Source organism: Cyanistes caeruleus, unplaced genomic scaffold (assembly GCF_971803275.1).
Source record: "Cyanistes caeruleus unplaced genomic scaffold, bCyaCae1.hap1.1 HAP1_SCAFFOLD_169, whole genome shotgun sequence".
Classification (NCBI taxonomy): domain Eukaryota; kingdom Metazoa; phylum Chordata; class Aves; order Passeriformes; family Paridae; genus Cyanistes; species Cyanistes caeruleus.
In genome coordinates, this window is record NW_028255957.1 from 75,201 (window position 1) to 214,212 (window position 139,012).

Genomic DNA, 139,012 nt, shown 5'->3' on the forward strand with positions numbered 1-139,012 from the left:
CCGTAATGTCACACAGCCATGTTTGATTTCACAGTTCACTCGATGATCTCACAGTTGGCACTTTCATGTCATACAACCTGTCCTGAGATGTCACATTGCTTTTCTATGATGTCACTGCCCACTCTAGGATTTCATATCACAACCATGTGGCTTCACAGCCTGGTCTGTGATGTCATGCAATCAATCAGTGATGGCACAGCCTGCTCTGTGGTGTCATATATCTAATGTCTAATGTCACAGTCCTCTCTGTGATGTCACAGCTGTTGCTGCTAAAGATCAATAGATCACACGGACACAGGTTGAGGTGTGGTGCAAGAAAGAGCAGAGTTTATTTTTCCTCCCAGGATTTATAGGCTTCTGACCATGGCCAGGGATTGGATGGTCAGGATAACACTTTCCCCCTGCACTGGCCATGAGAGATGCTCATCACAAGACGTGTAACAGAAAGAATGTACACATATCTATGTTTACAGTTACTGTCCTGGGAAAGTCTTTAGAAAACTATGTTAGCAAGCTCAGAATCTGAGTTTTCAGGGTGACACACAGCCTTCTCTGTGATGTCACACAGTCCCCTCTAGACGCTGTAGCTGCTCAGTGACCTCACACAACAAACTCTGGGATGTCACAGCCCCATCTGTGACCTCACACAACCCACTCAGAGCTGTCACACAGCCCCTTTCTGACATCACAGCTGCTCCGGGGCTCCAGGACACAGCCACAGAGGTGCTGCTGGGACACAGCCCCCTCTGGCACATCCCACAGCCCCTGCCAGTGCTGAGCCCCTGGCAGCTCTGTCTGGGCCTGCTCTCTGTGTCCCTGAGCTGCCCTGGCAGGGCCCCAGCCCTGCTGGGCTGTGCTCAGGAGCTGCTCCTGGCCAGAGCTGTCTCTCTGCAGCGCTGCCCTTGCCAGGAGCTGCCTCTGGGCCAGGAGCCCGGCCCAGCTCAGCAGCACAGACACAGCACCAGCACTTTCATCACCCTCTCGGGCCTTTGGGGCTCTTGGCATCACACTCAGTCCCTCACAGTGTGCTCCAGAAACTCCTCAAGAGCTCCAAGTCAGATGGAAACACTGAAGTTTCTTGTAGTTGAAATGAGAGACACGAGTGAGAAAGCGTCCCCAGGTTCCAGGCAGAGCAGAAGACTGGAGGCCCTGATGGCAGCTGGGGACAAGCAAGGGAAAGGTGTCTGTGGTGCTGAGCAAAGCTGGATGTGTTTCAGGAATGGCAAGGGCCAAGGGCTGAGCCCCAGCCCCTGGCAAGGCAGATGCTGTCCCTCCCTCATTGCTCAGGGCTCTTCCCGGGCCACTGGCATGTGGGGATGTGCAATGCCAAGGGCAGCACCATGGGGCGGCCCCTGCCAGGCTGCTGAGCAGGGACAAGGAGGCAATGAGGCCCCAGGGCTGCCAGGGTCACTTGTCCCCTGCTGGCCTCAGGCCCAGGGCCAGCAGCCATGGCCAAAGGGCTGCACAAGTTGCCTCTGGCAGGGCCTTGCAGCTGCTGCCCATCCCTGTGCCCTCTCCAGCCCAGGCTGCCCTGTGGGGTCCATGCCCTGTGCCTCTGTCCCTGCAGGCTGTCGTCATTCCCTGGCTGCCCCACATCGCTGGCCCTTTCCTTTGCTGACAACTCTGTGTATGTCAGAAGGATTCACCATCTCTGAAACCACTATTTAAATACTCTCATGGCTCTCCTCCACTGTCCTCAGTCTCCACCCCATGGAGCACAGAACTCCTTTGTCCCTATAGAATGGTCATGTGCCTGAGGCCTCCAGTCCCCTCTTTGGCAGATCTCTGAGATTTCTGCAAGGTGTTTCCGAATTAAAACCATCTTCTCATAGTGTAAGAACATCACCAGAGGACAGGGCCAACCCGACCTCTCTGTCTCAGCAGCTTCTTTCTGGGAGCAATCCTTGGATATATGAAATTTGGGCAGCCAAATTAAAAATGGTCCTTGGACAAGAAGGCTGGTGCTTTTCCCAGGAAGGAAGGAACAGAGCCCCACTGTTTCAGGGGAAGATGTGTCGGGACCACCAGAGGCCAAGGCCAGCCAGAGTTTGCAGTTTTTTTCTGGGAGATAGCCTCGGATACAGGAAATGTTTTAGGGAGAGTACCAGTTTTGGCAATGGACATCAGAAAAGATGGATGATATTCCCTTGTTAATCCTGTGGGACAAATTGCATTATGTTTCAATTCCACCTGTCCAATCTTTACCTATAACACTTTGACAAAGTCTGGGGGCTGGGATTGGATCCTGCCACTCCCAATCTCCTCTCTTAGAAGGAATTTAAAAGCCTAGGCATTCCTGGAAGGGGGGTGAGGATCCCTGGTGGCTGTTGAGTGTCATTTCTCCACCTCATGACACAGCAGGAGTTTCTCCAATAAAGAAATAAAGCTTTTGCCTGAAGCTCCCACTCTGCCCATGACAGGAAGCCCAGGGAGTGTCTGTGACATCCCGGCTCTTTGGCAGCCTGGGGACTCCTGGGATGTCGCCGTGGAGCCCCCGGGAATGCCTGTGACAGAGCGGTGCCTTTGCAGCCCAGGGACCCCTGGGATGTCACCACGGAATTGCTGTGACTGCGTCTGACAACACAGCTCTTCAGCATCCCCAGAAACCCCTGGGAGGTCTCTGTGGAGCCCCTGTCTCTGCCTGACTCAGACCTGGAGCCAGAGCCCATTGCCATGGCAACCATTTGCAGTCCCATCCCCAGGCTCATGGGATCACAGAGCCACAGAATTGGCTGAGTTGGGAGGGAGCCACGGGGATCCTCCAGTCCAACTGCTGGCCCTGCACAGGACACCCCAACAATCCCAGCCTGGGCCTGGCAGCGCTGGCCAAACGCTGCTGGAGCTCAGCCAGCCCTGGAGCTGGGAGCCTTCCCTGGGGAGCCTGTTCAGTGCCCCAGCAGCCTCGCGGGAAAAATCTTTTCCTCACATCCAGCCTAAACCTGCCCGCCTCAGCTCCAGCCGCTCCCTCCAATCCTGTCCCTGGGCACCAGAGGGAAGAGGTTCCCGCAGCCCCCAGCCAGGGACCCGCTCCCAAGGCTGCTGCCATGGCAACCAGGCCTGGCACCAGCTGGGATGCTCGGTTTCCACGGGCTGGGCTTCAGGAATGGCATTCCCCAATTTCCTGCTCCTGCTGAAACCGCGCTGCTGCTCGCTTCCCTCCCGCCTGCCATGGAAAGCACAAAAGGCAAAGATCCCAGGCTGGGATAAGAACAATTTATTGAGAACAGCAACAGGATAAGGAACAAACAGACACAGAAACAATTTTGGTAACAGAAAGGATAAGACAAACCATTCACAGGGAAAACTAAAATACCACCAACTGACTCTTCCTGGCCACGTATTTCCTCCTGCCAAGAAAGGACACCCTTCTCTGGTGAGAGAGAGGGAGTCCTTTTCCTGCCTCTGGCAATGACCTGAGATGGGATTGAATATAATGGACCATGATCACAGTCTCACATTCTTTGATCCCACATCATGACATTGCCACGGGCAGGAAAAGGTACAGGTGTCTTCCCAGCATGGATCCCAGGGAACATGGATCACCAGGTCTCTTCCCAAAGTTGGTCCTCCAAGGGGGGATGAAGCTGGAGCAGTGAACAAAGCTCTTCCTGAACTTGGGGCACTCGCAGAGCTTCCCTTACTGGTGCCTCCGTTGGTGTCTGGTCAAGTGAGAGCTCTGGGTGAAGCTCTTCCCACACTGGGGACACTCATAGGGCCTCTCCCCAGTGTGGATACGCCGGTGGATGATGAGGGTGGAGTTTCGATTGAAGCCCTCCCCACAGTCAGGGCAGCGGAAGGGCCTCTCATCCGTGTGAATCCGCTGGTGCAGGACGAGATTGGAGCTCCTCTGAAACCTCTTCCCACACTCAGGACACTCGTAGGGCCTCTCCCCAGTGTGGATCATCTGGTGGATGGTCAGCTGAGACCTCCATCTGAAGGTCATCCTACACTCCCCACACTCATAGGGCTGTTCCCCAGTGTGGATCCTCTGGTGGATGGTCAGGTGGGACTTCTGGCTGAAGCTCTTGCCACATTCTCCACACTCATAGGGCCTCTCCCCAGTGTGGATGCGCTGGTGCCTGATGAGGTTGGAGTTTTGCTTGAAGCCCTCCTCACAGTCAGGGCAGCGGAAAGGCCTCTCATCCGTGTGAATCTGCTGGTGCACGAGGAGAGTGAAGCTGGTCTGAAACCTCTTCCCACACTCAGGACACTCGTAGGGCCTCTCCCCAGTGTGGATGCGCTGGTGGATGATGAGTTGGGATCTCCAGCTGAAGCCCTTCCCACAGTCCCCACACTTGTAGAGCCATTCCCCAGTGTGGATCCTCTGGTGGCTGACGAGGGTTTTCCTCTGGCTGAAGCTCTTCCCACACTCCAAGCACTTGTAGGGCTTCTCCCCATCCTGAAGCTGCTCATGGACCACCAGCTCAGAGCCCTGGCTGGATCTCCGGCCGCCTTCCCGGCACAGGGTGGGTCTTTCCTCCTCAGAGCACCCTGGGATGGGTTTGGAGCCCCTCCTCCTGCGGGATCTCTGGGGATTTTCCTCCCTGTTGGATTCGTGAGCCATGGAGCCGCTCAAAACGGCCTCTTCCATGAGGTTCTGCCATGGGGATTTGTCCTCCCTGGTCTCCATCCTCAGCTCCTTGTCTGGGGGAGGAAGGACAAGGAGAGGATGGGATTTGCCTCCGTGCCAGAGGGAAGGGGAAGGAGATCCCCCCAGTGCGTCCCCGGCAGGACGGCGTCGGCAGCGGGGTTGTCCTGCAGCCGGGGGCCAGGCTGGGCTGGGAGATGGAGCAGGAGAGAGGGGGAAAGGGGCACTGACTTCCTCCTCACCTGCCTGGGTGTCCTGGGGCATCTTCCTCTTCCTCACAGCCTCCTTCTCCATCTGGCCAAGGTTTGGGAATAGGAAATCCTGGTTTGGGGAAAAATACAATTCATGAGCACATTGGAATAGGGGGTTCCTCCTGCTCAAGGAGACCCTCTCTAGAAGTCACAGGGCACCTTGTGCCCATATAAACCTCCCAAACACCAAGATTCAGCCCTGAAAATGCCTCCCAGGTGTTCCCCATTTCTGGTCTCTCCCCTTTGCTGTTCATGGGTTCCCCCCTGTTCCAGCTGCTGGGGGTCACGCTTGTACTGTGGGTCCCCTATCTACTCAGTCCCTGCCCTCCCCTTGCTTCTTAGAGTGCCAGGAATCCAAAAAATTCCTCTCATTTCTATCTCAACATTTAGGGATGTTGGAGGTTTTTGGGGTGCCAGGGTCCCTTCTCCCCTTATTCTCTTCTTGGGGGTGCAGGTGGTCCATGGAGACCCCCCTGACCCCTCTCCAGGCTGTTGAGGGTCTTGTGAATTGTGGCGCTCTCCTTCTCTGGGGGTCCTGGGGGACACAGGGCTCTGCTCCTCCAGGCTCCTCTGCCAGCAGCTGCCACCAGGACCCCCCAAGGGGCATTTTCTGCTCAGCTTTGGAGTTCTTCATTCGCTGAACATTCTCCCCAAAAACCCAACCCAGGGACCCCCCAGGATATCTGGGCCAAACTCCCCCTCCCTGGTCATTGCTGGGATAGGGGGGGGTGATGATCCCACGGGTGGGGGACTGTGAATTTGGGGAATGCTGGACTGGGATATACTGGGTGTGACTGAGATAATACTGGGATAACAAGCACCTGACTGGGGTTACTGGGAGTGTCTGGGAATGGCTATGGACATGCTGAGAACAACTGGGATATACTGGGAACACACTGGGAACAACGGGAACCATGCTGGGGACAACTGAAAGCAACTGGGCATGACTGGGACCATGCTGGGAGGGGATGGGACTATACTTGGGGCTACTGGGTGCAACTGGGATCACACTGGGAGAAACAGGGAGCAACTGGAACCACGCTGAGGGCAACTGGGATCTAACTGGGATCACAGTGGAAGCAGCTGGGCCATGCTGGGCAAGACTGGGACCATACTGGCAGCAACTGGGACTGCACTCAGAGTGACTGGGAGTGGCTGGGAGCAACTGGGAACAGCTCGAACAACACTGGGGGCAACTGGGAGTGAGTGGGACCATGCTGAGATGGACTGGGACTATTCCAGGGACAACTGGGATCATACCAGGAGGAACTGGGAAGAATTACAACTATTCTGGGATCATACTCAACTGGGATCATACTGGGATCACAGTGGGAGCAGCTGGGTCCATGCTGGCTGAGACTGGGATCCCACTGAGGGTGACTGGAATCATACTGGGATTGACTGGGAGTGGCTGTGAGCAACTGGAATCATGCTGAGAGCAACTGGGAGTGACTGGGATCAGACTGGGAGTTACTGGGATGATACTGGGAGTGTGAAGGAAACTGGAAAATTGGGGAAAAAATGGGAAAAAAAGCAGGATAAATAAAAGGAAAATAGAAGGGAAAAATCAGGGGAAAAAAATAGAAAAAACCAGGATGAAATAAAAAAAAAAAAAGGGAAAATCAGGAAAAATTTGGGAAAAAAAGAGAAAAGTCAAGGAATAAATGGGAAAAAATGGGGAAAAAATCAGGAAAAGAAAGTGGAAAAAATCTTGAAAAAAATCAGGAAAAATGGGGAAAAAAAACAGGACAAAATAGGAAAAGAAGGAAAAATCAGGAAGAATTGGAAAAAAACCTGAGAAAATCAGGAGAAAAACTGGGAAAGAACTTGGAAAAACCAGGAAAATAAAGAGGCATAAAATCTAAAAATAGTAGAAAAATAATGGGAAAAAAATTCGGAAAAAATCAGGGAAAACTCAGGGAAATTTGAGAAGAAATTGGAAAAAAGCTAGAAAAAAAATGGGAAAGGAAGATAGAAAAATCAGGAAAAAATAGGAAAGGCATGGAAAAAAAAAAAAAGTGAAAAAATGGGAAAAATCAGGGAAATATCAGGAAAAGAAAGCCAAAAAGACCCTGGGAAAAATCGGGCGAAATCAAGAAAAAATTCGGAAAAAAAATTGAAAAATCAAGGAAAAAACAAAAATGTTTGAGAAAGCTTGCAAAAAAATCAGAAAAAAAATGTGAAAAAAAAGAAAGATCAGGGGAAAATCAGGGAAAAAAAACAGGAAAAGGGTTAAAAAAGCTGTAAAAAATCAGAAAAAAATAATGAAAAATTTCAGGAAGAAAATGGGGAAAGCCAGAAAAAATTGGGAAAGGAAAAGGGATAAATCGGGAAAAAAATTGGAAAAGAACTGGGAAAAAATGGGTAAAATCAAGAAAAGAGAGAAAAAAGAAACCTGGGAAAAAACCAGGAAAAATCAGTAAAAAAATTAGGAAATACAGGGAAAAATCAGGGAAAAATGGGGGGAAATCAGGAAAAGAAACAGTGGAAAAAATTGGGAAAAATCAGAGAAAAAAAAAATCAAGGGAAAAATGAGGAAAAAAACCTGGGGGACAAAACCTGGGAAAATGTTTAAAAAATTGGGAAAAAGCCAGGAAATATTTAGGAAATGAACAAGCATAATTTAGGAAAAATATGGAAAAAATGGGGAAATATTGGGACAGATCAGAGGGAAAAATCAGGGAAAAAAAATGTGAAAAATGAGAGAAAAATCAGGAAAAGAAAAAGGGAATAAAACCTGAAAAAAATCAGAAAAAAATTGAAAAAATTGGGAGAAAATCAGGGAAAAAATTAGGAAAAATCAGGGAAAAAATGGGAAAAAACAGAAAAATCAGGGAAAAATTTGAGAAAAAGTTGGGGAAAAGATAAAAAAATTTGGGAAAAGAAGAGAGAAATATCAGGGGAAAATCAGGAAAATTTGATAAAAAACTGGAAAAAAATGGGAAAATTTGGGAGAAAAAGGAGGGAAAAAATCAGAAAAAAAGCAAGGGAAAATTAGGAAAAAACTAGGAAAAAATAGAAAAAAATGGGGGAAAAAAAGAGTGAAAAAATTGGAAAAAATATTGGGAAAAAACCTGGAAAAATCTGGGACAAAACGAGGAAAAGAAAGAGGAAAATAATCTGGAAGAATCAGGATAAAATGGGGATAAAAAATGGGAAAAAAATGGGAAAAATCAGGAAAAAACCAGGATTAAATCCCCCTATCCCATTTTTCCATGGAATTTTAGGAATTGCCTACCTGGGAGATCGTAGAAGAATTTCCAGACCTGAGAATCCAGGGACTGGGGAAAGGTGGAATTGCAGATGAGCTGCTCAAGGTTTTTTGGGAGACTGATGGCTTGGTCCTCTTCCAGCTTCCAGAACATTGGGATGAATCCCACACCTCCTTCTGGCTGGAAATCATGGAAAAATCATGGGAAAGCTATGATTTAAATTCATGAAATTTTGCCACCAAAGCACCCTTTTTTCCCACCAAAATTTCTATTTTTTTTACCCCAAATTTCAATTTTTGGGATAATTAAATGGGGAAGATAGGGGGAAATGGGGAAAAATAAAATAAAAATGGAGGAAGAATGGGGAAAAGTTAGGGAAAACTACAAAAATATAGGGGAAAAGTGAGAAAAATGTCAGGAAAAATGGAGGAAAATGGGGAGAAATGGAGCCAAAATGGGGAGAAAAAATGGGATAAAAATAGGGAAAATTTTGGGATAATGGGATGGAAATGGAGGAAAAATTGGGAAAAATGGGAGAAAGGAATGGAAGAAAATTGGGATAAAATTGTGGAAAAGTAAGATAAAACCAGGATAAAAATGGGAAAATGGGGGGAAATGGGGAAACTGGGACAAAAATACAAAAAAAAAGGTAAAGATGAGGCAAAAATGGGGGAAAATTGGAAGAAATCGGGGAAAATAGGAGTAAAAATGGGGAAAAAACTGGGAGAAAATGGAGCAAAAATAGCATAAAGTGGGGAAATAATAGATTAAAAATGGAAAAAATGGGAAAAATAGGAAAACATGGGGGACGATTTGAGTAAAAATGGAGGAAAAATAGGGAAAAAAAATGGGAAAAAATGAGGACAAATGAGATAAAAAAGGGGAAAATTGAGAGGAAAAGAAAAAACATGGGGAAAAATTGGGGAAAATAAGAAATAGGATTAAAATAGGGGAAAATTATATGAAAATGGGATAAAAATTAGAAAAAATAGAGCAAAAATGGGAAAGAAATGGGATAAAAATGGGGGAAAATTGGATAAAAATGTGGAAAAATGGGATAAAATGGAGACAAATTGTACTCTAATAGGGCATGACTGGGAGTGATTTGGCTTATCGTGGGGGGCACAGGAAACTGGAGCCACACCGGGGGAGCAACTGGGCAATGCTGGGAGCAGCCACTGCCGGCACCGGGAGCCCCGAACCCCTTTCCCGGCCATGCCGGACCCGCATCCCCCCGGCCCCTTTGCCGGGGCTCTGCCGCCACCGCCACCGGGACCCCCCAAAAACACCTCCCGGGGACCCCCGGGGTGCCCCCGAGGGGCATCTGCGGCTCGGCTCTGGAGCCCTGCCATCCCCAAACATCCCCCCCAAAAACCCCAAAGCCAGGGAGGCCCGGGGGATTTGGGGCGAGCTCCCCCTCCCCGGGCACCTGCGGGATGGGGGGCGATGGTCCCGAAGGAGCTGCAGATGCAGAGAGCGGGGAGCGCAGGTGGAGCCTCCTCTGCCTGCTCCAGCTCTTCCTCCTCCTGCTCCTCCTCTTCCTCCTCCTCTGTCCCTCCTCTTCCTCCCCCTCTGTCCCTCCTCTGTCCCTGGGCGTGGTTCGGAGCCCTCGGGTGAGCGGGGCCGGGCCGGGACACGATGGGAAAGGGCTGGGTCCCCCCCAAACCGAGCTGGGGGCAGCGGAGCTTTGGGGGAACAATGGGAACGGGGTGGGACAGGGGAACAGGGGGAGGTGGGAGCACTGAGGGTCCCCCAGTTCACCCCAGGAGCCCCAAGCCCCGTCCCAGCCCCCCCAGTTCCCCCCGCAGCCCCGGCTGAGGGGGGCTCAGCCCAGGAGCCGCCGTCGTTCGGGGCTCCCCCGAGAGCAGGAACGGGAGAGTTCCCGGCTCGGGGAGGCCCCAGCACAGGAGGGGATCTTGTCCCTCTTCCAGGGCCTTTCAGGGTCTTCAGGCCCCTCTCAAGAGGAGTTTTTCTCTTTTTCAGGTTTTTTCGGGGGTCCCACCACTACAGGGGTGTTTTTTCCTCCCCATTTTAGGGTGTTTGTGCGGCCGCAGCCCCACAAACCCCTTTGGAGGGGGGATCATGACGGCTTTAAGTGACATTTTTAGGGGTGTCCCCATCCCAAGCCCCTGTAGGGGATGTTTTGTCCCCCAGGGTGGATTTTGGGGGTTCTCTCTACCATGGCCGCTTTAAGGGCCCCCGGTGTTGTCGGGTCCCACTGTAACTCCTCTTAAAAGGGCAACACCGCTCCCGTTGGTTCCGGCAGTGGAGCCCGGGAGGGGTTGGGGGTCCCGGGAGGGGTTTGGGGGTACCTGGGTGATGCCGATGAAGGCGATGGGGTCCCCATGCTGGGTGCAAACCTTTGTGAGGGGTTCCTGGGGATTTTCAGAAGTTCTGGGTGTTTTTGGGGCCATGGTGGTTTCTTGGGAGATCCCAAGAGAGTTTACAAGGGTCCTGATGGGGGAATTTGGGCGATCCCGGGAGTGGAATTTGGGATCTCAAGGTTGTTTTGGGGAACCTGCTGGTGATGGACATGGGGACCCCATGCCAGGTATGAACCTTCTCAATGTCTGTATGGGGTTTTGCGGTTTTGGGGAGTTTTTGGAACATCCAGGGCTGTGTTTGGGATCAGGGGAGGTTGGGGTGTCCCGGGGGCTTTGGGGGTTCTCGGCAGGTTTGGGGGTACCTGGGCAATGCAGGTGGCAGTGCTGGGGACCCCGTGCCAGGTTTGAACCTTCTCACAGCACACGGGCAGCGTCAGCGTGTTCAGGGAGATCCTGGGGGGCCCGGGGGGTCACCCCAAATCCCAGGGACCCCAAATGCTGAGGGACCCCCCGAACTGCCCTCACCGCTGGATCTGCTGCAGGCAGGGGGGCACCAGCACTCGGCCCCCACCCTCCACCATCACAGGGGGGCTGTGGAAGAAATCTGGGGGTGCACGGACAGGTCGGGTGGGACCCCCAAAGTCCTGGGGGAGGGGACACAGGGGGACTTCCAGGGATTCCCATTATGGGGGAAAGAAGAGGGACCAGGAAGAGTTTGGGGGGCCTGGGTGGGTAATGGGAGGGACCCCCAGGAGTCTTGTGGGTGGTCGGGAGGGCAAGGAACAGGGCGACCCCCAGGATGGGTTTGGGGGGGAACCGGATTGGAGCTCCCATGGCAGCGGGATGGGGAGATCTGCCCATGGAATTCCATGGGAATGACATGGCAGTGAGATCCATCTACAGAATTCCCATGGGAATTGGACAGCAGTGGGATCCATCCGTGGAGGTCTCACGGGAATGGGATGTCTGAGATCCATCCATGGAATTTCCATGCGAATTCCCACGGTCACAAATTTTGCCCTCACAAATCCCACATTCCAATTCCCATATTCCCATGGGAATTCTGCCCTCCCCACCTTTACACTGCAGCACCTCCCGCCCATATCTGACATATTTCCGGAGACATTCCCTGCAGCTGTGAGCCAGGGAATTTGTTAATCCCTCAGCCTGGATCTCAGGGATCCCCATGGCGGTGCCACAGTTGCCATCGCAGCCCCACAGATCCCCCAGCCCCGGCTCCCCCTGCTCAGCCCCGCTCTGGCTGTGCCGCTGCTGCAGCATCTGCAGCTCCCCGCTGGCCCCGTGCCGGTGCCGCTCCTTGTGCCGGCTCTGGCTATCCCAATATCCCAGCTCTGGCTATCCCAAGATCCCAGCCCTGGCTATCCCAAGATCCCGGCCCTGGCTATCCCAATATCCCAGCCCTGGCTATCCCAATATCCCAGCCCTGGCTATCCCAATATCCCAGCTCTGGCTATCCCAAGATCCCAGCTCTGGCTATCCCAATATCCCAGCCCTGGCTATCCCAAGATCCCAGCCCTGGCTATCCCAAGATCCCAGCCCTGGCTATCCCAAGATCCCGGCTCGGCTCCGCCCGGCCCCGCTCGCTGCGGCGGCGCTGGAAGGGGATCCCAGCCAGGGACCCCATGGACATGGACTGCGGGAAGCCCGGGCCGGGCTCCGACAGCGCCGCGTGCAGGGAACGCAGGGAGAGGAGAACTGGGGGGACATTTGGAGATTTGGGATTGGGGGGGTCACGGCTGAAGGAAAGGGGGAACGGGGAGAGCCGGGAAGGGCATTTGGGGATGCCAGGAGTGACAAGAGGGGAGGCTAGGGCTGGCTAGATGTGGCATGGCTGGAGTTCAGGGCGTTCCTGTACCCAGGAAAGGGAGCTCCAAGGGTCCCCGCTGTCCCCATTGCCAGGACAGGGCAGGGAAAGCCGGGATGGCTGGGAATAGGGGTCCCGGCTGTCCTGAGTGCTGAGGAAAGGAGGGGCTGGCTGCTGGGAGAGGCAGGAATAGGGGTCTGGGGGGTAAATGGGTCAAGGAGAAGGGGGCTCTGGGGGCTGCGGGAGGCGGGATGGCCGGGAAAGGGGTGCAGGCGTTCCTGGTGCCGGATAAGGGGGTGCAGGGTGGGACCCACGGCCGGGAATGGGGGTTCGGTGGGATGGCGGTGCCCAGGAGTGGGGGTTTAGGGGCCCCTCGGCGCTCCGGAATGGGCGATCAAAGAGTCCCGGTGCCGGGGGTCCCCCTCACCTCTCGCCGCCCCCCGGGAGCGCCCCCGGCCCCAGCGCTGGAGCCATCGCGCTGCTCCGCTGCGGCCCCGCCCACAGCCCCGGCCCCGCCCCCAGAGCCGCCTCCGGCCCCGCCATTGGCTCCGCTCTTTGCTGCCCGCCAGTGGCAGCCCGAGGCTGCAGTGACGTCACCGGTCGCCGGGCAGATCCCGGCGGCGCAGGGCGGCCAAGGCGGAAGCGAAAGTGCCCGAGGGAGCGCGGGGGGAGGGGACGGGGCAATTCCAGGGAATTCCCCTGGATCCCCTCCCGGGATCCCCCGGGACCCTCCTCGGCCGCGCACTGCGGGACCCCCGGGACAAACTGGGCTGAACTCCCGGGCCCTGCGCCCAAACTCTGCCTGGAACCCGCCGGCTTCGGCCCAAAGCGGGGGAAGCCCCGGCATCCGCGGATCCCATTTTTCCTGCGGCTGCGGCTCCCCAGCCCCGGCGGAGCAGGAGCGGCCGCTGGGAGCCCGAGCCCCGATTCCCAATCTCCTTCCCTCTCTCTCCGCTGCTCTCTTCCTCTCCTTTGGGTGATCAGAAATGCCAGAGCGGCTGGAGAGCCCCGTGCCCAGCTCGGCTTTCCCTGGAAAGGGAGGCCTGGGGGTGCGGTGCCCCGGGATGGCCGGGAATGGGGCTCCGGGGGTCCCCGGGCTGACGGAACCGGGGGATCCAGGGGCTGCCAGGGGAGGATCCCCGGGAAAGGGGGTGCAGGGCACTGTTGGTGCAGGAGAAGGGGCTGCAGGGGGTCCCGGAGCTGGGCAAGGAGATGCGGGGGGGTCCCAGGGCCCAGGAATGGGGATCCAAGCGGGTCTGGAAAAGGCTGAGCAGGAAATCCAGGAGTGCAGACCTAATTCACATCAGAGACACAGAAATCCGGATGCAACAGGAAACCAAACACTAAGAACTCCACACCTTGGAAACAATGAACACTAAACCAATGAATTTCTATGGGTTCAGACTGAATAAAGTTTAGGAAACATCTAGTAAAACTCACATGCCATGGAATGATTTTCTCTGCACATGCAGACTGTGTGTGATTGAAATGATTCTGTTCAGAATCAAGTCATGCCTTATTTCTCTGGAGACATTGTTGGAGAGTTTTTGCTTTTCAGTTTCAGTGAAAGGATTACACCATTAGAAGAATTTTTTGCAATAATTCTACTTTTCTGTTGTCAGTTCTGCTTGGGCCAGGGGTGTGAGAATCAGTTTTTAGTCAGAGAAGAAAAAGAAAATACTTGATTTCTTTCTAATTTTTGTTTTTATGTTTGTGCGTGGCTCTTAGGGATGGCAAAATTATGGTATGGGTTTTTCCATGTTCACCTTTAAGCTGCATTTTGAAAAGTAGAAGAGTTTGAAAGGTGGCCCTTTAAAATGTAAACAGTTAATAGAAAATTGTTTAAAAAAAACAACAAAGAAACAGCAGATGGGGGAGGGAGCCCTCCATGTGAGTCATCCCATGGCTGCCCTGGAAGAGAAGCTTCATTCCAGGCAGCCAGCTGAGGAGCTTTAGAAATGCAAATTAACACCCCTGGGGCAAAGCCTGGACAATGTACCAGGGTCTTCCTGCCTGGGGGAGGAATTGGCCTGAATTCCTCTGCCCCTCACCCCAAGCTCTGCCTGGGGGCACAGATGGAATTTGCACAGCTAAAGGCAGAGCCCATGGTGAGGATATCTGACTGACACAGAAATTGGTTAAGCTGCAAAGGAAAACTGCAAATGGACAATGTTGTGAAAATTTCACTATAAAAAATGGGGGGGGAATCATCCCACTCCCCACCCCAACTTGTGCCCTCACTTTCTATGTTATATAGGGTGAATTAGAGCACTGGGGTTTTTTTGCTACCCCAAGGGAATTCAGTTGGGAATCCAAGTATGTGCTGATTTAATTAGAGAAAAGCAAAAAACTGATGCAGCCCTGGCTGGAGAGAGCACCCAAAAATGGGGAAAAGATGAATGGCCACCAGAACAAATCCTGCAACACCATGGACCAGGCCATGGGAACCCTAATGAATTCATATCAGGAGCCAGAGAACTAATTTATCATTTCCATGGCATAATTAGATTACAGGATGTCTTCAAAATAATACCCAACCAGACAGCTCCAGTTCCTGACTTTCTTCCCAACCAATCCACCCAGATGAGGAACACATTTCACCATGGGATGGGGTCAGATTATCTTTTAGCAGGAAAAGGAGGCAGAGTTTGTGGAAAGTTAAATGACTCAAACTGCTGTTGGCAAATAGATCACAAAGGAAAAGTGGAGAAACAGATAACAAAGGGTATAAGAAAAATGTCATGTACTAGTCCAGACATGGAAAGGATGGGCATGGGCAACTTTTTTGTGGTTCCCTGGCAGACCATGGGTTAAACGAATGCAGTTTCTCCTCTCATTTCTACAGCAACTCTCATCTTTTCACCATGCACACACCTTGTTGAGTGCAGCTCATTCAGCAGCTGAGCAAGGGGATGCAGGGGGCAGCCAGGCCTCCTGAGCCACAAACGGCTACAAAAGGACAGCGAATGAGGGCACTGAGAGCAATCCCAAAATCAAAGAACACCCAGGAAGAAAAAACAGGGTCAGTGAGTGAATCTGCTTGCAGATAGGGCCAGGGACTTGCACATAAGGAAGCAGTGGGAAAAAGCCTCAGTTTCAGAAAATGTTACCAATTGACAAGGACCGCTGCTCTGACAAAGTCCCGCTAAATTCCTGAACTTCCAGAAGAACAAAGACTTAACAGAGCCATCAATATCGGATGTTCTACAAAAGTGGTGGGTACATATTAACCGGGACATGCAGGAGGCAGATGGGGAAGTCTGAACCTTCCCAGCACCTCCGCCAGTGGGGAAAGGGACAGGGACACGCGGCCGGGAAAATCAGGACAAAAACGAGGCCGCGTCCTCCAGCAGCTGGAGAGAGCGCACGGCAAATGCCCCACGGCCTCTCCCTTTGGGCAGCAATAAAGTCACTCTCACACCGCTCCTCGGGCTCCTTTGGCCACACAAACCTCTGGCGCCGGGAATTTTCCCGCCCAGCCCCGGGCACAGCGCAGCCACCTCCGGGCTACCGACACGAAGCGGGACGAGCCAGCGCTGCTCCGGCACCGGCTCCTGCCGAGGCCCCAGCGGGAAGGAGACCGCGGGCAGCCGCTCCCTCAGCGCCCTCACGCCAGGGCCAACACGGGCCGCCCACGGCACAAGCCACCCGCCACAGCCCCCCGCCGCCCCCTCCCGGGCCCGCAGCGAGCCCCGAGCCCCCGCAGAACCGAGCGCGGCTCCCACCTGCGATGGCTGGGGCCGCCTCCGAGCTCCGCCGCCGCCTCACCGGGCTCCGGCCGCTGCCGCCGCTGCCGGGCCCGCACAGACGCTCCGGCAATGGCGGCTCTCCTGCCCCACGGCCGCCCTGGGGGCGCCAGCGGGGCCGGGCTTGTCCCCGCTCTGTCCAATCAGCGCGCGCCAGAGCCACGAGTGACGGCAGCAGCAGCCAATCGCAGACAGTGGCGGGCTCTGCACACGGCACAGCCCCGCCCCGCGCTCTCAGGGCCCCCCGGGCTGTGTGAGGGGAAGGGCGGAGATGAGGAACAGGCCTGGAACGGGCCCGGCCCGAGCCGCCATTGAGCTCCCAACACAAGCAAAGTTCTCCGCAGCTCCCGGCCCGCTTTTCCCTGCCCTGGGTGTTCGGTGGCTCCGGCTCAGCGGGAAGCCCTGGAGCCTCACTTCTCCCACCTCTAATTAGGTGCCTCAGTGCATCGCTCGGATTCCTCCCAAAAAGGGAAAACTGCCCCAAATCCCTGTGGATGAGTGGGGGAGGAGAGAGATTTCTGGCAGAAAATTCCAAAAACTAGAGAAGGATTGTGAGAAGTAAATTAATAGCCCTAAAACCAGCTTCCCCCCACCCCTCCCTTCTCCCAGCTGTGCCTCCTCCACCGGCACTGCAGGTGCGGTGAATTAAAGGGCCAGGAGACCTTCTGCTCCCATTAACAAGCCTTTATTAGAGACAACTGGGCCTAGAGGTGGGGGCTTGGGGTGCGCGCTGCCACCGCTGCTCCCCATGGTTGACATCGAGGAGGAGGATCACGCAGGCCTGTCATCATCCACTGTCAGCAGGACTGGAGCCTCTATCCTCGCCAGGATCACCCAGAGACTCTGTCTCAGGCTTGAAAGTCCAGGGGTCTCTTCCCTCTCAAGTCCTGCCCAGGTCATGGCAACCAGCTTGCCAGACTGGGATTGGCGCACCCAGTCTCCCCAGGTCCCTGCTTCCTCCACAGTGGGGTCCTCCAGATGTTCCCTGAGCGTGGCTCGTTGTCCAGGGCTGTCTTTGCTCCCAGGTGGTAATATGATTTTAATATGCACCCGTGTGCAAGTCTTTATGGGAAATGGGGAAGTTCATCCTGGGCAGCAGCGGCTAAATTGCCCAACGGGTTGGAAGAGAATAAGGGGTGGGGGTACAAATGCAAGGATAAAACAAGTACAAACTTCTTGACAGTGGGCCCTTTTAGGGCTTGCAACACCAAAAAGAAATAAAACAAATATGAACTCCTTAACAGTGAACCCTTTTGGGACTTACAACACCAAAACCCCTTATTCAGGGACCTAAAATGGGATTGAAACAGGAACATATAATTTGAACATTGGGATTTTTATTTATAACAATATCCCCCCTCTTTTAATTTGACCAGGCATCAGCCTGCATCAACTTGTTGTTTCAGGCTCCTGGTAGTGAAACTTCTTTAGTCTTTGGTATTGGTCATATACCCTTTTTGCTTCTTTCAGCTCTGAACTTCCTAACATTAGGATCTTAGTTTTTCCCTTCTCTTGGGTTATTTCTAATGAGTTGTAGATCGTGCTGCTAGACTGTATTGCTGAGGTAATCATTCTGATCATAGATGGGATGACTCAGGGAAGAAACAACAGTCCTGCTAGTCCCGCTATACCAATGAATGCCACCTTTTTCCACCAGCCCTTAAAGGACCAGAAACTATCCCATCAATCAGTATTCAGGATCGGCATCCATTCTTGGTTCCCTACGTAGGAGATTTTTCTGATCTCTTTAGAAATGTTCCACTTTTATCATCTATTTCTAGGCAGCATTCAGAGGTGTTGAACTTCCCACAGATTTCCCCCTCATCAGTGAGAAGGTAATCTACTGCCAGTCGGAGTTGGTACACCAGGTACATCAGGTCTGGGAGAGGTGGTCACTTATATGATCAAGGGCCAGGGCTGTTTTGTTCCATGTTATTTCAATTACAGCTTGGAGCCTGATTATTCTGTTTAACATGTATATTGGGGTCCTATATCCCCAGGACCCATCCTGGGCCCAGGTCGCTGGCCCATAAGTTCTTATTATTTCCTCCAGGGTCCAGACTGTTCCTTTCCAATTCTGGGTCCCTCCTGTGCTTATTACACTCCTCTTCTTCCTTTTTAGGGGCCTCTTTAGGTTGTCATATAGTGGTACTCCAAGCTCTGAGCCAATCTCTTTTGGGAGCAGGAAGAAAGCTGGCTTTATCACCCCAATCGTGCAGCTACCTGACCAGTCTCCTGGTAGATGTGTATAAGCTGCATCCTCGCAGATCCAAAAGAAATCATCTGGGGCTTCCCAAAAACCCTCCCTGTCTTCATAGGGGTACTCCCAATGCTTTGATAGGCTTCTAATTCCCCAGAAGGGATTGATCCCTTTTTCTGCACATTCATAAAGGTTATATCCTTTGTGATGAATGCACCCTTTTTCCCTCTTCTCTAAGGATCAATATTTTAGGTTGGGCTCCTGGGGGAACCCATTTAGTTCCTAGATTCTTCGTTATATCTTTTGCATGCCATCCGCCCCACCAGGGTTCTATATCTTTTTCCAATTTGTAGAATACAGTCTTCCCCAATTACCTTAGCCTTTAATTCCCATTTTTCCCTTCTCCTTTTCCCTGGTGTTCTTTGGCCTTCCCCAGTTCATTTTATGCTTAGAATTTCTCGAGGTTTCAAGCTAATTCCCTCCCAGGGCCAAATATCAGACATTTTAGTACTCCCACATACCCAACAATCAGTTATATTTAATTCCTTGCTGATGTTTTCAACTAAATCAATGAACAAGTTCTTCCCACTCAAATTTTCCCATTCTTCATTTCCCACACTCATGTCCACTCTTTTCTCCTTTACCACATCAGGTTCACCTTTTACTGGTTCATTCTTTTCAAAGCACAGCCAAGTATCCCTCATGGGACAGTCTCCCAGAAGACGTTCTCTAAAAGTGGCCGTATTTCTGGTAATCCAATATGTTTTTCTGTTTTCTTGGCATTCTTCTAATTGTGATTTGTTGTAACAAGAAGGACTCAAGTTTGTGTGGACCCTTACCAGGGACCCTAGATTTTCCCCATCATACAAGGGATAATAACATTTCATGCAAGAGTCTGTCCCCATGGCATTGGTGAGGTGCATTGCTATCACCAGACCTACCATGAGCCTTGTGATGATCCTTTTAGGCTCCCTGCAGTCCGTGAGTCCCAAGAGTCCAGCAGGAAACATGTTTGATCTCCCCTGGTCTTGCCTCTTGGGGTTTTCCTCACACTTTTTTGGGTGTCTGAGTCCAAGGCTTACAGCTTTATTATTTTTTTTGTCCTTCTCCTTTTTACTGTTGTCGGTTTTGGTCTTGGGAAAGCTGCCCTGTGAGGGATATAGTCTTGGCTAGGGATTCGAGCCCTATTTGGGGTTCTTCCACCTTTTCAAGCAATAATAACAATAGTTACAAGTTAATGACAACTGGAAAACACTTTAGCATTATTTCACAAACTTTAAAGAAACACTTAACCACAAATGTTGCAGCCAAGAGATCACTTAACAACAACTGTTGTAATTCCAGTTCCTGATTGGGGACTTTAGTCTCTGGGTTTCCTTCTTTAGGTTATTTTCAAGTCCTTGGTGTTGGAGACAACAGTCCAGTTAGAGGGATCTTTTTTGGAGTTTACTTCCCCATCTGGTGGTGCCACTGGTCCTTTAACTCGAGTCACGTGTGTCCACCCTTTTTCCCGGGTTCTCACAGCCGTATGTGTGGTGAGTTGAAATTGGTAGGGTCCTTCAAACTTTGGAGTGAGAGGAGAGTTAGCCCAAGATTTTACCAATACCCAATCCCCAGGGTTGATATGGTGTGTGTCTACCTCTAAGGGAGGAGTTTGAGGGAGATACCCTTTTTTCCTGAGGTTTTCTAAAGTTTTAACAACAGTTTCCAAATACCTCCTTGAGGTTTCCTCCCCTTCAGTATACTGGGCAGTGCTGTAAGGAGTAATTAGGAAGGGGAGTCCAAATAACATTTCATAGGGGGATAGCCCTAAATCTGCTCGAGGTTGGGTTCTTATTTGCAACAAAGCCAAAGGGAAACATTTTATCCAGTCTAATTCTGTCTCCAGAGTCAGCTTGGTTAAGGTCGTTTTTATGGTCTTATTCATCCGTTCTACCCGACCGGAGCTCTGGGGATGCCATGGGGTGTGTAACCTCCACTTTATCCCCAGGGCTTCAGTGGTTTCCTGGAGGACACGGGCAGTGAAATGGGGGCCTTGGTCTGAGTCTATGTTATTGATTAACCCATACCTGGGGACAATATATTCCAAAAGTATTTTGACTACTACTCTCGCTCTTTCATTCCAAGTAGGAAAAGCCTCTGGCCAATGGGTCAGGTGATCTATGATCACTAGCAGGTGTTTGTATCCCTGTGCTAGAGGCATTTCTGTGAAATCAATTTGCACATTTTGGAAGGGTCTCACCGCTAGTTCCCTCTCCCTATGTACGGGTTTTGTCATCACTCGTTGGTTTACCCTTTGACACATTACACGGCCCTGAGTGATGGCCTTTGCTATATCATAAACCCCTATGCAGATGTTCTCCCTCAAGGAGTGGTCACATAGATCCTGCATCCCCCAATGTGTCAATTTGTGTATTTCATCCAATACCCTGCTGTTGCAGTCCACAACTCCAGGATCTCATCCAGGGAAGCAGCAGGATTCTGGGGACCAGCATCAAACACCAACCGAGACGGGCTCCCGTTCATGAAACCATTTATTCAGCATGGGAACAAAGTCAGGTCCAGAACAGAGAGCCCTGAACAGAGGCACAGCAGGGGTTTTTGAGGGACAGAACCCCCGAGGGTTTCCACCTTTGAGGGTGGAGTTCAGGGTCAGGGAGCAGTAGAAGCACAGCAAGGGAGAACCCCTCAGGGACTCAAACCCAATCAGAACTCCTGGGCCGCCCTTCTCAAGGGGTTTGGGGTGGGACAATGTAACTCTTTGTCTCCTGAGGCTGCTGCCACACCACTATAATATTTTTTCCCCTGATCTATCATGCTGAGCACCATGCAAGGCTGTAGAGAGGTCAAGAGAACCTCTGTTTTTAAAACTCTGCCCTGCAGCTATTCCTTACGGTGCTGTCAGCAGGGAAGACATTTTGTCTTCTAAAACCTTACCTCTGATAGTTTTTCCATCTGAAAACTATCTGGGCCAGGGGCAGCACCCAGGGACCTGCCCTGCCTGGGGGAACTTATACCTGGATCTTATAACTAAGTATCAGAAACAAGGGCACACACTCTGTATTCCAGACTCCAACATTTTATTCTTATTCTTAATTTTCCATGGTTTAAGTACTACTACGTCTTCATCTACTTCAGCTTCTACCTCTTCTTCCTAATATTCCTATTCTTATTCTTGATCATTTTTTGGTTTCTGGAGGGTCTTATGCAGGTTTTAGTGGGAGGGATTGGTGTTTTTTTCTTTTCTACTACTACTTCCTAAACACAACTTTCTTTTCTTTTGTTAGAATTGTGTGTGTTGCAGTCCAGCAGGCCGCCGTCGTGTCCTGGGAGCAACACCTCCTGTCTGTGTCCATTCCTCATGGCCAAAGTGCCCCAGGATCAGCATGGAGTCCTTTCCGGAGGAGAGGAAATGGCCTTGGAGTCCAGCAGGGAGGAGCTGGAGCCAGTGTCCCTGCAAAGGGCCAAGAGCCGTGTGGCTGTGGCCCTCGGGGACCCGGTGCAGGGGTGCCGCTGGCGGTGCCAGGCTGCCGCTGGGAGCCGATGACTTTCCAGGTGCCTTCCCGGCCGGACGATGGGCCGGGATGCGGCGCTGAGCCCCAGCAGCGAGGGTCCCCCTTCGGGTGCCGCTTTGGGCTGCCGTGTGCCCTCGGGGAGCCGCCCCAGGGGTGCTGCAGAGCGGCCGGGGCCGGCTCGGCCCGCAGGGCCAGCGCAGGCCGGGGCAGCCCGTGCGGCTCCCTCGGGGCGCCGGGCAGGCCGCGGGGCAGCCGCCATCTGCAGCCCAGCGCTGCTGGCAGCGGGCGCTGATCCTGTGGCTGTGCCGCCAGGCAGGGGCAGTGGAACAGCCCCCACAGCCCCTGCAGCCCCCGCAGCACCCGCCTCAAGAGCGAGCGGCCTTTCCTGTGGCGAAGCGGCTGCCCAGGAGAAGAGACATCTTCCACCATGGCTTGGGCTGCCAGAGGGCCAGGCCCGGCACAGAGTTGCTCTTGCGGGCACAGCTCGGGCTCCTGGCACTCCACCCAAGCTTCTCAAGGGACAGGCAGCAGGATTCCCTCTCGGGCTAAATCTGCCAGTCTCTGCTGCCTGGCCTCTTCTCCTTCCTCGTGCAGCTCCAGGACGCTCACCTCATCCCAGTCATCGTCCTCCCGCTGCCAGGCCTTGAGCTGGCTGCACAGGATGTCGCAGTATTCCCTGCTGTCCTGAGCCAGCTCTCCATCACTGTCATCATCCCAGCTGGACCTGGAGGATTTTCTCTTTGCTTTGCCTCCAGGCACCTCCTGGCCATCCTGGCACAGCTCTTGCTTGCGGCAAGCTTCCCAGTCCAAGAGTGCCCGGCGGCTCGTGCCTTCTCCTGGGGACAGCCGCTGCTCAGGAGATTCTTCCCAATCTGAGAATTCCTGACAGTGATCGCTGTCCGCCTGCCACGGCTCCTGCTCCCTGCACTTGCCCCACTCGGAGACAGCTGGGGAGGGCTCTTGCTCCCTGCCCTCATCCCAGTCCCAGAAATGCCAGTAGCTCCCCCATACTTGGACCAGCTCTTGCTCAAGGCCTTCATCCCACTCAGAGAGCTCCTGGCAGCTCTGGGCTTCTCCTGGGCACAGCTGTGGCTCAGTGCAGGCTTCCCCTGGAGTCCCTTGCTGGAACTTGTTCATTTCTCCTCAGCAGAGCTCTGGCTCTTCCTCAGCGCAGGACTCCACAGCTCCTCTCCTCCCTCTGCTTGCCCTCTCAGCCTCCTCCTGCTGCTCCCTCAAGGCCTGGGCTCTCTGTGAGCCGGGCCAGGGCCTGGGGGGCTGGGACTTGGGCTTCGCCTTCTCCTCCTCCGTGCCTGCAGTCCTCTGGTGCACACAAGTACCTGGACACAGCCACTGTCCTGGGACTGACCCAGGCCCCACAAGCCCTTTATATACCCCCCAGCCGGGGCGGGGCTCTGCCATGTCACAATGGACTTTGGGCACCGCAAGGTCCCGCGTCACCACGGGCCCTGACGCACCGTGCCTGTGTCACAAAGGCCACCCCGGCACCCCATGCCTGTGTCACAAAGGCCACCCCGGCACCCCGTGCCTGTGTCACAAAGGCCACCCCGGCACGCCTTGGACAGCCCAAGGCACCAGGAGCGGCCTGGAGCAGCCCAGGCCTTGGGGGATTGCAGCCCCTTCTTCTGAGCCGCTCCTTCAAATGATCAGGAGTGGCTGGGGCCAAGTGAAGGTGCAAAAGGAGACCGTGTGTGTCTTCGTTTGAAAGACAGGGGCCTGCTAAGGGAGGCAGGAGGCTCCTTTGCAATGGAAAATGTAAACCCCCTCGCTCCCAATTATTATCCCTTTGAAAGGCACTCTCTGGCAAAGATAGGAGGACAGGAAGAACAGTTTGTGCTGCTTTTGCATGAATTGCTATTTGGTGAGCAGGGAAGAAGCCCCTCATGGAAATGATTTTACTGAGAGGAGCTGCTAAGCGAGAGCTGCCCCTGTGCCAAGCAAAATCCAAGAGCTGGCTAGCTGTGGAACTGACTACCTATTAAAGCATTTAAAAAGCTGGATCCACCTCGGTGAGGTTGACATTTTGCAGACAGGCAAGCCCGGGAAATCTCTCTCTTGCTTCCACCTTTGAGGAGGTACCCGGCTGCCGGTCGGGCCGGGCCCCGCTGCACTGCAGCCCTTGCAGTCGTGCTGACAGTGGCCACAACAATCCTTAAAGCTTCAGGGTCCCCTGACACCCGGGCAACCGAGGAGGAAATTAAAGGAGCGGGTTCGCTGGAGTCCCCAAAACCAACTGGAATAGGAAAATCAAGTAGGGATGAGGCCCATAAAGCCTGCGCAACACAGGAGCAAAGTGCAAAGACCAGGCCTAGGGGCAGACACAACAATATCTAGGGGAGGTGTGAGGGCACAGTCTGAGGGCGTGGGTCCAGACACAGACTGGGGTTAGAAAGATGCAAAATACTGTGACAAATTGCAAACAATCAGGGGAGAGATACGGGAAGATTCTAGAAACATAACTTTCAGTGGGGTGACTTGATGAACGTATGAATTGCCATCAAGCCTTTGGCAAGTGCTTCCCAAGGCTTGAACTCAAAGCCTGCTGCTTCAGGGCTGAAGTCTTTCTGGCCCTGTGTCCCAGAAGGGCTGAATCGCACAGGCTCGGCCTGGCGGGGCCGGGCTGGCCCCAGCAGTGACCGGGTGGGGACGGGAGGCTGCGGGACCCCGGCTGAGGCTGGGCCGGACCACGGCTGCTCACACCTTGCCGAGCCTAAGCCGTGCCCCGCTGCCGGCCCCGCTGAGCTGGAGTCCGCTGGGCTCCGGGAGGAGCTCCGGGTGGGTCCAGGCCCCCTCGGCCACGGCCCGTGCAGCACATGGTAATTGAAAGAAATTTGCCAGGAGACAAAACTCCTGTTTGATGCCATTATTAGGATTCAGCTCTTGGGGTGGCGGGGGCCCGAGGGGTTGTTTGCACCACAGCCATTCCCACACTGTCAGCTCCAAGGAGGAGACACAATTCAGCTTTGCAGCACACACTGCAGAGCTGGGGCTTCCGTCCTCATGAGAGTAGCCAGGGACCTGTCATCCTGGTTTGCTGTCTAGGGCTGTCAGTCCTTTCCAGTCCTCTTTAGCTCATGGTGATGCAGGAAGATGGTTTCTAAGAAGGTTTAGGTGATGCAGGGAGATGATCTTGCATCATAGCTTGCTCAAATACGTTTCCTTGTCCTTTTATTCCTCTGTTAGCTCGTTGTTTTGGTGTCCTGCATGCCTTAGTCTGCATATTACTCGGTTACACAGCTTCCTGGGAGTTTCTTTGTTCTAGTGTGGCACAGAGACCATGGGAGTTGCCTCGTCCTGTGGCACACCTTTCTAATGGGTTGCTTTTGTTAGTTGGATTTAGCCCCCATGGGAGCAGCTCTGTTACAAGGTAGCAGGGAAGTAAGGGGAAAGGGTACAGGAATGTCTCATAAGAACCTTTAAAACACTTCAGAAACTGGTAAGTAATTAACATTACTAATAACCATCGGAGTAAACAAGGGGTACAAGGTTTACAAATGGGATAAGAACATTAACTGTACATAACTAAACACAGTATTTTATCCGGGGTGGATTTCTTGAGAGATTTTATTCATGACATGTGCCTGCAAGGATGCAGCACCTCTCTGAGCTGGGGGAGAGGCCAGGGCTGCACAGGGGGATGTTGTTGGCAGCTCCATGAGGATGCTCTGGGACGCTGCCCTGGGGTGTCCAGCGCAGTGGGGATGGATCAGCCCCTGCTCTGCTGCTCCTTCCCATCTCCCCCAGGGACCTTGCAGAGCCCCAGCCATGCTGTTTGCCCCCAGCCTGCCCACGGCCAGCCTGGGGCTGCTCACGGGGGTTTTCTGTGCTGAGCTTTAGCCTGGCCGTGTTCTTGAGAGAGCCTGGGCAAGGAGCCTGGAGCCCCCAGGCCCTGCCCTGAGGCGTCAGCGCTGCCCCAGCAGTGCCCATGGCCTGTCCCTGCTGCAGCCCCGGCACTGCCACCCCCAGGGCTGTGCCCGGCCCCGAGAGCACTCAGGCCCTGCAGCAACACCAGGGCCAGGAGGGCAGCGGGGCAGTGGCACGGGAGCAGCACTGGCAACACCAAGTGCTGCTGCTCCTGGGCACAGCTGCTGTGCCAGCACTGATCTGCCCCCAGCTCTGCACACAGACACTGCTGCTGCAGCTCCAGAGAAGGGAACAAAAGGGGCATCTCTGGAGAAAACTTTGCTGGGAGATCCTCTCGTTCATTGAAAGCCACCAAGAGCACAGGCCCTCATTGACACAGTCTTTGGCCACAGGGATGGTGGAGAGAAACAAAATGAGAAATGGCACAAACAATGACATTTCATTGTGGACAGGATTAAAAAAGGAAAACACAGAAAACCTCCAAAATGAAACCAACAGGAAGTATCAAAGTTGATTTTTATTATAAGTGATTTGCAGAAATGTTCCAGGAGTTTAATGTTTCTGAAACCATCCAGTCATCAGTGTCCACACTGCAGCCCTGAGCTCCTGGTTCCTCAGGCTGTAGATGAGGGGGTTCAGGGCTGAAGGCACCACTGAGTACAGAACTGACACTGCCAGATCCAGGGATGGGGAGGACATGGAGGGGGGCTTCAGGTGAGCAAATGTACCAGTGCTGATGAACAGAGAGACCACAGCCAGGTGAGGGAGGCAGGTGGAAAAGGCTTTGTGCCGTCCCTGCTCAGAGGGGATCCTCAGCACAGCCCTGAAGATCTGCACATAGGAGAAAACAATGAACACAAAACAGCCAAATACCAAACAGGCACTGACTGCAATGAGCCCAAGTTCTCTAGTGTAGGAATTGGAGCAGGAGAGCTTGAGGATCTGAGGGATTTCACAGAAGAACTGGCCCAGGGCATTGCCATGGCACAGGGGTAGGGAAAATGTATTGGCTGTTTGCATGAGAGCATTGAGAAAGCCACTGGCCCAGGCAGCTGCTGCCATGTGGGCACAAGCTCTGCTGCCCAGGAGGGTCTCGTAGTGCAGGGGTTTGCAGATGGACACGTAGCGGTCGTAGCACATGATGGTCAGCAGGGAAAGCTCTGATCCAAGGAAGAAGAGAAGGAAAAAGAGCTGTGCAGCACATCCTGTGTAGGAGATGTGTCTGGTGTCCCAGAGGGAATTGTGCATGGCTTTGGGCACAGTGGTGCAGATGGAGCCCAGGTCAGTCAGGGCCAGGTTGAGCAGGAAGAAGAACATGGGGCTGTGCAGGTGGTGGCTGCAGGCTACGGCGCTGATGATGAGGCCGTTGCCCAGGAGGGCAGCCAGGGAGATGCCCAGGAAGAGGCAGAAGTGCAGGAGCTGCAGCTGCCACGTGTCTGCCAATGCCAGCAGGAGGAAGTGGCTGATGGAGCTGCTGTTGGACATTTGCTGTGGCTGCACATGGGGACCTGTTCATGAAGAAAAAGAGCAGTGACAAATCAGGAGAGGCTGGGACTCACCCACCCTTGTTCCTGCTCTGGGAAAATCTTCACCCAGGTCCCTGACTGAGCTCCAGCTGTGCTGTCTGACTGTGCCAGGAGCAGCCAGGCCTGTGCCTGGGGACTCTCCAGGAGCCATCCCTGCCCTGCTGCCCTGGGTTTGTGGCCATGCAGGAGAGGGACAAGGCTGGAAATTCAGGATTTGTAAAGGAGAATCACTCCTAATGCAGAAGGGCTTGGTAGCATCTGCACACACACTTCTAATGTATGGCAGGATTTGGTTTTAGGAATTATTTTCCTACCCACAAATCATTCCTGGTTCTCTGAGGTCAGAAATCCCCAGCATTTCTGCTGCACTCAGAATTTCCCACTGAGAGATGTGAGAGGCAAAGGATTCCCTGTGGCTTAGGGAAGGTGAGGGGCTGGATGGGCTTGTTCCCAACTGCCCTGGGTTTGCACCTTTGGCTGGAATCAGAGCACAATCACACTCCTGTGTCACCCTGGCATAAACCAGACCCTGCCCAGAGCAGAGGGATCCCTGAATGTCTCACCCTCTCTAAAGGTCTCTGGGCAAGGTCTCAGCACCCCCCTCTGCCAAGGACACTCACAGCTCCCTTGGCAGAGCCAACAGCATTTCCTCAGCTGTGGCATCTCTGCCCTTCCCCGTGGGACATTCAGGGAACTCTGAGAGGCTCTGGCACAGATTTGCAGCCAGGAGGGCAGCTCAGAGCTTGGAAGGACACAGCAAGGAGATCCCCAGGTGTGCCCATGATGGGATCTCAGGGAGGGGGCTCAGCTCATTCCCCTTTGCCATGGACTGCTTTGCCCACAGCCCCACAGGTCACAGGGAAGCTGGGACACCCCATTCCCATGGACACACATGCCTGGCAGCAATCCCAAGGGCAGGGCCTGACTCAGCTGCTGCAGATGCCAGAGCCTCCCTGAGAGCCCCAGATACCAATGACAATATCAGAGCAGTGCATTTAGGCTGTTTAGGAGGCTCTCAGCAGAGAGACTGAGCACCCAAACTTACAATTCTGGCATCTCTGTAAATGTTCAAACATTACTTTGCTGTTCCTGGTGTGTTCCTTTCAACTCAAAATGTTCTGTGATTCTGGGATTACAATTCCTCTTCTGCTTCTCTCATCCCCTTTGTTGTCTATAATCAAAAGAGAAAAAAACCCCAAACCTTTGCAACAGTGTTAGAACAGTAAAGTAAAAACCAGACCTTTATTAGAAGCTTCCAGGTGTCCCAGTGGGGATGGGGCACACCCGGCCCCTTATTTCAGCAATTTATTAAGGTTGATTAATTAGGATATTTAACAGAAACATTCAATAGGAGATTGAGCTGCCCCAGTTACACACCCCTGAGTCAACCCATTAGAGTAGGTCCAAGGGTTTCTTTGCCCCACTTTTTGTTATGACTGCTCACATTCTGGTTACAAAACAAAATGTTCTTCTTGTAGCTCCTCTCCCTGATGATAAGACAATATGGTATTTCAGAAATCTAATTAGAAGATGAGTTTATTGTTCTAAAATCTAAGAGAAAGTTTAGGAAACAGAGTTAATTAATGATAATAATTATATAAGTATATAGTAATAGTTTGAGTTAATTAAGGATTATAATTTTGTAATATATAATAATAGTTTACAGAGCTAAAAAATTATTAAACATATATAAAAAGCAAAAATCTTTTTGTCATCATCACAACTTTCCCACCCTGCTTAAAGAAAGAAATTGAGCACAGTCTCAGGAAAGCTCCTGATCTTTACATCAATTCCAGTCTCACCTTCATTTGGGAAGTGTCCTCTGGAGCTGTGCCCAGGCTGGACTGGAGCTGGGAGCAGCCCTGCCCCACACAGCCCCTCTCAGCAGCAGCCCCTGCCCTGCTCAGGGTGGCTCCTTCCCCCCACAGCTTCTCCCCAGCGCTGGGAGCAGCTCCCCGGGCCGGCTGAGAGCTGTCCCTGGCAGGCAGCAGAGTCCCTGCCCCAGCACAGCGCCCTGGGCTGCAGGACCCTGCTCTGCAGGACAGCCCTGGGCACCCCTGGCTGCTCTGCACAAGGGACAGGCAGAGAATGTACTCACAGAGTCTGTAGGCACTGGCATGTTCCAGCTTTAGGAGATGCCTCCAGGAGCTGCAGCTGCATTGTCCTGCAGCCAGAGGCTTCCTGTGCCAAGGGCTGGCAGGGATTCTGCCCCAGGCACTTCTCAGCCCCTTCCCAGCCCTGACTGATTGAAGCTCTCTGTGCCTCTGGGCTGTGCCCAGGGTGGCTGCAGGCAGTGCCCCAGCCCTGCTGGGCTGGCAGAAGAGCTGCTCAGCAAGAGAAATGTGCTTTTGAAGCTCTTCTTGGTTTCCAGGAGCTGCCTCTGTGCCAGGAGCATGGCCCAGCTCAGCAGCACAGACACAGCAGCAGGACTTTAATGAGCCTCTTGGGGCTTTGTGCTGAGGCCCTGAACATCAGTCCCTGACAGGGAGGGGAAGAAACCTCTCAAGAACTCCAAGTCAGAATCCAACTCCAAAGTTTCTTTCACTTTTAATGGGTCCCAGTGAGGGACATGACTGAGAAAGTGTCCCCAGGCCCCAGGCAGAGCAGAGAACTGGAGGCACTGATGACAGCTGGGGACAAAGAGAAGCCAAGGCTTGGTGCCCTGGGCCACAGCAGCCAATGCTGTGCCAGCAAGGGCTGTGAGGAGACACCTTGTCCTGAGGCCCTGGGGCCTCCTGGCACAGCCCCAGCAAGGCTGGCCACTGTCACCCCCTTGGCCTGCCCTCAGCATCCCCCCTAGCCCACATGCCAGTGGCCTCAGGGATCTGCTGGAAGGAGTCCCTGGGGAGCCTTGCTCAGGAATGGCCCTGGGGGCTCCTTCATGCTCCCAGGGACTGCAGCTTTTTCAAAGGACTTTGGCTTTTGCTTTGGAGTCTCTGAGAGCTTTGTGCAATCCTGGCCTCCAATTATCTGCTGTAATTAGTCCCTTGAGAGGCTTTGTCAGTAACAACACTCAGTGGGGCTCATTAATGCTTCAAGGCACTTCAGCTTCTTAAGGCACTTTCCTTTTTCCTTCCCACCCTGAGTCTCTGAGAAGTTTGTGTAATCAAGGCCCCAATTATCTGCTTTAACGAGTCCCTTGGGAGCTTTGCATTGACATTCAGTGGGGCTCATCAATACTTTGAGATACTCAGGGCTTTTTCAGCTACTTTGGATTTTCCTTCCCACACTGAGTCTCTGGGAGGTTTTTGTGCAATCCTGGCCTCCAGTTCTGTCCTCCAAGGAGTCCATGAGGAGCCTGTGTTGGGGATGGACCTCAGTGGCACCCATTAAATGCCTGGAGACACTTTGGGTGTTTCCTCTGACTTGGGCTCCTGGAAAGGTTTGTGCAATCTCCTCTCAGGCCCTGAGGTTCAAGGGCTCAGCTCCAAATGCACCACGGGGCTCATTAGGATCAAGCAAATCCTAACAAACCATGGCCATGCCTTGATTTCCCTATGGTCTGGTGCAGTTCTTAGGAAAGTTTCCAACAACAGCTATGGAGAAATAGTTCAAAGAGCTTCTAGGAAATATGTATTCCTATTTTAAAGGGTGTCTTTTATTCCTGTTCTCTTTAGAGCAGAGGTGATTGCAGCACTCAGTGATGGATATTGATCCAGGGTCTCTCCTAAGGAGGTCTGGCCAGGTCAGAGAAGCTGTGCCTTGAGGTCTGACCCAGTGGGGACAACCTTGCTCCACATTCCCCAGCCCCATCCTGTCTCTCCTCACTCTCCTGGGACCTGCTTTGCTCACAGAACTGGCTGCACTCAGGCAAAGAGGGGTTTTCCTTCTTTGATTTTAGCAATCTAAAACTGCTGAGTTTCCCCATGGAAAACAGACACCCTCCTCAAGTGTGTGCCAAGGCCAAGGTGCCACCAAGGAGGTTCCCCTTCCCCAAGGCAGAGCCACACAAGGAATGTTTCAGACACACAGGGAGTTCTACAATAAACACAACCCCAGAGTTGGCTGAAGGCAGAATTAGAGCAGCTGCTGAAGGACAGACAAGCTTTGAACTCCTTGCAGCTGAAAGCACCAAGTGGGTTGTTGGGAGGTGTGTGAGTGAGGCAAGAGTGAGGGAAGGGAAATGCAGAGAGCCCTGGAAGTGTTTCTGTGCAGACAGGCTGCTCCAAGGGCAGCATTGGCCTTCTCTGGGGGAAACTGTGAGGGGTGTTCGGTGCGGAGAGACCTCCCCAGTGATCTCACAGTACACCCTGTGATGTCACACAGCCACCTGTGGTGTCACATCCCACTCGCTGATGGCACACAACCTGCTCTGGGATGTCAAACCACCATTCTGTGATGTCACAGCCCCCCTCAGATGACAGAAAACCACCTTGTGATGTTACATTTTCTCCGGTGATGTCACACAGCAACATATGATGTCATAGTTCACTCTATGATGTCACAGTTGGCATTGTGATGTCATACAACCTGTCCTGAAATGTCACATGCTCTTCTATGATGTCACTGCCCACTCCAGGATTTCATATCACCACCATGTGGTGTCACAGTCTGCTCAGTGATGTCACAACCCTCTCTGTGATATTCTCTATCTAACCTCTAGTGTCACAGTCCTCTCTGTGATGTCACAGCCCACTAAGTGATATCACCCAGGCCACACTGTGATGTCATGCAGCTACACTGCGGTGTCACACCCTGCTTTCTCATGTCACAGAATCCCCTCTATGGTGCCCTAGCTGCTCAGTGACCTCACACAACAAACTCTGTGATGTCACAGCCCCAGCTGTGACCTCACACAGCCCACTCGGAGCTGTCACACAGCCCCTTTCTGACATCACAGCTGCTCTGGGGCTCCAGGACACAGCCACAGAGGTGCTGCTGGGACACAGCCCCTTCTGGCACATCCCACAGCCCCTGCCAGTGCTGAGCCCCTGGCAGCTATGTCTGGGACTGCTCTCTGTGTCCCTGAGCTGCCCTGGCAGGGCCCCAGCCCTGCTGGGCTGTGCTCAGGAGCTGCTCCTGGCCAGAGCTGTCTCTCTGCAGCGCTGCACTTGCCAGGAGCTGCCTCTGGGCCAGGAGCCCGGCCCAGCTCAGCAGCACAGACACAGCACCAGCGCTTTCATCACCCTCTCGGGCCTTTGGGGCTCTTGGCATCACACTCAGTCCCTCAGAGTCTGCTCCAGAAACTTCTCAAGAACTCCAAATCAGATGGAAACACTGAAATTTCTTGTAGTTGCAAAGAGAGGCACGAGTGAGAAAGCGTCCCCAGGTTCCAGGCAGAGCAGAAGACTGGAGGCCCTGATGGCAGCTGGGGACAAGCAAGGGAAAGGTGTCTGTGGTGCTGAGCAAAGCTGGATGTGTTTCAGGAATGGCAAGGGCCAAGGGCTGAGCCCCAGCCCCTTGCAAGGCAGATGCTGTCCCTCCCTCATTGCTCAGGGCTCTTCCCGGGCCACTGGCATGTGGGGATGTGCAATGCCAAGGGCAGCACCATGGGGCGGCCCCTGCCAGGCTGCTGAGCAGGGACAAGGAGGCAATGAGGCCCCAGGGCTGCCAGGGTCACTTGTCCCCTGCTGGCCTCAGGCCCAGGGCCAGCAGCCATGGCCCAAGGGCTGCACAAGTTGCCTCAGGCAGGGCCTTGCAGCTGCTGCCCATCCCTGTGCCCTCTCCAGCCCAGGCTGCCCTGTGGTGTCCATGCCCTGCGCCTCTGTCCCTGCAGGCTGTCGTCATCCCCCGGCTGCCCCACCTCGCTGGCCCCTTCCTTTGCTGACAGCTCTGCGTCCTGCCTGATTCTGCCTGGCCACACAAAGCCTTGGGCTGCTCCACACTCCTTCTGGGGGATGTGTTGCACCGCAGCCCTGTCCTGGGACACAAATTCCTTTCTCCAGGTGTCCACTCTGGGCCTCTCCAGCTGCACTTGGCATCAACTCTTTCTTTCTCTGGCTGTTTTCCACTATGTCAAAAGGATCCACAATCTCTGAAACTTCTCCTTAAATACTCTCATGGCTCTCCTCCACTGACCTCAGTCTCCACCCCACGGAGCACAGAGCTCCTTTGTCCCTATAGAGTGGTCATGTGCCTGAGGCCTCAAAACCCCACATTGGGAGATCTCTGAGATTTCCGCAAGGAGTTTCTGAATTAAAACCATCTTCTCATAGTGTAAGAATATCACCAGAGGAGACAGCCAAACCAACCTCTCTGTCCCAGCAGCTTTTTTCTGGGAAAGATTTTTAGATACACAGAATTTGGGAGGCCAAATTCTAAATGGCCCCTGTACAAGAAGGCTGGTGCTTTTGGATAGGAAGGAACAGAGCCCCACTGTTTCAGGGGCAGAGGCAAGGTGACCACCAGAGGCCAAGGCCAGCCAGAGCTGGCAGGATTTCTCTGGGAGATACACTTGGATACAGGAAATTTTTAAAGGAGAGAACCAGTTTTGGCAATGGGCATCTGAGAAGACGGATGGTATTCCCTTGTTAATGCTGTGGGACAAATTGCATTAGGGTTCAATTCCACCTGCCCAATATTTACACATAAACCTTTGACAAACTCAGGCTGGGATTGGATCTCCTCTCTTAGAAGGAATTTAAAAGTCTAGGCGTCCTGGAGGGGTTTGAGGATCCCTGGTGGCTGTTGGGTGTCATTTCTCCACCTCATGACTCAGCAGGAGTTTCTCCGATAAAGAAATAAAGATTTAGCCTGAAGCTCCCACAGTGCCCATGACAGGAAGCCCTGGGAGTGTCTGTGACATCCCGGCTCTTTGGCAGCCTGGGGACTCCTGGGATGTCACCGTGGAGCCCCTGGGAGTGCCTGTGACAGAGCGGTGCCTTTACAGCCCAGGGTCCCCTGGGATGTCACCATGGAATTGCTGGGACTGCGGCTGACCACACAGAACTTCAGCATCCCCAGAAACCCCTGGGAGGTCTCCATGGAACCCCTGTCTCTGCCTGTCTCAGATCTGGAGCCTGAGCCCATTGCCATGGCAACAATTTGCAGTCCCATCCCCAGGCTCATGGGATCCCAGAGCCACAGAATTGGCTGAGTTGGGAGGGACCCATGGGGATCCTCCAGTCCAACTGCTGGCCCTGCACAGGACACCCCAACAATCCCAGCCTGGGCCTGGCAGCGCTGGCCAAACGCTGCTGGAGCTCAGCCAGCCCTGGAGCTGGGAGCCTTCCCTGGGGAGCCTGTTCAGTGCCCCAGCAGCCTCGCGGGAAAAACCTTTTCCTCACATCCAGCCTAAACCTGCCCGCCTCAGCTCCAGCCGCTCCCTCCACTCCTGGCCCTGGGCACCAGAGGGAAGAGGTTCCCGCAGCCCCCAGCCAGGGACCCGCTCCCAAGGCTGCTGCCATGGCAACCAGGCCTGGCACCAGCTGGGATGCTCGGTTTCCATGGGCTGGGCTTCAGGAATGGCATTCCCCAATTTCCTGCTCCTGCTGAAGCCGTGCTGCCGTTCTCTTCCCTCCCACCTCCCATGGAAAGCACAAAAGGCAAAGATCCCAGGCTGGGATAAGAGCAATTTATTGAGAACAGCAATGAGATAGGGCAAAAACAGGAACAGAAAAAAAATTGGTAACAGAAAGGATAAGACAAACCATTCACAGGGAAAACTAAAACAGCACCGACTGTTTCTTCCTGGACATGCATTTCCTCCTGCCAAGAAAGGACACCCTTCTCTGGTGAGAGAGAGAGAGTCCTTTTCCGGCCCCCGGCAATGACCTGAGATGGGATTGAATATAATGGACCATGATCACAGTCTCACATTCTTTGATCCCACATCATGACATTGCCATGGGCAGGAAAAGGTGCAGGTGTCCTCCCAGCATGGATCCCAGGGAACATGGATCACCGGGTCTCTTGCCAACATGGATCTTCCAGGGGGGATGAAGCTTTAGCAGTGCACAAAGCTCTTCGTTTACTTGGGGCACTTGCAGGGCTTCCCTTAGTGGTACCTCCGTTGGTGTCTGGTCAAGTTAGAGCGCTGGGTGAAGCTCTTCCCACACTGGGGACACTTGTAAGGCCTCTCCCCAGTGTGGATGCGCCGGTGAATGACTAGGGTAGAGTTGTACTTGAAGCCATCCCCACAGTCAGGGCAGCGGAAGGGCCTCTCATCCGTGTGAATCGGCTGGTGCAGGAGGAGATTGGAGCTGCTGTGAAACCTCTTCCCACACTCAGGACACTCGTAGGGCCTCTCTCCAGTGTGGATGCGCTGGTGGATGATGAGTTTGGACCTGCAGCTGAAGCCCTTCCCACATTCCCCACACTCATAGGCCCATTCCCCAGTGTGGATCATCTGGTGGCAGATCAGGCGGTTGCTCCGGCTGAAGCTCTTCCCACACTCCAAGCACTTGTAGGGCTTCTCCCCATCCTGAAGCTGCTCATGGACCACCAGCTCAGAGCCCCGGCTGGATCTCCGGCCTCCTTCCCGGCACAGGGTGGGTCTTTCCTCCTCAGAGCACCCTGGGCTGGGTTTGGAGCCCCTCCTCCTGTGGGATCTCTGGGGATTTTCCTCCCTGTTGGATTCCTCCACTGTGGAGCTGCTCAAAACGGCCTCTTCCATGAGGTTCTGCCGTGGGGATTTGTCCTCCCTGCTCTCCATCCTCAACTCCTTGTCTGGGGGAGGAAGGACAAGGAGAGGATGGAATTTGCCTTTGTGCCAGAGGGAAGGGGAAGGAGATCCCCCCAGTGCGTCCCCGGCAGGACGGCGTTGGCAGCGGGGTTGTCCTGCAGCCGGGGGCCAGGCTGGGCTGGGAGATGGAGCAGGAGAGAGGGGGAAAGGGGCACTGACTTCCTCCTCACCTGCCTGGGTGTCCTGGTGCATCTTCCTCTTCCTCACAGCCTCCTTCTCCATCTGGCCAAGGTCTGGGATTGGGAAATCCTGGTTTAGGAGAGAACAATGAATGAGCACGTTGAGTTTGAAAGTCCCTCTGTTCAAGTCCCTCTCTAGAAGTCGCTGGGAATCTGGAGAGTCTTGGTTTGAAAGGAAAGGTGTTTGCTAATGAAGGCAGAAACCTACACTGAAATTGATAAAAATGTAAGCAACCTACCCCCTCTTAATTATTATAATCTTGATATCAAAGTGATCTCAGATAAAGATATAGGAATAATAATTCCTTACTAAAGAAATTAAAATGAAAATCAGCAGTACAAAACAAAAAAAACAAGAAAAAACAACTCGCTGAGACAGTCAGAATACAACCTGACACCCTGTTGGTCAGAGTGTTGGTAGTAGTCTGAATAAATGGTGGCTAGAGTCCTCCTGGAGTGACTGATGTGGTTCTGATGAAGCAATGATCCCATAAAAGATTGTAGCTTACCTCAGAAGTTCCAGTGCTGTAGATGGGTCTGCTCCCTACTCTGAGAATCCAGTGGAGAAAGACTGCCTGTGGAGTTTAGATTCTCAGATTATATCCATGCAGGAATGCTTGGCTCCTCCCCCTGGCTGGATCATCTCACAATGGGATGATGTCATTTTATCAGTCCTGCACTGAGACTCAATGGCCCATTAACAGAAGATATCCCCCTGGAGGAAGGATGGGTGGTGGAAGAGATAAAGAACACTGCCTCACCTGGTTTTAACTGTTGGCCCATTAACAGAAGATATCCCCCAGTTATGAGGGATGGGTCATGAAAGAGATAAAGAAAACTGCCCCAGCAGGTTTTAACAGATGGTGATAGAATACATACTTTTGGTTACATCTTGCATTGCTACCCAAGACATGGGGTCCATAAAAACCTCCCAAACACCAAGATTCAGCCCTGAAAATGCCTCCCAGGATTTCCCCATCTCTGGTCTCCCTCATTTGGTGTTCAGGGGTTCCTTCCTGTCCCAGCTTCTGGGGTCCTGCTTGTACTGGGGGTCCCCTGTCTACTCAGTCCTTTACCTCTTCAGACTGTTGGGAGTGCCTGGAATTTGAAATGTTCCCCCTATTCCATCACCCCACGTAGGGATGCTGGGACCCCCCAGTATCCCCACAAGGGGCATTTTCCACTCATATTTGGAGTTCTTCATTCTCCAAACATCCCCTAAAAAAAACCCAACCCAGGGACCCCCCAGGATATCTGGTCTGAGCTCCCCCTCCCCGGTCACCTGTGGGGGGGCTGTGAATTCAGAGGGTGCTTGACCTCGTGCTTCCTTCTCCTTTCCCTGATCCTCCTTTGTCCCTCCTTCAGACTGATGAAGCTGCTCAAGGAGTCAGAAGCAAAACTCCAAGTCCCTTGGAGCTTCAATCAGCCCCACTGAGGGCAGGGACTGCCAAAGGCTCCTCAGGGACTGGTGAGAGCAGATCCTGGAGGCCAGGATTGCCGGGAGCCAAAGGCTCTGAGCAGGGAACTGCAATGCTGAGCCAGGCCTGGCTGGGTTGGAGGAAGCAGAAAGGCCAAGCCCTGAGCCCAGGCCTGGCCCAGCAGGGCCGGTCCCTCACGGGTGGCTCAGGGCTCTTTGTGGGGCAGTGGGATGTGAGGGGCAGCAAGGACAAATGCCATAAACCTGTGTGACACTCCAGATCCTTATGGAACCAAGGGGCCAGTGTGACACCATGGGAAGTTGTGGAACCAAGGGGATCATTGTGGCACTCTTGGGCCCATGGAACCACAGGGCCACTGGGACACTCTGGGGCCTTATGGAAACAAGCGGCCACTGTGAGCCTGCAGGGCTGTAACACCCCAGAACACTTCAATGCTGGTGGTAACCAAAGGTTCCTGTGCTTGAATTTGGTGCACAGGAGAAACAACAACCAGATCTTCTCAGCATGGACAGATGCAAAGAATATTCTTGGTAGGAAGGGACCCACAAGGACCATCAAGTCCAGCTCTTAAGTTAATGGCCCACACAAGGATTGAACCCACAACCTCGGTGATACTGGCACCATGCTCTGACCAACTGAGCTAAGAGGTCAAAATGACACAAAATTTAACTGACGAAATACAGACAATCAAGGAACTATGGCAAAGGGTTTAATACAACATCCAACTGCACAAAGAACTCTTACCATAGCCTTAACATTGCAACGTTAGCTCATTTAACCTAAAAAGTGTTAACCCTTAAGATTTTGGGTAACATTAAGATATCCAAAAATATTCCAGGTACGTAGGATAGGAAGGAGAATAAAAAGAGACCAGAAAGACAGAAGATCTACAGAAAAACACTTCCAGAATGATCCCAGTCACTCCCACTACAATCTCAGTCAATCCCAGTATGAGCTGTTGTACCAGCCACCCCCAGTATGGTTCCAGTCACACCCAGGCCCTCCCAGTATGATTCCAATCACGGCCAGAGTGACTCCCTGGCACTTCCAGGATGGGCCCAATTGCTCCCAGTCACCTCCAGCATGAGGTGGCACCTTTCCTATCACTCCCATTATGATCCCAGCTAGTTCCAGTAGGATTCCAGTATGACCCCAGCATGGGCACAGCTGCTCCCAGGATTATCCAGAGTGGTTCCAGTTGTTCCCATTTACCTGCACTGTGGTTTCAGTCTCTCCCAGTCTATCCAAGTTGCTCCTAGTCACTCCTCAGGTGCTTCCAGCCTGATCCCAGTTGCTCCCAGCCACTCCCAGTCACGCTGAGTGCAGTCCCAGTTGCTGCCAGTATGGTCCCAGTCTTGCCCTGCATAGCCCAGCTGCTCCCACTGTGATCCCAGTAGGATTCTAGTTGTCCTCAGCATGGTTCCAGTTGCTCCCTGTTCCTCCCAGTGTGATCACAGTTCACCCAGTTGCCCCCTAGTATAGTCCCAGTCCCTCCTCAGATGATCCCAGCCACTCCCAGCATGATCCCAGTCATGCCCAGTTGCACCCAGTGCAGGCCCAGTCACTCCCAGTTATCCCCAGCATGGGGTCCCAGTTGTCGCCAGCATGGTTCCCATTGTTCCCTGTGTGTTCCCAGTCATCCCCAGTATGGTTTCAGACACTCCCAGTATATCCCAGTTGCCCTCAGCATGTCCATAGCCATTCCCAGACAGTCCTAGTAATCCCAGTCAAGTGCTTGTTATGCTGTTGGAGTCTGAGATACAGATTGTGTGCGCTTGTTTCTAATACTTAGTTATAGGATTCAAAAAAACCACTGAATTTCATATAATATGAAATTCATGAGCATGTTTTCATGGTGATACATGGAAACAAATGCTAAAGTTAGATAGGAAAAATGTAAGTGTGTAAATTAGAAAGTTTTTTAAATCACTGGGTGAAAAAGTAGTTTAGAGAACAAGAGACAAGATGGAGGATTTAGGGTGTTGTCTCTTGTCCTTCTTCTTTCTTCTTCATGTTCTTTTCCTAGGGGTTTTTGGGTAGTAGTAAGTGATTGGGTAAAAAATGCCACAGTGCAGCACACAGGTGTTGGGTCATTGGGTCACTAATAAACATAATTTAGTTGGCATCTCTTAATTGGGTAAATGGACATATAAAAGACCTTGAAGAAGATCTTTGTCAGCCATTTTACCTCTTTTCTATCTTAGTGCACGTAGCTCTTTGTACCTTGTAATGCTGATAAGAAAAAACTGAGATACAACTGATAAACAACTGAGACCGAATGAGAGAAAACTGCCTCCCTCTCGTCAATCTTCAGTTCAAAGGGAAAAAGATCCCAATCCAAAAGTCCTTTAACTAGACATTATCCCAGTATGATCTCAGGCTCAGTATATCCCAGTCGAGCTGGGATTCACTCCCTGAATTCACAACCCCCTATCCGTGGGATCATCACCCCCCCATCCCACAGGTTACCAGGGAGGGGGAGCTCGGCCCAGATATCCTAGGGGGTTCTGGGTTGGGTTTTTGGGGGGTGATGATTGGAGAATGAAGAATTCCAAAGCTGAGTGGAAAATGCCCCTTAGAGGGACATTGGAGGTTCCCAGTGGCAGCTGCTGTCAGAGGCAGCCTGGAGGAGCAGAGCCCTGTGTCCCCGAGGACCCCAAAGTGGGGAGCCCAGAAAGGGGGAGTGACGCAATTTACGGGATCCTCAACAGCCTGGAGAGGGGCAGGTGGGTTTCCATGGACCCTCTGCACCCCCAAGAAGAGAATAAGGGGAGCAGGGATCCTAGGACCTCAAAAACTTTCAGCATCCCTAAGTGGGGAGATGGAAGCCGAGGAAAGTTTTCAGATTCCTGGCACTCCCAGCAGCCTGGGTAGGGCATGGATTGAGTAGAGGGAGACCTCCAGTACAAGCGTGACCCCCAGCAGCTGGGACAGGGAGGAACCCCTGAACACCAAAGAGGAGAGACCAGAGATGGGGAACACCTGGGAGGCATTTTCAGGGCTGAATCTGGGTTTTGGTGTTTGGGAGGTATATATGGACCCCATGTCCTGGGTTGCAATGCAAGATGTAACCAAAAGTATGTATTCTATCGTGATCCATTAAAACCTGGTGGAGCAGTTTTCTTTATCTCTTTCATCACCCATCCCTCATAACTGGGGGATGTCTTCTGTTAATGGGCCAGCTGTTAAAACCAGGTGGGGCAGTGCTCTTTATCTCTTCCACCACCCATCCTTCCTCCAGGGGGATATCTTCCGTTAATGGGCCATTGAGTCTCAGTGCAGGACTGATAAAATGACATCATCCCATTGTGAGATGCTCCACCCAGGGGGAGGAGCCAAGCATTCCTGCATGGATATAATCAGAGCATCAGAACTTGTCAGGCTGCCTTTCTCCACTGGATTCCCAGAGGAGAGACCAGACCCATCTACAGCACCGGAACTTCAGAGGTAAGCTACAATCTTCTATGGGATCATTGCTTCAACAGAACCACATCAGTCACTCCAGGAGGACTGCAGCCACCATTTAATCAGACTGCTTCCAACACTCTGACCAACGGGGTATAAGGTTGTATTCTGACTGTCTCAGCGAGTTGTTTTTTGTTGTTTTTTTTGTTTTGTACTGCTGATTTTCATTTTAATTTCTTTAGTAAGGAATTATTCTTCCGATTCTTATATCTTTATCTGAGATCACTTTGATATCAAGATTATAATAATTAAGAGGGGGCAGGTTGCTTACATTTTTATCTATTTCAGTGTAGGTTTCTGCCTTCATTAGCAAACACCTTTCCTTTCAAACCAAGACTCTCCAGATTCCTGGTGACTTCTAGAGAGGGACTTGAACAGAGGGACCTTCAAACTCAACGTGCTCATTCCTTGTTTTCTCCTGAACCAGGATTTCCCAATCCCAAACCTTGACCATATGGAGAAGGAGGCTGTGAGGAAGAGGAAGATGCCCCAGGACACCCAGGCAGGTGTGGAGGAAGTCAGTGTCCCTTTCCCCCTCTCTCCTGCTCCATCTCCCAGCCCAGCATGGCCCCCTGCTGCAGGACAACCCCGCTGCCGATGCCGTCCTGCCGGGGATGCACTGGGGGGATCTCCTTCCCCTTCCCTCTGGCACGGAGGCAAATCCCATCCTCTCCTTGTCCTTCCTCCCCCAGACCAGGAGCTGAGGATGGAGACCAGGGAGGACAAATCCCCACAGCAGAACCTCATGGAAGAGGCAATTTTGAGCAGCTCCACAGCACAGGAATCCAACGGGGAGGAAAATCCCCAGAGATCCCACAGGAGGAGGGGCTCCAAACCCATCCCAGGGTGCTCTGAGGAGGAAAGACCCACCCTGTGCCGGGAAGGCGGCCGGAGATCCAGCCGGGGCTCTGAGCTGGTGGTCCATGAGCAGCTTCAGGATGGAGAGAAGCCCTACAAGTGCTTGGAGTGTGGGAAGAGCTTCAGCCACAGCAACAGCCTGATCCGCCACCAGATGATCCACACTGGGGAATGGGCCTATGAGTGTGGGCAATGTGGGAAGGGCTTCAGCTTCAGCTCCCACCTCATCATCCACCAGCGCATCCACACTGGGGAGAGGCCCTACGAGTGTCCCGAGTGTGGGAATTGGTTTCAGAGCAGCTCCAATCTTGTCAGGCACCAGCGGATTCACACGGATGAGAGGCCCTTCCGCTGCCCCGACTGTGGGGAGGGCTTCAAGCGAAACTCCCACCTCATCACCCACTGGCGTATCCACACTGGGGAGAGGCCCTACTAGTGTCCCCAGTGTGGAAAGAGCTTCACCCAGAGCTCTAACTTGACCAGACACCAACGGAGGCACCAGTAAGGGAAGCCCTGCGAGTGCCCCAAGTAAATGAAGAGCTCGTGCACTGCTAAAGCTTCATCCCCCCTTGGAGGATCCATGTTGGGAAGTGACCTGGTGATCCATGTTCCCTGTGATCCATGCTGGGAAGACACCTGTACCTTTTCCTGCCCATGGCAATGTCATGATGTGGGATCAAAGAATGTGAGACTGTGATCATGGTCCATTATATTCAATCCCATCTCAGGTCATTGCCAGGGGCAGGAAAAGGACTCTCTCTCTCTCACCAGAGAAGGGTGTCCTTTTTTGGCAGGAGGAAATGCATGTCCAGGAAGAAACAGTCGGTGCTGTTTTAGTTTTCCCTGTGAATGGTTTGTCTTATCCTTTCTGTTACCAAAATGGTTTCTGTTCCTGTTTATGCCCTATCTCATTGCTGTTCTCAATAAATTGTTCTTATCCCAGCCTGGGATCTTTGCCTTTTGTGCTTTCCATGGGAGGTGGGAGGGAAGCGAGCAGCAGCGCAGTTTCAGCAGGAGCAGGAAATTGGGGAATGCCATTCCTGAAGCCCAGCCCATGGAAACCGAGCATCCCAGCTGGTGCCAGGCCTGGTTGCCATGGCAGCAGCCTTGGGAGCGGGTCCCTGGCTGGGGGCTGCGGGAACCTCTTCCCTCTGGTGCCCAGGGACAGGAGTGGAGGGAGCGGCTGGAGCTGAGGCGGGCAGCTTTAGGCTGGATGTGAGGAAAAGGTTTTTCCCTGAGGCTGCTGGGGCACTGAACAGGCTCCCCAGGGAAGGCTCCCAGCTCCAGGGCTGGCTGAGCTCCAGCAGCGTTTGGCCAGCGCTGCCAGGCCCAGGCTGGGATTGTTGGGGTGTCCTGTGCAGGGCCAGCAGTTGGACTGGAGGATCCCCATGGCTCCCTCCCAACTCAGCCAATTCTGTGGCTCTGGGATCCCATGAGCCTGGGGATGGGCCTGCACATGGTTGCCATGGCAACGGGCTCTGGGTCCAGGCCTGAGCTGGTGTCCATGGCAACCATCCCTGGCATGGGGTCTCCATGGAGCTGCCAAGGGACTGCCCATAGCAACAGGGGCTGTGATGGTTGCCTACTACATTTCAGATTTGTTACAGGCCCTCAGATGGGCTCCATGGCAACATTCCAAGTGTCTCCAAGCTATTCAGGAGCCGGAATGTCACAGGCACTCCCAGGGGCTACACAGAGACCTCCCAGGAGTCCCCAGGCTGCCAAAGAGCCGGGATGTCACAGACACTCCCAGGGCTTCCTGTCATGGGCAGAGTGGGAGCTTCAGGCAAAAGGTTTATTGCTTTATTAGAGAAACTCCTGGTGAGTCATGACACCCAGCAGCCACCATGGATCCTCAAACCCCTCCAGAGCACCTAGACTTTTAAATTCCTTCTAAGAGAGGAGATCCAATCCCAGCCCCAGAGTTTGTCAAAGGTTTATGTGTAAAATGTATTGGACAGGTGGAAGCGAACCGTAATAAATCTTGTCCCATAAGATTAAAAATTGAGTATGAGATATATTTATACAAATACAACTGAGTGATTGATTGATTTATTTATGATTAGACAGATTTATTTGCACCACAGAGTAAATAAAGAAAAAGTTATTTACTCCACAGTGGAGGAGCTATAACAATTATTAGACTATAGTGCTCTAGGAAGCAATTTTGAAATAAACAGGGCTTTGCTGGAGTTGTTTGAGCCCATTCCAGGTACAGCCTCCTGCTCCAGCAGGAACTGCCTTTCCTGTGCCATGGCCAGGGCAGATCCTGCTGCAGGAAAAGCCCCAGGCCAGCCCCAACCCAGGGAAGGGCTCGGGCACAAGTGCAGAGTGCCGTGCTGGGAGCTGTGCCAGGGACAGCCTGAGGCACCAAAGGCACCTTGGCAGCAGCAGCTGCTTCCAGGCCATGGCCAGAAGGCTCCCTTGGCACCCCGGCCTGGTGGCCAGCACTGCAGAGCTGCTGCTTCAGGGCTCATTTCTGGCTGGGCTCTGAAAAGCCACTGCTGCTCCAGGAGCCTGACTGGGAAGCAATTGGCCCCAGCACCTTGGGGACAAGATAATAATGAAACAACTCTTCATGGCAGCAGAGACAAGGCAGGGGCAGAGGAAAGGGGAGAGCCAGGCCCAGGGGACATGGCTGCAATGGTGATGGCTGTGAGGTCAGTGCCACTGCAGCAGCCTGGCTGGCCCTCAGCAGACATTCTGGCCAGGAGGGTTGTGAGGGCACCCAGCACATCAGAGAACCCACACAACAGCAATTCCATCCTTGGGGAGGGGAGGGGCTTTCACTGTGTCAGGTTGCACAGAGCTCCTGCTCTTGGAGCATTTCTGGGATGGGGCATCCATTTCTCTGGAAAAGCAGTTACAGTTTCGTGCCACTCTCATTGTAAAATATTTCCTCCTTCTAACAAATCTAAATCCATTCTTGTTCACTTTAAAGATACTGATCCTTTTTCTGTCACTGGAAGATTTGGTAGAAAATAATTTTGACCAGTGTTTCCATTTTTACAAACCATGTAGAGAACCCAAAAATCTCCCAGGATGGGGTTTGGAGGCCTCATCACATAAGCAGCAGGTAGAGGCTGAGGGCCCTGGGCTGTGCAGCTGCAAGGCAATGCCAGAGGCAACTTGTGCAGCCCTTTGGCCATGGCTGCTGGCCCTGGGCCTGAGGCCAGCAGGGGACAAGTGACCCTGGCAGCCCTGGGGCCTCATTGCCTCCTTGTCCCTGCTCAGCAGCCTGGCAGGGGCCGCCCCATGGTGCTGCCCTTGGCATTGCACATCCCCACATGCCAGTGGCCCGGGAAGAGCCCTGAGCAATGAGGGAGGGACAGCATCTGCCTTGCCAGGGGCTGGGGCTCAGCCCTTGGCCCTTGCCATTCCTGAAACACATCCAGCTTTGCTCAGCACCACAGACACCTTTCCCTTGCTTGTCCCCAGCTGCCATCAGGGCCTCCAGTCTTCTGCTCTGCCTGGAACCTGGGGACGCTTTCTCACTCGTGTCTCTCATTTCAACTACAAGAAACTTCAGTGTTTCCATCTGACTTGGAGCTCTTGAGGAGTTTCTGGAGCACACTCTGAGGGACTGAGTGTGATGCCAAGAGCCCCAAAGGCCCGAGAGGGTGATGAAAGTGCTGGTGCTGTGTCTGTGCTGCTGAGCTGGGCCGGGCTCCTGGCCCAGAGGCAGCTCCTGGCAAGGGCAGCGCTGCAGAGAGACAGCTCTGGCCAGGAGCAGCTCCTGAGCACTGCCCAGCAGGGCTGGGGCCCTGCCAGGGCAGCTCAGGGACACAGAGAGCAGGCCCAGACAGAGCTGCCAGGGGCTCAGCACTGGCAGGGGCTGTGGGATGTGCCAGAGGGGGCTGTGTCCCAGCAGCACCTCTGTGGCTGTGTCCTGGAGCCCCAGAGCAGCTGTGATGTCAGAAAGGGGCTGTGTGACAGCTCCGAGTGGGTTGTGTGTGGTCACAGATGGGGCTGTGACATGACAGAGTTTGTTGTGTGAGGTTACTGAGCAGCTACGGCATCATAGAGGGGACTGTGTGACATCACAGAGAAGGCTGTGTGTCACCCTGAAAACTCAGATTCTGAGCTTGCTAACATAGTTTTCTAAAGACTTTCCCAGGACAGTAACTGTAAACATAGATATGTGTACATTCTTTCTGTTACACGTCTTGTGATGAGCATCTCTCATGGCCAGTGCAGGGGGAAAGTGTTATCCTGACCATCCAATCCCTGGCCATGGTCAGAAGCCTATAAATCCTGGGAGGAAAAATAAACTCTGCTCTTTCTTGCACCACACCTCAACCTGTGTCCGTGTGATCTATTGATCTTTAGCAGCAACAGCTGTGACATCACAGAGAGGACTGTGACATTAGACATTAGATATATGACACCACAGAGCAGGCTGTGCCATCACTGATTGATTGTGTGACATCACTGAGCAGACTGTGACACCACATGGTTGTGATATGAAATCCTAGAGCGAGCAGTGACATCATAGAAAAGCAATGTGGCATCTCAGGACAGGTTGTATGACATCACAGTGCTGACTGTGACATCACAGAGTGAACAATGACATCAAATGTGGCTGTGTGACATCACAGAATGCTATGTGACATCACGAGGTGGTTTTGTGGCATATGGGAAGAGCTGTGACTTCACAGAAAGGTGGTGTGACATCCTGGGGCAGGTTGTGTGACACCACTGAGTGGGCTGTGACATCCCAGGTGTCTGTGTGACATATCAGGGGGCTCTGAGAGGTCACTGGGGAGAAGTCCAGAGAAGTCCAACGCTGCCCTTGCAGCAGCCTGTCTGCACAGAAACACTTCCAGGGCTCTCTGCATTTCCCTTCCCTCACTCTTGCCTCACTCACACACCTCCCAACAACCCACTTGGTGCTTTCAGCTGCAAGGAGTTCAAAGCTTCTCTGTCCTTCAGCAGCTGCTCTAATTCTGCCTTCAGCCAACTCTGGGGCTGTGTTTATTGTAGAACTCCCTGTGTGTCTCAAACATTCCTTGTGTGGCTCTGCCTTGGGGAAGGGGAACCTCCTTGGTGGCACCTTGGGCTTGGCACACACTTGAGGAGGGTGTCTGTTTTCCATGGGGAAACTCAGCAGTTTTAGATTGCTAAAATCAAAGAAGGAAAACCCCTCTTTGCCTGAGTGCAGCCAGTTCTGTGAGCAAAGCAGGTCCCAGGAGAATGAGGAGAGACAGGATGGGGCTGGGGAATGTGGAGCAAGGTTGTCCCCACTGGGTCAGACCTCAAGGCACAGCTTCTCTGACCTGGCCACACCTCCTTAGGAGAGACCCTGGATCAATATCCATCACTGAATGCTGCAATCACCTCTGCTCTAAAGAGAAGAGGAATAAAAGACACCCTTTAAAATAGGAATACATATTTCTTAGAAGCTCTTTGAACTATTTCTCCATAACTATTGTAGGAAACTTTCCTAAGAACGGAACAAGACCAGAGGGAAATCAAGGTACAGCCATGGTTTGTTAGGATTTGCTTGATCCTAATGAGCCCCGTGGTGCATTTGGAGCTGAGCCCTTGAACCTCAGGGCCTGAGAGGAGATTGCACAAACCTTTCCAGGAGCCCAAGTCAGAGGAAAAACCCAGAGTGTCTCCAAGCATTAATGGGTGCCACTGAGGTCCATCCCCAGCACAGGCTCCTCATGGACTCCTTGGAGGAGAGAACTGGAGGCCAGGATTGCACAAAAACCTCCCAGAGACTCAGGGTGGGAAGGAAAATCCAAAGTAGCTGAAAAAGCCCTGAGTATCTCAAAGTATTGATGAGCCCCACTGAGTGTCAATGCAAAGCTCCCAAGGGACTCGTTAAAGCAGATAATTGGGACCAGGATTGCACAAACTTCTCAGAGACTCAGTGTGGGAAGGAAAAAGGAAAGTGCCTTAAGAACCTGAAGTACCTTGAAGCATTAATGAGCCCCACTGAGTGTTGTTACTGACAAAGGCTCTCAAGGGACTAATTACAGCAGATAATTGGAGGCCAGGATTGCACAAAGCTCTCAGAGACTCCAAGGCAAAAGCCAAAGTCCTTTGAAAAAGCTGCAGTCCCTGGGAGCATGAAGGAGCCCCCAGGGCCATTCCTGAGCAAGGCTCCCCAGGGACTCCTTCCAGCAGATCCCTGAGGCCACTGGCATGTGGGCTAGGGGGGATGCTGAGGGCAGGCCAAGGGGGTGACAGTGGCCAGCCTTGCTGGGGCTGTGCCAGGAGGCCCCAGGGCCTCAGGACAAGGTGTCTCCTCACAGCCCTTGCTGGCACAGCTTTGGCTGCTGTGGCCCAGGGCACCAAGCCTTGGCTTCTCTTTGTCCCCAGCTGTCATCAGTGCCTCCAGTTCTCTGCTCTGCCTGGGGCCTGGGGACACTTTCTCAGTCACGTCCCTCAGTGGGACCCATTAAAAGTGAAAGAAACTTTGGAGTTGGATTCTGACTTGGAGTTCTTGAGAGGTTTCTTCCCCTCCCTGTCAGGGGCTGATGTTCAGGGCCTCAGCACAAAGCCCCAAGAGGCTCATTAAAGTCCTGCTGCTGTGTCTGTGCTGCTGAGCTGGGCCGGGCTCCTGGCACAGAGGCAGCTCCTGGAAACCAAGAAGAGCTTCAAAAGCACATTTCTCTTGCTGAGCAGCTCTTCTGGCAGCCCAGCAGGGCTGGGGCACTGCCTGCAGCCACCCTGGGCACAGCCCAGAGGCACAGAGAGCTTCAATCAGTCAGGGCTGGGAAGGTGCTGAGAAGTGCCTGGGGCAGAATCCCTGCCAGCCCTTGGCACAGGAAGCCTCTGGCTGCAGGACAATGCAGCTGCAGCTCCTGGAGGCATCTCCTAAAGCTGGAACATGCCAGTGCCTACAGACTCTGTGAGTACATTCTCTGCCTGTCCCTTGTGCAGAGCAGCCAGGGGTGCCCAGGGCTGTCCTGCAGAGCAGGGTCCTGCAGCCCAGGGCGCTGTGCTGGGGCAGGGACTCTGCTGCCTGCCAGGGACAGCTCTCAGCCGGCCCGGGGAGCTGCTCCCAGCGCTGGGGAGAAGCTGTGGGGGGAAGGAGCCACCCTGAGCAGGGCAGGGGCTGCTGCTGAGAGGGGCTGTGTGGGGCAGGGCTGCTCCCAGCTCCAGTCCAGTCTGGGCACAGCTCCAGAGGACACTTCCCAAAAGAAGGTGAGCCTGGGATTGATGTAAAGATCAGGAGCTTTCCTGAGACTGTTTTCAATGTCTTGCTTTAAGCAGGGTGGGAAAGCTGGGATGATGACAAAAAGATTTTTGCTTTTTATATATGTTTAATATATTTTTAGATCTGTAAACTATTATTATATAGTTATAAAATTATAATCTTTAATTAACTCTATTAAATTACTAGTACATACTTATATAACTATTATCCTTAATTAACTCTAGCATGTTTCCTAACCTTTCTCTTAGAATTTAGAATAATTATCTGACCTTCTAAATACATTTCTGAAATACTGTATAGTCTTATCATCAGAAAGAGGAGCTACAAGAAGAACATTTTGTTTTGTAACCAGAATGTGAGCAGTCATAACAAAAAGTGGGGCAAAGAAACCCTTGGACCTACTCTAATAGATTGTCTCAGGGGTGTGTAACTGGGGCAGCTGAATCTCCTATTGAATGTTTCTGTTAAATATCCTAATTAATCAACCTTAATAAATTGTTGAAATAAGGGGGCCGGGTGTGTCCCATCCCCAATGGGACACCTAGAAGTTTCCAATGAAGGCGTTTTTTACTTTACTGTTCTAACACTGTTGCAAGGAGTTCTTTTTCTCTTTTGATTATAGACAAGAGGAAGATGAGAGAAGCAGAAGAGGAATTGTAATCCCAGAATCACAGAACATTCTGAGTTGAAAGGGACACACCAGGAACAGCAAAGTAATGTTGGAACATTTACAGAGATGCCAGAATTGTAAGTTTGGGTGCTCAGTCTCTCTGCTGGGAGGCTCCTAAACAGCCTAAATGCACTGCTCTGATATTGTCATTGGTATCTGGGGCTCTCAGGGAGGCTCTGGCATCTGCAGCAGCTGAGTCAGGCCCTGCCCTTGGGATTGCTGCCAGGCAGGTGTGTCCATGGGAATGGGGTGTCCCAGCTTCCCTGTGACCTGTGGGGCTGTGGGCAAAGCAGTCCATGGGAAAGGGGAATGAGCTGAGCCCCTCCCTGAGATCCCATCATGGGCACACCTGGGGATCTCCTTGCTGTGTCCTTCCAAGCTCTGAGCTGCCCTCCTGGCTGCAAATCTGTGCCAGAGCCTCTCAGAGTTCCCTGAATGTCCCACGGGGAAGGGCAGAGATGCCACAGCTGAGGAAATGCTGTTGGCTCTGCCAAGGGAGCCGTGAGTGTCCTTGGCAGAGGGGGGTGCTGAGCCCTTGCCCAGAGACCTTTAGAGAGGGTGAGACATTCAGGGATCCCTCTGCTCTGGGCAGGGTCTGGTTTATGCCAGGGTGACACAGGAGTGTGACTGTGCTCTGATTCCAGCCAAAGGTGCAAACCCAGGGCAGTTGGGAACAAGCCCATCCAGCCCCTCACCTTCCCTAAGCCACAGGGAATCCTTTGCCTCTCACATCTCTCAGTGGGAAATTCTGAGTGCAGCAGAAATGCTGGGGATTTCTGACCTCAGAGAACCAGGAATGATTTGTGGGCAGGAAAAGAATGCCTAAAATTTCTTCCTGCACTCAATGTCTTTTAGAAGTGGGAGTAAATATGGCAACAAGCCCTTCTGCATTAGGAGTGATTCCCCTCACAAATCCTGAATTTCCAGCCTTTACCCTCTCCTGCATGGCCACAAACCCAGGGCAGCAGGGCAGAGATGGCTCCTGGAGAGCCCCCAAGCATGGGCCTGGCTGCTCCTGGCACACTCAGACAGCACAGCTGGAGCTCAGTCAGGGACCTGGGTGAAGATTTTCCCAGAGCAGCAACAAGGGTGGGTGAGTCCCAGTCTCTCCTGATTTGTCACTGCTCTTTTTCTTCATGAACAGGTCCCCACGTGCAGCCACAGCAAATGTCCAACAGCAGCTCCAGCAGCCACTTCCTCCTGCTGGCATTGGCAGACACGCGGCAGCTGCAGCTCCTGCACTTCTGCCTCCTCCTGGGCATCTCCCTGGCTGCCCTCCTGGGCAACGGCCTCATCATCAGCGCCGTAGCCTGCAGCCACCACCTGCACAGCCCCATGTTCTTCTTCCTGCTCAACCTGGCCCTCACTGACCTGGGCTGCATCTGCACCACTGTGCCCAAAGCCATGCACAATTCCCTCTGGGACACCAGAGACATCTCCTACACAGGATGCGCTGCACAAGTATTTTTTTTGGTTTTCTGTGCTGCAACAGAGTTTTCCCTTCTGACCATCATGTGCTACGACCGCTACGTGTCCATCTGCAAACCCCTGCACTACGGGACCCTCCTGGGCAGCAGAGCTTGTGCCCACATGGCAGCAGCTGCCTGGGCCAGTGCCTTTCTCTATTCATTGCTGCACACGGCCAATACATTTTCCCTGCCCCTGTGCCATGGCAATGCCCTGGGCCAGTTCTTCTGTGAAATCCCTCAGATCCTCAAGCTCTCCTGCTCCAATTCCTACACTAGAGAACTTGGGCTCATTGCAGTCAGTGCCTGTTTGGTATTTGGCTGTTTTGTGTTCATTGTTTTCTCCTATGTGCAGATCTTCAGGGCTGTGCTGAGGATCCCCTCTGAGCAGGGACAAAGGCACAAAGCCTTTTCCACCTGCCTCCCTCACCTGGCTGTGGTCTCCCTGTTTATCAGCACTGCAGCATTTGCCTACTTGAAGCCCCCTTCCATCTCCTCCCCATCCCTGGATATGGCCCTGTCAGTTTTGTACTCAGTGGTGCCTCCAGCCCTGAACCCCCTCATCTACAGCCTGAGGAACCAGGAGCTCAAGGCTGCAGTGTGGAGAATGATGACTGGATCATTTCAGAAACTGCTGGCCAATTCCTGCAAATCACTTGTAATAAAGTAATTTTTAATCACTTGTAAATGACTTGTAATAAAAGTAATGTTGGATACTTATTGTTGGTTTGGTTGGTTTTTTTCCATTGTTTTGGTTTTCTCATAGTGTCTGAAAAGAATGTCATTGTTTGTGCCATTTCTCATTTTGTTTCCCTCTCCACCTTCCCTGTGGACCCAGACTCTGTCAATGAAGAGCTGCGCTCTTGGTGGCTTTAAAGGAACTAAAGGATCTCCCAGCAAAGTTTTCTCCAGAGATGCCCCTTTTGTTCCCTTCTCTGCAGTTGCAGCAGCAGTGTCTGTGTGCAGAGCTGGGGGCAGATCAGTGCTGGCACAGCAGCTGTGCCCAGGAGCAGCAGCACTTGGTGTTGCCAGTGCTGCTCCCGTGCCACTGCCCCGCTGCCCTCCTGGCCCTGGTGTTGCTGCAGGGCCTGAGTGCTCTCGGGGCCGGGCACAGCCCTGGGGGTGGCAGTGCCGGGGCTGCAGCAGGGACAGGCCATGGGCACTGCTGGGGCAGCGCTGACGCCTCAGGGCAGGGCCTGGGGGCTCCAGGCTCCTTGCCCAGGCTCTCTCAAGAACACGGCCAGGCCAAAGCTCAGCACAGAAAACCCCCGTGAGCAGCCCCAGGCTGGCCGTGGGCAGGCTGGGGGCAAACAGCATGGCTGGGGCTCTGCAAGGTCCCTGGGGGAGATGGGAAGGAGCAGCAGAGCAGGGGCTGATCCATCCCCACTGTGCTGGACACCCCAGGGCAGCGTCCCAGAGCGTCCTCATGGAGCTGCCAACAACATCCCCCTGTGCAGCCCTGGCCTCTCCCCCAGCTCAGAGAGGTGCCGCATCCTTGCAGGCACATGTCATGAATAAAATCTCTCAAGAAATCCACCCAGGATAAAATACTGTGTTTAGTTATGTACAGTTAATGTTCTTATCCCATTTGTAAACCTTGTACCCCTTGTCTACTCTGATGGTTATCAGTAATTACTTATTAATTAATTAATTAATTAGTAATTAATTACTTACCAGTTTCTGAAGTGTTTTAAAGGTTCTTATGAGACATTCCTGTACCCTTTCCCCTTACTTCCCTGCTACCTTGTAACAGAGCTGCTCCCATGGGGGCTAAATCCAACTAACAAAAGCAACCCATTAGAAAGGTGTGCCACAGGACCAGGCAACTCCCATGGTCGCTGTGCCACACTAGAACAAAGAAACTCCCAGGAAGCTGTGTAACCGAGTAAAATGCAAACTAAGGCATGAAGGACACCAAAACAATGAGCTAACAGAGGAATAAAAGGACAAGGAAACATTCGAGCAAGCTATGATGCAAGATCATCTCCCTGCATCACCTAAACCTGCTTAGAAACCATCTTCCTGCATCACCATGACCTAAAGAGGACCGGAAAGGACTGACAGCCCTAGACAGCAAACCAGATCGACAGGTCCCTGGCTAGTCTCATGAGGATGGAAGCCCGAGCTCTGCAGTGTGTGCTGCAAAGCTGAATTGTGTCTCCTCTTTGGAGCTGACAGTTTGGGAATGGCCGTGATGCAAACAACGCCTCGGGCCCCCACCACCCCAAGAGCTGAATCCTAATAAAGGCATCAAACAGGAGTCTTGTCTCCTGGCCAATTTCTTTCAATTACCGTGTGCTGCACAGGCCGTGGCCGAGGGGGCCTGGACCCACCCGGAGCTCCTCCCGGAGCCCAGCGGACTCCAGCTCAGCGGGGCCGGCAGCGGGGCACGGCTTAGGCTCGGCAAGGTGTGAGCAGCCGTGGTCCGGCCCAGCCTCAGCCGGGGTCCCGCAGCCTCCCGTCCCCACCCGGTCACTGCTGGGGCCAGCCCGGCCCCGCCAGGCCGAGCCTGTGTGATTCAGCCCTTCTGGGACACAGGGCCAGAAAGACTTCAGCCCTGAAGCAGCAGGCTTTGAGTTCAAGCCTTGGGAAGCACTTGCCAAAGGCTTGATGGCAATTCATACGTTCATCAAGTCACCCCACTGAAAGTTATGTTTCTAGAATCTTCCCGTATCTCTCCCCCAGTTGGTTGCAATTCGCCGCAGTATTTTGCATCTTTCTAACCCCAGTCTGTGTCTGGACCCATGCCCTCAGACTGCGCCCTCACACCTCCCCTAGATATTGTTGTGTCTGCCCCTAGGCCTGGTCTTTGCACTTTGCTCCTGTGCTGCGCAGGCTTTATGGGCCTCATCCCTACTTGATTTTCCTATTCCAGTTGGTTTTGGGGACTCCAGCGAACCCGCTCCTTTAATTTCCTCCTCGGTTGCCCGGGTGTCAGGGGACCCTGAAGCTTTAAGGATTGTTGTGGCCACTGTCAGCACGACTGCAAGGGCCGCAGTGCAGCGGGGCCCGGCCCGACTGGCAGCCGGGTACCTCCTCAAAGGTGGAAGCAAGAGAGAGATTTCCCTGGCTTGTCTGCCTGCAAAATGTCAATCTCACAGAGGTGGATGCAGCTTTTTAAATGCTTTAATAGGCAGTCAGTTCCCACAGCTAGCCAGCTCTTGGATTTTGCTTGGCACAGGGGCAGCTCTCGCTTAGCAGCTCCTCTCAGTAAAATCATTTCCATGGGGGGCTTCTTCCCTGCTCACCAAATAGCAATTCATGCAAAAGCAGCACAAACTGTTCTTCCTGTCCTCCTATCTTTGCCAGAGAGTGCCTTTCAAAGGGATAATAATTGGGAGGGAGGGGGTTTACATTTTCCATTGCAAAGGAGCCTCCTGCCTCCCTTAGCAGGCCCCTGTCTTTCAAACGAAGACACACACGGTCTCCTTTTGCACCTTCACTTGGCCCCAGCCACTCCTGATCATTTGAAGGAGCGGCTCAGAAGAAGGGGCTGCCATCCCCCAAGGCCTGGGCTGCTCCAGGCCACTCCTGGTGCCTTGGGCTGTTGAAGTGGTGTGGGGTGGCCTTTGTGACACAGGCACGGGGTGCCGGGGTGGCCTTTGTGACACAGGCACGGGGTGCCGGGGTGGCCTTTGTGACACAGGCACGGGGTGCCGGGGTGCCCTTTGTGACACAGGCACGGGGTTCCGGGGTGGCCTTTGTGACACAGGCACGGGGTGCCGGGGTGGCCTTTGTGACACAGGCATGGGGTGCTGGGGTGGCCTTTGTGACACAGGCAGGGTGCGTCAGGGCCCGTGGTGACGCGGGACCTTGCGGTGCCCAAAGTCCATTGTGACATGGCAGAGCCCCGCCCCGGCTGGGGGGTATATAAAGGGCTTGTGGGGCCTGGGTCAGTCCCAGGACAGTGGCTGTGTCCAGGTACCTGTGTGCGCCAGAGGACTGCAGGCACAGAGGAGGAGAAGGCAAAGCCCAAGTCCCAGCCCCCCAGGCCCTGGCCCGGCTCACAGAGAGCCCAGGCCTTGAGGGAGCAGCAGGAGGAGGCTGAGAGGGCAAGCAGAGGGAGGAGAGGAGCCGTGGAGTCCTGCGCTGAGGAAGAGACAGAGCTCTGCCGAGGAGAAATGAACAAGTTCCAGCAAGGGACTCCCGGGGAAGCCTGCACTGAGCCACAGCTGTCCCCAGGAGAAGCCCAAAGCTGCCAGGAGCTCTCTGAGTGGGATGAAGTCCTTGAGCAAGAGCTGGTCCAAGTATGGGGGAGCTACTGGCATTTCTGGGACTGGGATGAGGGCAGGGAGCAAGAGCCCTCCCCAGCTGTCTCCGAGTGGGACGAGTGCAGGGAGCAGGAGCCGTGGCAGGCGAACAGCGATCACTGTCAGGAATTCTCAGATTGGGAAGAATCTCCTGAGCAGCGGCTGTCCCCAGGAGAAGGCACGAGCCGCCGGGCACTCTTGGACTGGGAAGCTTGCCGCAAGCAAGAGCTGTGCCAGGATGGCCAGGAGGTGACTGGAGGCAAAGCAAAGAGAAAATCCTCCAGGTCCAGCTGGGATGATGACAGTGATGGAGGGCTGGCTCAGGACAGCAGGGAATACTGCGACATCCTGTGCAGCCAGCTCAAGGCCTGGCAGCGGGAGGACAATGACTGGGATGAGGTGAGCGTCCTGGAGCTGCACGAGGAAGGAGAAGAGGCCAGGCAGCAGAGACTGGCAGATTTAGCCCGAGAGGGAATCCTGCTGCCCGTCCCTCGAGAAGCTTGGGTGGAGTGCCAGGAGCCCGAGCTGTGCCCACAAGAGCAACTCTGTGCCGGGCCTGGCCCTGTGGCAGCCCAAGCCACGGTGGAAGATGTCTCTTCTCCTGGGCAGCCGCTTCCCCACAGGAAAGGCCGCTTGCTCTTGAGGCGGGTGCTGCGGGTGCTGCTGGCGCTGCGGGGGCTGTTCCACTGCCCCTGCCTGGTGGGCACAGCCACAGGATCAGCGCCCGCTGCCAGCAGTGCCGGGCTGCAGATGGCGGCTGCTCCGCGGCCTGCCCGGCGCCCCGAGGGAGCCGCACGGGCTGCCCCGGCCTGCGCTGGCCCTGCGGGCCGAGTCGGCCCCGGCCACTCTGCGGCACCCCTGGGGCAGCTCCCCGAGGGCACACGGCAGCCCAAAGCGGCACCCGAAGGGGGACCCTCGCTGCTGGGGCTCAGCGCCGCATCCCGGCCCATCGTCCGGCCGGGAAGGCACCTGGAAAGTCATCGGCTCCCAGCGGCAGCCTGGCACCGCCAGCGGCACCCCTGCACCGGGTCCCCGAGGGCCACAGCCACACGGCTCTTGGCCCTTTGCAGGGACACTGGCTCCAGCTCCTCCCTGCTGGACTCCAAGGCCATTTCCTCTCCTCCGGAAAGGACTCCATGCTGATCCTGGGGCACTTTGGCCATGAGGAATGGACACAGACAGGAGGTGTTGCTCCCAGGACACGACGGCGGCCTGCTGGACTGCAACACACACAGTTCTAACAAAAGAAAAGAAAGTTGTGTTTAGGAAGTAGTAGTAGGAAAGAAAAAGCCCAACACCCCCCCCCCCCCCACTAAAACCTGCATAAGACCCTCCAGAAACCAAAAAATGATAAAGAGTAAGAATAGGAATATTAGGAAGAAGAGGTAGAAGCTGAAGTAGATGAAGACGTACTTAAAACATGGAAAATTAAGAATAAGAATAAAATGTTGGAGTCTGGAATACAGAGTGTGTGCCCTTGTTTCTGATACTTAGTTATAAGATCCAGGTATAAGTTCCCCCAGGCAGGGCAAGTCCCTGGGTGCTGCCCCCGGCCCAGATAGCTTTCAGATGGGAAAAACTATCAGAAGTAAGGTTTTAGAAGACAAAATGTCTTCCCTGCTGACAGCACCGTAAGGAATAGCTGCAGGGCAGAGTTTTAAAAACAGAGGTTGTCTTGACCTCTCTACAGCCTTGCATGGTGCTCAGCATGATAAATCAGGGGAAAAAAATATTATAGTGGTGTGGCAGCAGCCTCAGGGAGACAAAGAGTTAACATTGTCCCACCCCAAACCTCTTGAGAAGGGAGGCCAAGGAGTTCTGATTGGGTTTGAGTCCCTGAGGGGTTCTCCCTTGCTGTGCTTCTACTGGTCCCTGACCCTGAACTCCACCCTCAAAGGTGGAAACCCTTGAGAGTTCTGTCCCTCAAAAACCCCTGCTGTGCCTCTGTTCAGGGCTCTCTGTTCTGGACCTGACTTTGTTCCCATGCTGAATAAATGGTTTCGTGAACCGGGAGCCCGTCTCGGTTGGTGTTTGATGCTGGTCCCCAGAATCCTGCTGCTTCCCTGGACGAGATCCTGAGGTTGCTGACTGCAACATATGGTGAGAGAATGCGTGGCATCCAGTGAAGCAAGAGAACAGCAGGACCCGGCTCCATGGACACCTCGTAAGTCACCGGCTGATGGCTTGAGAGCCAGCGAGACCCCCGCCTAAGAAATGAGGACTCGAGAGTACCTGGCAGGAAGGCTGGGTTGGGAGTGCCTCGGGCATGGGGACAAAAAGGGCTTACGGAGGTGTGGGAGCCGAGACCAGACACAGGGACACCTTACATCACCCAACGAGACGTATCATGGACGATATTAACATTATGGACGATTATATTAACATTATGGATGATTATGGATGGTATCAACATTATGGACGATTATATTAACATTATGGACGATTATGGATGGTATGGCACTTCTGGTGGACTGTTTTTGTCTTCTGTGAAGTTCCTTTTTTTTTTTTTTTTTTGGTGTATACCTCCCTGTTCCTTCCCCTTTCCTCTGTTCCTAAGGGCAGGACAAAGGGTGAAAAAAGCCAAGATGGCTCGGGGCTACTGCTGTCTCCCCGTCACCCTGGTGTCTTTCTGCCATCCCATCCCCTGTTTTCCTGAAGGCAGGCAAGGGACGGAGAACATCCAGAGTGATGCAGGTCTGCTGCCGTGTGCCCGCTGTTCCGTGTCCTCCTTCACCCCCTGTCTTTCCATATTCCCCGTTCCCGGTCCAGGAAAGTCCGTCCCGGCCTCCCCCCATCCCAAGATGGCTCTGGCCACGCGGTCTGGGATCCCTTGTTTCCCGCCTTGCTCCTTCTTTTCCAGCCCCGAACCTTCCCTTCCCCCAGTAACTCCTGCTTCGCTCCCACCCCTTTGTTCGGTGCTCCACCCCTGGGGGCTCTGCCTTTTCCATCCTGGGCAACACCTCCTCCGGGGAGATCGAAACTGGAACTGAGCTCCCAGAGCCAGTGTTTCACCGAGATCATCTAAAGCAGCGATGCCCACATGGGAACCAGAGCCGAAACTGGAGATCGAAGAACTCTGCCCCTCGTGAGAGGAGATCTAAGAGCTGCACCCTTCCTCAAAGAGAATCCTAAACTGCAAGAGACTGAACTAAAAAACCATTATGTTTGCATTAAGTACCATCACCGTTTCATTTGCATGGCGTGGTCCAAGATTTAAATGTTTGTTTTCAATTTTGTTTTTTCTGTTTGCTTAATGTGTTTTGTTACTGAGTTTCTGTTGTCCCACAAAGCAAAGCGGGTGCTCTGTGGAGGAGGTGAGATTTTAAGGTGTATGTCTGGAAACATTTTAAGCTCCTAATTAAAATTTGAATAAATAAATAAAAAAATAAATAAATAGATAAGAAAGGAGCAGATGTGGCAGCAGCCTCAGGGAGACAAAGAGTTACATTGTCCCACCCCAAACCCCTTGAGAAGGGCAGCCCAGGAGTTCTGATTGGGTTTGAGTCCCTGAGGGGTTCTCCCTTGCTGTGCTTCTACTGGTCCCTGACCCTGAACTCCACCCTCAAAGGTGGAAACCCTCGGGGGTTCTGTCCCTCAAAACCCCTGCTGTGCCTCTGTTCGGGGCTCTCTGTTCTGGACCTGACTTTGTTCCCATGCTGAATAAATGGTTTCGTGAACCGGGAGCCCGTCTCGGTTGATGTTTGATGCTGGTCCCCAGAATCCTGCTGCTTCCCTGGACGAGATCCTGGAGTTGTGGACTGCAACAGCAGGGTATTGGATGAAATACACAAATTGACACATGGGGGACGCAGGGTCTATGTGACCACTCCTTGAGGGAGAACATCTGCATAGGGGTTTATGATATAGCAAAGGCCATCACTCAGGGCTGTGTAACGTGTCAAAGGGTAAAACAACGAGTGATGACGAAACCCGTACCAGGGGGGAGGGAACTAGCGGAGAGACCCTTCCAAAATGTGCAAATTGATTTCACAGAAATGCCTCTAGCACAGGGATACAAACACCTGCTAGTGATCATAGATCACCTGACCCATTGGCCAGAGGCTTTTCCCACTTGGAATGAAAGAGCGAGAGTAGTAGTCAAAATACTTTTGGAACATATTGTCCCCAGGTATGGGTTAATCAATAACATAGACTCGGACCAAGGCCCCCATTTCACTGCCCGTGTCCTCCAGGAAACCACTGAAGCCCTGGGGATAAAGTGGAGGTTACACACCCCATGGCATCCCCAGAGCTCCGGTCAGGTAGAACGGATGAATAAGACCATAAAAACGACCTTAACCAAGCTGACTCTGGAGACTAAATTAGATTGGATAAAATGTTTCCCTTTGGCTTTATTACAGATAAGAACCCAACCTCGAGCAGATTTAGGGGTATCCCCCTATGAAATGTTATTTGAACTCCCCTTCCTAATTACTCCTTACAGCACTGCCCAGTATACTGAAGGGGAAGAAACCTCAAGGAGGTATTTGGAAACTGTTGTTAAAACTTTAGAAAACCTCAGGAAAAAAGGGTATCTCCCTCAAACTCCTCCCTTAGAGGTAGACACACACCATATTAACCCCGGGGATTGGGTATTGGTAAAATCTTGGGCTAACTCTCCTCTCACTCCAAAGTTTGAAGGACCCTACCAAGTTCAACTCACCACACATACGGCTGTGAGAACCCGGGAAAAAGGGTGGACACACGTGAGTCGAGTTAAAGGACCAGTGGCACCACCAGATGGGGAAGTAAACTCCAAAAAAGATCCCTCTAACTGGACTGTTGTCCCCAACGCCAAGGACTTGAAAATAACCTAAAGAAGGAAACCCAGAGACTAAAGTCCCCAATCAGGAACTGGAATTACAACAGTTGTTGTTAAGTGTTCTCTTGGCTGCAACATTTGTGGTTAAGTGTTTCTTTAAAGTTTGTGAAATAATGCTAAAGTGTTTTCCAGTTGTCATTAACTTGTAACTATTGTTATTATTGCTTGAAAAGGTGGAAGAACCCCAAATAGGGCTCGAATCCCTAGCCAAGACTATATCCCTCACAGGGCAGCTTTCCCAAGACCAAAACCGACAACAGTAAAAAGGAGAAGGACAAAAAAAATAATAAAGCTGTAAGCCTTGGACTCAGACACCCAAAAAAGTGTGAGGAAAACCCCAAGAGGCAAGACCAGGGGAGATCAAACATGGTTCCTGCTGGACTCTTGGGACTCACGGACTGCAGGGAGCCTAAAAGGATCATCACAAGGCTCATGGTAGGTCTGGTGATAGCAATGCACCTCACCAATGCCATGGGGACAGACTCTTGCATGAAATGTTATTATCCCTTGTATGATGGGGAAAATCTAGGGTCCCTGGTAAGGGTCCACACAAACTTGAGTCCTTCTTGTTACAACAAATCACAATTAGAAGAATGCCAAGAAAACAGAAAAACATATTGGATTACCAGAAATACGGTCACTTTTAGAGAACGTCTTCTGGGAGACTGTCCCATGAGGGATACTTGGCTGTGCTTTGAAAAGAATGAACCAGTAAAAGGTGAACCTGATGTGGTAAAGGAGAAAAGAGTGGACATGAGCGTGGGAAATGAAGAATGGGAAAATTTGAGTGGGAAGAACTTGTTCATTGATTCAGCTGAAAACATCAGCAAGGAATTAAATATAACTGATTGTTGGGTATGTGGGAGTACTAAAATGTCTGATATTTGGCCCTGGGAGGGAATTAGCTTGAAACCTCGAGAAATTTTAAGCATAAAATGAACTGGGGAAGGCCAAAGAACGCCAGGGTATAGGAGAAGGGAAAAATGGGAGTTAAAGGCTAAGGTAATTGGGGAAGACTGTATTCCACAAACTGGAAAAAGATATAGAACCCTGGTGGGGCGGATGGCATGCAAAAGATATAACGAAGAATCTAGGAACTAAATGGGTTCCCCAAGAGCCCAACCAATATTGGTCCTTAGAGAAGAGGGAAAAAGGGTGCATTCATCACAAAGGATATAACCTTTATGAATGTGCAGAAAAAAGGATCAATCCCTTCTGGGGAATTAGAAGCCTATCAAAGTATTGTGAGAACCCTTATTAAGACAGGGAGGGTTTTTGGGAAGCCCCAGATGATTTCTTTTGGATCTGCGGGGATGCAGCTTATACACATCTACCAGGAGACTGGTCAGGTAGCTGCACGATTGGGGTGATAAAACCAGCTTTCTTCCTGCTCCCAAAAGAGACTGGCTCAGAGCTTGGAGTACCACTATATGACAACATAAAGAGGCCCCTAAAAAGGAAGAAGAGGAGTGTAATAAGCACAGGAGGGACCCAGAATTGGAAAGGAACAGTCTGGACCCTGGAGAAAATAATAAGAACTTATGGGCCAGCGACCTGGGCCCAGGATGGGTCCTGGGGATATAGGACCCCAATATACATGTTAAACAGAATAATCAGGCTCCAAGCTGTAATTGAAATAACATGGAACAAAACGGCCCTGGCTCTTGATCATGTAAGTGACCACCTCTCCCAGACCCGAACAGTGGTGTACCAACTCCGACTGGCAGTAGATTACCTTCTCGCTGATGAGGGGGGAATCTGTGGGAAGTTCAACACCTCTGAATGCTGCCTAGAAATAGATGATAAAAGTGAAGTAATCTGGAACATTTCTAAAGAGATCAGAAAAATCTCCTACGTAGGGAACCAAGAATGGATGCCGATCCTGAATACTGATTGGTGGGATAGTTTCTGGTCCTTTAAGGGCTGGTGGAAAAAGGTGGCATTCATTGGTATAGCGGGACTAGCAGGACTGTTATTTCTTCCCTGCGTCATCCCGTGTCTGATCAGAATGATTACCTCAGTAATACAGTCTAGCAGCACGATCTACAACTCATTAGAAATAACCCAAGAGAAGGGAAAAACTAAGATCCTAATGTTAGAAAGTTCAGAGCTGAAAGAAGCAAAAAGGGTATATGACCAATACCAAAGACTAAAGAAATTTCACTACCAGGAGCCTGAAACAAGTTGACGCAGGCTGATGCCTGGTCAAATTAAAAGAAGGGGGATATTGTTATAAACAAAAATCCCAATGTTCAAATTATATGTTCCTGTTTCAATCCCAGTTTAGGTCCCTGGATAAGGGGTTTTGGTGTTTTAAGTCCCAAAAGTGTTCACTGTTAAGAAGTTTGTACTTGTTTTATCCTTGCATTTGTATCCCCATCCCTTACCCCCTCCCAACCCATCAGGTAATTTAGCCGCTGCTGCCCAGGATGAACTTCCCCATTTCCCATAAAGACTTGCACATGGGTGCATATTAAAATCATATTACCACCTGGGAGCAAAGACAGCCCTGGACAATGAGCCACGCTCAGGGAACATCTGGAGGACCACACTGTGGAGGCAGCGGGGACCTGGGGAGACTGGGTACGCCAATCCCAGTCCAGCAAGCTGGTTGCCATGACCTGGGCAGGACTTGAGAGGGAAGACACCCCTGGACTTTCGAGCCTAAGACAGAGTCTCTGGGTGATCCTGGCGAGGATAGAGGCTCCAGTCCTGCTGACAGTGGATGATGACAGGCCTGTGTGATCCTCGACATCGACCACAGGGAGCAGCGGCGGCGTGCACCCCGAGCCCCCGCCTCTAGGCCCAGTTCTCTCTAATAAAGGCTTGTTAATTGGAGCAGAAGGTCTCCTGGCCCTTTAATTCACCGCACCTGCACTGCCGGGGGAGGAGGCACAGCTGGGAGGGGAAAGGGGTGGGGGGAAGCTGGTTTTAGGGGTATTAATTTACTTCTCATGATCCTTCACTGAGTTTTTGGAATTTTCTGCCAGAAATCTCTCTCCTCCCCCACTCATCCACAGGGATTTGGGGCGGTTTTCTCCTTTTTGGGAGAAATCCGAGCGATGCACTGAGGCACCTAATTAGAGGTGGGAGAAGTGAGGCTCCAGGGCTTCCCGCTGAGCCGGAGCCACCGAACACCCAGGGCAGGGAAAAGCGGGCTGGGAGCTGCGGACAACTTTGTTTGTGTTCGGAGCTCAATGGCGGCTCGAGCCGGGCCCGTTCCAGGCCTGTTCCTCATCTCCGCCCTTCCCCTCACACAGCCCGGGGCGGGCCCTGAGAGCGCGGGGCGGGGCTGTGCCGTGTGCAGAGCCCGCCACTGTCTGCGATTGGCTGCTTCTGCCGTCACTCGTGGCTCTGGCGCGCGCTGATTGGGCAGAGCGGGGACAAGCCCGGCCCCGCTGGCGCCCCCAGGGCGGCCGTGGGGCAGGAGAGCCGCCATTGCCGGAGCGTCTGTGCGGGCCCGGCAGCGGCGGCAGCGGCCGGAGCCCGGTGAGGCGGCGGCGGAGCTCGGAGGCGGCCCCAGCCATCGCAGGTGGGAGCCGCGCTCGGTTCTGCGGGGGCTCGGGGCTCGCTGCGGGCCCGGGAGGGGGCGGCGGGGGGCTGTGGCGGGTGGCTTGTGCCGTGGCCGGCCCGTGTTGGCCCTGGCGTGAGGGCGCTGCGGGAGCGGCTGCCCGCGGTCTCCTTCCCGCTGGGGCCTCGGCAGGAGCCGGTGCCGGAGCAGCGCTGGCTCGTCCCGCTTCGTGTCGGTAGCCTGGAGGTGGCTGCGCTGTGCCCGGGGCTGGGCGGGAAAATTCCCGGCGCCAGAGGTTTGTGTGGCCAAAGGAGCCCGAGGAGCGGTGTGAGAGTGACTTTATTGCTGCCCAAAGGGAGAGGCCGTGGGGCATTTGCCGTGCGCTCTCTCCAGCTGCTGGAGGACGCGGCCTCGTTTTTGTCCTGATTTTCCCGGCCGCGTGTCCCTGTCCCTTTCCCCACTGGCGGAGGTGCTTGGAAGGTTCAGACTTCCCCATCTGCCTCCTGCATGTCCCGGTTAATATGTACCCACCACTTTTGTAGAACATCCGATATTGATGGCTCTGTTAAGTCTTTGTTCTTCTGGAAGTTCAGGAATTTAGCGGGACTTTGTCAGAGCAGCGGTCCTTGTCAATTAGTAACATTTTCTGAAACTGAGGCTTTCTCCCATTGTTTCCTTATGTGCAAGTCCGTGGCCCTATCTGCAAGCAGATTCACTCATTGGCTCTGTTTTTTCTTCCTGGGTGTTCTTTGATTTTGGGATTGCTCTCAGTGCCCTCATTCGCTGTCCTTTTGTAGCCGTTTGTGGCTCAGGAGGCCTGGCTGCCCCCTGCATCCCCTTGCTCAGCTGCTGAATGAGCTGCACTCAGCAAGGTGTGTGCATGGTGAAAAGATGAGAGTTGCTGTAGAAATGAGAGGAGAAACTGCATTCGTTTAACCCATGGTCTGCCAGGGAACCACAAAAAAGTTGCCCATGCCCATCCTTTCCACGTTTGGACCAGTACATGAGCTCTTTTCTTCTATCCTTTGTTATCTGTTTCTCCACTTTTCCTCTGTGACCTATTTGCCAACAGCAGTTTGAGTCATTTAACTTTCCACAAACTCTGCCTCCTTTTTCTGCTAAAAGATAATGTGACTCCATCCCATGGTGAAATGTTGTGTTCCTCATCTGGGTGGATTGGTTGGGAAGAAAGTCAGGAACTGGAGCTGTCTGGTTGGGTATTATTTTGAGGACATCATGTAATCTAATTATACCATGGAAATGATAAATTAGTTCTCTGGCTCCTGATATGAATTTGTTAGGGTTCCCATGGCCTGGTCCATGGTGTTGCAGGATTTGTTCTGGTGGCTATTCATCTTTTCCCCATTTTTGGGTGCTCCCTCCAGCCAGGGTTGCATCAATTTTTGGCTTTTCTCTAATTAATTCAGCACATACTTGGATTCCCAACGAATTTCCCTTAACTTGGGGTAGCAAAAAAACCCCAGTGCTCTAATTCACCCTAGATAACATAGAAATTGAGAGCACAAGTGAAGGTGGGGACTGGGATGACTTCCCCCCATTTTATATAGTGAAGTTTTCACAACATTCTCAATTAGCTGTTTTCCTTTTTAGCTTAACCAATTTCTGCTGCAGTCAGATATCCTCACTATTGGCTCTGCCTTTAGCTGTGCAAATTCTGCCTGTGCCCCCAGGCAGAGCTTGGGGTGAGGGGCAGAGGAATTCAGCCCAATTCCTCCCCCAGGCAGGAACACCCTGGTACATTGTCCAGGCTTTGGCCCAGAGGTGTTAATTTGCATTTCTAAAGCTCCTCTCCTGGCTGCCTGGAATGAAGCTTCTCTTCCAGGGCAGCCATGGGATGACTCACATGGAGGGCTCCCTCCCCCATCTGCTGTTTCTTTGTTGCTTTTTTTAAACAATTTTCTATTAACTGTTTACATTTTAAAGGGCCACCTTTCAAACTCTTCTACTTTTCAAAATGCAGCTTAAAGGTGAACATGGAAAAACCCATACCATAATGTTGCCATCACTAAGAGCCACGCACAAACATAAAAACAAAAATTAGAAAGAAATCAAGTATTTTCTTTTTCTTCTCTTCTGACTGAAAACTGATTCGCACACCCCTGGCCCAAGCAGAACTGATAACAGAAAAGTAGAATTATTACTTAAAGTTCTTCTAATGGTGTAATCCTTTCACTGAAACTGTGAAAAGCAAATACTCTCCAACAATGTCTCCAGAGAAATAAGGCATGACTTGATTCTGAACAGAAACATTTCAACCACACATAGTCTGCATGTGCAGAGAAAATCATTCCATGACATGTGAGTTTTACTAGATGTTTCCTAAACTTTATTCAGTCTGAACCCATAGAAATCCATTGGTTTAGTGTTCATTGTCTCCAAGTTGTGGAGTCCTTAGTGTTTGGTTTCCTGTTGCACCTGGATTTCTGTGTCTCTGATGTGAATTAGGTCTGCACTCCTGGATTTCCTGCTCAGCCTTTTCCAGACCAGGTGTCTCCAGCTGTGCCAGGGCAGTGTCTGGGATAGTGTCAGGTGCAACTTGTTGGTTGATGTTTGCTGCTGGGCCTTGATGTTTTGTTGATGGTCGTTGTCTTTGTGGGAATCTTTTGGGCTATTCCCAGTCTTTTGACATGTTAAGCTCATCTCTGCTGAGTGGTGGAACATCCTGTAAAAAAAACCTTTAAAATTCCTTTCCCCAAGGCAAATGCAAACCAAGCCTGACTGGAGAAATCAAATAAAAAATAATTTTACACTTGGTCTATTTTCCAATACTCTAATCCCAGCCAGCCCAGAGTGTGAGTGTAATTGAGAGCCAGAGTGGAATTCTCGCGGTGCCTTCCCCAGCAGCTGTGGCGAGGGCAGGCACAGAAAGCCCTGAAGCTCCAGCAGTGCCAGCCAGGATTGTCCCGCAGGGGCTGGAGATGCCAAAGGAGGGTGCCCAGGCCGAGGATTTCAGCAGAGGATCTGTGGGCAGGCCCAGGGGCTTCCCCCGCTGGGGAGCCCTGGCTGCTGCTGCCTTGCCTTCAGTGCAGGCTCAGGGGCGGCTCCCATCCTCCTGCTGCAGCCGGGAAATCCAAATCTGCGGGGCTGCAGAGCCCTTGAGCCGAGGCTGAGGGGTCCCCCCGTGTTCAGCTGTGCTGGGGCTGTTTCTGTGCTCAGGGACACTTGGAATGGGCCGTGCCACTTGGCCACCAGAGCTGCTTCTTTCCACTGCTTCGGCAGGACCCGATGTCCTGCTTGGGTGTGTCGCAGTAGAGATGGACAATGACACCTGTTTCTTCTTCCATCCCAGCCAAAGCTTTATTGCACACAGCTTATATTTACATGGTTATCAGAAGGCACCGTGCTTAATTCCAGTTGGTTGGGAACTCAGTTCACTGGTTGGTAATGGTGAGTGTACACGTCAATCCAAACTTTTCTCTCTAACAATGTTTTCCTACTTTTTCTACTGATTCCCATGGGACAGATCCCTTGTTACTTCAGGTGCACTTGTTTTTCTCCCCAAGAATAGTTTGTTATGTTAACAAACTTTTCATTCTCAAAATGTTTTTGCCTGGGAACTTATCAGGCCAGCTGCTAGCTACATTAAGCCCATGTAACAAGTCCTAAACCAAAATTTTCCAAGTCCTTTCTTTTGTAAGGTTTTACCTTTATGTGACAGGGTGTTGTGGACAGCAAAGTCCAAAGGTGGATGTGTCTCAAATCTCTCCCAGCCCGGGTCTGGATCTCTCTCAATTCAATGCAGGCATGGGTTTCTTCCCAGCCCCCTCTCCAGGCTGTTCAAACAGGAGGCTGGGTTAAACCCTTCCCCTGTCCTCAATTCTAAATCCTCCTGTGCCACTGAACAAGTTTCATACTGCAGTCACCGAGCTCTGCTCATCCATTTAGGGGCTCTGTTGGGGTACGTGGGAGAAGGTGAGGAGGGGTCCCCTGGGATCGTGTCCCCCCCAGGAGCGCATGTGACTCCCCCATGTCCCCCCCGTGCTGGGCTCACCCCCTTTGGTCTCTGCCAGAGCTCCTGACCCAGCTCCTGCTGTGCCCTGGGAGGGGCTTTGGGGAGCCCCCCTGGGACCCCCTTGGATCCCCATTCCTGGGCCCTGGGACCCCCCCGCATCTCCTTGCCCAGCTCCGGGACCCCCTGCACCCCCTTCTCCTGCACCAACAGCGCCCTGCACCCCCTTTCCCGGGGATCCTCCCCTGGCAGCCCCTGGATCCCCCGGTTCCGTCAGCCCGGGGACCCCCGGAGCCCCATTCCCGGCCATCCCGGGGCACCGCACCCCCAGGCCTCCCTTTCCAGGGAAAGCCGAGCTGGGCACGGGGCTCTCCGGCCGCTCTGGCATTTCTGATCACCCAAAGGAGAGGGAGAGAGCAGCAGAGAGAGAGAGGGAAGGAGATTGGGAATCGGGGCTCGGGCTCCCAGCGCCCGCTCCTGCTCCGCCGGGGCTGGGGAGCCGCAGCCGCAGGAAAAATGGGATCCGCGGATGCTGGGGCTTCCCCCGCTTTGGGCCGAAGCCGGCGGGTTCCAGGCAGAGTTTGGGCGCAGGGCCCGGGAGTTCAGCCCAGTTTGTCCCGGGGGTCCCGCAGTGCGCGGCCGAGGAGGGTCCCGGGGGATCCCGGGAGGGGATCCAGGGGAATTCCCTGGAATTGCCCCGTCCCCTCCCCCCGCGCTCCCTCGGGCACTTTCGCTTCCGCCTTGGCCGCCCTGCGCCGCCGGGATCTGCCCGGCGACCGGTGACGTCACTGCAGCCTCGGGCTGCCACTGGCGGGCAGCAAAGAGCGGCGCCAATGGCGGGGCCAGCGGGGAGCTGCAGATGCTGCAGCAGCGGCACAGCCAGAGCGGGGCTGAGCGGGGGGAGCCGGGGCTGGGGGATCTGTGGGGCTGCGATGGCAACTGTGGCACCGCCATGGGGATCCCTGAGATCCAGGCTGAGGGATTAACAAATTCCCTGGCTCACAGCTGCAGGGAATGTCTCCGGAAATATGTCAGATATGGGCGGGAGGCGCTGGAGTGTAAAGGTGGGGAGGGCAGAATTCCCATGGGAATATGGGAATGCAAATGTGGGATTTGGGAGGGCAAAATTTGGGAATGTGGCAATTCCCACGGAAATTCCATGGATGGATCTCAGACATCGCACTCCCACGGGATCTCCGTGAATGGATCCCGCTGCTGTCCCATTCCCATGGGAATTCTGTGGATGGATCTCACTGCCATTCCATTCCCATAGAATTCCATGGGCAGATCTTCCCATCCCGCAGCCATGGGAGCTCCAATCCGGTTCCCCTCCAAACCCATCCTGGGGATCACCCTGTTCTTTGCCCTTCCCACCCCCCACAAGACTCCTGGGGGTCCCCCCTGACCCACCCAGCGCCCCCAAACTCTTCCTGGTCCCTCTTCTTTCCCCCATAACGGGAATTCCTGGGAGTCCCCCCGTGTCCCCTCCCCCAGGACTTTCTGGGTCCCACCCGACCTGTCCGTGCACCCCCAGATTTCTTCCACAGCCCCCCTGTGATGGTGGAGGCTGGGGGCCGAGTGCTGGTGCCCCCCTGCCTGCAGCAGATCCAGCGCTGAGGGCAGTTCGAGGGGTCCCTCAGCATTTGGGGTCCCTGGGATTTGGGGTGACCCCCCGGGCCCCCCAGGATCTCCCTGAACACGCTGATGCTGCCCATGCACAGTGAGAAGGTTCAAACCCGGCACGGGGTCCCCAGCACTGCCACCCGCATTGCCCAGGTACCCCCAAACCTGCCGAGAACCCCCAAAGCCCCCGGGACACCCCAACCTCTTTTGGATCCCAAACATAGCCCTGGATGCTCCAAAAACTCCCCAAAACCACAAAACCCCATAGAGACATTGAGAAGGTTCATACCTGGCATGGGGTCCCCATGTCCATCACCAGCAGGTTCCCCAAAACAACCTTGAGATCTCAAATTCCGCTCCCGGGATCGCCCAAATTCCCCCATCAGGACCCCTGTAAACCCCCTTGAGAACCCCCCAAAAATCACCGTGGCCCCAAAAACACCCAGAACTTCTGAAAAACCCCAGGAACCCCTCATGAAGGTTTATACCGAGCACGGGATCCCCATGGACACCATCAGCATCACCCAGGTACCCCCAACCCCTCCCGGGACCCCCAACCCCTCCCGGGCTCCACTGCCGGAACCAACGGGAGCGGTGTTGCCCTTTTAAGAGGAGTTACAGTGGGACCCGACAACACCGGGGGCCCTTAAAGCGGCCATGGTAGAGAGAACCCCCAAAATTCATCCTGGGGGACAAAACATCCCCTACAGGGGCTTGGGGTGGGGACACTCCTAAAAATGTCACTTAAAGCCGTCATGATCCCCCCTCAAAAGGGGCTTGTGGGGCTGCGGCCGCACAAACACCCTAAAATGGGGAGGAAAAAACACCCCTGTAGTGGTGGGATCCCCCCCAAAAAACCTGAGAAAGAGAAAAACTCCTCTTGAGAGGGGCCTAAAGACCCTGAAGGGCCCTGGAAGAGGGACAAGATCCCCTCCTGTGCTGGGGCCTCCCCGAACCGGGAACTCTCCCGTTCCTGCACTCGGGGGAGCCCCGAACGACGGCGGCTCCTGAGCTGAGCCCCCCTCAGCCGGGGCTGCGGGGGGAACTGGGGGGGCTGGGACGGGGCTTGGGGCTCCTGGGGTGAACTGGGGGACCCTCAGTGCTCCCACCTCCCCCTGTTCCCCTGTCCCGCCCCGTTCCCATTGTTCCCCCAAAGCTCCGCTGCCCCCAGCTCGGTTTGGGGGGGACCCAGCCCTTTCCCATCGTGTCCCGGCCCGGCCCCGCTCACCCGAGGGCTCCGAACCACGCCCAGGGACAGAGGAGGGACAGAGGAGGAGGAAGAGGAGGGGCAGAGGAGGAGGAAGAGGAGGAGCAGGAGGAGGAAGAGGTGGAGCAGGCAGAGGAGGCTCCACCTGCGCTCCCCACTCTCTGCATCTGCAGCTCCTTCGGGACCATCGCCCCCCATCCCGCAGGTGCCTGGGGAGGGGGAGCTCGCCCCAAATACCCCGGGGCTCCCTGGCTTTGGGGTTTTTGGGGGGGATGTTTGGGGATGGCAGGGCTCCAGAGCCGAGCCGCAGATGCCCCTCGGGGGCACCCCGGGGGTCCCCGGGAGGTGTTTTTGGGGGGTCCCGGTGGCGGTGGCGGCAGAGCCCCGGCAAAGGGGCCGGGGGGATGCGGGTCCGGCATGGCCGGGAAAGGGGTTCGGGGCTCCCGGTGCCGGCAGTGGCTGCTCCCAGCATTGCCCAGTTGCTCCCCACGTGTGGCTCCAGTTTCCTGTGAGCCCCACGATAAGCCAAATCACTCCCAGTCATTCCCTATTAGAGTACAATTTGTCTCCATTTTATCCCATTTTCCACATTTTTATCCCATTTTTGCTCTATTTTTTCTAATTTTATCCCATTTTCATAATTATTTTCCCAATTTTTATCCTATTTTTTTATTTTTCCCCATTTTTTCCCTATTTTTTTCCTTTTCCTTTCCATTTCTCCCTTTTTTATCTCATTTTTCCTCATTTTTTTCCCAGTTTTTATGATTTTTTTTTTTATTTTTACTCCATTTTTACTCAAATTATTCCACAGGTTTTCCTATTTTACCCATTTTTTTCCATTTTTAATCTGTTTTTTCCCCATTTCCCCATTTTACCATATTTTTGCTCAATTTTTCCCCAGTTTTTTCCCCATGTTCTCTCCTGTTTTCCCCATTTTCTTCCATTTTTCTCCCATTTTTGCCTCATTTTTACCATTTTTATTCCCATTTTTACCCCAGTTTTCCCCATTATTTCCCCATTTTTATCCTGATTTTATCTCATTTTTCCACAATTTTATCCTAATTTTCTTCCATTTCTTTCTCCATTTCGTTTTTCTAAATTTTTCCTCCATTTCCATCCCATTATCCCAAATTTTTCCCTATTTTTATCCAATGTTTTCCCATTTTTTCCCCCCATTTTGGCTCCATTTCTCCCCATTTTCCTCCATTTTTCCTGTCATTTTTCTCACTTTTCCCCCATATTTTTGTAGTTTTCTCTAACTTTGCCCCATTCTTCCTCCATTTCTATCCTATTTTCTCCATTTCCTCCTATCTTCCCCTTTTAATTATCCCAAAAATTGAAATTTGGGGAAAAAAAATAGAAATTTTGGTGGGAAAAAAGGGTACTTTGGTGGCAAAATTCCATGAATTTAAATCACAGCTTTTCCATGATTTTTCCATGATTTTTCCATGATTTCCAGCCAGAAGGAGGTGTGGGATTCATCCAAACATTCTGGAAGCTGGAAGAGGACCAAGCCATCAGTCTTCCAAAAAACCTGGAGTAGCTCATCTGCAATTCCACCTTTGCCCACTCCCCGGATTCTCAGGTCTGGAAATTCTTCCACAACCTCCCAGGCAGGCAATTCTCAAAATTCCATGGAAAAATTAAATAGGTGGACTTCATCCTGTTTTTTTCCTGATTTTTCCCATTTTTTTCCCAGTTTATGTCCCCTTTTTTTTCTGTTTTTTCCTGATTTTCCAGATTATTTTCCTCTTTCTTTTCCTCACTTTTTCCTGATTTTTTCCAATATTTTCCCATTATTTTCCCATTTTTTTCTCTTCTTTTTTCCCCATTTTTCCTGATTTTCCCCTCTTTTTTTCCCTATTTTTTTCCTGTTTTTTTCCAGTTCTTTCTTAAATTTTCCTGATTTTTTCCTGATTTCCCCTGATTTTTCTCTCTTCCCAAGTTTTTCTGGATTTTCCCCTACTTTTTCTTAAGTTTTCCCCTGTTTTTCTGTTTTTTCCCTGATTTTCCCACAATTTTTTTCATTCTTTTTTCTGATTTTTCCACTTTTTATTTGCTTTTTCTTTTTCTGATTTTTCTCTCATTTTTCATAATTTTTTTCAAATTTTTTTCCATTTTTTTCCTGATTTTTCCCTATGATTTGTCCGAATTTCCCCCCATTTTTTCCTAATTTTTCCTGACTTTTGCCTGTTTTTTCCTAAATATTTCCTGGCTTTTTCCCAATTTTTTCCCATTTTTTTGTGGGTTTTTTTTCCCCGTTTTCTTTTCCTTATTTTTTTCCCTGATTTTTTCCTTAATTTTTCCCAAATTTTTCCCAGTCTTCTTCCTCTTTCTTTTCCTCATTTTTCCCCATTTTTTCACTGTTTTTTCCCCCATTTTTTCCTGATTTTTCCCTCTTCTTTTCCCAATTGTTTCGTGGTTAGTCCCAAATATTTTTACAGTTTTTCCCTGATTTTTTCCCTTTATTTTCTAGTTTTTTTCATTATTTTTCCTGATTTCTTTTCCCTGATATTTTCTCTTTTTTTCCTGATTTTTTTTCAGATTTTCCTCAATTTTTTCTAAAAATTTTCCTTGATTTTTGCAGTTTTTCCCATTTTTTTGTCCATTTTTTCCCCTGATTTTTCCCTTTTCCTTTCCCAAATTTTTCTGGTTTTCCCAGTTTTTTCCTGATTCTTTTTCATTGTTTTTTTATTATTTTTTTCCAGATTTTTTTATCCTTTTCCTGTATTTTTTTCTCTTATTTCCTTTGATTTTTCTTATTTTTTCACAATTTTTTTTTCTGATTTTTTCCAACATTTTTCTCAAGTATTTCTGTTTGTTCTTTGATTTTTTCAATTTTTTTCCTGATTTTTCCCAGGGATTTTTGTCTTTTTTTTCCTGATATTTTCCCTTATTTTTATCAAATTTTCCTCAATTTTTTTCATGTTTTTCCCATTTTTTCCTTCTTTTTCCTGATATTTCCCTCTTCCTTTCTCAAATTTTTCCTAGCGTTCTCCCAATTTCTTCTCAAATTTCCCTGCTTTTTCCTGGGTTTTTTCCAATTTTTTTTAACTATTTCCCATTTTTTTCTAGATTTTATTCCTCTTTATTTTCTTGATTTTTTCCTGACCTTTTCCAGTTATTTCCCAGTTTTCTTCCTAGTTTTCCCCATATTTTTCCTATATTTTTCCTGTGTTTTCCTGATTTTTCCCTATTTTCCTATTTTTTCCTGATTTTTTCCCCATTTTTTTCTGATTTTTTTCCTGATTTTTCCCAGGTTTTTTGCACTTTCTTTTCCTGATTTTTTTCCTTGATTTTACACAATTTTTTCTTCAGTTTCCTCTTTTTTTCCCAAATTTTTCCTGGTTTTCCCCTTTTTTTTGTCATTTTTCACAAATTTTTCACAAATTTTTCCTGATTTTTCCCTAATTTTTTTGGATTTCACACTGATATTTTTCTGTTTTTTCCCTGAATTTTCCTTTCCATTTTCCTTGAATTTATCCTGGGGTTTTTTTCATTTTTTCCCCAATTTTCCAGTTTCCTTCGCACTCCCAGTCTGATCCCAGTCACTCCCAGTCTGATCCCAGTAACTCCCAGTCTAATCCCAGTCACTCCCAGGATGAGGCCAGTGGCCCCCAGTTGCTCCCTGGCAGTGCCAGTGTGACCCCAGTAGCCTCCAGTGTGATCCCTGGGACTCCCTGTCTCTCCCAGTATATCCCAGTCAGCCCCAGCATGCTCCCAGTCATTCCCAGCTCCTCCCAGTTGCTCTCAGCATGATTCCAGTTGTTCCCAGCCACTCCCAGTCAATCCCAGTATGATTCCAGTCACCCTCAGTGGGATCCCAGTCTCAGCCAGCAGGGATCCAGCTGCTCCCACTGTGATCCCAGTATGTTCCCAGTTGAGCATGATCCCAGAATAGTTGTAATTCTTCCCAGTTCCTACCGGTGTGATCCCAGTTGTCCCTGGAATAGTCCCAGCCCATCTCAGCACGGTTCCACTCACTCCCCGTTTCTCCCAGTGTGGTTCCAGCTGTTCCCAGTATGGTCACAGACACTCCCAGTATATCCCATGGGCCCTCAGCATTCTTGTGCTCATTCCCAGTCATTCCCAGTTGCCCCAGTAGGGTTCCAGTTACCCCAGTCCAAACCAGTCCCTGCCAGTGCTGCCACTCCTGGGATCCCCCAGCCCTCTCTGTGTTCCCCCCTCCCACATCTCCCCAGAGGAGCCCCAAGGGCTGGCAGTCCCCAGCCAGGGTCCCCAGCCAGCCCCAGGTTGGATCTGCAGCCCCCAATTTTCCCAGTTTCCCTCTCCTTTTCCCCGGGCCGGGTTCCCCCCATCCCCAGCGGGTGGGAGCAGCGGAGAGCCCCGCGCTGCCCATCCCGACCTGTCCCGGCTCCATCCCCGCTCCTGCCGTGGGCTGTGAGGGGTTTGGGAACGGGGCACCGAGGGTGTCACTGCTCCTGAGGGAGGAGGAGGAGGGATGGAAGAGGAGGGATGAAGAAGGAGAGAGAGAAGGGTTGGAAGTAGGAGAAGGAGGTGGGGTTATGGAGGAAGAGGAGGAGGAAGGATGGAAGGGGAGGAGAGGGAGGAAGAGGAGGGACAAAGGAGGATCAGGGAAAGGAGAAGGAACCACAAGGTCGAGCACTCCTTGAATTCATAGCCCCCTCCTGTGGGATCATCACCCACCATCCCACAGGTGATGGGGGAGTGGGAGCTTTGCCCGGATATCCTGGGGGGGTCCCTGGGTTGGGTTTATTTTGCGGGGGGGGAGGTTTGGAGAATGTGGAACTCCAAAGCTGAGCGAAAAATCCTACTTGGGGGGACATTGGGGGGTCTCACCATCCCTAAGTGGGGAAATGGAAACAGGGGGAACTTTTCAGATTCCTGGCACTCCCAGCAGCCTGGGGATGGTAGGGACCGAGCAGACAGGTTGTCCCCAGTACAAGCTTGACTCCCAGCAGCTGGGACAGGGGGGAACCCCTGAACCCCAAACAGGAGAGACTAGAGATGGGGAACTCCTGGGAGGCATTTTCAGAGCTGAATCTTGGTATTTTTTGGAGGTTTTACGGACCCCAGATGTCCGGTGACTTCTAGAGACGAGCTTGGACAGAGGGACCTGCAAACTCAATGTCCTCATCCCTTGTATTTCCCCAAACCAGGATTTCCCATTCCCAAACCTTGGCTGGATGGAGAAGGAGGCTACGAGGAAGAGGAAGATGCCCCAGGACACCCAGGCAGGTGAGGAGGAAGTCAGTGCCCCTTTCCCCCTCTCTCCTGCTCCATCTCCCAGCCCAGCCTGGCCCCCGGCTGCAGGACAACCCCGCTGCCGACGCCGTCCTGCCGGGGACGCACTGGGGGGATCTCCTTCCCCTTCCCTCTGGCACGGAGGCAAATCCCATCCTCTCCTTGTCCTTCCTCCCCCAGACAAGGAGCTGAGGATGGAGACCAGGGAGGACAAATCCCCGCAGCAGAACCTCATGGAAGAAGCTGTTTTGAGCGGCTCCACAGCACAGGAATTCAACAGGGAAGAAAAGCCATGGAGATCCCACAGGAGGAGGGGCTCCAAACCCATCCCAGGGTGCTCTGAGGAGGAAAGACCCACCCTGTTCCGGGAAGGCGGTCGGAGATCCAGCCAGGGCTCTGAGTTGGTGGTCCATGAGCAGCTTCAGGATGGGGAGAAGCCCTACAAGTGCTTGGAGTGTGGGAAGAGCTTCAGACAGAGCAACAGCCTGATCCGCCACCAGATGATCCACACTGGGGAATGGCCCTACGAGTGTGGGCAATGTGGGAATGGCTTCTACTGCAGCTCCCACCTCATCATCCACCAGCGCATCCACACTGGGGAGAGGCCCTACGAGTGTCCTGAGTGTGGGAAGAGGTTTCAGACCAGCTCCAGTCTCCTCCAGCACCAGCGGATTCACATGGATGAGAGGCCCTTCCGCTGCCCTGACTGTGGGGAGGGCTTCAAGCAAAACTCCCACCTCATCACCCACCGGCGCATCCACACTGGGGAGAGGCCCTACGAGTGTGGGGAATGTGGGAAGAGCTTCAGACAGAGCTCCAGCCTGATCAGCCACCAGAGAACCCACACTGGGGAACGTCCCTATGAGTGTGAGGAATGTGGGATGACCTACAGCCGGAGGTCCCAACTGATCATCCACCAGATGATCCACACTGGGGAGAGGCCCTACAAGTGTCTCCAGTGTGGGAAGAGGTTTCAGACCAGCTCCCATCTCCTCCAGCACCAGCTGATTCACACAGATGAGAGGCCCTTCCACTGCCCTGACTGCAGGAAGGGCTTCAAGGACAACTCCAACCTCATCAGGCACCGGCGCATCCACACTGGGGAGAGGCCCTACGAGTGTCCCCAGTGTGGGAAGAGCTTTACCCAGAGCTCTAACTTGACCCAGCACCAACGGATGCACCGGTAAGGGAAGCCCTGTGAGTGCCCCAAGTGCAGGAAGGTGTCCATGTGCTGCTCCAGCTCCATCCCCCATCAGAGGACCCACGTTGGGCAGCACCTGATGACCCACGTTCCCAGTGATCTGTGTTGGGAAGACACTGAGCTGGTGGTCATTTTGATTTGGCCCTAATTTTCTTTTGATTCATCTTCATCCCTTTAAAACAGACAAAATTGGGGTAAAAGTCTACAGATTCATCAAAGGCATCTAAAACATCTCTTCTACTAGTGCTTGAAGGGAATCTGGTATTCAGGGAGATAATGGAAAGGGTTTTGGGGGTATTTGGTATATTTGTCTCCATCTCTTGCCACTCAAGGAGATGAGCGAGTTCTATCTGTCACCTCAAAACCACTCAGTGCCATTGAAATCTACTCAATCCCACCCAAAATTACTGGATTCCACAGTCCCTCAGGGTGTGTTGCCTTAAATTTTAGCTTTCATATTTTTCAAATTCTGCACTGCCTAGGTTTGTAGTTTTGAACTTCCTATTAAGTGCTAGTGAGCTCTCTTCAGAGAGTAGGTAGACAAAACAATTCCTTTTCTAGCTTGATACCAAGGACAATTGTTACAAGTTCCATGCCCAGAAGCATGAACAAGGGTGGACTGAAGAGAGAAAACAAGGATGGGACTTCCTCATCTGAAGCTGTAATTGGACAATGAATCCAAATATGCAGATGGACCTAAACTTCTGAAAATGTGAGACCTCATGATCACTTGTCCATTTTTGTGACCATTTCTGGTCCATCTTGGGTGTAGCCCTGTCCAGGTTCTTGTACTGCCCAAGGTGTATCCTCTAAGGCCTTTTAATAAACTTTATTCTTAACTCTGTGCAGCCTCTGTTCTAGGCCAGCTTTCTAAAGGCATCAGGTGGAATGGGGTTGGAAGGGGACGGGGTGAAGTGGGATGGAAATCAGGTGAGTTGAGAATGGCATTGGATGGGGCAGGATAGGTGGGATAGAGTTTGGGAGGTGTGAAATGAGGGAAATTGGTCTTGGGAAGGGGGTCTTGATGTCCAGCAGGGATGGGATGGGTTGGGGTTTGGATTGGGGAGGTGGGGTGGGGTCTGCAATGAGACAGCCAAAGTTTGGGGATGATGAAGGGAGGGGGAGCCCATTATTGAATGAGTTTTTGGATATTCAACATTCCTGAAGAGATTTTGGGGCATCTCACATTTCTGAGGCGCTTTTGGGGCACTCCCCAGCTCTTGGGATGTTCCTGAGAGCAGCTCCATGGAGCCCCATTGCCAGGGCTGGTTGCCATGGGCACGAGCTCAGAGCTGTAGCCAGAGTGCGTTGCCTCAGCGCTGGAGAGCAGAGAAATGATGAATGGCCCCAGACATCTCCAGGGTGTGTTTGGGGGCAGAGCAAGTTCTGCCTGTGTGGGGCGGTCACTGCCCCAGCCCAGCCACTGCAGCCTCTGCTCCAGCCCCAAAGTGGCTGCCAAGCCCCTGGCACCCCAAAAACCCCAGCTGGGAGAGGGAGCAGAGCAGGTGAGGCTGTGACACGGGTGTGACACTGACATGTGCCACAGCCCTGGAGCTCACAGCAGCTGCGATGGCGCTGGATCCAAGGCTGATTGTGGATCTCTGTCCCTCTCTCGCTTCTCCTGACTTCAGTTTTCAAAATCTGGATAGCTTGAAGTTGGATGGGTTGGACGAGTTGGCTCAGTCAGTGCTTGTTGCAGTGTGTTTATTTTGTTCTGATTATTAAGTGAATGGTTTGTTCCTGTTGTTATCCCCCTATGATTGTGTAATGGTTTTGCCCTCCTGTCAGTTTTTGTAAACCCCTCCCCTTTTTCCTGAACCTTCCTTGTCCATCACCTTTAGCCTGCCCCTGGTCCCTGTCATTCAATGTAAACCCAACCCTTTGTTCCAGCAAGTTCCCTGCCTTTCATCCCCTACTCGAAGCCCCATTGGCTTTGCGACTGCCACCCCTCCCAAATGTTACCCCTATTGGCTCCTAATATTGTGAACCCTCCTCCCGACTCCTCCCATACTGTATTCCCATTGGTCCTTGGTTTGTACCCTCCCCTCTTTAAATTGCAGAGCACAGGAGTGCTCAGGGCTCAGAGTCCTTGGGTCCCTGTGTGTCTTTCCAGCCCTCGTCCTGTCACGGCTCCTTTCCCTCAATAAATCCTGTTCCTGGAAAGCTGCTTGGACTCTGGGTCTCCTCCATCTCCTCACTGAAGCCCACGACGCTAAGATCCGCAGAGCCTTGAGTGGCGGAGAGGCTCTGAAGGTTCGGTCTGGGGAAAACAGCTCCCAGACCGTTCGTTCCCCACTCCTGGCGCTGCCAGCGGCCAGTGAGCAGAGCTAGCCCAGGTGTGAAGGGCCGCGGCGGGCAGCGTCAGGCCATGGCCGAGGGGGCCTGGACCCACCCGGAGCTCCTCCCGGAGCCCAGCGGACTCCAGCTCAGCGGGGCCGGCAGCGGGGCACGGCTTAGGCTCGGCAAGGTGTGAGCAGCCGTGGTCCGGCCCAGCCTCAGCCGGGGTCCCGCAGCCTCCCGTCCCCACCCGGTCACTGCTGGGGCCAGCCCGGCCCCGCCAGGCCGAGCCTGTGTGATTCAGCCCTTCTGGGACACAGGGCCAGAAAGACTTCAGCCCTGAAGCAGCAGGCTTTGAGTTCAAGCCTTGGGAAGCACTTGCCAAAGGCTTGATGGCAATTCATACGTTCATCAAGTCACCCCACTGAAAGTTATGTTTCTAGAATCTTCCCGTATCTCTCCCTTGATTGGTTGCAATTCGTCGCAGTATTTTGCATCTTTCTAACCCCAGTCTGTGTCTGGACCCATGCCCTCAGACTGCGCCCTCACACCTCCCCTAGATATTGTTGTGTCTGCCCCTAGGCCTGGTCTTTGCACTTTGCTCCTGTGCTGCGCAGGCTTTATGGGCCTCATCCCTACTTGATTTTCCTATTCCAGTTGGTTTTGGGGACTCCAGCGAACCCGCTCCTTTAATTTCCTCCTCGGTTGCCCGGGTGTCAGGGGACCCTGAAGCTTTAAGGATTGTTGTGGCCACTGTCAGCACGACTGCAAGGGCCGCAGTGCAGCGGGGCCCGGCCCGACCGGCAGCCGGGTACCTCCTCAAAGGTGGAAGCAAGAGAGAGATTTCCCGGGCTTGCCTGTCTGCAAAATGTCAATCTCACCGAGGTGGATGCAGCTTTTTAAATGCTTTAATAGGTAGTCAGTTCCCACAGCTAGCCAGCTCTTGGATTTTGCTTGGCACAGGGGCAGCTCTCGCTTAGCAGCTCCTCTCAGTAAAATCATTTCCATGGGGGGCTTCTTCCCTGCTCACCAAATAGCAATTCATGCAAAAGCAGCACAAACTGTTCTTCCTGTCCTCCTATCTTTGCCAGAGAGTGCCTTTCAAAGGGATAATAATTGGGAACAAGGGGGTTTACATTTTCCATTGCAAAGGAGCCTCCTGCCTCCCTTAGCAGGCCCCTGTCTTTCAAACGAAGACACACACGGTCTCCTTTTGCGCCTTCACTTGGCCCCAGCCACTCCTGATCATTTGAAGGAGCGGCTCAGAAGAAGGGGCTGCAATCCCCCAAGGCCTGGGCTGCTCCAGGCCGCTCCTGGTGCCTTGGGCTGTTGAAGGGGTGCCGGGGTGGCCTTTGTGACACAGGCACGGGGTGCCGGGGTGGCCTTTGTGACACAGGCACGGGGTGCCGGGGTGGCCTTTGTGACACAGGCACGGGGTGCCGGGGTGGCCTTTGTGACACAGGCACGGTGTGTCAGGACCCGTGGTGATGCGGGACCTTGCGGTGCCCAAAATCCATTGTGACATGGCAGAGCCCCGCCCCGGCTGGGGGGTATATAAAGGGCTTGTGGGGCCTGGGTCAGTCCCAGGACAGTGGCTGTGTCCAGGTACCTGTGTGTGCCAGAGGACTGCAGGCACAGAGGAGGAGAAGGCGAAGCCCAAGTCCCAGCCCCCCAGGCCCTGGCCCGGCTCACAGAGAGCCCAGGCCTTGAGGGAGCAGCAGGAGGAGGCTGAGAGGGCAAGCAGAGGGAGGAGAGGAGCCGTGGAGTCCTGCGCTGAGGAAGAGCCAGAGCTCTGCCGAGGAGAAATGAACAAGTTCCAGCAAGGGACTCCAGGGGAAGCCTGCACTGAGCCACAGCTGTCCCCAGGAGAAGCCCAGAGCTGCCAGGAGCTCTCTGAGTGGGATGAAGGCCTTGAGCAAGAGCTGGTCCAAGTATGGGGGAGCTACTGGCATTTCTGGGACTGGGATGAGGGCAGGGAGCAAGAGCCCTCCCCAGCTGTCTCCGAGTGGGACGAGTGCAGGGAGCAGGAGCCGTGGCAGGCGGACAGCGATCACTGTCAGGAATTCTCAGATTGGGAAGAATCTCCTGAGCAGCGGCTGTCCCCAGGAGAAGGCACGAGCCACGGGGCACTCTTGGGCTGGGAAGCTTGCCGCAAGCAAGAGCTGTGCCAGGATGGCCAGGAGGTGCCTGGAGGCAAAGCAAAGAGAAAATCCTCCAGGTCCAGCTGGGATGATGACAGTGATGGAGAGCTGGCTCAGGACAGCAGGGAATACTGCGACATCCTGTGCAGCCAGCTCAAGGCCTGGCAGCGGGAGGACGATGACTGGGATGAGGTGAGCGTCCTGGAGCTGCACGAGGAAGGAGAAGAGGCCAGGCAGCAGAGACTGGCAGATTTAGCCCAAGAGGGAATCCTGCTGCCTGTCCCTCGAGAAGCTTGGGTGGAGTGCCAGGAGCCCGAGCTGTGCCCGCAAGAGCAACTCTGTGCCGGGCCTGGCCCTCTGGCAGCCCAAGCCACGGTGGAAGATGTCTCTTCTCCTGGGCAGCCGCTTCCCCACAGGAAAGGCCGCTCGCTCTTGAGGCGGGCGCTGCGGGGGCTGTGGGGGCTGCAGGGGCTGTTCTGCTGCCCCTGCCTGGCGGCACAGCCACAGGATCAGCGCCCGCTGCCAGCAGCACCGGGCTGCAGATGGCGGCTGCCCCGCGGCCTGCCCGGCGCCCCGAGGGAGCCGCACGGGCTGCCCCGGCCTGCGCTGGCCCTGCGGGCCGAGTCGGCCCCGGCCGCTCTGCAGCACCCCTGGGGCAGCTCCCCGAGGGCACACGGCAGCCCAAAGCGGCACCCAAAGGGGGACCCTCGCTGCCGGGGCTCAGCGCTGCATCCCGGCCCATCGTCCGGCCGGGAAGGCACCTGGAAAGTCATCGGCTCCCAGCGGCAGCCTGGCACCGCCAGCGGCACCCCTGCACCGGGTCCCCGAGGGCCACAGCCACACGGCTCTTGGCCCTTTGCAGGGACACTGGCTCCAGCTCCTCCCTGCTGGACTCCAAGGCCATTTCCTCTCCTCAGGAAAGGACTCCATGCTGATCCTGGGGCACTTTGGCCATGAGGAATGGACACAGACAGGAGGTGTTGCTCCCAGGACACGACGGCGGCCTGCTGGACTGCAACACACACAATTCTAACAAAAGAAAAGAAACTTGTGTTTAGGAAGTAGTAGTAGGAAAGAAAAAACCCCAAACCGCGCCCCCCCCCCCCCCAAACCTTGCATAAGACCCTCCAGAAACCAAAAAATGATAAAGAATAAGAATAGGAATATTAGGAAGAAGCGTCAGAAGCTGAAGTAGATGAAGACGTAGTAGTACTTAAAACATGGAAAATTAAGAATAAGAATAAAATGTTGGAGTCTGGAATACAGAGTGTGTGCCCTTTTTTCTGATACTTAGTTATAAGATCCAGGTATAAGTTCCCCCAGGCAGGGCAGGTCCCTGGGTGCTGCCCCTGGCCCAGATAGTTTTCAGATAGGAAAAACTATCAGAAGTAAGGTTTTAGAAGACAAAATGTCTTCCCTGCTGACAGCACCGTAAGGAATAGCTGCAGGGCAGAGTTTTAAAAACAGAGGTTCTCTTGACCTCTCTACAGCCTTGCATGGTGCTCAGCATGATAGATCAGGGGAAAAAATATTATAGTGGTGTGGTAGCAGCCTCAGGGAGACAAAGAGTTACGTTGTCCTACCCCAAACCCCTTGAGAAGGGCGGCCCAGGAGTTCTGATTGGGTTTGAGTCCCTGAGGGGTTCTCCCTTGGTGTGCTTCTACTGGTCCCTGACCCTGAACTCCACCCTCAAAGGTGGAAACCCTCGGGGGTTCTGTCCCTCAAAAACCCCTGCTGTGCCTCTGTTCGGGGCTCTCTGTTCTGGACCTGACTTTGTTCCCATGCTGAATAAATGGTTTCGTGAACGGGAGCCCGTCTTGGTTGGTTTGATGCTGGTCCCCAGAATCCTGCTGCTTCCCTGGACGAGATCCTGAGGTTGCTGACTGCAACATATGGTGAGAGATTGCGTGGCATCCAGCAAAGCAAGAGAACAGCAGGACCCGGCTCCATGGACACCTCGTAAGTCACCGGCTGATGGCCTGAGAGCCGGCGAGACCCCGCCTAAGAAATGAGGACTCGAGAGTACCTGGCAGGAAGGCTGGGTTGGGAGTGCCTCGGGCATGGGGAAGAAAAGGGCTTACGGAGGTGTGGGAGCCGAGACCAGACGCTGGGACAAACACCTTACATCACCCAACAAGTTGTATTATGAACGATATTAACATTATGGACGATTATATTAACATTATGGATGATTATGGACGGTATGGCTCTTCTGGTGGACTGTTTTTGCATTCTGTGAAGTTCCTTTTTTTTTTTTTTTTTTTTTTTGGTGTATACCTCCCTGCACCTTCCCCTTTCCTCTGTTCCTAAGGGCAGGACAAAGGGTGAAAAAAGCCAAGATGGCTCAGGGCTGCTGCCAACTCCCCGTCACCCCGGTGTCTTTCTGCCATCCTGTTAGCGTTCAGGAACATACAGAATCATGAATGATTATATGAAGGTACTTAATTGAAGAGCTCTGGGTATCAGGGTTACACATACCCAAATCTGACCCAATCTGGTTTTGAGTTGAACATATTTTATACTCTATTGTTATGCAACTTACATATTAATTATTAAACTTACATTGTTCTATTGTAAGCATTGTTTTTACCCAAGCATGGATTTCTCGTGATCCCCCCCTTAGCCCCCCAATATTGTTCCTCATGTTCTCTAAACAATAATTATATCTAATCACATCTAACAATTGTATCATTTATCATCTACTGATTACACAGGTACAGTTTGACCTGATCTTTAACAAGCACAAGGCCTAACATTTCTCAGGGCCTACTTTTCCAAGGGCTTACCAAACCTAACTTTCTTTCTAAGTCCCCGAATTTTCTAAGATTTTAGAACTTTTTACTATCATTCCCCCCTTTGAAAGCATTTTCACTTCACTATAAGTGCAAATGTTTTCACTTGATACAGTCCTTTGTTTCTGAGTTGATACTTGGTGTTCTTCAAATCCTTGATTGATATAAACGTTGTCCTGGATGCTGTCAGGAACTAGAGAACCAGAGGATGGTGGGTGTGGATCTCATGTCACTGCCTTTATTATTTTCTGGTTCCAGGACGTTTTCTTCTGTATTTCTCCTTTTAAGATGCTGTAAACCAACCAAATTGCTAAGAATTCAATTAGTAAGATTATCACAATCTCAATGATAGATTTAATCCATAAACTCACATTCCACCCTAACCCTTTGAAGATTTTGCCTAACCAATTTATAGTTAAATCCTTTTGCTCTTCCTATGCTCCATGCTCTATTTGTTGCAACTAATTGATGTCATCTGCAGTCACATTTGGGATGTGGATGCAGCAACGATCAATCTGTCCCCTTAAAAAAACTCACACACTCTGTGCTCTTTCAAGAGTAATAAATTGTAATTGTATGTTTAGTCCTTTAAATCTTTCCCGGGTGACTCTTGCTAGTCTATCTACCTGACCTGTTTCTCTATTCTGATAGTTTGCTATCTGCTCTAGGGCCCACCCAAATTTCACTCTACTAGAAGGTTCTTGCCAAGTGTTATCTTGATTCTATTCCAATCCTAATCTTTCCTAGCTGTGCCTGTGTTTAGCCACTGAGTTGATTTTGCCATTGTTAGCATCCATACAGAGATTAATTTTTGCTTTAGCAATTTTACCAATGCTTCTGCACCCCAATGGCAATTGTTATGTTTCATTTGTAGAACTTCTCTCATTATCAAGGGGGTTAACACTATTTGTCTTTGTGCAGTTACATACCACTCTTCTGAATTCTTTTGTGCATTTAGCAAATGTCCCAATTTCTCATCTTTTATTGAATATTTTGGTTTTGGAGACAAATTAAATTGAGAAACATTAGTCTTTAAAGGTATCAATGCCATTGTTGTTTGCACTTCTCGAGCAATCTGTCGGGCTGTCCAGTCTGCTTTTCAATTTCCCTCTACTCAATTCTAATGTTCTGGTTAAGGCAACCAGTTCTGCCCTCTGGGCAGATGTATTTGGTGATAATGCTTTGCCTCCACTATTGTACTGACTGTTGTTACTGCATATCCAGTGTATCTGGTCCCGTTCTCCACCAAGCTTCTTCCATCTGTGAATAGCTCTCACTCTGCTTGCTCCAGTGGGATGTCTTTCAGGTCTTCCCTTGCCGAATAGGTATACTCTATTACTTCTACACAGTCGTGCTCTAATGGGCCTTCTTCAGTTGTGGTACCTAGGAAAAAAAGCTGGATTCAAGAGGTTAATTGTCTTTAGTGTGAATTCATCCTGCCCAGTCAGGATTATCTGGAATTTCATCATCTTACTTGGAGATAGCCAATGCCCCCCCCACTTTTGTTCTAAAACAGTGGTTACTATATGTGGCATGTAGACATTAATGTGTCTACTCATCATGAGTTTTCTTTTTTAGCTTCTTGTATCAGCATCACAGTGGCTGCAACTGCCTGCAGGCACAAAGGCCATCCGGCACTCACGTGGGCAAGCTGTTTGGAGAAGTAGCCTACCGGCCTTTTTCAGCTTCCCAAACATTGGGTCAGCACTCCCAGTGCTAGGTGCAGTCTTTCATGCACAAACAGGTGAAAATCCTTGGATGAATCAGGCAGTCTTAACGCCGGAGAAGTTGTCAATGCCTCTTTTAGTTTGGGGAAGGTCTCCTTCTGTGGTTTGCCCCAGGTAAATGGCTGCATCTTCTGGGCTTCATACAGGGGTTTTGCAATTAGTCCATAGTCCACGATTCACGGCACCACTCTGTCATCTCAAGGAAAACTTGTAGCTCATGTAGGTTCTGGGGTTTTGGAATAGCACAAATAGCTTGAATATGATTAGTGCCCAGCTTACATTGCCCTTGTGAGATTTCACATCCCAGGTAAATCACAGTTTGTCGGGCAATTTGTACCTTTTCTTTAAACACCTTATATCCTCCCATTCCCAGCTAATTTAAAATTTCAATTGTTACCTTTATGCAGATTGTTTTCTCTTCTGTAGTTGTCAGTGTATCATCAACATACTGTAACAGCAAGTATTGTTTTCTGGTACTTGCCCATTCTTGGTCCAAATCTCCAGCTCCTTTGCCAGCTGGCTTCCAAATAGGGTTGGACTGTTCTTGTATCTTTGTGGGAGTTGTGTTCAGGTGAGCTTTCCTTCCATTTTCTGGATTTTCCATTCAGAGGCAAACAGTTTCTTACTTTCTTTGTCAAGGGGTATGCAGAAAAAGGCATCTTTAAATCAATTACAGTAAACCATTTCTATTTCTCTTTTACGGATGTTAACAGTGTGTAAGGATTAGCTACCACTGGGTAAATATCTTCAGTTATTCTATTATTGCTCTCAAATCCTGTACTAGTCTGTATTGGTCAATACAAAATTTGGGCTCTAGTGTTAACCACAGAAGTAATAGGTGCATGTTTAGGACCCACTATTGCTGTAATCAGTATGTCTCCAGTTTTGTTATTTCTAGTGAGCATTTTAAATAAAACTAACTTCCACCTCTCTGCTCACCCATGAGAGGCAGAGTTACCAGTTTCCCTGATTCTGAGGCTGTTTGGGCTCCACTCCCAGAAGCTGAGAAGGAGACTGCTTTGGCTGACAGCCCAGAGCCTGTGGAGGTGTGCTGGGTCATACAATGGGGCATTGGATACAGTGAACCTGGGACAGTGCCAGTTAGAGACTGCTTTACTCAACTTTTAAGTGATAAGCCACTCATTATGTTTTGGAGACCCCTTTCTTTATTTCTAGTGACCACTAACACTGGCAATTTGTTTTCTCTCTTTTTTGGGTTTTCATTAAGAGAACCAATGTATCTATCACCCTTTGCTTTCTCTGATTTTTCCTTCTGGGATTTTTACAGGTCCATAATTTCAGTTTTCACAGGTAACAGCATTGGTGATTCATAACTAACAATTAATTTTCTTTTGTGTATCATTTGTAAGCAGACAGCTTTCTAAATATTTTTCAGTAGTTGGTTGGGGGTACAAACTATAGCAGTCAAGTCCCCCCTTTCCAAGGGGTTAAGCCCCTCGGCCCAATAAGCTGTGTGCTGAGTTAGGGACTATGGGCTATGTCTGTCTCCTGCTATTAAGACTTCATGTCCCCAGTGCCCACTGGATTCCTGTTCCCTCAACCAAATTTGATCACCTCCAGTGAGACACTTGGAATACGTATTCTGTCTCTGACTCGTGGAGACACCCATACTCCCTTTTTCTTTTCTCTTTTTTTTTTTTTTCCCTATTTTTATTTCTATTTTAGTAGTTATATGCAGACCAAGATCCTTATCATTGATATAATTATATTCTATTATAATGTAGTATTAATAGTATATTATATTCTAATATAATATTTTATATAATATATTATAAAATTATATTATAAAATTATATTATCTAATTAAAAATTATATTTTTAATTAGAGGTTTCAAACTAGGACAGCAGTGTTCCCCACAATTTTATCCAAGTTAGCTCTTTTTGAGGGTAAATTTGATTAATGAGAAGGGTTTCCCTCTCTTGTTTCATTTTTGTCCAGTTTAAATTTTGTTTCATGTTGTAAAGAACATACTCTATCAATCACATTTTCCAAATCAAACCAATTACTGAGCACCAACTTTTCCCTCCTGGAGAAGGTCTGGCATTGTGTTTTGCTAACAGAGCATAACATGCATAAAATGCAGTTTTAACTTTTGCACTGCTGTTTTCAGTCATTTTTACAAAAAGAAAAACCACTACAGGGAGGTATAAACTTAAACTATACACACACACAACTTTTGCTTCCCTGTATGGGTAAAAAGACCAAATCTGCTTGGAAGGCACTCCTTCAGTGTAAAATTCTGTTTGTCTCTTTGCTACACCAAGCACTCAAAATTCATACACACAACAACAAAAACAATCCAGCCCTTTTGCACTAAGACATCTTTTGTGAAATTCTGCAGACAGATCCCTCAAGTGAGTGTGGGGTGCTTTTCACCTCGGCGTGTGCAGTTTGTGGGAAATCCGAATCGCCCCCCTTGCTTTCCAGTCACCGCTCACTCTTTTGGGAGTGTCGGGCTGGGTGCGGCTGGAGCAAAACGTCTTTCCCTTAATACAGACTGCACAACAAACCTGCAGCCCCTTCTGTCTGTCAGAAATCCTGTCCATGATACCAATTTAGATGTCATGATTTGCTAATGCAAGTGGGGCTCATGAGAGGTTCGTTTGATCTCAGAGTGCAGAAGGACACAAAGGGATTTCAGTTTAAATCACAACAACAATAATGCACCTTGATTTTAGTGCCAACAACAAGGGTTATGCGATAGAGGAGAGAGAGAGAGAGAAATAAGGAAAACAAAGTAAAGAAAGAGAGAAGAGATTATAGCTACCAACAGACGAGACGGAGTTGCTGGGGTCTTTTTCTGTGGGAGATCTGGCCGAAATTATCTTAGTCTTATGTAATTCTTCCCCAAAGTGACCTTGTTTCCAATGTGCTAATAAGCACCCCAAAGGAGAAGTACCTGGTACGGGAGCATAGCAAAACCCTTCTCCATATTATAACTATAATATACCACAAATGCCGAACCTGCGACGCTTTCGCAGTCGTCTGACGGACGGCGCCTAGGCTTTACCAAGAGGAATTCCTTTAGCCCAACCACGCGCAGCTTTCACCGCGTCTAACTGGCAGGCACCAAAACCAAAGTAAAGCGCCTTACCTCTCTCAGAGGGACGTTGTGAGCAGCGCAGACGGTCGCGGCTGATGGGCTCCCCGAGAACCCCTCGGTGCCGGCTGGAGCGTGATCGGGTCGCGAGTTCGCTCAGCAGCACTCACAAGGTCCCATCTGGGTCGCCAAAATGTTCAGGAACACACATAACCACGAATGGTTATATGAAGGTGCTTTATTTAAAGAGCTCTGGGCGTCAGGGGTACACATACCCAAATCTGACCCCATTTGGGTTTTCGAGTTGAACATATTTTATACTCTATTGTTATGCAACTTACATATTAATTATTAAACTTACATTGTTCTATTGTATACATTGTTTTTACCCAAGCATGGATTTCTCATTATCCCCCCTTAGCCCCTAAACATTGTTCCTCATGTTCTCTAAACAATAATTATATCTAATCACATCTAACAATTGTATCATTTATCATCTACTGATTACACAAGTGCAGCTTGACCTGGTCTTTAGCAAGCACAAGGCCTAACATTTCCAGGGCCTGCTTTTCCCAGGGGTTTCCAAACCTAACTTTCTTTCTAAGTCCCCAAATTTTCTAAGATTTTAATGCCTTTTACTATCAGCAGAAACAGCAGGGGCTGGGCAGGCCTGGAAGGAGAAAGAAGGTGGAGGGGGGGATTGTTTTGGGTGTCCCCTGGCTGTCACCTGTGTAATGCCCTGGCAACAGCAGCAGCTGCTGGGCTCCCACAAGCAGCCATGAGATGCTCCCTTTTAAAGGTGGTTGGGGTCCTGGTTTTCCCCTGAGCACCCAAGCACATGGTGAGGATCCCTCCCAGAGTGATCGGGTATTGAAAGGACCCAGTTACATGGCTACACTTGTGAGCAGAGGCTCACCCACAGTAAACAGACACAGTGATGGAAAAGTTGTGCAATAGCAGTGGTTCCTCGGGGCAGCAGCAGTCCAACACCAAAACCTCAACCATTTGCCCTTTGAGCCGTGTCCCCCAGCTAAGAGACAGCCACAACCCCACCACCTGTCCCTCCTCCCCCAGGCATGACTCCCAAATGCTCCTTTCCCTTGGCTGACTCCTTAGTGTGGGATGTAAGAGGTCCCAGCCACGTCTTGTTTCTTCATGACCTGTATTTTGCCCCTGGACAACCACTCCCTTCACAGAGTCTTTCTTCCAGATGGGAAACAATTCCCTAAAGAATCCAAACCAAAAGAAGTGCCTCTACTTTGCTGTATTGAGATAAAATTAAATGCTAAAAAATAGCTAAAATATAGAATAAGAAAAAAATTTCTTAGCTTGTAATGGCCCAGCTCCTTATCAAATTCAGGGATCACTAAATTTCTATCTAAATATGATGTAACTCATTTTCAACATGTAAACAAGACAGCCAGTCCTGTCCTGCTGGGTCCCAGCAGTGCCTCGCAGCAGTCCTGCATCCATGTCAGGATGCTGGCCAACACAGAGCTGTCCTGGAAACTAAGGCAGCTGACTTGAAGTTTGTGCAGGTACCCAAAGGTCAAACCCAGCGCTGTTCCCTCAGGATTTAGCAGTCCTGAGTGATCTCCCCTGATGTCACCCACTCCTTGTGGCACCAGTTGCTTTCCTGTGGAATGTTCTAGCTGCCCCAAGAGTAAAGAGGGAGCTGGAGAAAGAGCTTGCCAGGCTGCTCTCCATCCTTTCCCAGCAATCCTGGTTAGGGGGAGAAGTCCAAGCTGGCTCAAATGTGTAAATGTAACAGCTGTGCACAGGAAGGGTCAGTGGGAAGGATGATCCAGGAACCAGTGGCCTGGCAGCCTGAGCTTGCTACCGCGCAAGGCCTTGGGGCAGATCCTGCTGAGTGCCATCCCATGGCATGTGCAAGGAACCAGGGGGTCTGCTGGAGGGTGGGAAAGCTCTGTGGTGGGATGGGAACAGTTGAGGGTCCTGGTGGGGTGTTGAGGAGTTCTGTGAGCATGTTTTGGGGCTGTTTGTGTTGGTGGGTGTGTTGGGGAAGGAGTTGTGTGTAAGTGAGAGGTCTAGGCTGGAATTTGAGTCAGTTTGACGGGAGCATCCATGGTTTGGCTCAGCTTTGGTTATGGAGGACATAAGGAATATCTGTGACTTTTCCTGTTAGTGGTCCTGCTTCTCATGCAAAAAAAGAAGAGGGGAGAGCTGTAATTTACTGGCCACCTAGATATCTGTACCAGGGGGAGGATTAGCCTTTTTGCAATCTACTCAATTGTTTGGACTACTTTTGTAATACTGAGTGAACTTTCATTCCTTGAGAGCTTTAATTTTTCAGAGAATTAGGATATTATCATCCCTCCATAGAAAAGCAAAGGTTTGCAAACGAAAGAATGGCCTTTTTTTAGCCTCTGTGTAGTGCTTTATTTTGTAAAATGACTCTCAATGGATGATGTTAAGGCAAAGGACTTGCTGCTTTGAGATGGGAAGCAAACTTGAAACTCTTTCACATTCTCTGGCCATTCGAATTAATTGGTGAAGTCTGCAACTTGTAGGAAATTCTTGAGTTGAGCAATGGGGAAGCTCTCATGAATTGAGGATTCTTAAATGCCAGATCCTTCTGTGCCTTCCCCACAAAGATGTTTTATAGCTGCAGGGAATGACATCAATGGGAAAATAATTCCCACATGTAATTAATCTGACCAAGACTAAGCTTTGCCAGCAGTAGCTACAGGAGCTCCTGCCAACAGCCCCTGCAGGAAGGAGGCCAGCCCCCAATGCACGTGGGCTTTGGCTGCCCTCTGGCACAGAAGCCCCCCAGGGGCACAGGGCTCTGGGGCAGGAGAAGGGCACCAGCACTGCCAGGGCTTGGCTGGGGTGGCAGGTCTGCCTCAGTGGGGGACTCTGCCACACCTGCTGATTTCAGTGCTGCCAGGCCCCTGTGCAGATTCTGTGCAAGGCCCCGTGCCCTTCCTGCTGCGGCTGCGTCGGCAGCCCTGGGGGCTCCTTCTGCTGCCCTGAGCCTGCAGAGCAGGGCAGCATTTGCTGATGGTTTGAGGCGTTCCTAAAGATCCTGTTGGGCTGTCTAAGACACTTTGGGCAAGGGATTCCTTCCAACCTGGGCCACTTTGGGGGGGATGGGGGCAGCCCAAGGGCAGGTGGCAGTGTGTGCAAGGGCCCTTTGTGACATATGGTCACCATGGGATGGAAATGGACAGGGTGTCAGAGGGCCCTTTGTGACATGTGGTGGCATAGGAGCTGGCGGTGACAGGGCCATGCCACAGTGCCCAGTGCACGCGACGGGACAGGACGCGGCAGAGCGGTGCTGTGAGGAGCCCCCGCACAGCGCACTCGTTTGTGTCTGACCCGGAGCTTTTCCAAGTCTTTACTTGTACAGGTGACCTCGTGGCAAGACTGCGGGCCTTGGTGGCCCGTGGCTTTCCCAAGGCTTTTCTTTTGCAGGTGTCTGCCAGGCCAGACTGCGAGACTTGTAACCTGAAGCTTTTCTGAGGCATCTCCCATTCTCCCGGCCTCTGCCCTCAAGGTGAGACTGTGGGACTTAGTAAGCACAATCATTTACAAGGAGTCTCCAGTCATTGTGGCAGGAGCCCTCAACACCAGACTGCAGGACTTGCTGTCCTGTAGGCTTCCTGAGGCTTCTCTGTCACAGGTGCCTAAAAGGCACAAATGGACAACTTGTTGACTCAGAGATTTCCCAAGGCATCTCTCTTTAAGGTGCCTTCAAGGCAAGATTGTGTCATGGCGGGCAGATTCCTCAGGCTGTTCAAGGTGTTCAGGGGGAAAAGAAAGAAAGAACCTGGAGCTGCCCCAGCACAACAGCCGGAAGAGCTGGAGCAGTTCCAGCCACTGCAGGATGGTGAGTGGCAGAACTGGGCCACAGGGCTGATGGCTGCAGTCAGCTGGGCCCTGCCCCATCCCATCCCATCCCATCCCATCCCATCCCATCCCATCCCATCCCATCCCGTCCCGTCCCGTCCCGTCCCGTCCCGTCCCGTCCCGTCCCGTCCCGTCCCGTCCGCTATGGACATGCCCAAGGACAGGACACAAGAGGGATTGGGGCTGACCCCGGCACTGGCTGTGCTCCATACCCTGAGCCATCCCAGGGCTGTCCCTGCCTGGGGAGTGCAGGGCTGGGCTGTGTTCTCCGGCCTCTCCTGCAGCCCCTCAGCTCTGGCTGCTCTTTGCCAGATGCAGCCATGGACCAGACACAAGAGCAGGAGCCTGCCCGTGGCCGCTTCCACAGAGCAGCGCAGGCACCTGCAGCCATCCCCACCTGGGCTGGGCCTGCTGGCACTGCTCAGCCCAGCAGTGGAGCTTGGAGCACTCCATGGAACATGCCTCTCTCCCCTGTCCTTTGTTCTCCTTGCACAGAGGTTCCGCAAATTCCTGCGCATTCGGCATAGAAAGATCAGCCCCATAGGAACTGAGGGCACAGCTGAGCCTGACTCCGGGCTGACCGAGCTCCAGGCAGAGCCTGATGTCAGCCCAGATTCAGCTGAGCACTCACAAGAGTCTGACGCTGCAGTGGAGTTTGACAGGGCAAAGGCTGACATGGCAGGGACTGAGGGCATTCAAAATGATGACACCAGAGAGACTCAGGGCATCGCAAAGGCCAACAGGACACCCACTCCCACTATAAGCCAAGAGCTCATATGGGATTATTTCAAGGACCCTCGTGTTTCTTCTGACGTTGAGAAGAGAGCTGCTTCTTCTGAGCAGCAGGTACCCAGTCAGGTACTGGAACTGGAGGTCTCCCACGATACTGTTCCCCCTCACGCCACATCCACAGGGCCCCCTCAGCCTTTGAGGCCAGCAGAGCATGACAGGAAGGGAAGCACTTCTTGGGGGAAGCTGGGGAAGTTGCTGCCTTGGACAGCACTCCATGTCTTCCCCATGCCTCCTCCAGGTGCCAGCTATTGTAAGGAACATTCACCAGAGTCTGGTGTCCTGTGTCACTGTGGATGTCAGGCAGCAAATTGACATTATAAGGCTGGCTGAAGAACACCCTGCTGATGTGGTGCTGACCCTCCTGCGCTGTGCCCCATCGTGTGACAGGTATGGGGCCCACGTGCCTTGAGAGCTCAGGGCTCACCAGCCTTTAGGGCCCATGGCCCTGCACAGCCTGTCCAATGGGCTCTGCCCAACAGGCAGAGAGGTCCAGGAGCCTCAGGCCCCTCTGTGTCCTGATGCTGCTGCCAGTGCTCCCTCCCTGCCCCTCAGGGCACCAGGGCTCTGTCACCTGGGTCCCCACAGCTACACAGGGCATGGCTCTGTGACTGAGACACCCCTGACACAGAGCTCTGATCCCACAGAGCTGCTGAAATGATGTGGAGAGCCATAGGCTCGTCGGGACCAACAGTAGAGAAAGTGCTGCCAACACTGCTCTGTGTGATGGAGGATTGGCCTCTGCGCAGCATCTGCACCTCTGATGGAGACAACAAGGATGTTTTTGCTCTGGCTGTGAGTTCCTGGAGCTGGCATTTGATCACCCAGACGTTGCTTCTCCAGCAGCTCTCCATCCTCTCCCTGCTTCAGTTCCTGAGCTGAAACCTGGGCTAGGGGCAGGCTCAGGGGGCACCAGGCCTGCTGCTCCCCCTGTGTCTCCCCTCGGGCCCTGCCCCATGGACACCTCGGCACTGAACGCTGTCTTTGGGTGCTTCTTTTGCAGGCAACTCTGGTGCTCTGGCTGATTATCCAAGCGCCTGAGTGCCACGAGGCGATCCTTTATTCCGCCCGCCTGTTTCTGGCTCTGCTGTTCCATGTTGTCATCACCACCCAGCAGACGCCACCAGTGGAAGTTGACAGCTTCTGGAGAGCATGCCGGGAGGAATACTGCCTTCCCAGAAAACCCAACAGGTCCCAGTCCTCCTGTCCTTCCAATGCCTTTGTGACCAGCACCAGTGCACCCAATGTGACCTGGGCTTTGCTCTGCACACAGGTTTGCAGTGCAGGCCATGAAGGCTCTGCTTTTCCGACTGCGGTGTGAGAGTGTGGTCATGGAAATGCGATGCAAGTGTGGCTGGGACACGCTGCTCTGTGCTGACACCCAGCACTATGCCGTGGGTCTGCTGGCCAGGTGAGACCCCCTTCTCCCCACTGCCTCTGAAATTGTGCCCTGTGCGTGGGGTGCCTCACACAGTCCCTGTGGTTCTGCGACAGAGGGCCTTGTCACTGAGGGATGGCCAAGCAGAGTGGAAAATGCTGGCTGAGGGTGCCCAGAAGGTGCCTCCCCCCAAAGCACCCCCATCCCCTCCAGTGTGGTGAGGAAAGACCGGATCTCTGTGAATCAGTCCCGGTCTCTTGCCCCTCCAACTCAGGGTCTTGGTGCCTTTTCCCTCTGACAGGGAGATGCACGGTGCCTCCCTCTCTTTGTGTTCTGGGATTGCACTCCGCCTGCTCCGGCTGCTCAGCAGAGAGGAGCCACCCTGGGATCTGTCCTTCCTGGCATTCTTTGTGGAGGTGAGCCTGATGGCCAGCACTACCTCGCTGAGCTGCCTGCCAGCCCTGTCCCCTTGCATAGCCACAGCTGCCTGGGACGGTGCCCGCGCCCTGTGCTGCTGCCTGGGCCCAGCCCTGCCCAGTTCTGGCTTCCTGCCAGCCGGCTCCCCTGTCACTGCCCTGTGCCTTTCAGGTCCTGGATTGCCTGGACTTGCGTAAATGTGGTGACAGTGTCCTGGAGATGATGTCAAAGCACCTGCAGAGCGAGTGCAGGCAGAGGCGTCGCCTGGCATTCAGAGGCCTCATGGTGCTCAGCAAATTTCCTTCGATGGTGAGAATGGGGCAGCAGCTGAAGCTGTGCTGGGCAAAGAAGTCCCTTGGGCTGGCTGGGCTTCAGGAGCTGAGGCAGCTGCTCCCAGCTCTCCTGCCTCACCTGCCTGAGTGCTTTGGGACAGCCCTTTGGCCTCTGGGCCTGGCAGCAGCAGGGTGGAGTTGCACTGCACCATGGGGTGACTTTACTTTTAAGATATGTTCAGGAGCTGTGAGGAAGTTGAAGCTGTGAGAGGCTGATGGGAGTTTTTCCTCTGACCAATTATTGGTCATTTCTGAGAATTGGTGGTGGTTTTAACCACTGAGAAGTGAGATCAACTTGTGAACACTATCTTAAAATGTAAAGCCAGGGTTCTTTTGTTCTCTTTGGTTTCTGGCTTCTGACGAGGTAACAGGGCTCTGTCTCGGTTTCCCCACCCCACTCCAGGCTGGACAAGGCCACAGAGGGTGGGGAGGGGGGAAACGGAGCCGGCCTGGCTTGGTTTGCAGTTTCTGCTGCTGAACTGAAACCTGACACCATGAACATCTGCAGCTTTCCAAGACTTTAACTATTTTACTACTTGGATGAAACTTACAGATTACTCCTTTTTTCCAGAGAGAGAGAAGGAGGAGAAAGAGAGAGATAACATGAAGAAGACATCATAAAACCCTCAAAGACAGTGAAGAAAAGAGTTAAGTTTTAGATGAGGAAGAGAGAATAAAGAGATGCTATAATTAAGCTGAAATATTTTTCTATTAAAGCTATGGAGATGGACAATAGCGTTCTGAAAAAGAGCTCCTTTAATTCAGAGTATATTGGAAGGAATAGAGTGGTTCAAAGTGTGGATTTTGAGTAAAAGGTGGAGTAATTGTGATACAGTGAGGTGCTGGAACAGAGGGGAGAAGTAATAGTTGAAGATTTGGGGCCTTGAGAGGCAAAGAGAAAAACTTCTGTTTCCAGGGAGGCTCACAGAGACAGATGAAGAGAACTTTTGCCTTTGAATCCTTAAAAATGACATCCCTAGACTCATTTGACCCATAACACACCTCAGAGTGATGTGAAATGGGAGGAGTGAACTGATGACAGATTTCCAGGCAGCTGACATCAGAGAAATAGAAAGCTATAACAGAAATAGTTTTCTTGTGAGAAACTCCATAGATTAGCAGAAGAAGACTTCTGTTTCTCTACAAAGACTGATGAAAAGACTCTAACAGAAATTTGGACTGTTTTAGACACCAAAGTTCCAAGATTTTTTGTCTCTATGTTGTCATGTGAACAAGGGAATGGTTGGGTAGTGAGGGAAAAAAGGGTTTTCTGGAGGTTATTCTAGTTTTCTTATTCTTGTAGTTTTGTTAATAAACTTCCTTTATTTCCTTTTAAGTTTTAAGCCTGTTTTGCTCTTGCTCTAACCCATATCTCACAGCAAGAAATAAGGAAGTTTTCTAGTAATTTTTTAGTTACTGCTTTAAAACCACGACAATGTGAGAGAACAATTCCTCTTCTTGGTTTAAGACCAAAACTGCAACATTTAAAGTTGTTTTATTAAGCCGTGGAGACAGAGAGAAGACTGTGGACTAAGGCAATGGCTGAGGTTGCTGTATCTTAATGAAGAGCTGTCAGTACCAAGTTGTTACTCAATTGTTTGCTGCTTTGGGCAGATATTCAAAAGATAGACAACTTCTGACAAGCAGTAATCCTTTCCTTATACCCCAAGTATTTGGATGCTTCAGCACATTTATCACAGCTGCCAAAACTGGATTCACAACCTGTGGGTTTCAAAAGGAGAGCGAGATTTTGCCTGTTCTTGCTTTGGGAAAAGGGGAAAATATTCTCATTCCTTCTTCTCTTTCTTTGCCTACATCTTTTTCACCGACTTTTGACTGGACTCAGCTCAGTGATAAACCATCCACAGGAGCAGCCAGGGCTCCTTGTGGCTCTTTCCTAGTGAGGAAGCTGTGCTGAAGCTGCACCTCCTGTAAAATGCACTCAGCATTTTACATACTGAGCTTTCCTATCAGCCTCCCACATCTCAGCCATTCCGTGCTGGGAAATGACAGACAGGGCTGCAGAGTGATGGGGGGAGGAGGGGAGAGGAGACAGTGCTTCGTTTAATTATCCCACTTCAGCCTGATTGCTGCAGTGGTATCTTAAAAGTGAAAAGATTTGGAAACTAGATTTCTGGTAATTAGCATTGAGAATATTGTAATGCCAGCAGCCAGCCTCTTTCACCGAGGATTTACTTCTCTGGGATGAAATTGCCAGGCTCTCACATCCTCTGATCTCCTCAGAGAACCAGCTCTCACACGTGCTGGCAGACAGCATCTCTGGGCTCAGGATCAGGGGCAGGTAGCAAAGAGGGGACTCTGTCTGTCAGGGCTGGGGAAGATCCATCTCGTCCTTCAGGAGGGAGCCCACGCTGCCAGTGCTACAGCAGAGTGTTTGCAGGCACTGCTGTCACCACATCCTGATGTGAAACTGCTGCCATTTACTGCCCTGGCTGAGGCTGGGGTCCAGCACACATAATAAGAGAGGAGCTTTAAGCAAGTAGTCAAGAGTGAAGGGAGTGTGAGTGTCAGATATTGATGATCCAGCGTGCCCAGTCTGCAGCTGCACTACTGGGGGAAACCGAAAGAAAGTATCACAAAAGCAGCAGGCATCACAGATTGCCTTTCACTCTTTCCTGGACAAAAGATAGATTTAGGTAATAATTCACCTAATAATAGATTAGGTAATAAAGAATTAGGCTGTATGAACCTTCCTGAGGAGCTGTGCTTGTAACACAGGCAATGGTAAAATATCAGCAAAAGCTGCAGCACACTCAGGCAGCAGACACTGTCTGAGACAGAGCAGAACAAACCATTTGGATCCCCAAAATGACTGCTCACATGAGACCACAACCTCCTGATCACTGCCTAGGTTTGTACCCATTTGGGGGGATATTTTGGAATATATCTTGGCACAAGCAAGCATGTGCATCAAAACCAAGGAGTTTGCCAAAGAGAAATAGAGGAAACTTGCTACCCACCAGCTGTGATCCTGGCCAGGAGCTTGGGCAATAGCACATAAACACCTGTTTTCATTTGCTGAGTGGTGCTGTGACACAGGGGTGAGCAGTGACATGAAGCTTTTCATCTGGCCGTGATCTGCTTTCAAAGCTCTGTAAACAGCTCTTAGCTGAAAATATCATCTAACTTTTTTTTTTTTTTTCCCCTTTGTTGCACGCAGTTCATCCTCAGAGGAAGAAGAGCCCCTGTGCTCATCTGGGCTTGGGAACAGCAGCTCCCTTGAACACAGCAGGCATTCAACCTGAGGCTGAGCAGGTTCAGGCACTGAGCCACGAAGCTGTAAGTGTGCAGGCTTGCCTTGCATAAAGAGGGAATTGTGAGTTGTTAACTGAGGGAGAGAGCTGCTAGTTGGAAATAAGAGAAAATGCATTAATAGAAATTTAATTTAAGAAAAATAAAAAAATAGCAGACCAGCCTAGTTAATTTCATAAGGATTCATGAGTAAAAAAGTAAGACCTTTAGTTAGGAAATAATTGCACACTTATGACCTGAGGCAACAGTCAAAACTTGCTGAAAACAAAATGGCACATGTCATTAAATTTAATAATGCTTAATTATAGAATCATAAATATTTGAGATTGGAAAGGCCCATCAAGTCACTTAAGTCCCCCTCCTTATCAATGCATTATCTTCCCTGTTGCACATATGCTACAGACTATTAGAACTCATTGTCAGGAGGATTTGCCTTAAATTCCGCAGTTTTCTCTTTCTTAATTTCATTCCGTTACTCCCTGATATGCCTGCTTGTTTCCTGCTAAGTAATTCCTTTCCTTCCCTAGGGTGTGTGTGTCAGTCAAACATCTGTAGATGGTTGAAATGCCTCTCCTTAGTTATCACTTAGCCAAACTAGACATATTGATTTAGTTCTTTTAATCTTCCTCATAGGTAAATCCCTCTAGTCCCTTAATTATTTTGTTGCTCTTTTCTGAACTCTGTCTTTCCAAACCCTTCTTGTAGTCATATTAAATGCAGTACCCTAGTTCTTGTCATCCAGAACCATGGAAAAATCAGGGGTGCTGTTGCATCTCTGTTGCAATGTGATGTGTCTGACCCACTATAATATTTTTTCCCCTGATCTATCATGCTGAGCACCATGCAAGGCTGGAGGTCAAGACAACCTCTGTTTTTAAAACTCTGCCCTGCAGCTATTCCTTACGGTGCTGTCAACAGGGAAGATATTTTGTCTTCTAAAACCTTACTTCTGATAGTTTTCCCATCTGAAAACTATCTGGGCCAGGGGCAGCACCCAGGGACCTGCCCTGCCTGGGGGAACCTATACCAGGATCTTATAACTAAGTGTCAGAAACAAGGGCACACACTCTGTATTCCAGACTCCAACATTTTATTCTTATTCTTGTTTTCCATGTTTTAAGTACTACTACGTCTTCATCTACTTCAGCTTCTACCTCTTCTTCCTAATATTCCTATTCTTATTCTTTATCTTTTTTTGGATTCTGGAGGGACTTATGCAGGTTTTAGTGGGGGGGGGGGGGTTGGGGTTTTTTTCTTTCCTACAACTACTTCCTAAACACAACTTTCTTTTCTTTTGTTAGAATCGTGTGTGTTGCAGTCCAGCAGGCCGCTGTCGTGTCCTGGGAGCAACACCTCCTGTCTGTGTCCATTCCTCATGGCCAAAGTGCCACAGGATCAGCATGGAGTCCTTTCCGGAGGAGAGGAAATGGCCTTGGAGTCCAGCAGGGAGGAGCTGGAGCCAGTGTCCCTGCAAAGGGCCAAGAGCCGTGTGGCTGTGGCCCTCGGGGACCCGGTGCAGGGGTGCCGCTGGCAGTGCCAGGCTGCCGCTGGGAGCCGATGACTTTCCAGGTGCCTTCCCGGCCGGACGATGGGCCGGGATGCGGCGCTGAGCCCCGGCAGCGAGGGTCCCCCTTTGGGTGCCACTTTGGGCTGCCGTGTGCCCTCAGGGAGCTGCCCCGGGGGTGCTGCAGAGCGGCCGGGGCCGACTCGGCCCACAGGGCCAGCGCAGGCCGGGGCAGCCTGTGCGGCTCCCTCGGGGCGCCGGGCAGGCCGCGGGGCAGCCGCCATCTGCAGCCCAGCACTGCTGGCAGCGGGCGCTGATCCTGTGGCTGTGCCGCCAGGCAGGGGCAGCGGAACAGCCCCTGCAGCCCCTGCAGCTCCCACAGTGCCTGCCTCAAGAGCGAGCAGCCTTTCCTGTGGGGAAGCGGCTGCCCAGGAGAAGAGACATCTTCCACCATGGCTTGGGCTGCCAGAGGGCCAGGCCCGGCACAGAGTTGCTCTTGCGGGCACAGCTCGGGCTCCTGGCACTCCACCCAAGCTTCTCGAGGGACAGGCAGCAGGATTTCTCCCTTGGGCTAAATCTGCCAGTCTCTGCTGCCTGGCCTCTTCTCCTTCCTCGTGCAGCTCCAGGATGCTCACCTCATCCCAGTCATCGTCCTCCCGCTGCCAGGCCTTGAGCTGGCTGCACAGGATGTCGCAGTATTCCCTGCTGTCCTGAGCCAGCTCTCCATCACTGTCATCATCCCAGCTGGACCTGGAGGATTTTCTCTTTGCTTTGCCTCCAGTCACCTCCTGGCCATCCTGGCACAGCTCTTGCTTGCGGCAAGCTTCCCAGTCCAAGAGTGCCCGGCGGCTCGTGCCTTCCCCTGGGGACAGCCGCTGCTCAGGAGATTCTTCCCAATCTGAGAATTCCTGACAGTGATCGCTGTCCGCCTGCCACGGCTCCTGCTCCCTGCACTCGCCCCACTCGGAGACAACTGGGGAGGGCTCTTGCTCCCTGCCCTCATCCCAGTCCCAGAAATGCCAGTAGCTCCCCCATACTTGGACCAGCTCTTGCTCAAGGCCTTCATCCCACTCAGAGAGCTCCTGGCAGCTCTGGGCTTCTCCTGGGGACAGCTGTGGCTCAGTGCAGGCTTCCCCTGGAGTCCCTTGCTGGAACTTGTTCATTTCTCCTCAGCAGAGCTCTGGCTCTTCCTCAGCGCAGGACTCCACGGCTCCTCTCCTCCCTCTGCTCGCCCTCTCAGCCTCCTCCTGCTGCTCCCTCAAGGCCTGGGCTCTCTGTGAGCCGGGCCAGGGCCTGGGGGGCTGGGACTTGGGCTTCGCCTTCTCCTCCTCCGTGCCTGCAGTCCTCTGGTGCACACAGGTACCTGGACACAGCCACTGTCCTGGGACTGACCCAGGCCCCACAAGCCCTTTATATACCCCCCAGCCGGGGCGGGGCTCTGCCATGTCACAATGGACTTTGGGCACCGCAAGGTCCCGCGTCACCACGGGTCCTGACACACCGTGCCTGTGTCACAAAGGCCACCCCGGCACCCCGTGCCTGTGTCACAAAGGGCACCCCGGCACCCCGTGCCTGTGTCACAAAGGCCACCCCGGCACCCCGTGCCTGTGTCACAAAGGCCACTCTGGCACCCCTTCAACAGCCCAAGGCACCAGGAGCGGCCTGGAGCAGCCCAGGCCTTGGGGGATTGCAGCCCCTTCTTCTGAGCCGCTCCTTCAAATGATCAGGAGTGGCTGGGGCCAAGTGAAGGTGCAAAAGGAGACCGTGTGTGTCTTCGTTTGAAAGACAGGGGCCTGCTAAGGGAGGCAGGAGGCTCCTTTGCAATGGAAAATGTAAACCCCCTCCCTCCCAATTATTATCCCTTTGAAAGGCACTCTCTGGCAAAGATAGGAGGACAGGAAGAACAGTTTGTGCTGCTTTTGCATGAATTGCTATTTGGTGAGCAGGGAAGAAGCCCCTCATGGAAATGATTTTACTGAGAGGAGCTGCTAAACGAGAGCTGCCCCTGTGCCAAGCAAAATCCAAGAGCTGGCTAGCTGTGGGAACTGACTACCTATTAAAGCATTTAAATAGCTGGATCCACCTCTGTGAGATTGACATTTTGCAGACAGGCAAGCCAGGGAAATCTCTCTCTTGCTTCCACCTTTGAGGAGGTACCCGGCTGCCGGTCGGGCCGGGCCCCGCTGCACTGCGGCCCTTGCAGTCGTGCTGACAGTGGCCACAACAATCCTTAAAGCTTCAGGGTCCCCTGACACCCGGGCAACCGAGGAGGAAATTAAAGGAGCGGGTTCGCTGGAGTCCCCAAAACCAACTGGAATAGGAAAATCAAGTAGGGATGAGGCCCATAAAGCCTGCACAGCACAGGAGCAAAGTGCAAAGACCAGGCCTAGGGGCAGACACAACAATATCTAGGGGAGGTGTGAGGGCGCAGTCTGAGGGCATGGGTCCAGACACAGACTGGGGTTAGAAAGATGCAAAATACTGTGACGAATTGCAACCAATCGGGGGAGAGACATGGGAAGATTCTAGAAACATAACTTTCAGTGGAGTGACTTGATGAACGTATGAATTGCCATCAAGCCTTTGGCAAGTGCTTCCCAAGGCTTGAACTCAAAGCCTGCTGCTTCAGGGCTGAAGTCTTTCTGGCCCTGTGTCCCAGAAGGGCTGAATCGCACAGGCTCGGCCTGGCGGGGCCGGGCTGGCCCCAGCAGTGACCGGGTGGGGACGGGAGGCTGTGGGACCCCGGCTGAGGCTGGGCCGGACCACGGCTGCTCACACCTTGCTGAGCCTAAGCCGTGCCCCGCTGCCGGCCCCCACTGAGCTGGAGTCCGCTGGGCTCCGGGAGGAGCTCCGGGTGGGTCCAGGCCCCCTCGGCCATGGCCTGTGCAGCACATGGTAATTGAAAGAAATTGGCCAGGAGACAAGACTCCTGTTTGATGCCTTTGTTAGGATTCAGCTCTTGGGGTTTGGGGGGCCCAAGGGGTTGTTTGCATCACGGCCATTCCCACACTGTCAGCTCCAAAGAGGAGACACAATTCAGCTTTGCAGCACACACTGCAGAGCTGGGGCTTCCATCCTCATGAGAGTAGCCAGTGACTTGTCGTCCTGGTTTGCTGTCTAGGGCTGTCAGTCCTTTCCAGTCCTCTTAGGTCATGGTGATGCAGGAAGATGGTTTCTAAGCAGGTTTAGGTGATGCGTCATAGCTTGCTCGAATATGTTTCCTTGTCCTTTTATTCCTCTGTTAGCTCGTTGTTTTGGTGTCCTGCATGCCTTAGTTTGCATTTTACTCGGTTACACAGCTTCCTGGGAGTTTCTTTGTTCTAGTGTGGCACAGTGACCATGGGAGTTGCCTCGTTCTGTGGCACACCTTTCTAATGGGTTGCTTTTGTTAGTTGGATTTAGCCCCCATGGGAACAGCTCTGTTACAAGGCAGCAGGGAAGTAAGGGGAAAGGGTACAGGAATGTCTCATAAGAACCTTTAAAACACTTCAGAAAGTGGTAAGTAATTAACATTACTAATAACCATCGGAGCAAACAAGGGGTACAAGGTTTACAAATGGGATAAGAACATTAACTGTACATAACTAAACACAGTATTTTATCCGGGGTGGATTTCTTGAGAGATTTTATTCATGACATGTGCCTACAAGGATTCAGCACCTCTCTGAGCTGGGGGGAGAGGCCAGGGCTGCACAGGGGGGATGTTGTTGGCAGCTCCATGAGGACGCTCTGGGATGCTGCCCTGGGGTGTCCAGCGCAGTGGGGATGGATCAGCCCCTGCTCTGCTGCTCCTTCCCGTCTCCCCCAGGGACCTTGCTGAGCCCCAGCCATGCTGTTTGCCCCCAGCCTGCCCACGGCCACCCTGGGGCTGCTCACGGGGGTTTTCTGTGCTGAGCTTTGGCCTGGCCGTGTTCTTGAGAGAGCCTGGGCAAGGAGCCTGGAGCCCCCAGGCCCTGCCCTGAGGCGTCAGCGCTGCCCCAGCAGTGCCCATGGCCTGTCCCTGCTGCAGCCCCGGCACTGCCACCCCCAGGGCTGTGCCCGGCCCCAAGAGCACTCAGGCCCTGCAGCAACACCAGGGCCAGGAGGGCAGCGGGGCAGTGGCACGGGAGCAGCACTGGCAACACCAAGTGCTGCTGCTCCTGGGCACAGCTGCTGTGCCAGCACTGATCTGCCCCCAGCTCTGCACACAGACACTGCTGCTGCAGCTCCAGAGAAGGGAACAAAAGGGGCATCTCTGGAGAAAACTTTGCTGGGAGATTTTTTTAGTTCCTTTAAAGCCACCAAGAGCAAGCCCCTCATTGGCAGTGTGTGACCACAGGGAAGGTGAAAAGAGAAATAAAATGAGAAATGGCACAAACAAACAAACATTTTATTGAAGACAATATTAGAAAGTAAAATTAAGGAAAAAAACCTCCAAAATTAAAACAAGAAGTATCAAAGTTGACTTTTATTACAAGTGATTTACAGGAATTGGCCAGCAGTTTAATGTTTCTGAAACCATCCAGTCATCATTCTCCACACTGCAGCCTTGAGCTCTTGGTTCCTCAGGCTGTAGATGAGGGGGTTCAGGACTGGAGGCACCACCGAGTACAGAACTGACACCGCCAGATCCAGGGATGGGGAGGAGATAGAGGGGGGCTTCAGGTAGGCAAACGTGATAGTGCTGATGAACAGGGTGACCACAGCCAGGTGAGGGAGGCAGGTGGAAAAGGCTTTGTGCCGTCCCTGCTCAGAGGGGATCCTCAGCACAGCCCTGAAGATCTGCACATAGGAGAAAACAATAAACACAAAACAGCCAAAATACAGAAAAGCACAATGAGCCCAAGTTCTCTGAGATAGGATTTGGAGCAGGAGAGCTTGAGGATGTGTGGGATTTCACAGAAGAACTGGCCCAGGGCATTGCCCTGGCACAGGGGCAGGGAAAATGTATTGGCTGTGTGCAGCAGTGAATAGAGAAAGGCACTGGCCCAGGCAGCTGCTGCCATGTGGGCACAAGCTCTGCTGCCCAGGAGGGTCCCGTAGTGCAGGGGTTTGCAGATGGACACGTAGCGGTCGTAGCACATGATGGTCAGGAGGAAATACTCTGCTGAGATGAAGAACACAAAACAAAAGACCTGTGCAGCACATCCTGTGTAGGAGATGTGTCTGGTGTCCCAGAGGGAATTGTGCATGGCTTTGGGCACAGTGGTGCAGATGCAGCCCAGGTCAGTGAGGGCCAGGTTGAGCAGGAAGAAGAACATGGGGCTGTGCAGGTGGTGGCTGCAGGCTACGGCGCTGATGATGAGGCCGTTGCCCAGGAGGGCAGCCAGGGAGATGCCCAGGAGGAGGCAGAAGTGCAGGAGCTGCAGCTGCCGCGTGTCTGCCAATGCCAGCAGGAGGAAGTGGCTGCTGGAGCTGCTGTTGGACATTTGCTGTGGCTGCACCTGGGGACCTGTTCATGAAGAAAAAGAGCAGTGACAAATCAGGAGAGGCTGGGACTCACCCACCCTTGTTCCTGCTCTGGGAAAACTTCACCCAGGTCCCTGCCTGAGCTCCAGCTGTGCTGTCTGAGTGTGCCAAGAACAGACAGGCCCGTGCCTGGGGGCTCTCCAGGAGCCATCCCTGCCCTGCTGCCCTGGGTTTGTGGCCATGCAGGAGAGGGAAAAAGCTGGAAATTCAGGATTTGTCTGAGGAATCACTCCTAATGCAGGAAGGTTTGTTGCCATCTGCACACACTTCTAAAGTATAGCAGGAGTTGGTTTTACAAATTGTTTTCCTACGCACAAATCATTCCTGGTTCTCTGAGGTCAGAAATCCCCAGCATTTCTGCTGCACTCAGAATTTCCCACTGAGAGATGTGAGAGGCAAAGGATTCCCTGTGGCTTAGGGAAGGTGAGGGGCTGGATGGGCTTGTTCCCAACTCCCCTGGGTTTGCACCTTTGGCTGGAATCAGAGCACAGTCACACTCCTGTGTCACCCTGGCATAAACCAGGCCCTGCCCAGAGCAGAGGGATCCCTGAATGTCTCACCCTCTCTAAAGGTCTCTGGGCAAGGGCTCAGCACCCCCCTCTGCCAAGGACACTCATGGCTCCCTTGGCAGAGCCAACAGCATTTCCTCAGCGGTGGCATCTCTGCCCTTCCCCGTGGGACATTCAGGGAACTCTGAGAGGCTCTGGCACAGATTTGCAGCCAGGAGGGCAGCTCAGAGCTTGGAAGGACACAGCAAGGAGATCCCCAGGTGTGCCCATGATGGGATCTCAGGGAGGGGGCTCAGCTCATTCCCCTTTCCCATGGACTGCTTTGCCCACAGCCCCACAGGTCACAGGGAAGCTGGGACACCCCATTCCCATGGACACACCTGCCTGGCAGCAATCCCAAGGGCAGGGCCTGACTCAGCTGCTGCAGATGCCAGAGGCTCCCTGAGAGCCCCAGATACCAATGACAATATCAGAGCAGTGCATTTAGGCTGTTTAGGAGCCTCCCAGCAGAGAGACTGAGCACCCAAACTTACAGTTCTGTCATCTCTGTACATGTTCAAACATTACTTTGCTGTTCCTGGTGTGTCACTTTCAACTCAGAATATTCTGTGATTCTGGGATTACAATTCCTCTTCTGCTTCTCTCATCCCCCTGTTGTCTATAATCAAAAGAGAAAAAAACCCCAAACCTTTGCAACAGTGTTAGAACAGTAAAGTAAAAACCACACCTTTATTGGAAACTTCCAGGTGTCCCAGTGGGGTTGAGGCACACCCGGCCCCTTATTTCAACAATTTCTTAAGATTGATTAATTAGGATATTTAACAGAAACATTCAATAGGAGATTCAGCTGCCCCAGTTACACACCCCAGGGTCAACCCACTGGAGTAGGTCGAAGGGTTTCTTTGCCCCACTTTCTGTTATGACTGTTCATATTCTGGTTAAAAAACAAAATGTTCTTCTTGTAGCTCCACTCCCTGATGATAAGACTATACAGTATTTCAGAAATCGACTTAGAACATGAGATTATAGTTCTAAAATTTAAGAGAAAGGTTAGGAAACATACCAGAATTAATTAAAGATAATAGTTATATAAGTATATAATAGTAGTTTAATAGAGTTAATTAAGGATTATCATTTTATAACTATATAATAATAGTTTACAGATCTAAATATACATTAAACATATATAAAAAGCAAAAATCTTTTTGCTATCATCTCAACTTTCCCACCCTGCTTAAAGCAAGACATTGAAAACAGTCTCAGGAAAGCTCCTGATCTTTACAGCAATTCCAGTCTCACCTTCTTTTGGGAAGTGTCCTCTGGAGCTGTGTCCAGGCAGGACTGGAGCTGGGAGCAGCCCTGCCCCACACAGCCCCTCTCAGCAGCAGCCCCTGCCCTGCTCAGGGTGGCTCCTTCCCCCCACAGCTTCTCCCCAGCGCTGGGAGCAGCTCCCCGGGCCGGCTGAGAGCTGTCCCTGGCAGGCAGCAGAGTCCCTGCCCCAGCACAGCGCCCTGGGCTGCAGGACCCTGCTCTGCAGGACAGCCCTGGGCACCCCTGGCTGCTCTGCACAAGGGACAGGCAGAGAATGTACTCACAGAGTCTGTAGGCACTGGCATGTTCCAGCTTTAGGAGATGCCTCCAGGAGCTGCAGCTGCATTGTCCTGCAGCCAGAGGCTTCCTGTGTCAAGGGCTGGCAGGGATTCTGCCCCAGGCACTTCTCAGCACCTTCCCAGCCCTGACTGATTGAAGCTCTCTGTGCCTCTGGGCTGTGCCCAGGGTGGCTGCAGGCAGTGCCCCAGCCCTGCTGGGCTGGCAGAAGAGCTGCTCAGCAAGAGAAATGTGCTTTTGAAGCTCTTCTTGGTTTCCAGGAGCTGCCTCTGTGCCAGGAGCCCGGCCCAGCTCAGCAGCACAGACACAGCAGCAGGACTTTAATGAGCCACTTGGGCTTTGTGCTGAGGCCCTGAACATCAGTCCCTGACAGGGAGGGGAAGAAAGCTCTCAAGAACTCCAAGTCAGAATCCAAATCCAAAGTTTCTTTCACTTTTAATGGGTCCCACTGAGGGATGTGACTGAGAAAGTGTCCCCAGGCCCCAGGCAGAGCAGAGAACTGGAGGCACTGATGACAGCTGGGGACAAAGAGAAGCCAAGGCTTGGTGCCCTGGGCCACAGCAGCCAATGCTGTGCCGGCAAGGGCTGTGAGGAGACACCTTGTCCTGAGGCCCTGGGGCCTCCTGGCACAGCCCCAGCAAGGCTGGCCACTGTCACCCCCTTGGCCTGCCCTCAGCATCCCCCCTAGCCCACATGCCAGTGGCCTCAGGGATCTGCTGGAAAGAGTCCCTGGGGAGCCTTGCTCAGGAATGGCCCTGTGGGCTCCTTCATGCTCCAGGGACTGCAGCTTTTTCAAAGGACTTTGGCTTTTGCCTTGGAGTCTCTGAGAGCTTTGTGCAATCCTGGCCTCCAATTATCTGCTGTAATTAGTCCCTTGAGAGCCTTTGTCAGTAACAACACTCAGTGGGGATCATTAATGCTTCAAGGCACTTCAGGTTCTTAAGGCACTTTCCTTTTTCCTTCCCACACTGAGTCTCTGAGAAGTTTGTGCAATCCTGGCCCTGTTGCCGCCTGTTCATTTTGTTCTGGTTATTAATTTAAATGGTTTGTTCCTGATGTTATTCCCCCCATGAGTTGTAATGGTTTTACCCGCTTGTCAGTTTTGTAAACCCCTCCCCTTTTTCCTGAATCTTCCTTGTCCATCACCCTGTTCCTGCCCCTGAACCCCATCAATCTATGTAAACCCCACCCCTTGTTCTAGCTCCTTCCCTGTCATTTATCCCTCACTCGAAGCCCCATTGGCATTGTGACTGCCGCCCCTCCCACGTGTTATTCCTATTGGTCCCCAACACTGTAAACCCTCCCCCCAACTCCTCCCCTGAGATGCCCTGATTGGTTCTTGTGTTTGTACCCTCCCCACCTTAAATTGGAGCGCACGGAGGTGCTCCTCGCTCAGACCGTCCTACCCTTGACTTTTCCAGTCCTTCCCCCATCCACTGCTCCCGACCCTGGAATAAAACCTGGTTTCTGGAGAGAACCTGGGACTCTGAGCCTCCTCCTTGCCTTCATCGGGCACCCACGACGCACCTGAGACCGCAGAGCTTGGTGGCTCGCAGGCTCTGAAGGTTCGGTCTGGGACAACGAGCTCCCAGACCGTTCCCCACTCTCGGCGCTGCCAGCGGCTAGGGAGTAAGAGCTAGCCAGGGCGAGGAGAGCCGCGGCAGGGGCAGCGTCAGCTGGCGCCCAACGTGGGGCCTCTACAGCCTGTGGAGACCCCCGGAGGAGTCTGTGTGGGATTATAAAGACTCTTTGGGCGGCGGCTACCCTGGTTGCAGCAGGCCGGTTTCTGTCCGGCGGCGCTCCCAGGGGAAGAAGCGACAATCTCCCGGTGCGCAGGAGACCGCTTCTGGGGTGCTCGGACGTCTCCCACAGCCCAAGTCAAGACCCGGTAAGTATTCCCCGGTGGGGGAAAAAGGGGGTGTGTGTGTGGCCCCTGTGAGTCTTGTGTGAGTACTGTGTGCGAGCTGGGTCTTGACCCTTATTCTTTTGTTTGTTAAGTTCGCATTTGCTGTTGGGAGGCGGTGGAACTGCGGAGCCGGGGAATAGAAGATGGGCGCACGTTTGTCGGCTCCGCAGAGGGGGATTTATTTCCAAGTTGTGGGTCTCCTTGAGGGTGGGAAGCACAAATATTCGCGTGGGTTGGTTAAGAGGCTTGTACGTTGGCTTTTTCTGCATTTTCCCCATATGTCCCCCGAAGATGTTCTTTCGGTGTCATTTTGGAATTCGGTCGGGTCCAAATTAACGGCTTTGGTAGTTCAGGGGGACAAAACAGCCGCTAAATTAATCCCGCTTTTCGTTCTAATTCGGACCGCTTTAGTTGAAAAGAGGGAAATGCAGAAGCAGCCAACGCAGCCTTCCCCAGTTTCTACAGTTTCCCCAGTTTCCCCAAACCCCTGCTCCTCGTCCCTTGTCCCTAAGTTGGGGGAGACCTGCGGAGCAACCCGTAAAACGCAGGGCTCTGAAGTCGGCAGTAGTCTCCCTGGCTCCCCAAGCCTCCCTCAGAACCCTTGCCCCGGTAGCCCTGGCCAAGCTGCCGGAGCCCTTACCCATTCCCCTACTTCCCCAGTTAATAACCCCAAGTTTTCCCCTGTCCAAGTTCCAAATCCCCAGTTTGATAAAGTTATTGATCCCCAGTTTCTCTCCCAGAACCCCGGTTCCCTTACACTCCCTCATTCCCAGTGTTCCCCTAAAGCTTCCCCTAAGTCTCCCCATACCCTACTTGATTCCCAAAATGGCCCCCGAGGGACACAAGATGGCGGAGACCGCATGGTCAGACCCCTCCCTTGTGCTCCTTCTTCCCACAATCCCTTCCTCCCCTCAAAGTCCAACCCCTTCCTCCCTAGCTCCTCCCTCTCTTCCTACCCTGACCCCTCCCACTTATCCACAGATGGTTCCTCCTCCTCGGGGGTGTGTCCCCAAGGCGTTACCACCCAAAACTCCACCCCTTCCGGCCGTTGCTCCTCCCTTCAACCCTCCCCCTCAGTCGGTCCTCCAGCCCCGCCTCTTCCGGCTTCTGGTTCCCACGCCCCTCCTCCCGGTTCCCACGCCTCCCCTTCCGGTTCCCACGCCCCTCCTACCAGTTCCCACGCTTCGGGAACCGGAAGTGACAAGCCTGAGGACCAGAACCCGGAACAGGTTATAATTCCCTTTGCCACACCGGTTAGTTTTAGAGGAAGGGGGGGGAGGTACCGAGAATGGGAACCCTTCTCCTTCCAAACAAAGAGGGAGCTGTGCAAGGCTCAGAAGGAGTTCGGCAGGAGAAGTGAATATTTTAAAGGCTTGTTAAAGGCCACCTTCTCCGCGAACGAGATGGTCCCCCACGATTTAAAGGAATTGTTTGCCTGCCTCCTTTCCCCAGCTGACTATAGGTTGTGGAAACAGAGGTGGAAGAAATCGTTGGAGGCCATCCTTCCTGAGCTGCTGCGCAGCGAGGAGACCGCGGTTGACGCGGATGAAAACCCCCTCTCCATAGATCACCTGTGCGGTGAAGGGAATTGGGGAAAGCCAGAAGAACAGGCCAGGGTCTTACCCCGGTCTGTCCTAATTAAAATAACAGAGGCCGCTGAGAAGGCATTTAACATCTTGCCGGGGGGGGAACCCCTCACGAATTTCTCTAACATCAAACAATCCCCCAATGAGCCCTTCAATATTTTTATCAACCGCCTGCAGGAACAAATTGAGAGGCAGGTTGATAAACCGGAGATGCAGGAGCAGCTAATTTTAGAAATGGCTAAAGCTAACTGTAACGATATCTGTAAGCAAGTCATTTTTAGCCTGCCTATGTATCCGCCGCCCACCTTGGATGACCTCATTGACGCCTGCGAGAAGAAGGTCCCGTTAATGGGGGCGTCCAGGGTGCCACCACCACCGCAAGTGGCCAGGAGACTACCGACAGCTGCAGTGACCCAGCACCCACCAGGCCAACTACCACCACCAGCTGGAAGGCCTCTGCAATGTTATCGCTGTGGGCAGCTGGGACACATGGCCCGGGATTGCACTGCTATACTTCCCTGCCCTGGACCTGCGAGGGGCAACATGGGGGGAAAAGGGGGAGAGGGAGTTTTTAATAAAAAAAACTAGGAGCGCGGCGCGAACCTGCCCCGCGCGAAGCTACAAATGGGGCAGGTATCGCAGAGGCGGGGGAGAACAAAAATCGGACATGGCCTATTCACTGGACGAGACATTTGGTAACAACGCGAGACATCCTCTTCCGGTCCCAGCGCTGGACGGTAGTAGCTGTGGACCCACTGGAGGGGAAGACAATGGACACCGGACGTGACAGTAAGTGCATCGCCATCGGGGACACCAAGCACACACCCCCGGAGATTGAGATTTCGCCGATCACCTTTTCGGGTGGTCCGGAGAACCTCATTCTCCTGGCGCGCTGCACTCATCCACCCTTCTTTCTGCCCAAGGGGCAAATCATTGCCCAATTCATACCAATACCTGAGCAGGTCCCAGTAGACGACCATGCACCAGGCGTCTACTGGGCAGAAGTGGTGGGTGAGGAAAAGCCCATTCTGGACTGCAGCGTCAAGCAGGGTGCAGAATCCTTTCAGATGAAAGGACTGCTTGACACGGGAGCGGATGTGACGATCATCCCCGAAAGGAGATGGCCGTCACATTGGGAGTTGCAACCCGTGGCAGGCAAGATACAGGGCATAGAGGGTACCCAATTGGCAAGAATTTCAAAGAGCGTGGTGCAAATTGCGGGGCCGGATGGGCAATTGGCAAATTTACGCCCATTTGTTGCTGACTATCAGGTTCCCCTGTGGGGAAGAGATCTCATGTCCCAGTGGGGGGTTAAAATCGAGATCCCGAAAACCCCTCGGGATTTTTAGAGGCGGCCACTGTAGAGCGCCCTTTCCAGAAATTAGATTGGACAACTGATACGGCGGTCTGGATTGACCAGTGGCCGCTAAGAAAAGATAAATTAAAGGCGCTCAACGAACTCGTGGAGGAGCAACTTAATAAGGGAAATATAGTAGAAACCACAAGCCCTTGGAATTCCCCGGTCTTTGTTATCCGTAAGCCGGGGAAGGATAAGTGGCGGCTCCTTCACGATCTTCGTGAAATCAACAAGGTCATTGTGGACATGGGACCCCTTCAACCAGGGATGCCTACCCCTACCATGCTCCCTCGAAATTGGAAATTGGCAGTGATTGATATTAAGGATTGCTTTTTTCAAATTCCCCTACACCCTGACGATGCCCCACGGTTTGCCTTCTCGGTGCCCACTCTTAACCGAGAAGCCCCAATGAAGAGATACCACTGGCGAGTGCTACCCCAAGGAATGAAAAATTCGCCGACCATCTGCCAGTGGTATGTCTCTTCATTGCTGTCTCCCGTTCGCGCCAAAATGGGGGAGGTCATCATCTATATGGATGATGTCCTAGTGTGCGCCCCCCATGACGATATGCTTACTCAATCACTTGACCTAGTGGTTAGAGTTCTAACATCTGCAGGATTCCAGCTCCAGGAAGACAAAGTTCAAAGGATGCCACCCTGGAAGTATCTGGGACTGAGGATTACTGAGAGGACCATTGTTCCTCAACAATTGGCTATCAACAGTAATCCAAAGACTTTGGCAGACCTTCACTCCCTGTGCGGGACCTTGAACTGGGTCAGGCCTTGGCTGGGCCTCACCACCGAAGACCTAGCCCCCCTCTTCATGCTTTTGAAGGGGGAGAAGGAGCTTAGTTCTCCTAGGACCCTGACTCCAGAGGCGAAGGAAGCACTGAGGAAGGCACAAATTGCTTTAATGGAAAGGCAGGCACATCGATATGAGCCGACCCTGCCGTTTGAGTACATTATTCTGGGAAGGTTGCCGCACCTGTGTGGGCTCATCTTTCAGTGGGATCAAGGCTCAAGGGACCCACTCTTGATCATAGAGTGGGTATTCCTGAGCCATCAACGACCCAAGAGTATCATCCGGCCACAAGAGCTGGTGGCTCAGCTTGTCAGGAAGGCTCGAGCCAGGCTCAGGGAGATGGCAGGGTGCGACTTTGCTTGTGTACGGGTGCCTATCAGCTTGTCTCGGGACAGGGCGTCCCCAGATAAGCTGACAAAGGAGATGTTTGAACAGCTGCTGCAGGAGAACGAGGCTCTCCAAATCGCTTTTGATAGCTACAGTGGACAAGTTTCAGTCCACGCCCCAGCACACAAATTCTTCAATGCTAAATTTAACATTATCCCAAGTTCAATTCGGAGTCGAAAACCCCTCAAGGCCCTGACAGTTTTCACTGACGCATCTGGAGCATCCCACAAGTCAGTTGTGACTTGGGTGGATCCTCAAACTCAGCGGTGGGAAGCGGATGTTAAGTATGTGGAGGGATCTCCACAGGTCGCTGAGTTGGATGCTGTCGTCAGAGCTTTTGAGAGATTTCCCGAACCATTTAATTTGGTTACAGATTCGGCATATGTTGCTGGGGTAGTAGCTAGGGCAGAGAATGCCGCCCTAAAGGAGGTCTCCAATCCGCAGCTGTTCGAGCTGCTTTCCAAGTTAATCTTTACCGTTTCCCACCGAAAGCAGCCATTTTTTGTGATGCACGTGAGGTCGCATACTGAACTCCCTGGCCCGGTAGCCGAGGGAAATGAGAGAGCTGATTCCCTCGCTACTCCTGTCACTATGGCTCAGCTCCCTGATGTATTCCAGCAAGCCAAGCTGAGTCATCAGATGTTCCACCAGAACGTGCCTGGGCTGGTCCGCCAATTCCACCTGAGGCGAGATCAAGCCAGAGCCATCGTGGCCACATGCCCACACTGTCAGTCCACTGCAATGCCCTCTCTGGGAGCTGGGGTCAACCCCAGAGGCCTGGGGAGCTGTGAGGTGTGGCAAATGGATGTCACACATGTCCCAGAATTCGGCAGGTTCCGCTATGTGCACCTTTCCATTGATACCTTCTCAGGTGCTATCTATGCCTCTGCCCACACAGGGGAGAAAGCCGAGCATGTATGTAAACACCTCATGCAGGCTTTCTCTGTGCTGGGGGTCCCCAAAGAGATCAAAACGGACAATGGCCCAGCTTATACCTCCAGGAAACTGGAGGATTTCCTGCAGGAGTGGGGAGTGACACACAAGAGAGGCATCCCACACTCCCCCACAGGCCAAGCGATTGTTGAGCGAGCCCATCAATCGCTCAAGCGCGTCCTTGTCCATCAAAAGGGGACAGTAAAGGGCTGCACCCCACAAGAACGGTTGTGCAAGGCCCTTTACACGCTGAATTTCCTGAACTGCTCCGACAGTGATCCCAACCCTCCAGTGGCCCGGCATTTTACATCTGCCAACAGCTACAAGTTGCAGCAGCGCCCTCCAGTGCTGGTCCGAGACCCCGAGACCCAACGAATTATGGGTCCCTTCGATCTGGTGGCCTGGGGACGGGGATACGCCTGCGTTTCCTCGCCCCAAGGACTGCGGTGGATCCCACAAAAGTGGGTGAAACCGTATGTCCCAAAACATCCAAGCAGGCCGCCAGATCAATATGAGGGTGCTGTCCCGTCCGAATAGGTCATCTCCGGACCCCCCAAGGAGGAGGAGGAGAAAAACCCCAAATCTTTATTTTAGAGATTCCTCTTTTCAGTTAAGTTATGTTTTGTGTTTGCTTTGTTTTAGAGAGAGCCATCCTTGAAGACATGACAGCCCCAAGCGTCGCCAAGATCATCTTTGGTGTGATGTTGATAGTTGCCCAGATGGAAGGGTGGATCGTGCCTCAGCCAAAGCAAAATGTGTGGGTCATGTTGGCGAAGTCCCTGCAGCGTGACGAGCTGTGCCTCTCCACCGGAGCAGCGGGAAACCCAATGTCAACCTGCCTGGTGGGGATCCCTTTGAAACCTGAAGAGTTTCCCGACTCCCTTACCACCTTGCTCCATGACGCCAACCGGGGAAGGCCGGCTCAACGTGTCGTCCGCTCAGCGCCGGTGTATAAGATCAGAAGGCCAGCGAAGAACCCCCTCCTCCTCTGGAGAGACTGGCAAGCCACGCTGGAGAAAGCGACCGTTGAGCCCCAAGAGTTCGACCTTCTGGATTCCTCCCCAGCGTCATTTTGTGTTCATTTTCGTTATTACCCTTCTAACCCTGCCCCCTATCCCAAAGTGGTGCAAGTCAACAAGCAGTTCCAGGCAGCCAAGTGGTGCCAGAACATCGCACATGTGAAGATGCCCTCAACCCTTAACCCTACCCCTCTTCAGTTGCCCAAAGGTTTATTTTTGATCTGTGGGGATCGGGCATGGGCAGGCATCCCCTCTCGCCTTCTCGGAGGGCCGTGCACACTGGGCCGGCTGTCCTTGTTTTCACCCAACACGACCCAAATCGAAAATTGGAGCCAAAAGAATAATTCGGCTATCAAGAAGCGCAGCCTGGACGACTTAGACCCAGACTGCGACTCAGAAATTTTCCATTGGAGTAAGCTAAAACGGGTAGCAGTGTCTGTTTTTCTGCCCTGGTTGGCCGCTGCTCAAGCCCTTGGAGAATTAGGCCAATTCGAGTGTTGGGTAGTAAAACAAGCAAATTTAACGTCAGCTGCGCTAAGCGACCTCCTCGAAGACGAGGAAATCACCAGGCAAGCCACCCTCCAAAATCGGGCGGCCATAGACTACCTGCTGCTCCTGCACAACCACGACTGCAGGGAATTTGAGGGGCTTTGCTGCATGAACTTGACATCAAAAAGTCCCTCCATTCGCCAGACCATCGAACAGATGAGAAGCATGGTCCACCAGATAAAACAAGAACATGAGGACTGGGCCACCAACATCTTTTCCAACTGGGGACTGTCCGGATGGCTCTCATCCATCCTGAAAACCGTTTTATGGATTGTTTTCATCATTTTTATAGTTTTAGTTGCGTTCGCCATCCTGAGAAGATGTTTAATTCAATCTGTTCTCCACCTTGTATCTCCTCCTCCCCAAGTTAATTTTGCTAGTGCTCCTTCTCCTCCTTCCTCCTCGCCTCCACCCTCTCCCTCCCTTAAAGACTGGTTCCCTGAGCCCTCTGCACCTCCTGCAGATGCAACCTCCTCTTTCTAAAAAAGAAAGGGGGAGATGTTGCCGCCTGTTCATTTTGTTCTGGTTATTAATTTAAATGGTTTGTTCCTGATGTTATTCCCCCCATGAGTTGTAATGGTTTTACCCGCTTGTCAGTTTTGTAAACCCCTCCCCTTTTTCCTGAATCTTCCTTGTCCATCACCCTGTTCCTGCCCCTGAACCCCATCAATCTATGTAAACCCCACCCCTTGTTCTAGCTCCTTCCCTGTCATTTATCCCTCACTCGAAGCCCCATTGGCATTGTGACTGCCGCCCCTCCCACGTGTTATTCCTATTGGTCCCCAACACTGTAAACCCTCCCCCCAACTCCTCCCCTGAGATGCCCTGATTGGTTCTTGTGTTTGTACCCTCCCCACCTTAAATTGGAGCGCACGGAGGTGCTCCTCGCTCAGACCGTCCTACCCTTGACCTTTCCAGTCCTTCCCCCATCCACTGCTCCCGACCCTGGAATAAAACCTGGTTTCTGGAGAGAACCTGGGACTCTGAGCCTCCTCCTTGCCTTCATCGGGCACCCACGACGCACCTGAGACCGCAGAGCTTGGTGGCTCGCAGGCTCTGAAGGTTCGGTCTGGGACAACGAGCTCCCAGACCGTTCCCCACTCTCGGCGCTGCCAGCGGCTAGGGAGTAAGAGCTAGCCAGGGCGAGGAGAGCCGCGGCAGGGGCAGCGTCATGGCCCCAATTATCTGCTTTAACGAGTCCCTTGGGAGCTTTGCATTGACACTCAGTGGGGCTCATCAATACTTTGAGATACTCAGGGCTTTTTCAGCTACTTTGGATTTTCCTTCCCACACTGAGTCTCTGGGAGGTTTTTGTGCAATCCTGGCCTCCAGTTCTCTCCTCCAAGGAGTCCATGAGGAGCCTGTGCTGGATGGACCTCAGTGGTATCCATTAATGCTTGGAGACACTTAGGGTTTTTCCTCTGACTTGGACTCCTGGAAAGGTTTGTGCGATCTCCTCTCAGGCTCTGAGGTTCAAGGGCTCAGCTCCAAATGCACCACGGGGCTCATTAGGATCAAGCAAATCCTAACAAACCATGGCTGTGCCTTGATTTCCCTCTGGTCTGGTGCAGTTCTTAGGAAAGTTTCCTACAATAGTTATGGAGAAATAATTCAAAGAGCTTCTAAGAAATATCTGTTCCTATTTTAAAGGGTGTCTTTTATTCCTGTTCTCTTTAGAGCAGAGGTGACTGCAGCATTCAGTGATGGATATCGATCCAGGGTCTCTCCTAAGGAGGTCTGGCCAGGTCAGAGAAGCTGTGCCTTGAGGTCTGACCCAGTGGGGACAACCTTGCTCCACATTCCCCAGCCCCATCCTGTCTCTCCTCACTCCCCTGGGACCTGCTTTGCTCACAGAACTGGCTGCACTCAGGCAAAGAGGGGTTTTCCTTCTTTGATTTTAGCAATCTAAAACTGCTGAGTTTCCCCATGGAAAACAGACACCCTCCTCAAGTGTGTGCCAAGGCCAAGGTGCCACCAAGGAGGTTCCCCTTCCCCAAGGCAGAACCACACAAGGAATGTTTCAGACACACAGGGAGTTCTACAATGAACACAGCCCCAGAGTTGGCTGAAGGCAGAATTAGAGCAGCTGCTGAAGGACAGACAAGCTTTGAACTCCTTGCAGCTGAAAGCACCAAGTGGGTTGTTGGGAGGTGTGTGAGTGAGGCAAGAGTGAGGGAAGGGAAATGCAGAGAGCCCTGGAAGTGTTTCTGTGCAGACAGGCTGCTGCAAGGGCAGGGTTGGACTTCTCTGGGGGGAACTGTGAGGGAGGTTGGGGCAGAGTGACCTCCCCAGTGACCTCGAGATGTCACACAGCCACCTGTGATGTCACAGCCCACTCAGTGGTGTCACACAACCTGCTCTTGGATGTCACACCACATTTCTGTGATGTCACATCTCTTCCTATATGCCACAAAACCACCTCGTGATATCACATATCCTCCTGTGATATCACACAGCAACATTTGATGTCATAGTTCACTCTGTGATGTCACAGTCAGTATTGTGATGTCATACAACCTGTCCTGAGATGTCACATGGCTCTTCTATGATGTCACTGCCCACTTTAGGATTTCATATCACCACCATGTGGTGTCACAGTCTGCTCAGTGATGTCACAACCCTCTCTGTGATATTCTCTATCTAACCTCTAGTGTCATAGTCCTCTCTCTGATATCGCCACCCACTAAGTGATATCACCCAGACCATGCTGTGATGTCATGCAGCCACACTACAATGTCACAACCTGCACTGTGATGTCACAGATCCCCTCTATGATGCTGTAGCTGCTCAGTGACCTCACACAACAAACTCTGTCATGTCACAGCCCCATCTGTGACCTCACACAACCCACTCGGAGCTGTCACACAGCCCCTTTCTGACATCACAGCTGCTCTGGGGCTCCAGGACACAGCCACAGAGGTGCTGCTGTGACACAGCCCCCTCTGGCACATCCCACAGCCCCTGGCAGTGCTGAGCCCCTGGCAGCTCTGTCTGGGCCTGCTCTCTGTGTCCCTGAGCTGCCCTGGCAGGGCCCCAGCCCTGCTGGGCTGTGCTCAGGAGCTGCTCCTGGCCAGAGCTGTCTCCCTGCTGTGGACTGTTCCCATGGCAACATCTGACCCATTGTTATGGTCTGTTTCCATGACAACCATCACAGCCCCTGTTGCTATGGTCAGTCCCTTGGCAGCTCCATGGAGACCCCATGCCAGGGGTGGTTGCCATGGACACCAGCTCAGGCCTGGAGCCAGAGTCCATTGCCATGGCAACCATTTGCAGTCCCATCCCCAGGCTCATGGGATCCCAGAGCCACAGAATTGGCTGAGTTGGGAGGGAGCCATGGGGATCCTCCAGTCCAACTGCTGGCCCGGCACAGGACACCCCAACAATCCCAGCCTGGGCCTGGCAGCGCTGGCCAAACGCTGCTGGAGCTCAGCCAGCCCTGGAGCTGGGAGCCTTCCCTGGGGAGCCTGTTCAGTGCCCCAGCAGCCTCGCGGGAAAAACCTTTTCCTCACATCCAGCCTAAACCTGCCCGCCTCAGCTCCAGCCGCTCCCTGCACTCCTGTCCCTGGGCACCAGAGGGAAGAGGTTCCCGCAGCCCCCAGCCAGGGACCCGCTCCCAAGGCTGCTGCCATGGCAACCAGGCCTGGCACCAGCTGGGATGCTCGGTTTCCATGGGCTGGGCTTCAGGAATGGCATTCCCCAATTTCCTGCTCCTGCTGAAACTGCGCTGCCGCTCGCTTCCCTCCCGCCTGCCATGGAAAGCACAAAAGGCAAAGATCCCAGGCTGGGAAAAGAACAATTTATTGAGAACAGCAACGAGATAAGGCAAAAACAGGAACAGAAACAATTTTGGTAACAGAAAGGATAAGACAAACCATTCACAGGGAAAACTAAAATACCACCAACTGACTCTTCCTGGCCATGTATTTCCTCCTGCCAAGAAAGGACACCCTTCTCTGGTGAGAGAGAGGGAGTCCTTTTCCTGCCCCTGGCAATGACCTGAGATGGGATTGAATATAATGGACCATGATCACAGTCTCACATTCCTTGATCCCACATCATGACATTGCCATGGGCAGGAAAAGGTACAGGTGTCTTCCCAGCATGGATCCCAGGGAACATGGATCACCAGGTCTCTTCCCAATGTGGACCCTCCATGGGCGGATGAAGCTGGAGCAGTGCACAAAGCTCTTCCTGTATTTTGAGGCACTTGCAGGGCTTCCCTTACCGGTGCCTCCGTTGGTGTCTGCCAAAGTTAGACCTGTCTGAGAAGCTCTTCCCACACTGGGGACACTTGTAAGGCCTCTCCCCAGTGTGGATGTGTTTGTGGGTATTGAGGTTGGATCTGTGGCTGAAGCTCTTCCCACATTCCCCACACTCGTAGGGCCTCTCCCCAGTGTGGATGCGCCGGTGGGTGATGAGGTTGGAGTTTTGCTTGAAGCCCTCCCCACAGTCGGGGCAGCGGAAGGGCCTCTCATCCGTGTGAATTCGCTGGTGCAGGACAAGATTGGAGCTGCTGTGAAACCTCTTCCCACACTCAGGACACTCGTAGGGCCTCTCCCCAGTGTGGATGCACTGGTGGACGATGAGTTGGGAGGTCCAGCTGAAGCCCTTCCCACATTCCCCACACTCGTAGGCCCATTCCCCAGTGTGGATCATCTGGTGGCAGATCAGTTTGGTGCTCGACCTGAAGCTCTTCCCACACTCCAAGCACTTGTAGGGCTTCTCCCCATCCTGAAGCTGCTCATGGACCACCAGCTCAGAGCCCCACCTGGATCTCTGGCCGCCTTCCCGGCACAGGGTGGGTCTTTCCTCCTCAGAGCACCCTGGGATGGGTTTGGAGCCCCTCCTCCTCCAGGATCTCTGGGGATTTTCCTCCCCATTAGATTCCTGCACTGTGGTGCTGCTCAAAACGGCCTCTTCCACAAGGTTCTGCCGTGGGGATTTGTCCTCCCTGGTCTCCATCCTCAGCTCCTTGTCTGGGGGAGGAAGGACAAGGAGAGGATGGGATTTGCCTCCGTGCCAGAGGGAAGGGGAAGGAGATCCCCCCAGTGCGTCCCCGGCAGGACGGCGTCGGCAGCGGGGTTGTCCTGCAGCCGGGGGCCAGGCTGGGCTGGGAGATGGAGCAGGAGAGAGGGGGAAAGGGGCACTGACTTCCTCCTCACCTGCCTGGGTGTCCTGGGGCATCTTCCTTTTCCTCCTTCTCCATCCAGCCTCCTCCATCCAGCCAAAGTTTAGTAATAAGAAATCCTGGTTTGAGGAAAATGCAATGCATGAACACATTGAGTTAGGTGTTTCTTTCTCTCAAAAGCTATCTCAAGAAGTCACCGGGCATCTGGTGCCCATATAAACCACCAAAACAGCAAGATTCAGTCTCCAAAAATACACAAATGGCCAAGATTCAGCAAAAACACCCATCCATGCGTTTACCCTCTCTGGTCTCTTCACTGTGGGGTCCTGGAAGCCCCCCCTGTCTGGATTGTTGTGGGTCAAGTTCGTATTGCTGTTCCCCATCTCTGTCTGCTGGGGCTCCTGGCAAGCCAGGAGGTTCCCCTTCTCTGGCCTCACCACTTTGGCATCCCAGGAGTCCTGCGTGGTCAGCACTGTTTGGGCTCCCTGGTTCAGGCTCCTGGGGTATCCCTGGGCCCCCTTGTCCATGCTCCCAACATCTGCAGGCTTCGGGAGCACCCCCAGCTCTGGCACTGCCCGTTTCTGCTGCCCCCATTGCCGCTTTCCCTGCCAGCCCCGCTGGTCCTGGGCCATCCCCACATGGCTCTGGGCTGACAATGCAGCCCCTGAGGCGGGCAGAGCAAGCCCCAGCACGGCGGGAGCCTGCATGCTCCGCTCCCTCGGCAGCCGCGCCCAGCCCCGGGCACAGAGCTCCGGCAGCCCCCATTGCCGCCCCCTCCCCAGAGACCCCCGGGGACCCCCGCAGCCGGGGCTGCCTCTGAGCCAGGCGGCCCCCGAGCCCGGCTGCGTGGCCAGGGGGGCACGGCGAGCCCGGGGCCTCTGTGCCAGCGCTTGTCCCGCTCTCCCTCAGCCTCTGCCCGGCCCGGCCCGGCCCCCCGAGCCCCGCCAGGCCCCGCACGGCCACGGCCGGCCCGGGCCGCTCTCCTCGGAGCCCGCTGCGGACACGGCGCCGGCCCGGCCACACGGACCCGCCTGTGCCGGGGGCCCACGGGCCGCCCAGCGCTGCCCGGGCCTCGGCCCCGAGCACAGAGCTCTGCCCGGGGGGCTCCCGGCCCGAGGCGGCGGCTCCGGGCCCGCCCGGCCGCTCCCGGCTCCCACAGCCCGCCCGGGGCCGCCCCGCCCGGGCCGGGCCTGCGCCAGCGCTCCCCGCACCCGCGGGGCTGCAAACCGCTGGGCACAGCTCACAAAAAAACATTCCCCCAGCCCCGCAAAACACCAAAATCACAACCGGCCATCAGCCCCCACAAAAAACAATCCAAACCCCAAACCCACAAACCGACGGCTTCCAGCCTCTCCTGCGCCTTCCCAGGGATCCCAAGGCCGCGGGAATGCCCCCGGAGCGCGACAGAAAGCTGCTCCAGCCCAGGCACTTTGGACACCCTGGGCTCTCCTCTGGGGGCCCTGCAACACCCGCCAGTGGAACCTCGCCCTGCAAAGGAACCATTTTGGTGCTCCCTGCGGAGGCCAGAACTGAAACTTTGTTCCTTTGGCCTCGGGCCGGAGACCCCCGGGCTGTTTTCTGCACACACTTCCAGCCCCCAGCGCTTGCTGCAGCCGCTCCCTGCAAATGTCCCACTGCCAGGGCCCTGGCCTTGCTGTCACCCGCTGGGGCTGGCCATGAACACAGCTCCTGCACTTGCATTTCCAGCTGCTGTGCAACCAGAGCTGAGGGATCTGCAGCTGCCTGAATGCAAAACCTGGCAGAGGAGCCTCTCTCCAGGGGGAAATCTCCCCTTCCTGAGCCAGCCCGTGGCAATGCTGCCATTCTCTGCTGCTGCTGCTGCTGCTGCTGCTGGGGCACTCGGGGCTCTGGCCGAGCAGGAAAGGTGACCCTGAGCCAGGAGCTTTCCTTGGCTGCAGCAAAGCCTCGGTGCACAAAGACCTTCCCGGCGCTGTGCTTGTTTGTTTTTTTAAATTAACTCCCCCTGTGAGCTGTGGGCAGAGCTCTGTAACTGTGTGTGACACTTGTCTGTGGCACTGTGGGGGTGGCCAAGGGCACCTTCCCCGAGCTGTGTGCAGAGGAATCCACAGCAGCCCAGGCCGGGGGTGCTCAGTGGCCGCTCAGTTCCGCTGACTGGACGCGGCTCTGGCCGCTTCCCTTGGAGCGTCTCCAGGGAGGGAACGCTGGGGCTGCTGGCCCGGCTGTGCTGTCACTGCCAGGGGAACGCTGGGGCTGCTGGCCCGGCTGTGGTGTCACTGCCAGGGGAACGCTGGGGCTGCTGGCCCGGCTGTGCTGTCACTGCCAGGGGAACGCTGGGGCTGCTGGCCCGGCTGTGGTGTCACTGCCAGGGGAACGCTGGGGCTGCTGGCCCGGCTGTGGTGTCACTGCCAGGGGAACGCTGGGGCTGCTGGCCCGGCTGTGCTGTCACTGCCAGGGGAACGCTGGGGCTGCTGGCCCGGCTGTGGTGTCACTGCCAGGGGAACGCTGGGGCTGCTGGCCCGGCTGTGCTGTCACTGCCAGGGGAACGCTGGGGCTGCTGGCCCGGCTGTGCTGGCACTGCCAGGGGAACGCTGGGGCTGCTGGCCCGGCTGTGCTGTCACTGTCAGGGGAACGCTGGGGCTGCCCCGCTCCTGCCCCACCCCATCAGCTCTGCCAGCGCCTCCAGGGGACACAAAGGCTGAGCCCAAGGGTGAGAGTTGCACAAGGGGCTGAGCTGGCATCTGGGACCCATTGGGATCATGGAGTGCAGCCCCCGGCCCTGCACAGACACCCCAACAATCGCAGCCTGTGCATCCCTGGCAGCGCTGGCCAAAGGCTCCTGGAGCTGCGGCAGCCTCGGGGCCGTGCCCATTCCCTGGGGAGCCTGGGCACTGCCCCAGCCCCCTGTGCGGGAAGAAGCTTTTGCTCATCTCCAGCCCAGCCCTGCCCTGGCCCAGCTCCAGCCGTTCCCTCGGCTCCTGTCCCTGCTCACCTGGGCAGAGATCAGAGCTTGCCCACAGAAGCTGTGGCTGCCCCTGGATCCCTGGAAGTGTCCAAGGCCAGGTTGGATGGGGCTTGGAGCAGCCTGGGATAGTGGAAGGTGTCCCTGCCATGGCAGGGGATGGAATGAGGTGAACTTTAAGGTCTCTTCCTAGCCAAGGCATTCTGTGATTCTGTGATTTTGGGGGAGATGCTGAAGCTCTGGCTCAGCTTTATCTCAGCAAATGTCTGGAGCCAGCAGCAGCCATGGGTGGGATCATCTCCTCCTCCCTCTCGCTGTGGCTGTAACTCACCCAAGGGCAGTGGTATAAATGAAATTGAAATTTGGGCGACTAGAGCTTTTGAGTTAACAGCAGTTTAATAACAAGAAAAAAAAATGATACCATTTAGTGAATTGAATACAAGAATACAATTTAATAAAAGAATACAATTTAGTGGATTGAATAGCAATTTGATATAGAAGGAATACAGTTTAGTAAAGGGTATAATTTAGTGACTATATTCATATTCAATAAATTCACTATTCATATGTATGAATATATATATGAATATAGCTTTCCAGTAAATATGATTAAAGCATAAGCAAAACTGACCGGGGTATGGAGAGGGCTTCTCAAGCCCCTTACATATGAAATAAAGCAATTCAAACTAAACTTATATACTGTATACTTATACATATTCATTCATGTTTCCAGTAAGTCTCCTCCAATTTCTAGTTCTTTAATTTTACATCACTGTTCTTCATGGTGCATGCTTCACTTGTTGCTACGGGGTCTTCAGTCTTCTTTCGGTGCTCTTTTGGACGAAGGCTTACACTCATCCTCGTTGTCCTCTGGATAACCTTACAGGCTGTGTGTGTGTGAACTAAGCGTTGTGTTACGTAAGTGAGCATTGTGCTCCACTAATTAGTCTTATATTTTATAATTTTCAGGCCCTCTGCCTAAAGTCATGCCAACTTTATCCATCTCAGGGTTGATTTTGTCTTAGGATATTTCTTATCTCAAAACTATATCCTGTACCTTAATTTTAACATGTAACATCTGTAGAGGGGTACATCTGCCTTGTAACACCAATTCCTTTGATTGCTTCTAATAATAACTTTTCAAATAGTTACACTTTAGTTAGCATGAATCATTTCCATTTATTACAGGAGGGTGTGAAAACAGGAGCATTGTTTGGTGTGGCCTCCTCTCTGCCTTTCACACCTTTCAGTGCTTTGAGCCAGCCAAGAGCTTTCTCCAGGAGTGCAATGAAGCAGCTGTTGCTGCTCCCAGCTCTGGCTCTTCCCAGTCTCTGCCCCTGCCTGGTTTTGTCCCTCTTGCTGTGCCCTCTGTTCCCCCAGGGGGCTGCCCCAGGCTGAGGGATCAGATCCAGGCACTGCTGCTGCTCCCTGGGGACCAGCCCCAGTTTGGTTGTTGCTGTCAGTGCCAGCAGAAGCGGTGGCTGGAGCAGCGGGTGCTGACAGTGGCCCAAGGCCCGGGGCTGGAGGGGTCCCTGGGCTGGGGCTGGGAGGGAGCTGCCCCTTGTTCTCCCTCTGCCTCCCGCAGAGCTGGGCCGGGCACAAGTGGGGCAGCAGAGCCAACAGGGAGCCTGCGAGTCTCTTGCAGCCGTGCCTGCTCAGAGTTTGGCCTTGGAGCTTCAGGTGGGCAAAGGCAGCTGCTCTGCTCCCTCTGCGTGTGCCCGTGTTCAGCAGTGCTGCTCCATCAGTCTGTGCCCAGCAACGGGGAAAAGCCTCAGCCCTGCAGGGCCAGGAGCTGCCGGGCTCTGCCTGAGCAGCTCAGCCAGTGGGAAGGGAGCTGCTCCACACGGGAACCAGGAGCAAAGGACATGCCTTTTCTAGGACATGGTTTCTGTAAAAACAAAAAACAAAGCAACAAAAACAAACAAAAAAAATACGAAAAAAATATGAAAGATAAAAATTACTCCCAAATGTGTAGTGAAAAATCTTCTATAACTCTGGAGTAAGAAAGAGGTAACTGATCTTTTGAAAAAGAGAACTCAGCTTTGATTTTAGTTACTTAGTTTGTACACGTGGAAAGGATCCATTAGCTGCCTTCCTTTACAGATTTTATGGATGTTTTCCAATATTAAGATATTTTGCACTGCAGTTAAAGGAATAGGAAATTGAAATACATGTTCTTCATGACTGTGTCTTGAGTGTCAGAATTTTGCAGTTTGAAACTTGGACCTAAAGTGTTGCAAATGGAAGTGATAAATCCCAATGGACTGAGGGAATGCAGCTTTTCCTATGGGATGTGCAGCACTCCAAGGACTTCCTCAGTTGGGCTGTGGCTGCTTGGAGCTTTGTCCTGTGCCACTCTGGGATGTCATGAAATGGGACTTCACCTGCCACCAGCCCAGGTCACGCTCTGCCACCCCAGCTCCTTGGACCTTGTGTCCCCAAAGAAGACACAAGGTGTTTCTGCTGCTCCACCTTTGCACAGATCCACAGAGAGCTGGGATTATCCCAAGTCTCGTGTCTCCATTGTGCCATATTCCGAAAGAACCAGCAGCCCATCCCGACGAATATGGTGAGTTATGTGGGTGGTTGTCAGCTCCCTTTCCTGCCTAGAAATCCTGAAACTGCTTCTAAATGCTGTTCCCTTCAGCTCTTGGACACCTACTGACACAGAGCTGGGAAAAAAATGCCCTGGCCATGGCTTACAAGGTGAGTTCTGCCAAAGTTAGAGTTCTGTGGGAAATCTCTATCCATCCCTATCCTTTTAATATATCTGTACGTGGGGGTGTGCATGGATGTGTCTTGGATGGAAAGGAAGGAGTGTGCAAACAACGTGACTGACACTTTCACTCTCTGTGTTCATTCCATACTCATGGGTACCAAGATATTATGGAAACCTTTGCAAGGACAGAGCTTCTGTCCATGGATACAGAGACATCCAAGAGCCCCTGGCACAGACAGACCCTTCTGTCCATGGATACAGAGACATCCAAGAGCCCCTGGCACAGACAGACCCTTCTGTCCATGGATACAGAGACACCCAAGAGCCCCTGGCACAGACAGACATTGCTGCTCTTCAGCCAGTGACAGGATGAGTCCCTGAGACTGGGGCTTGGCCTTCCTCGTGGAGGGGGGCATCAAGGAAGGCTGCAGTGTGATGGAGACTGTGATGGGCTGGGAACTCACTGGGGGAAAGGAGGGAGCAGTTGTGAAGTAACAGGCAGGTGGGGGAGAGAACTGTGCAGAGAAGGGCTGAGCTACAGCTTGAGCAAGCTGAAAAATGTCATTTGGAGTCATCCCATATTGATTCCATTTCAGAAGTTATGGAACAAGTTTAATTTTTGGGGGGTGTCATGTTTTCCCTTGGAGGTGGACACTCTGCAGACTTGAGCTGCATTGCCAAAATGCTCAGGTCTCTGCTGCAGGTCACAGCGTTTCTTCTTTGGCTGATCCCGGCCCGGTGCTGAGCCCAGCAGAGCCCTGGCAGAGCCCAGAGCAGCCTCAGCATCCGCAGAGCCCGGCTGCAAGGAGAGAAAGCAGAAACCGCCCGTCAGCTGAAGGCTCCTGTCCCCTTGTCCCAGCCAGCCACGGTGCCCAGGCCATGCTGGCCGTGCTCAGAGCTGGGCCCAAAGCTGCCCATCACTGCTGCCTTGGGGAGCAGAGCAGGAGGGCAGGACATGTGCCCAGCCTGCAGCCAGCCACGGCAGATCCAGCCCCTCAGCAGCTGCCCAGAGCGGGATGCTCCTGTGCCCGCTGCCATCTCCCAAAAGCTCTTGTCCCACCCATGCCAAGGAGATGAGGACCCACCTCACACCATCCGCTGCCACAAGAAAAGCTGGTCCCAAACGATGTCCTCAGTCTTCTCCAAGGGCACGGCCCATCCACGCCACAGCTGGTCCCAAGCACTTCCTGATCCAGACTGGACCCCACCTGGAACGCTTCCTTTAGAAAAACAAACAACAAATTAATGAAAATTGGTTACAGACAAAAAGGGGAAACAAGAAAAATGGTAAAAAATCTTACGTCTGTCAGGAGTTTGAGGAAGGCCCAACCCCTACATTCTAGGGAAAAACCCACCCATGGGTGAGGGAAGCCCATGCTTTCTCCCTTTCCCCCTGCACTGTCCCCCAAAATCACGGTGATCCCAAAGCAAAGCAGGGGAGTGGAGCAGCCCAAGCCCTTCCTTGCCTGCACAGCAAAGCAGCCGTGCTCAGGTTCTGGAGTCCCACCTGTGCTCCTGCCATGGGGGTTTGTTTGTGTCGGGCTGGCTGCCCCAGCCCCAGCCCGGGGCACGGTGGGTGCTGGGGGCTGTTGGCAGGGCCAGGATCCCACTCCCATTTCGTAACCACCCCAGCCCACGTCCCCAGCCCTGCCAAAAACCAGCTGGGCAGCCACTGAGGAATCAGTTGCATCTGCCCCAGCAAAGGGGAATTCTTTGGTTGCCGGCCAATGCACAAATCTGGGAGCATCCCCCTGGGTCTGGACTTACCTGAAAATTCCCTGTGGAGCCTGGCTTTGAAGAAGGTGCCAGAATCAAAGTCCATCATCGCCAGCTCCCGCTGGCCAGGTGGAGGAAGAGGTTGTCATCCTTGCTGTTGTCCTCCATGTCTCCAGCAGCAGCAGCAGCAGCCCCACCTGGTACAGCTTCTCCAGGGGCTCCTTCTTCCCTGGGGTGACACCAGGCTGTCAGGGTTCTGCCCAGGGCCCGGCTGTCAGTGAAGCAGGACAAGCAAAACCAGCTCAGATGGTGCCCACCAGTGCTGGGCAGAGCAGCTCAGCTCCAGCACAAGGGCTGTGTGTTCCCATTCCATGACCCCAGTGCAGTGACACAGGCAGGACAAAAAAGTCTGGGTTTCTTTGCTGCTGATTGCCAGGGCATGTGTGGAGCTGTAACTTACCAGGTCCCTGCATCACTGTGCCTGTGGCTCTCTCCCTTCTTCTAGGGCTGATGAACATCCTGCATCCAGGGATCACAGGACAGGTCTTCTAATGAGGGCCTGTCCAAGGAGTTCAGGGATAAACACCACCTGATCAGAATCTGGCAGTCTGGGGAGAGAAACCACAAACCACTGGTCAGTTGGAGAAGGCTCCTGTCGGCTTTGCCCCACTATTCCCGTGCCCAGGCCACGCTGGATGTGCTCAGAGCTGGGCCTAAACTTTCCCATCAATTCTTTGTTTTGGAGGAGAGCAGGAGAGCAGGACATGTGCCACCTCCTCAGCAGCTGCCAGAGCGGGATGCTCACGAGCCCGCTGCTGTCTCCCAACACTGGTGTTCCCCCCGTGCCCAGAGATGAGGATCCACCTTGGGAGAGCCGTTGTGGCAGCGGGAGCTGGCCCCATCTGATGTTCCTGCCCCTCCTGAAAGGGTGCTCCCCGCAGACCATCTCGTGCAGCAGGATGCCCAGGGACCAGACGGTCGCTGCCTCGCCATGGTACCAGCCGAAGTCGTTCCATTCCGGGGGGCTGTATGACGGTGTTCCTATGGAATATGGATGGAGCTCATCAGGGGGATGCTGCTGCTCCCAGAGCCTGGCCCCAGCATCCCTGGGCATGTGGGGGCTGCCTCAGTGGCACACAGGGTGACCTGCTGCCCTCTCGCCAGCACCTGGGACTTGGGTACAAACCCGGGGTTGGAAAAGAAGCCACTGGTGCTGCAAGAGGGCAGCAGAAACCCTGGCAAGGCCTGACCATGACACACAAAGTGAAATAACCACTCAGTGCTGGGGAAAAACCATACCCACATCCTCCCTGCTGGCATTGCCCAAAAAACATCTTGAACCAAGGCAAACCAGGTGAGCAGAGCAGTCCAAGCCCATTCTCACCTGCACACCAAACCAGCTGGTGCACAGGTTCTGGCTCCCCCTCTCTGCTATCCCCACCCACGGGGGATTTTGTCAGGCTGGCTGCCCCAGCCCCAGCCCCAGTCCTGGGAGAATCCCTGCTGCCACACCCAGGCTGGGCCAGGAGATGCCAGGACCAGGATCACCACCCCTGTGTGGGCTCACCTGCAAATTGAGTGTAGGCTGTGTCCTGCAGGTAGGTGCCACAGCCGAAGTCGATCAGTTTTGCCTCGCCGGTGTCCAGGTCTACCAAGACGTTCTCAGGTTTGATATCTCGGTGCAGGACCCCGCAGCTGGTGCAGTGCCGCACGGCCGCCAGCACCTGCTGGAACAGCTCCCGCGCCTCTTCCTCGGACAGGAACCTCCGTGCCCGAATGAAACGCCGCAGGTCCTGACACCGCTCCGGGCGCTCCAGCACCATCACGATGGTGTTGGGGAGCTCAAACCATTCCAGCAGCTGCACCACACCGGGGAAGCCTGTGGACACCTTGTCCAGCAGCACTATCTCCAGGGGTGCGCTGGTGCCGTCGGGCTGCGGGAGGAGCACGGTGCCGTCAGTGGGGCTGAGGCCGTGCCAGGGCTCGGGAAGCCCTCAGCCAGCCCGGGATGCTCTGTGCCCTCCGCTGGCCCCACGCCCGCTCTCCCTGCAGGTGTCCTGGCGGCTCCCACCCTGCCGGGCCCCGGCTCATCCCCGCCCGGCACGGCCCGGCTTCTGCCGCTGGCCCCGCTCACTCACCAGCTCGCCCCAGTGCCGGACGCGGTTCCGTGGCACCTTTTTGATGGCCACCTGCAAGCCAAAGGGAACAGCGGATTCAGCTCACCGCCCACCGTGTCCAGCCCCATCCTCCTCCTCCGCCCCCTCCTCCTCCTCCGCCCGCCGCCGGCCCCTCTGCTCACCGGGAGTCCGTCCGAGAGCCGAGTGGCCGCAAAAACTCTGCCAAAGCCGCCGCGCCCCAGCAGTGAACCCACTCGGTAGCGCTGCTGCAGGGCCTGCTGCGCCTTCCCTGGGGAAGAGACGCGGCCGTCAGTGCTCGGCCCGGGGCCAGGAACGGCCCCCGAGCGCTCCCCGAGCTCCCCGGGCCGGGCACCCGCAGGCGTTCCCTCATTGGAACGCGACAGCGGCGGAGCTCGGGCCGGGGAAGCCGCAGCGGAGGCGGCGGCAGCGGCCGCACCGCCTGTGTCCTCCGCGGGCCCCGGGAGGAGCCGGGGCCGGGGCCGGGGCCGGGGCCGGGGCCGGGGCCGGGGCCGGGGCCGGGGCCGGGGCCGGGGCCGGGGCCGGGGTCGGGGTCGGGCCAGGCGGAGCCAAAGGGCAGCGATGCCGCCCCAGCCCCTGGCACTGATGCCCGCCCAGCACAGCCAGAGCCAGGCGAAGAGGAGACCGCGCCGGGATGGGCGGGGACGGGGCCGGGGCCGGGGCAGCCCCACCCGGGGCCGGGGGCGGACCGGGGGCATGGCTCGGGTGGGCACGGGGAGAGGGAAACTGGAAGAGAAGGGGACACAGGAAAAGGGAGTCGAGGAGAAGATGCGGGACAGTGGGAGAGGGAGAAGAGAGAGAGAGAATTGATAAATTTTCTGCTGTCGCTGCTTTCGCTGCCGCCGCTGCTGCTGCTGCCGCCGCTGCTGCTGCTGCTGCTGCCGCCGCTGCCGCTGCAACTGAAGCCCCGGGGCCGTTTGTCCCCGTGTCCGTTTGTCCGTTGCCCGCTCGGCCCCGCCCCGAGCCCCGCGCTCCCCGGGCAGCCCCTGAGCCTGGCCAAACACGGCAACTTTGCCCTGCTGAGCCAAGAGCCAGAGTCTGGACTCCTGCACAGGGGCACAGCAATGCCCTTGGCTGCTGCTGTGCCTTGTCCCTGCTGAGGCTCAGACACCGTCTGAGCACATTCCCTGAATACAGAATTTGTACCTGAGCCAAGCACTGCACTTGTGTCTCCAGCATTGCTTTCCAAGGAAAACAGGGCAAGGCAAACTGGCTATAGCTCAGGGTATTTTACAGTGTCTAAAACTTGCCAAGTCTCAGATCTTAGAGGTGAGATCCATTTGGAATGAATGGGATGGAGAAACAGTGCAAGATGGAAAAGGGAAACATAAAAATAGAGAATAGAGAAAAAAATAAATAGAGAAAAATAGAGAAAAACATATTGTTTGTTTCTTTGGATTTTATTTTCATTTCTTAAAAAAGCCGTTTCAATTTTCCCAGAATCTTCTCCCCAGTCCCGTCTGTTCTTTCCAAAAACCTGTCCTGGAGAACAAGGCACAGCTCCTGTCACAAGATGTGCCCCCAGCTGCAGCTTCTCTTGGCTTCCCACACTGTGAGTGCAGCACAACTCTTGCAGCAAAGCAGGACAAATGTTTGAAGAACTTGACAACTTGTTCTCTCTTTTCCTTGTGGACAGGGGAGTTGTGCCATTGGTGAGGTTTTCACTGTTCCTCTTCTACCCAAAGAAAACATGATGGGCTACCAGGAATTGTTGGGGAATACAAGCCTGGCTGAATGTGGAGAAAGAATCTCCAGAGCCTGCAGCCAGCAGTGGAGAGCTCATCATTCCAACAGCCCCATGGACATCTGGAAAGTGATCTGGAACATGAAGATGGGCTGACAGAGGGAGTTTGTTTCTGTGTTCAGTTGAGATGATTCTGCATCTCTTGCAGTGGGAGAAATCAAGAGCACAATCAGGTGATGATAAGCAGCAGAACATGATAAGCTGGAGCTCTCAGTGGATGAGAGAAAGAATGTGAAAAGGAGAAATGCAGGGAATGACTTGGTGAACTTTGTGTGTAAGAAGGGTCATTTTTTCCTAATAATTCCCAGTTCATTCCCTTTGCTTTTATCCTTTTAACAAGGCCAGTTGCATCTCAGATTCCCAATGAAATGAGAACCCTGAGCTTGTGGAGCTGCCTGAAAGGTGCCCTGTTCCTTTTTCTTCTGCTGCTCAGAAGAAACAATGAAGCGAGTTGGGAAGTTCTGGTTTTTCTTTCTCCTGGTGGATTATTTCATTTTATTTCCCACTGCAGAGGCAATTTCTGTGATGGCCTCTGTCAGTTGATTCTATTTCAGCAGCAGCAGTAGCAGCAACAGGGCTGTGTTTGAGCACTGCAAATGTGACCTGTGTGGCTTTAATTTCCCTCGACTTAGTGCTCAGGGACTTGGGAGCATTTTGATCTGTACTGATCATGATGCCTGAAACAAAAATCCTGAGTTCCCTGTGACAAAAGCACAGTGGGTAGCACTGATTGAAAGAGGCAATTGCAGCTGTACTGCTAAAATTCAAGTGGCAAGCAGAAGAGGGGCAAGAGCAGCCGGGATCTACAACTGCCATGACAGATGTAAATTACTTAATTTTGTGGGACTTTTCTGGACTTTTGTGGGATTTTTCTGGATTATTGTGGTATTTTTCTTGAATTTTATGGAATTTCTTGTGGATTTTAGTGGATATTTGAGGAGATTTTGTGGGGTATTTCTAGAATTTGGTGGGGTTTTGAGAAGATTTCTGCAATTTTGTGGAATTTTTCTTAGATTTTCTGTGATTTTTCTTAGATTTTGTGGAAATTTGTGGAGATTTTGTGATATGTTTCTGGAATTAGTTAAGGTTTTGAGAAGATTTAGGCAATTTTGGGAAATTTTTCTGGAACTTTATGGGATCTTTCTTGATTTTTGTGGGATATTGAGGAGATTTTGTGAAATGTTTCTGGAATTTTGAAGGGTTTTGAGAAGACAAGAAGAATTTAGTGTGAGATTTTTCATAGATTTTGTGGAATTCTGTGAAGGTTTTTTGTGATTTCGCTGGAATTTTCTCGAATTTTGAGAAAATTCGAAGTTTTTTGTGAGATTTTTCTTGAATTTTGTGGGATTTTGAGGAGACTTGAAGAATTTTGAGGGATTTTTCTTAGATTTTGTGGAAATTTGTGGAGATTTGGTGGGATGTTTCTGGAATTTGTGAATGTTTTGAGAACATTTAGGGAATTGTAAGGGTTTTTTCTGCAACTTTGTGGGATTTTTCTTGAATTTTGTAAGATGTTGGGGAGATTTTGTGCAAGTTTTGTGGGATTTTGTTGGATTTTGAGGAGACATGAAGGATTTTGAGGTGTTTTCTTAGGTTTTGTGGAAATTTGTGGGGATTTTGGTGGGATGTTTGTGGAATTTGGTGGGGTTTTGAGAAGCTTTCTGGAGTTTTGTTGTAGTATTTTCTGGAATTTTGTGGGAGTTGGAAAAGACATGAAGAATTTTGAGGTATTTTTGTTGATTTTGTGGAAATTAGTGGGGATTTTGTGGGATATTACTGGAATTGGGTGGGGTTTTGAGAACCTTTAGGGAATTGTATGGGACTTTTCTGAATTTGGTGGGATTTTTCTTGAATTTGGTAGGATATTGAGGAGATTTTGTGGGAGTTTTTTAGAATTTTGAGGGATTTGGAGGAGACATGAAGGATTTTGAGGTATTTTCTTAGGTTTTGTGGAAATTTGTGGGGATTTTGTGGGATGTTACAGGAATCTGGTGTGGTTTTGAGAAGCTTTTTGCAATTTTGTGGGATTTTCCTTGAATTTTGTGGGATTTTGAGGAGACATGAAGAATTTTGAGGGATTTTTCTTGGATTTTGTGTGAATTTTGTGGAGATTTGGTGGGATGTTTCTGGAATTTGCTGGTGTTTTGAGAACATTTAATGATTTGTGTGGGATTTTTCTGGAATGTGGTGGGATTTTTCTTGCATGTGGCTGGATATTGGGGAGATTTGGAGGGATTTTTGTAAAATTTTGAGGGATTTTGAGGAGACATGAAGGATTTTAAGGTATTTTCTTAGGTTTTGTGGAAATTAGTGGGGATTTTGTAGGATGTTTCTGGAATTTGATGGGGTTTTGAGAACAATTAATGATTTGTGTGGGATTTTTCTACAATTTTGTGCAATTTTTCTTGAAAGTTTCAGGATATTAGGGAGATTTTGTGGGAGTTTTATGGAATTTTGAGGGATTTGGAGGAGACATGAAGAATTTTGAAGTATTTTCATTGATTTTGTGGAAGTTAGTGGGGATTTGGTGGGATGTTTCTGGAATTTTGCAGGATATTGGGGAGATTTTGAGGGATTTTTGTGGAATTTTGAGAGATTTTGAGAAGACATGAAGGATTTGGTTGGATTTTCTTAGATTCTGTGGAAATTTGTGGGGATTTTGTGGGACGTTTCTGGAATTTGCTGGGGTTTTGAGAACATTTAATGATTTGTGTGGGATTTTTCTGAAATTTGGTGGGATTTTTCTTCAATTTTGTTGAACATTGAAGAGATTTTGTGGAAGTTTTGTGGAATTTTGTGGGATTTGGAGGAGACATGAAGGATTTTGAGGTATTTTCTTAGATTTTGTGGAAATTAGTGGGGATTTTGTGGGATATTACTGGAATTGGGTGGCGTTTTGAGAACCTTTAGGGAATTGTATGGGATTTTTCTGAATTTGTTGGGATTTTTCTTGAATTTGGTAGGATATTGAGGAGATTTTGTGGGAGTTTTTTAGAATTTTGAGGGATTTGGAGGAGACATGAAGGATTTTGAGGTATTTTCTTCGATTTTGTGGAAATTTGTGGGGATTTTGTGGGATGTTTCTGCGATTTGTTGGGCTTTTGAGATTTCTGCAATTTTGTGGGATTGTTCTGGAATTTTGTGGGAGTTTTGTGGGATTTTGAGGAATTTTGAGGAGACATAAAGAGTTTCGAGGTATTTTCTTAGATTTTGTGGAAATTTGTGGGGATTTTGGTGGGATGTTTCTGGAATTTGGTAGGGTTTTGAGAAGATTTCTGCAATTTTGTGGTATTTTTTTGGGAATTTTTTGGGATTTTGAGGAGACTTGAAGAATTGTGAGGGATTTTTCTTAGATTTTGTGGAAATTAGTTTAGATTTGGTGGGATGTTTCCGGTATTTTGTGGGATTTTTTTGTACTGTTGTGGAACTTTTTGGTATTTTGTGGATATTGGTGGGATGTTTCTGGAATTTGCTGGGGTTTTGAGAACATTTAATGATTTGTGTGGGATTTTTCTGGAATGTGGTGGGATTTTTCTTGCATGTGGCTGGATATTGGGGAGATTTGGAGGGATTTTTGTAGAATTTTGAGGGATTTTGGGGAGACATGAAGGATTTTGAGGTATTTTCTTAGATTTTGTGGAAATTTGTGGGGGTTTTGTGGGATGTTTCTGGAATTTGGTGGGGTTTTGAGAAGGTTTCTGCAATTTTGTGGCATTGTTCTGGAATTTTGTGGGATTTTTCTTGAATTTTGTGGGATATTCAGGAGATTTTGTGGGAGTTTTGTGGGATTTTGAGGGATTTTGCGGAGACATAAAGAGTTTTGAGGTATTTTCTTAGATTTTGTGGAAATTAGTGGGGATTTTGTGGGATGTTACTGGAATCTGGTGTGGTTTTGAGAAGCTTTCTGGAGCTTCGTTGGAGTTTTTTCTGGAATTTTGTGGGATTTTGAGGAGCCATGAATTGTGAGGGATTTTTCTTAGATTTTGTGGAACTTTGTGGTGATTTGGTGGGATGTTTCTGGAATTTGGTGGGGTTTTGAGAAGATTCCTGCAATTTTGTGGGATTGTTCTGGAATTTTGTGGGATTTTTCTTGAATTTTGTGGGATATTCAGGAGATTTTGTGGGAGTTTTGTGGGATTTTGAGGGATTTGGAGGAGACATGAAGGATTTTGAGGTATTTTCTTAGATTTTGTGGAAATTAGTGGGGATTTTGTAGGCTGTTTCTGGAATTTGGTGGGGTTTTGAGAACAATTAATGATTTGTGTGGGATTTTTCTACAATTTTGTGCAATTTTTCTTGAAAGTTTCAGGATATTAGGGAGATTTTGTTGGAGTTTAATGGAATTTTGAGGGATTTGGAGGAGACATGAAGAATTTTGAGGTATTTTCATTGATTTTGTGGAAGTTAGTGGGGATTTGGTGGGATGTTTCTGGAATTTTGCAGGATATTGGGGAGATTTTGAGGGATTTTTGTGGAATTTTGAGAGATTTTGAGAAGACATGAAGGATTTGGTTGGATTTTCTTAGATTCTGTGGAAATTTGTGGGGATTTTGTGGGACGTTTCTGGAATTTGCTGGGGTTTTGAGAACATTTAATGATTTGTGTGGGATTTTTCTGAATTTGGTGGGATTTTTCTTCAATTTTGTTGAACATTGAAGAGATTTTGTGGAAGTTTTGTGGAATTTTGTGGGATTTTGAGGAGTCATGAAGGATTTTGAGGTATTTTTGTTGATTTTGTGTAAATGCGTGGGGATTTTGTGGGATATTACTGGAATTGGGTGGGGTTTTGAGAACCTTTAGGGAATTGTATGGGATTTTTCTGAATTTGGTGGGATTTTTCTTGAATTTTGTAGAATATTGAGGAGATTTTGTGGGAGTTTTTTAGAATTTTCAGGGATTTTGAGGGGACATGAAGGATTTTGAGGTATTTTCTTCGATTTTGTGGAAATTTGTAGGGATTTTTTGGGATGTTTCTGCAATTAGTTGGGCTTTTGAGAAGCTTTTTGCCATTTTGTGGGATTTTTCTGGAATTTTGTTGGATATTGAGGAGACATGAAAAATTATGAGGGATTTTTCTTAGCTTCTTTGGAATTTTGTGGAGATTTGGTTGGACGTTTCTGGAATTTGTTAGAGTGTTGGGAAGATTTAGGGAATTTTGTGAGATATTTTTCTGGAATCTTGAGAGAATTTGAGGTGACTTGATGAATTGTGAGGGATGTTTCTTAGATTTTGTGGAATTTTGTGGAGATTTGGTGGGATGTTTCTGGAATTTGGTAGGATTTTTTTGTACTGTTGTGGAATTTTCTGGGTTTTTTTGAGATTTTGAGGAGACTTGAACAATTGTGAGTGATTTTTCTTAGATTTTGTGATATTTTTGTGGAGATTTTTTGGGATGTTTCTGAAATTTGATAAGGTTTTGAGAACATTTAGGGAATAGTATGGGATTTTTCTGCAATTTGGTGGGATTTTTCTTGAATTTTGTGGGATATTCAGGAGATTTTGTGAGATATTTGTGGAATTTGGAAGGGTTTTGGTAAGATTCAGGGATTTTTTTTTTATTTTTATGGGATTTTGCAGAAGTTGATATAATTTTTTTTGATTTTTCCGTTATTTTCTGGTATTTTGAGAATTTAAGAATTTTGAGGGATTTTTCTTAGATTTTTGTGGAAATTTGTGGAGATTGGTGGGATTTTTCTGCAGTTTGATAGGGTTTTGAGAAGATTTAGGGAATTGTGTGTGATTTTTCTGCAATTATGTGGGATTTTTTTTTCAAATTTTTAGGATATTGAGGAGATTTTGTCTCGGTTCTAGAAGACAGGTGTCTGCTAGGGAGAGCCGGAGCCTCCCTTGGAATGAAAGAATGTAGACCCCCTCCCTCCAAATTAATATAGTTTTTAAATCAAGGTGCCTTTAGGCAGAGATCTGGGGATGGGAATAACAGTTCTTTACTAGTATAACCAGGCAAACAAACAAACAATAACTACAGCAATAACAAGAAAACAGAACCGGGGCCCGTGACAGCTTTCTTGGCTGAGATGGGATGGAGGAGAGGCTTTGTTTCACAAACCCCTCGGGTGGGCAGTCCCGGTGCTCCTGCAGGGCTCTGAGGAACACTCAGCTGGAACAGCAGGGATGAGCTGAGATCCTGGGCCGGTGGCTGAGGTGGATCAGCAGCTCCGCGGCGGTGCCT

The 139,012-nt window shown here is 52.2% G+C and overlaps 5 protein-coding genes and 2 long non-coding RNA genes across 7 annotated transcripts; 6 read left to right on the forward strand and 1 right to left on the reverse strand.

Moving 5' to 3' along the window:
- Positions 1–68,171: 68,171 nt before the first annotated feature.
- Positions 68,172–77,598, forward strand: LOC147645796 (uncharacterized). Its single transcript, XM_086874206.1, has 4 exons — positions 68,172–70,528; positions 71,783–71,908; positions 75,465–75,543; positions 75,730–77,598. The coding sequence occupies exons 3-4, from the start codon at positions 75,492–75,494 to the stop codon at positions 76,734–76,736; spliced, it is 1,059 nt and encodes a 352-aa protein (XP_086730332.1). The 5' UTR covers positions 68,172–70,528; positions 71,783–71,908; positions 75,465–75,491; the 3' UTR covers positions 76,737–77,598.
- Positions 77,599–92,026: 14,428 nt separating this feature from the next.
- On the forward strand, positions 92,027–92,993 carry LOC147645797 (uncharacterized). Its single transcript, XR_015282154.1, has 3 exons — positions 92,027–92,269; positions 92,461–92,602; positions 92,935–92,993. It is a non-coding gene; the product is annotated as an uncharacterized LOC147645797 (long non-coding RNA).
- A 668-nt stretch (positions 92,994–93,661) lies between these two features.
- On the forward strand, positions 93,662–94,460 carry LOC147645798 (uncharacterized). Its single transcript, XR_015282153.1, has 3 exons — positions 93,662–93,801; positions 94,059–94,206; positions 94,415–94,460. It is a non-coding gene; the product is annotated as an uncharacterized LOC147645798 (long non-coding RNA).
- Positions 94,461–94,470: 10 nt separating this feature from the next.
- On the forward strand, positions 94,471–96,232 carry LOC147645799 (maestro heat-like repeat-containing protein family member 7). The gene is made up of 5 exons (XM_086874207.1): positions 94,471–94,602; positions 94,685–94,822; positions 95,091–95,205; positions 95,378–95,515; positions 96,110–96,232. The coding sequence occupies exons 2-5, from the start codon at positions 94,701–94,703 to the stop codon at positions 96,143–96,145; spliced, it is 411 nt and encodes a 136-aa protein (XP_086730333.1). The 5' UTR covers positions 94,471–94,602; positions 94,685–94,700; the 3' UTR covers positions 96,146–96,232.
- Positions 96,233–110,633: 14,401 nt separating this feature from the next.
- LOC147645800 (endogenous retrovirus group K member 5 Gag polyprotein-like) lies at positions 110,634–111,974 on the forward strand. Its single transcript, XM_086874209.1, has one exon. The coding sequence runs from the start codon at positions 110,647–110,649 to the stop codon at positions 111,958–111,960; it is 1,314 nt and encodes a 437-aa protein (XP_086730335.1). The 5' UTR covers positions 110,634–110,646; the 3' UTR covers positions 111,961–111,974.
- A 3,493-nt stretch (positions 111,975–115,467) lies between these two features.
- Positions 115,468–117,555, forward strand: LOC147645801 (uncharacterized). The gene is made up of 2 exons (XM_086874210.1): positions 115,468–116,883; positions 117,472–117,555. Exons 1-2 carry the CDS (start codon positions 115,468–115,470, stop codon positions 117,553–117,555), a joined length of 1,500 nt encoding a protein of 499 aa, XP_086730336.1.
- A 10,241-nt stretch (positions 117,556–127,796) lies between these two features.
- Positions 127,797–131,515, reverse strand: LOC147645802 (serine/threonine-protein kinase pim-1-like). The gene is made up of 8 exons (XM_086874203.1): positions 131,222–131,515; positions 131,061–131,111; positions 130,490–130,856; positions 129,787–129,963; positions 129,383–129,530; positions 128,974–129,193; positions 128,292–128,426; positions 127,797–128,005 (listed from the first exon to the last, which is right to left on the reverse strand). The coding sequence occupies exons 3-5, from the start codon at positions 130,743–130,745 to the stop codon at positions 129,424–129,426; spliced, it is 540 nt and encodes a 179-aa protein (XP_086730329.1). The 5' UTR covers positions 130,746–130,856; positions 131,061–131,111; positions 131,222–131,515; the 3' UTR covers positions 127,797–128,005; positions 128,292–128,426; positions 128,974–129,193; positions 129,383–129,423.
- Between the last annotated feature and the right edge of the window lie 7,497 nt (positions 131,516–139,012).

Coding starts and splice junctions, on each gene's coding strand:
- LOC147645796 (XM_086874206.1), top strand. CDS start 75,492: ATGGAGAAGGAGGCTACGAGGAAGAGGAAGATGCCCCAGGACACCCAG. Junction 75,544..75,729: donor GCCCCAGGACACCCAGGCAG/GTGAGGAGGAAG, acceptor TTCCTCCCCCAG/ACAAGGAGCTGAGGATGGAG.
- LOC147645802 (XM_086874203.1), bottom strand. CDS start 130,745: ATGGTGCTGGAGCGCCCGGAGCGGTGTCAGGACCTGCGGCGTTTCATT. Junction 129,964..130,489: donor AGCCTACACTCAATTTGCAG/GTGAGCCCACAC, acceptor CATATTCCATAG/GAACACCGTCATACAGCCCC. Junction 129,531..129,786: donor GCCACAACGGCTCTCCCAAG/GTGGATCCTCAT, acceptor TTCTCTCCCCAG/ACTGCCAGATTCTGATCAGG.
- LOC147645801 (XM_086874210.1), top strand. CDS start 115,468: ATGTTTTGTGTTTGCTTTGTTTTAGAGAGAGCCATCCTTGAAGACATG. Junction 116,884..117,471: donor CCTCTGCACCTCCTGCAGAT/GCAACCTCCTCT, acceptor GGTGGCTCGCAG/GCTCTGAAGGTTCGGTCTGG.
- LOC147645800 (XM_086874209.1), top strand. CDS start 110,647: ATGGTCAGACCCCTCCCTTGTGCTCCTTCTTCCCACAATCCCTTCCTC.
- LOC147645799 (XM_086874207.1), top strand. CDS start 94,701: ATGAAGGCTCTGCTTTTCCGACTGCGGTGTGAGAGTGTGGTCATGGAA. Junction 95,206..95,377: donor TCCTGGCATTCTTTGTGGAG/GTGAGCCTGATG, acceptor TGTGCCTTTCAG/GTCCTGGATTGCCTGGACTT. Junction 95,516..96,109: donor TCAGCAAATTTCCTTCGATG/GTGAGAATGGGG, acceptor CCTTTTTTCCAG/AGAGAGAGAAGGAGGAGAAA.